This window comes from Protopterus annectens, chromosome 3.part1, assembly GCF_019279795.1.
Source record: "Protopterus annectens isolate FY-2018-M chromosome 3.part1, PAN1.0, whole genome shotgun sequence".
In the NCBI taxonomy this organism is placed as follows: Eukaryota; Metazoa; Chordata; order Ceratodontiformes; family Protopteridae; genus Protopterus; species Protopterus annectens.
This window is the reverse complement of record NC_056732.1, coordinates 1,279,230,917-1,279,375,095: the sequence shown is the minus strand read 5'-3', so window position 1 is coordinate 1,279,375,095 and position 144,179 is coordinate 1,279,230,917.

Here is a 144,179-nt window from a genome sequence, read left to right as displayed (position 1 = left end):
TTATACAAATGCAAAATGTTAGAAATGGATAACACTTATTTAAAGTATTGTTTAGAACAGAAAATTGTGCCCAAAGGGCTTAGGGTATGCAAATACCCTAACAAGGTTGTGGAAGGTACAGAGTTTTATTTTGAACTAATAGAGGCTTTTGATAATTGTGGTTTTGATATAATGAGGGCTATCATTAAAAACGATGAGGTAGAAATAAAGAAGTTGCAAGAAACTGTAGAATGTATAAACAAGGACATTACTCATGATTTACTATTTACAGTGGACGAAGAAAGAAGCAAATATCATAAACTATTAAATAATTTAGAAAGTAAATGTTTGGAGGTTAAAAACAGAAAATTAAACAAGATTGAGAGAGATTTAAATGAATACAAAACAAAGAAACAATACCAAGCCTAAGAATTGGGTGAGAAATGTTAGAAATTATGACATTAATCACTACAGAGAACCTAACAATGACATTTCTGACAATGAATTGCCTTTAGAGAATGATTATGATGCTGCATTTCCACCTTTAAGGCGGTCTGAGAGACTTATGCACAGGAACCTGTTACTTACAATTCAAAAACTACAAAACCAGAAACTGGGGAGCTCAGGAAAGGAGATCACCAGTCTGGGAATAATTACAAACTGTGGTTTTAAATACAGTTATAATGATTTTAATATTTTCAATTACACAGATGTAGCAATTAACAGTAGTCATTTTGAACTATTGACAAAAGGTTTTGGTTTTATACCTAGAGAGAAAACAAATATTTTTAAACTTTTAATTGATATTAAATTATTTATTAGGAAGAAAAACTTAGAATTATATTTTAAAGGAAATGGTGTCAACATGAACAATGTAGAATTAAGAGCACCTTTAATCCCCAACACACCCTCAGCTAAGAAACTTTGAATTGAGCTTGGAACATGAGCTTAGGAAAATTCTGAGTTGTCACAAAGTGCAGTCTAATTTAACAGACCCAGAGTTGAAAACTTTGAAATCATTAAGTGAGAACAAGAATATAAGAATTATGAAGCCCGATAAGCTTATGGATGCCATTAATTATGAGAGCAAAATGTTTGACATATTAAATGACAATACCAAATACACCAGAATATCCTTGAATGAAATTAATATTGCCTACGTTTAATTTATGTTATTTTAAATGACTTATTAATGGATGGAGTTATTGACATGAGTACTTTTAAATATTTGCATGTAGACAAACCGAGAATACCCTCCATATTTGGGATACCAAAGGTGCATAAAGATGAAAGTGACCCACCTTTGAGAGTGATAGTGTCAGCCGGTTCGGTCACTGCACCTTGGCCAAGTACATTGACCAGAAGATAAAAAGCTTGTTTGTGACAACAATGTTATTTTAAAAGATTCCTGGCATTTCTTAGGAAAACTAAATGAATCACTTGCAAATGAAACAAAAGGTTTTGGTACCTTGGATGTGATTGACTTATTTACAAGTATACCCCATGATGTAGGCCTTGAATGGTTCAAGAAATGCTACTTGAATCCAAACTACTAGGGCACAAATGAGTTCAGAACTGTTTTGTTATTAATGGAGATTGTCCTAAAGAATAATTTTATATTCTTTCAGGGCCAGTATTTTCGACAAACTAAAGGTGTGGCGATGGGGCACACTGTGCTCCCACTTATGCTAACACTATAATGTCCTTCTGGGAGAATAAGTTTGTACTGAATTCAGAATATAGTAGTTTATGGAAGTTGTATGGTAGATTTCTGGACGACTTGTGTTTTTATGGCAGGCACTCAAGATGAATTTGGTAGCTTTGTGGAATACCTAAATGGTACCACAGAATTTTTAAAATTCACTCACAAATTCACTACTGATGAATTGAAATACCTTGATGTTAACATATCTAAAACTGAGTATGGCTTTGAGTCTAGAATTTATAGAAAAGAGACCTTTTCTAATTCTTATCTACACTACTCAAGTTCGCACCCCCCACACCAGAAAAGGAGTGTTATAAAAGGGCAATTTGTGCGCTTGTGTAGAATGACTTCTGATGATGCATGTTATGGTAACGAATGTAAAAACCTGAGAAACATGTTCCTGAATAGAGGTTACCCGGAAGAGCTCATTGATAGAGTTTCCAAAGAAGTCAGTGATGGGAGGAAGGGAAGGTTTGCCCCTGTATTGGGTAAAATTGAAGATGGTGCAACTCAACAAGTCACAAACAAGAAAGTAGATGGGTTAAATAATGAATTCGTATCAGGTATCATTACCACATATGATGGACAAGCTGGTGTGATCAAAAGAATTTTTGACAAAGAGTGGATTAACTTTTCCAAAGTTTCTGACTTAAATCACATTTTCCAGGGTGAAATAAAACATATTTATAGGAAAGGGAACACCCTGAAGGATATTTTGAAAGAGGTAGTAAAGGGAATTCAAGGTTAGCAGGTACAAACAAAAAGCTGGTGTATTTAAATGTGGTGCTTGTAATTATTGTTCTTATTTGATTACTGGGGATACCATTACTTTATCTGCCAGAAATAACAAAATTTTAACTTTAAAGACTTTAATTGTAACACAAAAGGGATTATTTATGTTGGGTTATGTAAAAATGTAATGCTTTTACATTGGCAAGAGGAAAGAAAGGTTAAGCAGAGAATTTATGAGCACACCTATGATATTCGATAAAATGTGAAACAAATTCTCTGTACAAACACACAAAAACTTGTCCTGAAGCTGAATTTCAGTTTTTTATATTAGAGGTTGTGCCAAAGGACCCCAGGGCGTATGTGGGAGACTTTAGTTGAATACAGGGAATTATACTGGCAAGTGGTGTTGGAGGCCAGTAAATTCCTGGTTTAAATGACATGATCTCACTTGCCCCTGTATTAAAAATGAGATCAGCAAAATTGTGACACTAATGTGTAATAATCCTCCTTGTCAGTAGAGGGCAGTAACTCAATGCATTTCAATGTACAATGATTGTTTTTACTGGCTGTTTTTTAAAAGTTGGATGAGTATATAAAAGCAGTTAATTGAATGTATTAGTGTAATCTGATGAAGTTGTGGACGAAAACGTATGGTGATTTGATTCAGCGTTATTTTTTCGAGTGAACTGTTCGGCTTAATAAATTTGTGTGCCTACCTAGCAGTGGTTCAGGGTGCTTTGTTTCTATCAACCAGTAGTTCCCAGGACACAATCAGCTATCAACCAGTAGTTCCCACATTTGATGTGTTGAATACAGCTCTGTGCTCCCACCACAGTGCAAAATAACCCTTCCAATCTAAAACAAACCGGCTTTGACTCAAGTGCAGTAACAAATGCTTTAAAACAGAAATAAGAGTTTCTTCAATATCAGGAATCCCCCCATTAGGAAAACAACCATAAACAATTTCTCCAAAGCCAACTTCACGCTTCTTAAGACAGAAGTGGCAAACTTCACAACACTCATGCAGATGGACAATAGAGGTACGACTGCTGAATCCTACACAAATGCACTTTATAAGCACTTACATGAGTGCATGGATTGTGCTATCCCTAACAGAACCAAGATGCTATCCTCCAAAAAAGGAAGCCAATCTGGTGGTCTTCTGCCATAAACAAACTCTACAACAGAAGGAAGATAGAAACTGTTGCAAAAAAGAGTAAAATCCCATGATTGGAGGAACTCTCTGGTCAGTCTCAGTAAGAATCTGAGATCCCTCATAAAATCTTCCAAAGCTAGTTATGAAAACAAAATTGCCACTGATTCTAAAGACAACCACAAAGCATTCTATAGCTATGTCAAGAATCTCAATGGCAACACTCAGATCTGTTCTGAGTTACAGCACAATGACACTAAATATACAGAACAAACTGATATTGCCAACATCCTGGCAGATAGGTTCAGTGCTAAGTTTACCCCCCTCTCACCCCCTAAAGGGCCCATCTTTATACTGGAAGAATGCAAAGTTCCTGTAATCATGACTGCACAGGTAAACCTCACTCTCCAAATCCAAGAACACAGCATCCATGGGACCTGACAACATCCCAGGCTGCCTTCTACATGAACTACAGAATGAACTGGCACCCCACCTAAGTACCATGTTCACTCATAGGCTCATCTCAGACTTTGTGCCCATTGAATGGTGCACCACAATGGTTATCCCACTCCACAAAGGAGGGGGCCACAACAGACCCTGGGAACTACCGCCCATTAGCCTGACGAGCCTGGTCTGCAAGGCCATGGAACGTATTATCATGGAAATCATAAACAAAGACATCGGAGATCTCCAAACTCTGGACCTCACACAGTTCAGGTCTGTAAAAGGCAGATCATGTCTCCTAAACCTGATAGACTTCTTTGAAGCAGTCACCAAAGTCATAGATGAGGGTAAGGTGGTTCACACAGCCTATCTAGATCTCGCCAAGGTGTTCAACACCATCCCCCACTCTGGAATTATAGATAAACTCACTAAACTAGGTATAAATCCCTATGCCACAAGATGGGTTGCCAGCTGGCTTACTGACAGAACCCACACTGTGAAAGTAGCAGACTCCAAATTAGACTTTAGACCAGTGACAAGTGGTGTACCACAGGGTTCAGTCCTGGGTCCTCTCCTGTTTGGTATCTACTTCTCTGAAGTACAGGCTAACACAGAAGGTCTTTGGCTGACTAAATTTGCAGATGACTGCAAATTAGGAGCCATAATTGAAACTCCTAATGATGTGGGCATCCTACAAAAGGGCCTCACTGAGACAGATGCCTGGTGTCAAAGCCATGGTCTCAAGCTCAATGCCAAAAAGTGCATTGTCATCCCCTTTGGTAAAAACTCTGTACCCATGAACTACCACATAGGCGGTAGTCTACTTAACACCAAAAGTGTGATAAGAGACCTTGGGACACAGGCAGACAGTAGTCTCTCCTTTGATAATCACATCACCACAGTGGTCAGAAACTCCTTCTATGTGGCACACCTCATCACAAAAGGTTTTTCATCCAGAAAAAAAAGAGGACATTGTTCCCCTGTACTCATAACTCATTAGACCCATTATAGAGTACAATGCCCCTTTTGGTATGTACCTCACAAGACATCTACAACAACTGGAAAGGCCGCAGAAATACCTCACAAAGAGGATTACTGGCCTCAAACAGATGCCCTACGCAGACTGACTGAAAAAACTCCAGCTTTACTCCGTTGCATATCGCTTACTCAGAGGTGCTCTCTGCCTAACATACAAAGCTATGTCAAACCCAGAGCTGTCAGACATGCTCCACTTAAAGAAATCCCAATCCCTCCAAGCTACACGCTCTAGGGACCTAAACCTTGTCACCACAATAAACAGAACATGCTGGCGGGATAGATTCCTGTCCCAGAGACTTCCCATACTCTGGAACAGACTACCTATCTATGTCAAACAGAGCTCCTCATTAGCACTCTTCATGAAAAATCTTGATGATTGGATGGGTAATAGAAAATTCACCCCGGGGATCACTTCTATGGTTCTGCTTGACAGGGGCACAGGAAAATAAATTTCTTGCGTGGCGAAAGCCAGGGTACCTTTTTGGCTAGGTTTGTATAGGCCCTAGGGCCAATAGCCTAGTACCTACCTATGAACTTATAAGTTCACTAATCTTGAGAAATGTTCACAACCCCAACAAATGTTGCAAAACCTATACCTATTTTGGCAGACTCACTCAGAGCATGTTTTGCAGTATCAGAGGAGTTCAGAAATATCAGAATGTTGTTAAAACTACATAAGAGCCGTACATATTATTTAACAAGTGCAGGCAGGCAAACAGTAATAAATTCAACCAAATAATTAAATGCAGCACAGATGTGTTAAATGTCACTGAAATATTAATAACTATATATATTTTGTACTTGCTCTATCTGCTTTGTAGGCCAGATGATTTTAGAACAAATCCAAGTCTTGCATTCACAGATGTCTAACCAGGCACAAGGAAGAAGTGGGATTGTCAGAGAGATGAAGAAAGTAGACAAGAGTATATGGAGATGAGGTGCAGGGCAACAAGAGAGGTGATGAAGGCTAAGGATAAGGCATCTGAAGAGTTGTATAAAAGGTTGGACACTAATGAGGGAGAAAAGGACCTGGCTAGACAGAGAGACCAAGCTAGTAAAGATGTGCAGCAAGTAAGAGTGATAAAGGATAATGAGGGAAACATACTCACAAGAGAGGAGAGTGTATTGAGCAGATGGAAAGAGTACTTTGAGGGTCTGATGAATGAAGAGAATGAGAGGGAGAGAAAGTTGGATGATGTGCAGATAGTGAATCATGAAGTGCAGTGTATTAGCAAGGAGGAAGTAAGGATACCTATGAAGAGGATGAAGAATGGAAAGGCTGTTGGTCCAGATGACATACCTGTGGAAGCATGGCGGTGTTTAGGTGAAATGGCAGTAGAGTTTTTAACTAGATTGTTTAATGAAATCTTGGAAAGTGAGAGGATGCCTGAGGAATGGAGAAAAAGTGTTTTGGTAGCGATTTTTAAGAATAAGGGTGATGTGCAGAGCTGTAGTAACTACAGAGGGATTAAATTGATCAGTCACAGCATGAACTTATGGGAAAGAGTAGTGGAAGCTAGGTTAAGAAGGGAGGTGATGATTAGTGATCAGCAGTATGGTTTAATGCTGGGAAAGAGCACTACAGATGCAATGTTTGCTCTGCGAGTGTTGATGGAGAAGTACAGAGAAGGTCAGAAGGAGTTGCATTGTGTCTTTGTGCATTTAGAGAAAGCATATGACAGGGTGCCTAGAGAGGAGTTGTGGTATTGTATGAGGAAGTCAGGAGTGTCAGAGAAGTATGTAAGAGTGATACAGGATATGTACAAGGGTAGTGTGACAGCGGTGAGATCTGCAGTGGGAGTGACAGATGCGTTTAAGGTGGAGGTGGGATTACATCAAGGATCAGCTCTGAGCTCTTTGTTATTTACAATGGTAATGGACAGGTTAACAGACGAGATCAGATAGGAGTCCCTGTGGACTATGATGTTTGCAGATGACATTGTGATCTGTAGTGAGAGTAGGGAACAGGTGGAGGAGACCCTGGAGAGGTGGAGATATGCTCTAGAGAGAAGAGGAATGAAGGTCAGCAGGACTAAGACAGAATATATGTGCGTGAATGAGAGGGAGGATAGAGGAATGGTGAGGATGCAGGGAGTAGAGGTGGCAAAGGTGGATGTGTTTAAATACTTGGGATCAACAGTTCAGAGTAATGGTGAGTGTGGAAGAGAGGTGAAGGGAATACAGGCAGGATGGAGTGGGTGGAGAAGAGTGTCAGGAGTGATTTGTGACAGACGAGTACCAGTAAGAGTGAAAGGGAAGGTCTACAAGAGGGTAGTGAGACCAGCTATGTTATATGGGTTGGAGACAGTGGCATTGACAAAAAGGCAGGAGTCAGAGCTTGACATGGCAGAGTTGAAGATGTTAAGATTTGCAATGGGTGTGACGAGGATGGACAGGATTAGGAATAAGTATATTAGACGGTCAGCCCAGGTTGGAAGGTTTGGAGACAAAGCCAGAGAGGCAAGATTACGTTGGTTTGGACATGTGCTGAGGAGGGATGCAGAGTATATTGGGAAAAAGATACTAAGGATGAAGCTGCCAGGTAACAGGAAAAGAGGAAGGCCTAAGATAAGGTTTATGGATGTGGTGAGAGAGGACATGCAGGTGGTTGGTGTGACAGAGCAAGATGCAGAGGACAGGAAGAAATTATTATTATAGATAGATTCGTACTAAGCTAACTGTCCTTGTGAGCCATTTTAAGCCTAGCCAAATATCCCTTGTGAGACTCAAACCCTGCATCTTGTGCTTGCAAGGCAAATACCTTAACCATTAGGCCACCCTCCCAACCCTCTAAAACTGAAAGAGCAAGAGCTTCCACTGAAATGGAAACAGTTGATCTGCTGTGGCAACCCCTAATGGGAGCAGCCGAAAAAAGAAGAAGACTCTTACAAATATGTGCAGTAACAAATGCTTTACAACAGAAGTAAGTTTCTTCAATATCAGGAATCCATGGAAATAAGTTTACTAATCCTGAGAAATCCTCACAACACACTAAAACTTTGAAAAACTAAGAAATATTTTTGCAGACTCACTCACAATGGCTTTTGCGGTATCAGATGAGGTTGAGAAGTACAAGAATACTGTTAAAACAACATAAGAGCAGTACCATAACAAAAAGATGGAGTTTCTTTAACAAGTACAAGCTGAAAAAACATGATAAATTGAGAAAAATAACTAAATGCAGCACAGAAGTGTTAAATATCACTGAAACTGTTACAGCAAGTACAAAAAATATACTTATATCAGCTTTGTAGGCTAGATGATTTTAGAAGCAATCCAAGTCTTGTAACTACAGTGTCCAACAAAGGCACAAGGTAGCTCTGAATAAATGAGCACACTCTTATAAAAATGTAAGGCTTTTATATGAGCAGGACGAAAGGCTTATATAAAGTTAAACATTCAGACCAATCAGATAAAAGCACAATAAGCATAATGAGCTTCAACCAGTTGATCCCATCTTGAATGGGTTGAATGTTGCTCTTTGCTCCCACCAGAGTGCAGCCGAACCCTTCCAATGTAAAATACTGCCTTTGAGCTCAAACGCAGTAACACATGCTTTACAACAGAAGTAGGAATTTTTCAATATCAAGAACTATTGGAAATAAGCTCACTAACTCAAAGAAATGTTCACAACACATAAAAACTTTCCAAAACATACAAATATTTTGGCAGACTCACTCAAAACAGCTTTTGCAGTATCGGAGGAGGTTAGGAAATATCAGAATATTGTTAACACAATCTAACAACAGTACAGTAACAAACAGATGGAGTTTATTTAACAAGTGCAGGCAGAGAAACAGTGATACACTCAACAAAATAATTAAATGCAGCACAGAAGTGTTAGATATTACTGAAATAGTTGCAGGCATGTATTTTTGTACCTGTTCTCTCAGCTTTGTAGGAAGCTGTGAATAAATGAGCACTCTCTTACAAAAATGTAAGGCTTTATATGAGCAGGATGAAAGACATTTATAAAGTTAAACCTTCAGGCTAATCAGATAAAAACACAACAACCTTTCAACCAGCTCCCACCACAGTGCAAAAGAACCCTTCCAATATAAAACAAACTAGTTTTGATTCAAGAGCAGCAACAAATACTTCACAACAGAAGTACGAGCTCCTGCAATATCAGCAATCCTTAAAATAACTTCACTAACAATGAGAAATGTTCACAACACACAAAAACTTTGCAAAACTTAGAAATATTTTGTCAGACTCAATCAGAATGGCTTTAGCACTATTAGAGGAGGTTAGGAAATATCAGAATTTTGTTAAAATTATTTAAGAGCAGTACAGTAACAAACAGGTGGAGATTCCTGAACAGGTGCAGGCTGAAAAAAAGAGATAAATTCAGCCAAATGGATAAATGCAGCAGAAAACTGATAAATATCTCTTAAACAGAGGAAGTACAAAAAATTTATTTATATCAGCTTTGCAGATGATTTTAGAAGCAATCCAATTCTTGTAATCACAGGTGTCCAAGCGAGGCACAATGAAGTTCTGAATAAATGACCACACTTTTTCAAAAGTATAAGAATTTTATAAGAGCAGGATAAAAGACCATCAGGCCAATCAGATAAAAAGACAATATCCTTTCAACCAGTAGGTCCCACCTTGGATGGGTTGAATTTATCTTTCAACTCCCATCAGATTGCAACAGAACCCTTCCAATGTAAAACTACTAGCTTTGAGCTCATGTGTACCAACAAATGCTTTACAACACAAGTAAGAATTCCTGTAATATCAGGATTTCTTGGAAATAAGTCCACTAACCCTGAGAAATGTTTACAACACTCACAAACTTTCCAAAACTTAGACATTTCTGGCAGACTCACTCAGAACAGGTTTTGCAGTATCTGAGTAGGTTAGGAAATATCAGAATATGGTTAAAACAACCTAACAGCAGTACCGTAAGAAACAAATGGAGTTTCTTTAACAAGTGCAAGCTGAAAAGCAGTGATCAATTCAGAAAAATAACTGAATGCAGCACAGAAGTGTGAAATATCACTGAAACAGTTAACACAAGTACAAAAAATATATACTATCAGCCTTGCAGGTTAGATGATTTCAGAATCAATCCAAGTCTTGTAACCACAGGTGTCCAAGCCAGGCACAATGAAGCTATGAATTAAAGAGCACATTCTTACAAAAATGTAAGGTTTTTACACAAACAGGATGAAACAGTTTTATAAACTTAAACCCTCACGCCAATCAGATAAAAACAGAATAAGCTTTTGACCAGTACTTCCCACCTTGAATGGGATGAATTTAGCTCTCTGCTCCCACTAGAGTGCCAAAGAACCTTTCCAATGTAAAACTACTGGCTCTGAGCTCAGGTGTAGTAACAATGCTTTACAACAGAAGTAAATTCCTGCAACATCAGCAATCCTTGGAAATAAGTTCGCTATCCCAAAGAAATGCTCACAACATGGAAAAACTTTCCAAAACATATAAATATTTTGTCAGACTCACTCAGAACAGCTTTTGCAGTATCAGACGAGGTTAGGAAATATCAGAATCTTGTTAAAACATCCTAAGAGCAGTACAGTAACAAACAGATGAAGTTCCCTTATAGGTACATGCTCACAAACAGTGATAAATTCAGCTAAATAGATAAATGCAGCACAGAAGTGATAAATGTCACAGACACAGTTAGATCAAGTACCAAAAATTTACTCATATCTGCCTTGCAGACTAGATGATTTTAGAAACAATCCAAGTCTTGTAATCACAGGTGTCCAACCAAGGTACAATGAAGCTCTGTATAAATGAGTACACTCTTACAAAAATGTAAGGCTTTTATACGAGCAAGATGAAAGACTTTCATAAAGTTAACTCATTAATCCCAAGTACCAACCCATGGTGCCTCTGTGCTTAAATCCGAGCTTGCTATGAGACAACAGGAATTGTATCATGTTACCCCCGAGTGCCTTCCACAAGTGTGACTAAGTTTACAGCCCTAATTTAAAGCTGTTGTTGAAAAATAAGTTAAAAAAGTAACTGAATGTTGTCAGTTACCTTCTTAACTTAGGTTTCAACAAGGAGTAACGTGATGGTCATATTGGACTTTACTGAGAAAATCGGGTTCATTTTGTCACAGAATTAAACAGGACTATGTTGGTAGAAATTACAAATCATACAAAGCATAGAAGTCTAATATAAAATGCAAAAATATCTTAGAGTATTAGCTTATTAACAAAAAAAAAAAAACATTTAAAGTATACACTTTCATTCAGCTCACAAAATGAAACATTTCCTTTCAGACCATAACCATCTTTGTAATTTTTCAGAAGCCTTTTTTCCTATCCTATTCTTTGTTAAACAACACATTCACGTACACCACTCAATACAAATACCATATCAATTTTCACTTGCTCAGCATCATTCGCCCCCTCAAATTCCATTTGTAACATTTTGTTCTGAAAGCTTCTAAAATAGGAATGTCAAACCCTGAGATCTTCTTACATTTGGTAACCACAGTTTATCATATCTTACCCTACATTCTGAAAGCAAGCACATACTCCTTGTATTTCTTGTCTTGCACTGGTAACTTTCCATCCTCCGAGCACTATATAAAATCCCATAGTGGACTATCATTTCTTACCCACTTACACCAACTCAATAAACAGTTTACTAGCAATCTACTGCCGCAGTCATGGTCTAACAAGGAATGAGATGCAACAGAGTTTTTTTTTTTTTTAATACCGTGACTCACTTCAATAAAGAACCAGCTTACTATTTGTCTGTTGAGATCAAGAATAAGGTAAAACTGTCTGACAGAAACCTTGGACTGACAGTAGGGAACAGAGCAGGAGACTCGGGCTGAATGCACATGCTGTGAACCAGTTTGCATTCCGAAGGCTGACATGGGTGATAAGTCATAATTTGTACCTTCAGAAATGAGCATGCTTACACTGTAAACGGTAAAACTGTAAAGAAAGAAACTAATCTGCATATCAGATATGAAGTGTTTTTAATTTCAATAGACTGGCAAATTATGAAAGAGGAGGTGGGACTGTCAGATGACTGAAAGCGTACTGACAAATGAGGCGGGGTCAATAGGAGGTGGATACTCATACATAGAAGGAAAGTGGACTCTGCCTGCATTTTTTTTTTTTGGTAAACTGACTGTTGAAGTTGTGTGGAAACTTGGGATTTATGTTTTTTTGAGAGAAATATGTTTAAAAATGGAAGTCTTGTAAGAAGGAGATGAGTGGCAGCCTTAGTGGACAAGCTGAATAAACAGAAGGCAGCACTAATAGGGATCTGTTGATTATGCTTTATTGTAGTTGGATATGTATGGCTTACCACTGATAGATGAATATGGACAATTTATTTTTCCAGTGGAATGAATGGGTGGGTGGTTGCGTGCTTGTGATAGACAGCTAAAAATATGTCATGAGCAGTAAGGGTCCACAATTTAGATAGTTGAGTTTAAAGTAAGGATAATACAGTTTTATACAGTTAGTAGAAAGGTGAGTGAGACCTCCTACAATGGATTTAAAAAGCTGGTACAGTAGATATGCTAAACTGGCATTCTGGGAACAATTTAGAATTGGATGCTGTAAACATTTTAATGATTTTTTAACCAGTTGTAGTCCATTTCTAGTAGTGTCATGAGACCTAAGGCTATGTGTATGGTTTAGTCACACAACAAGCTGAATGCAACAAACTCTGTTACAAGTTGGATTAAATATTAGCTTATTGATGTACAAAATAATGTATTTGTACTATGCAGTCAAATATCTAAACACATTAATAAGCAGTCAGTCCCAATTAGCATTAATTGTATTGCAGTGGCTCAATATTAGCATCACCACTTGTTAGAATAACTCTGTAGATGTGTCACCCACAGTCGAATAACCACTGAATGATGAGATACATAAAGGATTGCACAAACATTACGGTTATCATGTTACAACAAAATGTTTGGTGACTCTGGTTCACTTCTGTTATATTGCATGAATATCTATGGACAGTCCTAATTACTGTGTTTAGTTCTTTTATCAAACTTCTACCTCTGCTCTCCTGTATTGCTAATGAGTGATGAAGAAACTCACTCTGAAATTCATGTCTTTACAATGAGCTTCTCTAACAGTGGTGACATCTTTTCTCTCTCTTTTGTATTTGCCTTTGAAATGTCTGCAGTTATGGGGGTCACTAAGTATGGGGAATACTGAGTAAACTTCAGCATACTAACGTCTGAGACATTTTAGCTTTCTCTGTCTGACTTTAGAGTTGGGCTTATTTGTGATACATTAACTTCATGTTGATGATGGAGAGTTATTTTCTAAGCAGACTTTGTAGTGCAGTCACAGAGATCAGTTGTTAACTTACTAATTGTGTTAGGCTGCTCAATCTGGGACAGTATAGCAATGGCCTTTCTGATGATGAGCCAGATGGGCTTTGCAAGTGGACATTTGTGCACTAATGTATTTTATTTTATTTTACTCTATTTTATTTTTATTTATTTATTTATTTGTTTTGGTGTCCTACAGAAACACTGGCAAACTGAGTAGATTTGATTTTGCTGCCTATATCTCCTTTCATCTGATAATAATGTTGTCCTTACATTCCACATTGAACTATATTTATCCTGAACTGCAGAACTGTAACATACTGTGCAGATAAATGGTCACTGAACCACAGGTCTTTTTAGGGTTAGTTTAGGGTATGATTTCAAGGTTTTGATGGCTAGTTATTTTTCCAGAAGGAATGTAATGAATTCCTACACATAACCTATTGAGTAGACATTATCACCTTTTCCTGAGCATGAGAACCTTGAAATAATGAAATGCAACTCATTATCATATAATTAATTTACAATACGTGTAGTTACAATTTAACACTGAGTATTTATCACTTGTCAGGTAAAACTCTTATCAGCTCCCACTCTTATTCACATAGGGAACATGTCAACAAAGTAATATCTCATTTTGAAGACAGTATTAGTACTTACAACATGGTAAAATAACTGTGTCTATATGCTGTACACATGTACAGATATCAGAATTTTTTAGGACTAAAGTTATGAAATTATGAATTTTTCTCATATTTTGGTAAATAACTTTGCAAGGGAGCATGTCCTTACAACATGGTAAAATAATTGCCCATGGGCTGTACACACAGATCACAGTTTGTTTAGGACTTAGGTTATGACAGTTATGACATTTTTTCATATTTTGGTAAATAACTTTGCTAGGGAAGCTGTCAATGTGGTAAGTAATACCTCCTTTTGAATACAGTTCCAGTATGTACAACATGGTAAAAGAACTGTGTCTGTATGCTGTACATATGTACAAATACCACCATTTGTTTAGGGCTTGGGTTATGAGAGTTATGCCATTTTTTCATATTTAGGTAAATACCTTTGCTAGGTAAATTGTCAACATGCTAAATAATGCCTCATTTTGAAGACAGTATCAGTACATAAAACATGATAAAATAACTGTCTGTAAGCTGTACACATACAAATATCACAGTTTTTTTAGAACTTAGGTTATGAAAATTATGATTTTTTTCATATTTTGGTAAATAACTTTGCTAGGGAGTATGTAAATGTGCCAAGTGATACCTCATTTTAAAGACAGTGTTGTTCCTTACAGCATGATAAAATAAATGTGTCCGTATGCTGTACACATGTACAGATATCAGAGTTTTTGTAGGACTAAGGTTATGAAAATTAGGATTTTTTTCATATTATGGTAAATAACTTTGCAAGAGAGCATGTTAATATGCTAAGTAATACCTCATTTTGAAGCCAGTGTTAATAGTTACAACACAGTAAAATAACTGTGTCTGTATGCTGTACACATGTACAGATATCAAAGTTTGTTTAGCACCTAGGTTATGGAAATTATGATATTTTTTTTCATATTTTGGTAAATAACTTTGCAAGGGAGAATGTCAATGTCCCAAGGATTATCTCATTTTGAAGACAGTATTACTCCTTACAAGATGGTAAAAGAACTGTGTCTGTATGCAGCACACATGTACATATATCACAGTTTGTTTATTCTTGTAGGATTATGAAAATTATACATTTCCAATATTTCTTATTTTTATGCCATTATCTTTGCAAGGGAGCATGGTGATGACACAAATGATGTATTATTTTGAAGCTGACACTGAGCTACACAACTTGTAGACTGATAGGTAGTTTCTGTTACAGGTGAGATATGCTTTGCTTATTTATCAATTATGAGAAATATAATATTAATCATATTTCTGTGAATATCTCAGTAAAGGAGCATCACACAGTAATTGTTAAGGTATCATTTTGAAGCTGACATTCATACAAACAAATTAATTACAAATTTTATGGGTCTATATGGTACATTCACCAAGATATTGTGCTTTGTTTTACCAAAAAGGTAAAAAATATGCACAATATAAGCATTCCTTGGCAAGTATTTAGTAATGACTTAGATATGCACTATCAACATTTACACTGCTGGAAAGGTAAGTGTCTGCTGAACAACTTTTGCATTTACATTTTTAGTTTAGCTCTTATGGTAAAAATGTTATGAACATTTGTTTTCTGTATGGTATTACAAATGGATTATCTGAAAATGAGCTCAGGCTACACTGTTGTTCCTATGGTGGAAATAAGCAGGCAGCATTTTCTGAGCTGCTCTGGGGTGAATGAGTTAAACCCTCAGGCCACTCAGATAAAAACACAATAAGCTATCAACAAGTAGTCCCCACCCTTGATGGGTTGAATTTAGCTTTCTGCTCCCACAGGAGTGCAACAGAGCCCTTCCAAAGTAAAATAAACTGGCTTTGATTCAAGTGCAGTAAGAAATGCTTTACAAGAGAAGAAAGAATTTCTACAATATCAGGCATCCTTGGAAATAAGTTCCCTAACCTGAGAAATGTTCACAACACACAAACCCTTTGCAAAACTTAGCAATATTTTGGCAGACTCATTCAGAATGCATTTTGCAGTATCAGAGGAGGTTAGGAAATATCAGAATAGTAAGAAAACAACCTAAGAACACTATTGTAACAAACAGATGGAGTTTCTTTAACAAGTGCAGACAGAAAAACAGTGATAAATTCAACAAAATAATTAAACGCAGCACAGACTTGTTAAATATCACTAAAATAATTAAAGGAAGTACAAACATATATAGTGGCATCAGCTTTGTAGGCCAAATGATTTTAAAATCACTCCAAATCTTGTAATTGCAGGTGTCTGATTCAGGCAGAAGGAAGCCCTAAATAAATGAGCACATTCTTACAAAAATGTAAGGCTTGTATACGAGCAGGATGAAAGACTTTTATAAAATTAAACCTTCAGAAAATTGGATAAAAACACAACAAGCTTTCAACCAGTAGTCCCCACCTCAAATGGGTTCACTTTAGCCCTCTGCTCCCACCACAGTGCAAATCAGCCCTTCTAATGTAAAACAAACTGGCCAAGTGCAGTAACAAGATTTACAACAGCCGTAGGAATTACTGCAATATGAGGAATCATTGGAAATAAGTTCACTAAAATGTTCACAACATGTAAGAACTTTCCAAAATTTAGAAACATTTTGTCAGACTCATGGAGAACAGGTTTTGCAGTATCAGTGGAGGTTAGCAAATATCAGAATATCGTCAAAACAACCTGAGAGCAGTACTGTAGCAACAGATGGAATTTCTTTACCACATGCAGGCAGAAAAACAGGGATAAATTCAACCAAATAATTAATGCAGCATATAAGTGGTAATATTACCAGTGTGTATTTTTTGTACCTGCTCTCCCAGCTTTGTAGGCCAGTTGATTTTAGAATCAATCCAATCTTGTAATCACAAGTGTCTAACCAGGCACACATGTGCTCTGAATAAAGGCGTACTCTCTTACAAAAATATAAGGCACTTATATAAACATAATGAAAGACTTTTATAAAGTCAAACCCTTTGGCCAATCAGATAAAAACACAATAAGCTATCAACCAATAGTCTCCACCTTAGATAGGTAGAAGTTAGTTGTCTGTTCCCAGCAAAGTGCAAAAAAGCCCTTCCAGTGTAAAACAAACTAGCTTTCAATGACGTCCATTGACAAATGCTTTACAACAAAAGCAAGAATTCAGGCAATATCAGAAATCCTTGGAGGTATGTTTACTAACCCTTAGCAATGTTCACAATGCACAAAACCTTTGTAAAACTTAGAAACATTGTGTCAGACTCACTCAGAACATTTTGCAGTATCAGAGGATGTTAGGAAATATCAGAATATTGTTAAAACAAGCTAAATCCGGTACTGTAATCAAGAGATACACTTTTTTTAACAAGTGCAGGCAGAAAACAGTGACATATTCAACCAAATAAATAAATGCAGTGCAGAACTCTTAAATATCACTGAAAGAGATACGGCAAGTACAAAAATATACACTGATATCAGCTTTGTAGGCCAGATGACTTTAGAAGCAATCCAAGTCTTGTAATCACAGGTGTCCAACCAGCCACAAGGAAGCTCTGAGTAAAATAGCACACTCTTACAAAAATGTAAGGCTTTTACACAAGCAGGACCAGAACTCACTCAGAACAGTTTTACAGTATCAGAGAACGTTAGGCAATATCAGAATATTGTAAAAACAACCTAAAAGCAGTACTGTAACCAAGAGGTGTAGTTTCTTTAACAAGTGCAGACATATAACAGTGGATAAATTCAACCAAATAAATAAATTCAGCACAGAAGTTCTAAATATTAATGAAACAATGATACCTATGTAATCTTTTACCTGCTCTCTCAGCTTTGTAGGCCAGATGATTTTATAAGCAATCCAAGTCTTGTAACCACAGCTGTCCAAGCCAGGCACAAGGAAGCTGTGAATAAATGAGCACACTCTTACAAAAAATGTAAGCCTTTTATACGAGCAGGATGAAAGACTTTTATAAACTTAAACTCTCAGGCCAATCAGATAAAAAGACAATAACCTTTCAACTAATAGTTCCCACCTTGGATGGGTTGAATTTAGCTCTCTGCTCCCACCAGAGTGCAACACAACCCTTCTAATCTAAATAAAAACTGTATTTGATACAAGTGCGGTAAAAAATGCTTTGCAACAGAAGAAAGAATTGCTACAATATCAGGCATCCGTGGAAATAAATCCACTAACCTAAGAAATGTTTACAACACACAAAAACTTTAATGTATAAATATTTTGGCAGACTAATTCACAGCAGTTTTGCAGTACCAGAGGAGGTTAGAAAATATTAGCATACTGTGGAAACCTAAGCAGTACTGTAACAAACAGATGGAGTTTCTTTAACAAGTGTAAGCAGAAAACAGTGATAAATTCAACCAAATAATTAAATGCAGCACAGAAGTTTTAAATGCCACTAAAATGTATTCTTCTTTTGGATGCTCCCATTAGGAGTCACCACAGTGGATTATCTGTTTCCATTTCTTCCTGTCTTCTGCATCTTGCTCTGTCACATCAACCACCTGCATGTCCTCTCTCACCACATCCATAAACCTTATCTTAGTCCTTCCTCTTTTCCTGTTACCTGGCAGCTTCATCCTTAGCATCTTTTTCCCAATATACTCCCAATATACTCTGCATCCCTCCTCAGCACATGTCCAAACCAACGTAATGTTGCCTCTCTGGCTTTTTCTACAAACCTTCCAACCTGGGCTGACCGTCTTTAACTCTGCCATGTCCAGCTCTGACTCCTGCCTTTTTGTCAGTGCCACTGTCTCCAACCCATATAACTTAGCTGGTCTCACTACCCTCTTGTAGACCTTCTCTTTCATTCTTACTGGTACTCGTCTGTCACAAATCACTCATGACACTCTTCTCCACCCACTCCATCCTGCCTGTACTCTCTTCTTCACCTCTTTTTCACACTCACCATTACTCTGAACTGTTGATCCCAAGTATTTAAACTCATCCACCTTCGCCACCTCTACTTCCTGCATCCTCACCATTCCTCTATCCTTCCTCTCATTCACACACATATATTCTGTCTTAGTCCTGCTGACCTTCATTCCTCTTCTCTCTAGAGCATATCTCCACCTCTCCAGGGTCTCCTCCACCTGTTCCCTACTCTCACTACAGATCACAATATCATCTGCTAATATCATAGCCCACGGGGACTCCTGTCTGATCTCGTCTGTCAACCTGTCCATCACCATTGCAAATAAGAAAGGTCTGAGAGCTGATCCTTGATGTAATCCCACCTCCACCTTAAATGCATCTGTCACTCCCACCACAGACCTCACTGCTGTTACACTACCCTCATACATATCCTGTACCACTCTTACATACTTTTTTGACACTCCTGACTTCCTCATACAATACCACAACTCCGCTCTAGGCACCCTGTCAAATGCTTTCTCTAAGTCCACAAAGACACAGTCCAACTCCTTCTGACCTTCTCTGTACTTCTCCATCAACACTCTCAGAGCAAACATCACATCTGTAGTGCTCTTTCCTGGCATGAAACCATACTGCTGATCACTAATCATCACCTCCCTTCTTAACCTAACTTCCACTACTCTTTCCCATAACTTCATGCCACTAAAACAGTTATAACTATATATATTTTGTACTTGCTCTATCAGCTTTGTAGGCCAGATGATTTTAGAAGCAATCAAAGTCCTGCAATCAGAGGTGTCCAACCAGACACAAAGAAGCTCTGAATAAAAGATCACACTCTTACAAAAATGTAAGACTTTTATATGAGCAGGATGAAATAGTTTTATATGGTTAAACCTTCAGTCCAATCTGATAAGAACAAAATAAGCTATCAACAAGTAGTTCCCACCTTGGATGAGTTGAATTTAGCTCTCTGCTCCCACCAGAGTGCAACAGAATCCCTCCAATGTAAAACTACTGGCTCTAAGCTCAAATGCAATAACAAAAGCTTTACAACAGAAGTAAGAATTCTTGTAATATCATGATTTCTTGGAAATAAGTACAGTAACCTTGAGAAATGCTCACAACACACAAAAACTTACCAAAACTTAGAAATTTCTGGTAGACTCACTCAGAACGGGTTTTGCAGTATCAGAGGAGGTTAGGAAATATCAGAATATTGTGAAAACAACCTAAGAGCAGTACCGTAATAAACAGATGGAGTTTCTTTAACAAGTGCAGGCACAAAAACAGTGATAGGTTCATAGGTTCATAGGTTGGTACTAGGCTATTGGCCCTAGGGCCTATACAAGCCTATCCATAACAATTCCCTGGCTATTTCTTCCCACACTATTTACTTCCCTGGACCCCTGTCTAGCAGGGCGACTGACTTGATCCCCAGGGTGAATTTCCTTTCTCCCATTCAATCATCAAGGTTCCTTTTGAAGAGGGCCAAAGAGGTGCTCTGCTTGACATGTAAGGCCAGTCTATTACAGAGTCTGGGGAGTCCCTGAGTCAGGAACCTATCCCTCCAGCATGTTTTGTTTATTGTGATGACAAGGTTTAGATCCCTGGAGTGTGTGGCTCTGAGGGATTGGGACTTCTTTAAGTGTAGCATGTCCAACAGCTCTGGGTTTGACATGGCCTTGTATGTTAAGCAGAGATCACCTCTGAGTAGACGATATGCGATAGAGTATAGCTGGAGTTTTTTAAGGTGGTCAGCGTAGAGCATCTGCTTTAGGCCTGTGATTCTTTTAGTGAGGTATTTGTGCAGCCTTTCCAGTTGTTGCAGATGTCTTGAGAGGTACATACCAAACAGGGCATTGTATTCTATAATTGGTCTAATGAGGGATGAGTACAGTGGGACAATGACCTCCTTTTTTCTGGATGAAAAGCCCTTAGTGATGAGATGTGCCACATAGAAGGATTTCCTGACTGTTGTGGCAATGTGGTTATCGAAGGTGAGACCACTGTCCACCTGTGTCCCTAAGTCTCTTATCACACTTTCGGTGTTTAGTGTTCTGCCACCTATGTGGTAATTCACGGGTATATGTTTTTTCCACAAGGGGATAACTATACATTTCTTGGCACTGAGCTTGAGTCCATGGCTCTGGCACCAAGCATCTGTTTCTGTAAGGCCCTTTTGTAGAGTATCCACATCATTTGGGGATTCAATAATGGCTCCCAGTTTGCAGTCATCTGTGAACTTTGTTATCCAGAGTCCCTTAGTGTTGGCCTGTACTTCAGAGAAGTAGATGCCAAACAAAAGCGGTCCCAGGACTGAACCCTGAGGTACTCCACTTGTCACTTGTCTGGAGCTGGATTTGGAGTTGGCTACTTTTACAGTGTGGGTTCTGTCAGTAAGCCAGTTGGCAACCCATCGAGTGATGTAGGGATTAGTGTTTTCAATGCTGATTGAGTGTTTTTGGTGCTGATTGAGGGCTCAGTGTCTGTTATTCTAAAAGTGTATTAGTTCTGGTTTAAGCACTTGGGCTTCAGGCCAGTTATTTTACATTAAGAAGGTTCATGGTCTGCACTCTTGTGGGAGGAGAGGCTGGACTCTGCCCTTCTAAGCTGGGAATTTCTGGTTAAAGGCTTATAGTACCTGCATATTTGAACTGTTTCTTACTGAAATTGGTACACCTTGTTTGCTGTAGCATAGACTAGATCCAGGCCTGCTGAATCTAGCTTTGTTTGTATGCTTGTTGCTTGTTTGCTTGTTATTTCCCTGAAATGCTAATTCCACCTAAAACGCGGCTTTTCAGCGCTTCTGTGGATCCCTAGTGATATCTGCATTGCTTACTGTACTTATTTCCTTGTTTCACTTGAAAGAAAGTTACTGTTTGTCATTTTGCATTTAAGTTACCTGTAACACATTGCATTTAAGTTACCTGGCACTTGCTCACTAAAGCAATTATATAAGTCAGCACTAAAAAATTAAAAGCACTACACCCTCACAAACTCCCCCTGAGTACCTTGTTCCCCATTGGCCCGTCTTTCAATTATAAAGGAATTCCCAATACTATTCTAGCATATCCAAAGGTCAGTTGTCAATCTCCTCTGCGGTCCAGCTGGTGAATCTGGGAATCTTGAGGCAATGTTACAACTGCCTCATGTACACAGACAACCCTCTCCTCCTCCCAACAAATTCCAACACATGTGAGAGATGCAACCATATAGCCAAACTGGAGGCTAAGCTCTCTCAACTCAGTACTGGTGTAACCAGTCAGGAGGAGAAGGAAACCACACTCACTACAATTCCAGTCTCACATAGACCTACCATGACAGCAAACCAAACACATAAACACACAAAAACATACTCGAAGGCTCTAAATAAAAATCTGCCTAAGCAGCAGAGACCTCCAAAGCAGACACCCAAGCAACCGCTACCCCAAAACAAAACACGTGCAACACATTGCTCACAAAGCCAGTGTGCCAAACAGTCACAGCCCTTAAGGCTAAACAACACACCTGATACACTTGTAATAGGTGACTCTATCGTCAGGCACACTGACGTCTCACTCACCAGGCTGAACAAGGAGAAGGTCATGGTGAGCTGCCTGTCAGGTGCTAGGATCCACCACATAACACAAGCACTCAGGTCACTCCAAGGCAAGTACAAATATGACTCGGTCATTGTCCATGCTGGTGTGAATGACCTGAGATGTACCTCCCTGGACTACATGAAAAGAGACATAGAGGAGCTCTCTGAGCATGTAGCCCAGGCCGGTATGACCCTGATCCTGAGTAGCATCTTACCCCAACCAAGAATGATGCCACAATATGAAGACAAGATGATCAATTTCAACAATTGGCTTAAGTATTGGTGTCATTCAAAGGGGATCCAATGCCTGTCAGCCTGGAATGACATGCTCGACAAGCCACGATACTTCGCTAGAGACGGCTTGCACCTGCCACCCCTGGGCTTTAGGATATTGGCAAAGGCTCTTGCTTCCCCCATAGTGCCTTTTTTAGGCAAGGCTCAAAAGACAAACCCACCTCCATAGGTATCACAAGGGATAAGAAACTAAGAGTAATGCTACTCAACGCCAGAAGTCTAAACCTCAAGATGCACGCACTCAAAACTCTCCTTAGCATGGAGAACATCGATATCTGTGCAGTAACAGAAACCTGGTTCAAGGCTCCCGAGAGCACCCCAGCACTACCAGGTTATACCTCATACCATGCTTTTCGGCCCCAAAACTTGGACCGAACCACAAAAGGAGGGGGAGTATGAATATTCGTCAAAGATACCCACACCTCCAGGTTGGTGGCACAGCACGAAGCATCAGAGACTATCCATGTGCAACTAACAGTGGGTAAAACTGCCTTCCAGTTTATAGCCTGCTACAGACCACCCTCCCAAACCCAGGAACCCCACTTGGCCTTCCTGAGAACACTGGAAAATATGAAGGTCTCTTCAAACACCATTATATTGGGCGACTTCAACTACCCAAACATAGACTGGGAGCATTACTCTAGATCCAACACCCTAGCCCAAAGGTTCCTAGAATTTATAAACTCAAATGCTATGGAACAACTTGTTACCACTCCCACAAGAGGGGAAAACATACTGGACCTGATCATCACCAACATGGGGACTCTGTGCTCCAGACCGGAAGTGTATCCCTCACTGGTAAGATCAGACCATAAACTAATCTCACTGGATATTCACATCCCGACCCCACCCCCTGCCCAGAAAACCACAGTGAAAAACTTCTCTAAAGCAAATTTCACACTCCTCAAAACCGAGGTGGAATCCTTCAAAGCCCCCGAGCCTGTGGAAAATACGGCCCAGACCGCAGAATCCTTTATAAACGCATTCTATGAACACCTTCAGGAATGCATGGATCATGCAATCCCAAATAAAATCAAGACCCAATCCTCCAAAGGCAGATGTCCTGTCTGGTGGACCCCAGCCATAAACAAACTATACAACAGAAGGAGGAAGCTACTACATGATAGAGCAAAATCCCAAAAAGGGAAGGCATCTCTGATCAGTATTAGCAAAAAACTATGGGCACTCATAAAATTGTCTAAGGCCAGCTTCGAGAGAAAAATTGCACAGGACACTAAGGATAATCACAAGGCTTTCTTTAGTTATGTTAGGAACCTGGGTGGGAATTCCCAGATATGCTTAGAATGACTCTAAAATGACAAAAAATACATCGAACCCACAGACATTGCCAACATCTTAGCTGACAGGTTCAGCGCAAACTCCCCCCCCCACCAAAAGGGCAAATATCTATCCCAGCAGAGTGTTGCCCCCCCCTGACATCTCAGATGCTCAGGTAAGAGCTGCCCTCTCCAAAGCAAAAAACACAGCATCAATGGGACCAGACAGTGTCCCGTGCTGCGTCTTACATGAACTCCAAGAAGAGCTAAACCCAAACATAAAACTACTGTTCAATCTCAGCCTTACTACAGGATATGTACCCAAAGAGTGGCATACAGCAACAGTGGTCCCTCTCCACAAAGGTGGTGCCTCAACGGATCCTGGAAACTCTCGCCCCATAAGCCTGACTAGCTTGGTCTGCAAAGCTATGGAAAGGATCATCATGGACCTCATAAATAAAGATATTGGGGACCTACAGACACTGGATCCTACCCAGTTCGGCTTTGTTAAGGGCAGATCCTGCCTCTTAAACCTGGTCGATTTCTTTGAAACAGTCAACAAGGCCATTGACGAGGGGAAGGTGGTCCACACAGCCTACCTGGACTTTGCAAAAACCTTCGATACAATACCCCACTCAGGCATTATAGATAAGCTCACCAGCTTAAATATAAACCCCTATGTCACTAGATGGGTTGCAAGCTGGCTCAAGGACAGAATCCACATGGTTAGAATTGCTGGAGCCATGTCAGACTCCAAACCAGTTACAAGTGGCATCCCACAAGGCTCAGTCCTGGGACCTCTCTTGTTCGGTATATATTTCTTGGAGGTACAGGCCAACACGGAAGGACTGTGGCTGACCAAGTTCGCAGATGACTGCAAACTGGGCGCCATAATTGACTCTCCAGCCGACACAAGCATCCTCCAAAAGGGCCTCATAGAAACAGACAACTGGTGCCAGAGCCATGACCTCAAGCTAAATGCCAAAAGTGTATAGTCATCCCTTTGGCAAAAACAAAGTGCCCACAAATTACCACATAGGTGGTAATACATTAAGTACAGAAGAAGTAATTAGGGACCTGGGGACCCAATTTGATAGCAATCTCTCATTTGACAACCACGTGGCCAAAGTGGTTAGAAAAACATTTTATATAACCCACCTAATCATGAAGGGATTCACATCTAGATCAGGGGAGGTCATCGTGCCTCTTTACTCATCCCTCATCAGGCCCATAATTGAGTACAATGCCCCTTTTCGGATGTACTTTACCAGACACTTGCAGCAACTGGAAAGACCCCAAAAGTACCTCACCAAGAGGATCAAAGGGCTCAAACAGATGCCATATGCTGCCCGTTTAAAGAAACTCCAGCTCTACTCAGTGGCATACCGCCTGCTCAGAGGTGATCTGTGCCTGACGTATAAAGCCATGTCCAACCCGGAATTAATGGACATGCTGCACCTCAGAAAATCCAAATCCCATTGAGCTACACGCTCGAGAGACTTGAACCTCAGCACTGAAATAAATAGGACATGCTGGAGGGACAGATTCATAACCCAGAGGCTCCCTTCACTCTGGAATAAAATCCCAGTCCAGGTTAGGCAGAGTCCCTCATTGACTCTCTTCAAGAGGAATCTTGATGAGTGGATGGGAGATCATAGGTTTACCCCAGGAATCACTTCTGTGCCACTGTTAGACAGAGGCACAGTATACTAACCTCGAAAAAGGCCATAGCAGATTAATTTAAAATGGGTGGCGAAAGCCAAACACACTCTGGCTAGGCTTATAAATGCCCTAGGGCAGATAGCCTAGTATGAACCTATGAACCTATTAATGCCCAGATTAGTAAGTCTATCTAGGATTCCAGAGTGGGGGATGGTGTCAAAGGCCTTGGAGAGGTCCAGATAGGCTGTGTGGACTGCCTTACCCTCATCCACAGCTCTGGAGACTGATTCAAAGAAGTCAATCAGGTTCAGGAGACAAGATCGGCCCGTCACAAACCCAAACTGGGTGGGGTCCAGTGTTTGAAGGTTGCCAATGTCTTTGTTTATAAGTTCCATGATAATACGTTCCATGGCCTTGCAGATCAGGCTCGTCAGACTGATGGGGCAGTGGATCCCCCCTTGTGGAGTGGGATAACTGTAGCTGTGCGCCACTCAGTGGGCACGAAGCCTGATTTGAGGCTATGATTAAACATGACACTAAGGTGAGGTGCCAGTTCATTTTGTAGTTCATGTAATACACAGCCTGGGATGTCATCTGGTCCCATGGATGCTGTATTCTTAGCTTTGGAGAGTGCGTTTTTTACCTGTGTGGCCATTATTACTGGAATTTTGCAATCTTCCGGTATTGAGATGGGCGGTTTAGGGGTGAGAGGGGGGTGTAGTTGGCACTGAATTGATCTGCCAGGATATTGGCAATATCCTTGGGATCAGTATATTTAATGCCCTTCTGTTGTAGCTCAGAGCAGATCTCAGCATTGCCATTTAGATTCTTGACATAGTTATAGAATGCCTTGTGGTTGTCTTTGGAATCTTTGGTAATTTTATTTCATAACTAGCTTTGGAGGATTTTATGAGGGATCTCAGCTTCTTACTGAGGCTGGTAAGGGAGTTTTTTGCATCCTGGGATTTTCCTCTTTTCTGCAACAGTTTCTTCCTTTTGTTGTAAAGTTTGTTTATGGCAGGGGACCACTAGAGTGACTTCCTTTTTTTGGAGGAGAGCATCTTGGTTCTATTTGGGATTGCACGATTCATGCATGAGTGGATGTGCTTGTACAGTGTCTTAGTGTAGGATTCAGCAGTCAAACTGTGAGTTCCCATCTACATGGGTGTCATGAAGTTTGTCACTTCTGACTTGAGTAGCATGAAGTTGGCTTTGGAAGTTTTTATGGAGGTTTCCTTACTGGGGGTGGGGGTGGGATGTAGATGTTAAGGGTGATTAGCTTATGGTCAGACTTGACCAACAATGGGGTGACCATAGGTGTGGAGCATAGATTTCCCATGTTGGTAATGACCAGGTCTAGGATATTGGAGCTCCTGGTGGGACTATGGATTAGCTGATCCAGAGCATTGGAATTTATCAACCAAATAATTAAATGCAACACAGAAGTGTTAAATATTACTGAAACAGTTATAGCTATGTATTTTTGTAGCTGATCTCTCAGATTTGTAGGCCAGATGATTTTACAAGCAATCCAAGTCTTGTTATCACAGGTGTCCAAGCCAGGCACAAGGAAGCTCTGAATAAATGAGCACACTCTTGCAATAATGTAAGACTTTTATATGAGCAGGAGGAAATACTTTTATACAGTTAAACCCTCAAGCCAATCAGATTACAGCAAAATAAGCTATCGACAAGTAGTTCCCACCTTGGATGGTTTGAATTTAGCTCTCTGCTCCCACCAAAGTGCAACAGAATCCTTCCAATGGAAAACTACTGGCTCTGAGCTCAAGTTTAATAACAAATGCTTTACAACAGAAGTAAGAATTCCTGCAATATAAGCATTCCTTGGAAATAAGTCCACTAACCCTGAAAAATGTTCACAACACACAAAATTGTAAAATTGAGAAATATTTTGCCAGACTCACTCGGAACACCTTTTGCAGTATCAGAGGAGGTTAGGAAATATTGGAATATTGTCAAAAAACATGACAGCTGTCCATAACAAACAGAGTTTCTTTAACAAGTGTAGGCAGAAAAACAGTGATAAATTCAAGAAAATAATTAAATGCAGCACAGAAGTGTTAAATATTAATGAAACAGTTATAACTATATATTTTTGTACCTGCACTCTTAGCTTTCTAGGCCAGATGATTTTAGAACCAATTCAAGTCTTGTAATCAGTGGGGATCAAGCAGGCACAAGGAAGCTCTGTATAACTGAATACACTCTAACAAAAACATGTCTTTTGTATGAGCAGCATGAAAGAATTTTATGAAGTTAAACCTTCTGGCCAATCAGATAAAAATACAATAACCTTTCAACCAGTAGTTCCCTCTCATGAATGGGTTGAATTTAGTTCCATGCTCCCACTAGAGTGCAACAGAACCCTTCCAGTGTAAAACAAACTGGGTTTGAGCTCAGTTGCGGTAACAAATGCTTTACAACAGAAGTAAGAATTGCTGTATATCAGCAATCCTTGGAAAAAGTTCAATAACCCTGAGAAATGTTTACAACCCACACAAATGTTGCAAAACCTACACCTATTTTGGCAGACTCACTCAGAGCATGTTTTGCAGTATCAGAGAAGTTCAGAAATATCTAAATGTTGTTAAAACTACATAAGAGCAGTAAAGATTATTTAACAAGTGCAGGAAGGCAAACAGTAATAAATTCAGTCAAATAATTAAATGCAGTACAGATGTGTTAAATGTCATTGAAATATTAATAACTATATATCTTTTGTACTTGCTCTATCTGCTTTGTAGGCCAGATGATTTTAGAAGCAATCCAAGTCTTGTATTCACAGATGTCTAACCAGGCACAAGGAAGCCATGAATAAAAGAGAATACTCTTACAAATATGTAGGGCTTTTATACTACCAGGAGCAAAAACTTTTATAAAGTTAAACCCTCAAGCCAATCATATAACAACACAATGAGCTATCAATCAGTAGTTCCCACCTTGGATGGGTTGAATTTAGCTCTCTGCTCCCACCACAGTGCAAAAGAACCCTTACAAAGTAAAGCAAACTAGTTTTGATTCAAGAGTAGTAACAAATACTTCACAACAGAAGTAAGAGTTCCTGCAACATCAGCAATCCTTGGAAATAACTTCACTAACAATGAGAAATGTTCACAGCACACAAACACTTTGCAAAACTTAGAAATCTTTTGTCAAACTTAATCAGAACAGCTTTTGCACTATCAGAGGAGGTTAGGAAATATCAGACTTTCGTTAAAATGATCTAAGAGCAGTATAGTAACAAACAGGTGGAGTTTCCCTAACAGGTGTAGGCTGAAAAAAGAGATAAATTCAGCCAAATGGATAAATGCATCACAGAACTAATAAATATCTCTGAAACAGTTAGAGCAAGTACAAAACAATTACTTATATCAGCATTGTAGACCAGATGATTTTAGAAGCAATCCAAGTCCTGTAACCACAGGTGTCCAAGTGAGGCACAAGGAAGATCTGAATAAATGACAACACTCTTTCAGAAATGTAAGACTTTTATAATATTAAGCCTCTGGCCAATCAGATAAAAAGACAATATCCTTTCAACCAGTAGGTCCCACCTTGGATAGAGTGAATTTAACTCTCTGCTCCCATCAGATTGCAATAGATCCCCTTCCAATGGAAAACTGCTGGCTTTGAGCTCATGTGGAGTAAAACTGCTTCACAACAGAAGTAAGAATTCCTGCAATATCAGGAGTTCTTGGAATTAAGTTCACTAACCCTGAGAAATGTTTGCACCACACAAAAACTTTCCAAAATGAATACATTTCTGGCAGACTCACTCAGAACATGTTTTGCAGTATCTGAGAAGGTCAAGAAATATCAGAATATGGTTAAAGCAACTTAAAAAGAGTACCGTAACAAACTGGTGGAGTTTCTCTAACAAGTGCTGGTTGATAAACAATGATAAATTCAGCAAAATAACTAAATGCAGCACAGAAGTGTTAAATATCACTGAAACAGTTAGCACAAGTACAAAAAATATATGCTGATATCAGCTTTGTAGGTCAGATGATTTTACAGGAAATCAAAGTTTGTAATCACAGGTGTCCAAGCCAGGCACAAGGAAGCACTGAATAAAAGAGCACACTATTACAAAAATATAAGGCTTTTACATGAGCAGGATGAAAAATTTTATAAACTTAAACATTCAGGGTAATCAGATTAAAAAACATAATAAGCTTTTGACCAGTAGTTCCCACCTTGAATGGGATGAATTTAGCTCTCTGCTCCCACTAGAGTGCCAAAGAACCTATCCATTGTAAACAAACTGGCTTTGAGCTCAAGTGCAGTAACACTGCTTTACACCAGAAGTAAGAATCCCTGCAATATCAGCAGTCCTTGGAAATAAGTTTGCTATCCCAAATAAATGCTCAAAACATGGAAAAACTTTCCAAAACATAGAGATGTTTTGTCAGACTCACTCAGAACAGCTTTTGCAGTATCAGAGGAGGTAAGGAAATATCAGAATCTTGTTAAAACAACCTAAGAGAAGTACAGTAACAAACAGAGGAAGTTTCCCTTACAGGTACAGGCTCACAAACAATGATAAATTTAGCAAAATAGATAAATGCAGCAAAGAAGTGATAAATGTCACAGACACAGCTATATCAAGTACCAAAAATGTACTCGTATCAGCCTTGCAGACCAGATGATTTTAGAAGCAATCCAAGTCTTGTAATCACAGGTGTTCAACCAAGGCACAATGAAGCTCTGAATAAATGAGTACACTTTTACAAAAATGTAAGGCTTGTATACGACCAAGATGAAAAACTTTCATAAAGTTAAACCCTCAGGCTAATCAGATAAAAACACAATAAGCTATAAATAAATAGTCCTCACCTTGGATGAGCTGAATTTAGCTTTTTGCTCCCACAGGAGTCCAACAGAACTCTTCCAAAGTTAGATAAACTAGCTCTGATTCAAGTGCAGTAAGAAATGCTTTACAGTAGAAGAAAGAATTCCTACAATATCAGGCATCTTTGGAAATAAGTTCACTAATCTGAGAAATGTTCACAACACACAAAACCTTTGCAAAACTTAGAAGTATTTTGGCAGACTCATTCAGAATGCATTTTGCAGTATCAGAGGGGGTTAGGAAATATCAGAATATTAAGAAAACATCCTAAGAACAGTATTGTAAGAAACAGATGGAGTTTCTTTAACAAGTTCAAGCAGGAAAAATAGTGATACATTTCAACCAAATAATTAAATGCAACACAAAAGTGTTAAATATCACTGAAATAATTAGTGCAAGTATTAAAAATATATAGTGGATTAAGCTTTGTAGGCCAAAGGATTTTAGAAGCACTCCAATTCGTGTAATTGCAGGTTTTTGAGTCAGGCACAATGAAGCTCTGAATAAATGAACACACTCTTACAAAAATGTAAGGCTTTTATACGGCAGGATGAAAGCCTTTTATAAAGTTAAAACTTCAGGCCAATTAGATAAGCACACAGGAAGCTTTCAACCATTAGTTCCTACCTTGAACGGGTTGAATTTCACTCTATGCTTCCACCAGACTCCAAAAGAAAACTTCCAATGTAAAACAAAATGGCTTTGAGCTCAAGTGCAATAACAAATACTTTACAACAGAAGAATTCCTGCAATATCACCAGTCCATGGAAATACATTCACTAACCCTGAGAAATGTTCACAACACACGCAAACTTTGCAAAACTTAGAAATATTTTTTACAGTCTTACTCAGAACAGGTTTTATAGTATCAGAACAGGTTCAGAAATAACAGAATATTGTCAAAATAAAATAAGAGCAGTATAGTAACAAACAGATGAAGTTTCTCTAACAAGTGCAGGTTGAAAAACAAAGATAAATTCAGCAAAATAATTAAATGCAGCACAGAAGTGTTAAATATCACTGAAAGAGCACAAGTACAAAACATATATACTGATATCAGCTTAGTAGGTCAGATGATTTTACATGAAATCAAAGCGTTGTAATCACATGTGTCCAAGCCAGGTACAAGGAAGCCCTGAATAAAATAGCACTCTATTACAAAAATATAAGGCTTTTACATGAAGAGGATGAAACAATTGTATAAACTTAAACATTCAGGGCAATCAATAAAAACAGAATACGCTTTTGACCAGTAGTTCCCACCTTGAATGGGATGAATTCAGCTCTCTGCTCCCACTTGTAAAACAAACTGGCTTTGAGCTCAAGTGCAGTAACAATGCTTTACAACAGAAGTAAGAATTCCTGCAATATCAGCAGCCCTTGGAAATAAGTTTGTGATCCCAAATAAATGCTCACAACATGGAAAAACTTTCCAAAACATAGAAATATTTTGTCAGACTCACTCAGAACAGTTTTTGCAGTATCAGAGGAGGTTAGGAAATATCAGAATCTTGTTAAAACAACCTAAGAGAAGTACAGTAACAAACAGATGACGTTTCCCTTACAGGTACAGGCTCACAAACAGTGATAAATTCAGCTAAATAGATAAATGCAGCACAGAAGTGATAAATGTCACAGACACAGTTAGATCAAGTACCAAAAATGTACTTGTATCAGCCTTGCAGACCAGATGATTTTAGAAGCAATCCAAGTCTTGTGATCACAGATGTTCAACCAAGGCACAATGAAGATCTGAATAAATGAGTACACTTTTACAAAAATGTAAGGCTTTTATACGACCTAGATGAAAAACTTTCATAAAGTTAAACCCTCAGGCTAATCAGATAAAAACACAATAAGCTATAAATAAATAGTCCTCAACTTAGATGGGCTGAATTGAGCTTTTTGCTCCCACAGGAGTCCAACAGAACTCTTCCAAAGATAGATAAACTAGCTTTGATTCAAGTGCAGTAAGAAATGCTTTACAATAGAAGAAAGAATTCTTACAATATCAGGCACCTTTGGAAATAAGTTCCCTAACCTGAGAAATGTTCACAACACACAAAACCTTTGCAAAACTTAGAAGTACTTTGGCAGACTCATTCAGAATGCATTTTGCAATATCAGAGGGGGTTAGGAAATATCAGAATATTAAGAAAACAACCTAAAGATTTGCGTATTCATGCTCAGCACTTGTTCAGAACTTGTTGTAAGCACTAAATAAGTTACAAATTATTACAACACTCAACCTTTCTCATTACCCAGAGGAAAACAGTTTTTGTACTTACTTTCCTCACTTGCTTGGTGTAAAACAGCTCTTGTACTCACTTTCCTCACTTGTCTAGAGGAAAATATTTTTTTATTCAGGCATGTCCAAGGGTCAGCTCCCAGTGTTCTCTCCTGTCTATCTGATGAATCTGGGCATGTTGGGGCAATGTAGCAATTGCCTCATGTACACAGACAACCCTCTCCTCCTCCCACCCAACACTACAACTTGTGAGAGATGCACTTATCTAGCCAAACTGGAAATAAAGCTCTCTCCAACCAAGACTGAACTTGACAGTCAAGAGGAGAAGGTAAACATTTGCACCACACCACACTCATCACATAGTCCAACTAAACCTAAACCACCAAAATCCACACATCGAAACACAAATACATTTGTGGAAGGTCTCAATAATAATCTTCTCAAGCAACAGAGACCTCCAATGCAGAAACGCAAGCGACCTCCACCCCCCAACACAACACAAATGACACATAGTCCATAGATTCAGTGTGCCACTCAACCACAGTCCATAAGGCAAAACAACGTACCCAACACACTAGTCATAGGTGACTCTATAGTCAGGCACACTTATGTCCCACTCACCAGGCTAAACAAGGAGAAGGTTACTGTCATCTGCCTGTCGGGTGCCAGGCTCCACCACATAACCCACGCACTCAGGTCACTCCACAACAAGTACAAATATGACTCTGTCATTGTACATGTTGCTGTGAATGACCTGAAACATACCTCCCTGGACTACATGAAAAGAGAAATGGAAGAGTTCTCCGATCTTGTAGCCCAGGCAGGTATGACCCTAGCCCTGAGTAGCATCCTGCCTTCGCCAAGAATGATACAAAAGTACAAGGACAAAATGACTGACTTCAACAATTGGCAAAGCTTCTGGTGTCATTCTAAGGGGATCCAGTATCTGTCTGCCTGGGACAACATGGTCAACAGACCATGATGCTTTGCCAGAGATGGCCTGCACCTGTCACCCCTGGGAATCTGGATTCTGGCTAAGGCTCTTGCTGCCCTTATAGTGCCTTTTTTAGGCAAGGTTCAAATGACAAATTCACCACCATAACAGGAACAGGCAAGCAAAAACTGAGGGTAATGCTACTCAATGCTAGAAGTCTAAATCTCAAAATGCACTCCCCCAAGGCACTCCTTAAAATGGAGAACATTGATATCAGTGCAGTGACTGAGACCTGGTTCAAGGCTTCAGAGAGCACCCCTGCATTACCAGGCTATAACTCATACCACAATTTTTGGCTATCTATCCTGGACCGGAACACCAAAGGCAGAGGTGTGTCCATATTCATTAAGGATATCCACACCTCCAGGCTAGTTGCTCAGCATAATGCATCCAAGGTTATCCAAGTGTAACTAACTCTGAGCAAAACTGCAATCCAAATTGTAGCATGCTACAGATCCCCCACCATGCCCCAGGATTCCCACTCCTCTTTTCTTGATATACTGGAAAATATTAGGGTTCAACCAAACACCCTAATAATGGGCGATTTCAACTACCCCACCATTAACTGGGAAAACTACTCATGTACCTTCACTCAACACTTTCTGGAATTCATAAATTCCAATGCCCTGGATCAACTTATCCACACCCCCACCAGGGGCAACAATATCCTAGACCTAACCAAAAAGTCCAACAGTAACCAGGTATGTCTGTATAAAAAACAGAACCAATCTGATAAAAAAGATCAATAATGTGGTTGAACTGATGCCTGAAACTACAGAATATGACAGTGATATGGTAACTCTGATAAGGATACTACTAAGGTTGGTGTTAGAGAATAATGTGTTTGTATTCAGGGATAAATTTTTTGGCAATGCAACGGAGTAGCCATGGGAACATCATGTGCTAACAGTTATGCAAACGCTGTTATGTCAAAATGGGAACAAGATACATTGGTCAGGGGTGAATTTAAGGATGACATATTATTATTTCGAAGGTTCGTAGATGACGTCTTCCTTTTATGGAGGGGGTCACCGGAGCATTTGATAAATTTTGTGGACTACATCAATGCTTCCACACAATTCCTTAGGTTTACTGTGAATTGGTCCTATACTGAAATCAATTTCTTGGATGTTTTCATCATACAAGAATCCAATGGCACACTGAATACTAAAATGTTCAGGAAGGAATGCCATGTGAACAGCTTATTAAGGAAGGACAGCATGCATCAGTATACCTTTAGGAATGTTGCACACAACCAGGTTTATAGAACTTCCAGATTGAATGCTAAGGAAGATGATTTTAAAGAACAAATGGACTTGATAAGTACAGAATTAATAGAAAGAGGTTATGATCAACAACTTGTTAATAACAGTATAGAAACAGTAAAGAACCTTAGACACAGTAGAGCTAAGCCTTACTTCTCTGAGTCTGTATGAGACGTTATTCATAATGGGGATTATAAGAAACAAAACCAGCAGCCACTTAGAATGTGTTTCAGTTTTTCGAGGAACATAAGCCAGTATACCGACATTATAAGTAAGCACTGGAATATTTTAACATCTGATAAACAAGTGAGTAACCTTGTAGGAATACATCCACAGTTTATCTACAGGAATAAAAAATCATTAAAGAGACGATTATGTACACCCAAAGATCAAATTAGGACTATAGATACACCAGGGACCAGACCGTGTGGTAGGTGCCAAGTTTGTAATTTTATCACTCTGGACAAGGAATTTAAATATCCTGATACTGGTGTGATATATGGACTAAGAATTAGTGCTAGGTGCGATAGTTCGCATGTAGTGTATCTCGCTACTTGTCAAGTATGCAATAAATTTTACGTGGGCAAAACTGACAGATTGCTAAGAGATAGAATTAAGGAACACATTTATCACATTAAGGAGGGTAGTCCATTTAATGCCCTAGCAAAACATGTTAAAGAGACACATGACCAACATACTTTCAAATTTATGGTGTTAGGAAGATGTTATGAGAATTATAGGGGTGGTGATATTAGGACTCAGACTGAGAACTTAGAGGCCAACTGGATTGTTAGATTAAGAGCGAATGCAGGACATGGCCTCAGTGATCATGTACCGATGAGACCCATCCTGAAGAACAGAACCTTACGTAGATAGAATATGTTATGTGTTCGTGTGATCTATAAATTATATATTGCATTTGTGCATTCTTTTTATTTAGATAGGAAATACCATGTATTTTATTGTGGTTACATTTTTATTGTATCTATATACCTTTCAATGTTCTTAACCTTTTGATCACGTGATTTTTAAATGTTTGATATAAGTACAGGTGTGTGAGTGTCACTTGATATACACCTGAAGAAGCATTTGGTGAAAGCGCTTGTGTTTGTGTGAATAAATCAGCTGAAGAATCTGGAGCCTTGCCTCTGTTTACTCTTTTTTATCAAATATCCTAGACCTAGTCATTACCAACATGAGTGACCGGTGTTTCACACCTGAAGTCAGCTCCTCGTTGGTCAGATCCGACCATAAGCTAATCACCCTAGATATCCACATCCCACCCCCCATTAAGGAAACCATGGTAAAAAATTTCTCCAAAGCCAACTTCATGCTTCTTAAGACAGAAGTGGCAAACTTCATGACACCCATGCAGATGGACAATACAGTTACGACTGCTGAATCCTACACAAATGCACTTTATAAGCACTTACACAAGTGCATGGATCATGCTATCTCAAACAGAACCAAGACATTATCCTCCAAAAAAAGGAAGCCAATCTGGTGGTCCCCTGCCATAAACAAACTCTACAACAGAAGGAAGAAACTATTGCAAAAGAGAGTAAAATCCCATGAGTGGAGGAGCTCCCTGCTCAGCCTCAGTAAGAAGCTGAGATCCCTTATAAGATCCTCCAAAGCTAGCTATGAAAACAAAATCACCACTGATTCTAGAGTCAACCACAAAGCATTCTATAGCTATGTCAAGAATCTCAATGGTGACACCCAGTTCTGCTCTGAGTTAAAGCACAATGGCATGAAAATTACAGAACCAACTGATATTGCCAACATCCTGGCAGATAGGTTCACTGCTAACTTTAACCCCCTCTCACCCCCTAAAGGGCCCATATCTATACAGAAAGAATGCAGAGTCCTTGTAATCACAACTACCCAGGTAAAAGCTGCACTCTCTAAAGCCATCATGTCTCTAAAGCCAGAAACACAGCATCCATGTGACTGGACAACATCCCAGGCAGCGTTTTACATGAACTTCAGAACAAACTGGCTCCCCACCTAAGCACCATGTTCAATCATAGCCTCATGTCAGGCTTTGTACCCACTGAATGCCACACAGCAACAGTTATCCCACTCCACCAAGGGGGAGCCACTACTGATCCTGGGAACTATTGCGCTATTAGCCTGATGAGCCTGGTCTGTAAGGCCATGGAACATATCATCATGGAACTCATAAACAAGGACTTTGGTAACCTCACACTCTGGACCCCACCAGTTTGTGTTTGTGAAAGGCAGATCATGCCTCCTGAACCTGATCGACTTCTTTGAGGCAGTCACCAAAACCGTAGATGAGGGTAAGGTGGTTCACACAGCCTATCTTGACCTTGCCAAGGCTTTCAACACCAGCTAAACTCACTAAACAAGGTATAAAGCCCTACGTCACAAGATGGGTTGCCAACTGGCTCACTGACAGAACTCACACTGTCAAAGCTGCAGACTCCAAATCTGATTTCAAACCAGTGGCAAGTGGGGTACCACAGGGTTCAGTCATAGGACCTCTCCTGTCTGGTATCTACTTCTCTGAAGTATAGACTAACACAGAAGGCCATTGGCTAATGAAGTTTGCAGATGACTGCAAACTAGGAGCCATAGCTGAGTCCCCAAATGATGTGGACATCCTACAGAAGGGCCTCACTGAGACAGATGCCTGGTGACAGAACCATGGCCTCAAGCTCAATGCCAAAAAGTACATTGTCATCCCCTTTGGTAAAAACTCTGTAGCCATGAACTACCACATAGGCGGCAGTCTACTTAACACTGAATAATGTATAAGAGACCTTGGGACCCAGGTGGACACTAGTCTCTCATAGGTTCATAGGTTCATAGGTTCATACTAGGCTATCTGCCCGAGGGCATTTACAAGCCTAGCCCATAGTTGTGGCTTTACGCGCCCCCTTTTAGTATGGGGAACTATACCCATTATTTTGCTGTGCCTCTGTTGAGCAGTGACACTGAGTCTTTGGGTGATGAATCTATCCCTCCAGCGCGGATAATTTTGATCCTTTGATAATCACATCACCACAGTCATCAGGAAATCCTTCTACGTGGCACACCTCATCACAAAAGGGTTCTCATCCAGGAAAAAAAGATGTCATTGTTCCCCTCTACTCGAAACTCATTCGACCCATTATAGAGTACAAAGCCCCTTTCGGAATGTATCTCACAAGACATCTGCAGCAGTTGGAAAGGCCACAGAAGTACCTCACAAAGGGGATTAATGGCCTCAAACAGATGTCCTACACTGACCATCTTAAAACCTCCAGCTTTACTCCATAGCATATCGCCTACTCCGAGGTGATCTCTGCCTAACATATAAAGCTATGTCAAACCCAGATCTGTTGGACATGCCACACCTTAGGAAATCCCAATCCCTCTGAGCTACATACTCTAGGGACCTAAACCTTGTCACCACAATAAACAGGACATGCTGGAGGGATATATTCCTGTCCCAGCGACTTTCCATACTCTAGAACAAGCTACTCATCTATGTCAAGCAAAGTTCCTCATTAGCACTCTTCAAGGAAAATCTTGATGAGTGGATGGGAAATAGGAAATACACCTGGGGAGTCACTTCTGCGGCTCTTCTCGACAGGGGCACAGGAAAATAACTTTCTTGGGTGGCGTAAGCCAGGGAACCTTGTTGACTAGGCTTACTTAGGCCCTTGGGCCGATAGCCTAGTACCTACCTATGAACCTATGAACCTATAAGAACAGAACAGATGGAGTTTCTTTAATAAGTGCAGGCAGAAAAACAGTGATAAATTTCAACCAAATAATTAAATGCAACACAGAAGTGTTAAATATCACTGAAATAATTAGTGTAAGTATAAAAAATACATAGTGGTATCAGCTTTGTAAGCCAAATGATTTTAGAAGCACTCCAAGTCTTGTAATTGCAGGTTTCTGAGTCAGGCACAAGGAATCTCTGAATTAATGGACACACTCTTATAAAAATGTAAGGCTTTTATATGGCAGGATGAAAGCCCTTTATAAAGTTAAAACTTCAGGCCAATCAGATAAACACACAGTAAGCTTTCAACTATTAGTTCCTACCTTGAATGGGTTGAATTTCGCTCTATGCTTCCACCAGATTGCAAAAGAAAACGTCCAATGTAAAACAAACTGGCTTTGAGCTCAAATGCAATAACAAATACTTTAGTTCCAACCCTGGATGGTAGAATTTAGCTCTCTGCTCCCACCAGAGTGCAACAATACCCTGCCAAAGTAAAATAACCTAGCTTTGAGCTAAAGTGCAGTAACAAATGCTTTGCAACAGAAGTAAGAATTCCTGCAACATGAGGAATCCTTGGAAATAAGTTCACTAACCCTGAGAAATGTTCAAAACATGCAAAGACTTTCGAAAATTTTGAAATATTTTGTCAGATCCGTGCAGAACATATTTTGCAGTATCAGAGGAGGTTAGAAAATATCAAAATATTGTCAAAACAACCTAACAATAGCACAGTGACAAACAGATGTAGTTTCTTTAACAAGTGTAGGTGAAAAACAGTAAAAAACTCAGCAAAATAAATAAAAGCAGCTCAGAACTGTTATATATAATGAAACATTTAGAGCAAATGCAAAACTGTATACGTATATAAGCTTTGTAGGCTAGATGATTTTAGAAGCAATCCAAGTCTTGTAATCACAAGTGTCCAAGACAGACACAAGGAAACTGAATAAATATGCACACTCTCACAAAAATGTAAGGCTTTAATATGAGCATGATGAAAGACTTTTATAAAGTTAAACCCTCAAGCCAAACAGATAACAATACAATAAACTATCAAATAGTAGTTATCACATTGATTGGGTTCAATTCAGCTGTCTGCTCCCAAAAGAATGTAACAGCACCCTTCCAATGTAAAATGGCTTTGAACTTAATTGCAGTAACAAATGCTTTATAACAGAAGTAAGAATTCCTGCATTATCAACATTGCTCGGAAATAAGTTCACTAACCATGAGAACTGTTCACAACACATAAATACCTTCCAAAACATAGAAATACCACCCACTCACAACAGCTTTTTCAGTAGCAGAGGAGGGTAGAAAATATCAGAATAATGTTAAAACAATCTTATAGTAGTACAGTAACAAATAGAGTTTCTTTAACAAGTGCAGGTAGAAAAATGATGATAAATTCAACCAAATAATTAAATGCAGCACATAAGTTTTAAATATCACTGAAACAGCTATAACTATATTTTTTTGATTTCTTCTATCAACTTTGCAGGCCAGATGATTTCAGAAGCAATCCAAGTCTTGTAATCACAAGTGTCCAACCAGGCACAACAAAACTCTGAATAAAACAACACACTCTTACAAAAATGTAGTGCTTTGATATGTGCAGGATGAAAGACTTTTTAAAGTTAAACCCTCAGGCCAATCAAATAAAAACACAATAAGCTATTAACCATTATTTCCCACCTTGCATGGGCTAAATTTGGCTCTCCACTCCAACCAAAGTTCAAGAGAACCCTTCCAATGTAAAACTACTGACTTTGAGCTCAAGTGCAGTAACAAATGCTTTACAACAGATGTAAGAATTCCTGCAATATGAGGAATCATAGGAAATTAATTCACCAACCCTGAGAAATGTTCACAACATGCAAAAACTGCAAAATTTAGAAATATTTTATCAGACTCACAAAGAACAGGTTTTGCAGTATCAGAGGAGGTTAGGAAATGTCAGAATATTGTCAAAATTTCCTGAGAGCAGTACAGTGACAAACAAGTTTAAGCTAAAAACTAAAACACCCAGCCAAATAAGTAAATGTAGCACAGAAGTGTTATATTTCACTGAAACATTTAGAGCAAGTACAAAATGTATACTTATATAAGCTTTGTAGGCCAGATGATTTTACAAGCAATCCAAGTCTTGTAATCACAGGTGTCCATGCCAGGCACAAGGAAACTCTGAATAAATGAACACACTTTCACAAAAATGTAAGGCTTTAATATGAGCATGATGAGTTTTATAAAGTTAAACCCTCAGGCCAAAAGACAAAAATACAGTAAGCTATCAACCAGTACTTCCAACATTGAATGGGTTGAATTTAGCTCTCTGCTCTCAAAAGTGTGCACCAGAACCCTTCCATTGTAAAACAAACTGGCTTGGAACTTAATTGCAGTAACAAATGCTTTACAACAGAAGAAACAATTCCTGCAAGATCAACAATCATGGAAATAAGTTCACTAACCATGCAAAATGTTCACAACAAAGAAAAACTTTCCAAAACTTAGAAATAATTTGTCACACTCATGCACAACAGCTTTTTCAATGCCAGAAGAGTGCAGGCAGAAAAACAGTGATAAATTCAACCAAATAATTAAATGCAACAAAAAAGTGTTAAATATCACTGAAACAGCTATAACTATATACTTTTTGCAGTTGCTCTGTCATGCTCATATTAAAGCCAGAGACCAGATATCTGCCAGAGACAAGATAGCTTAATGGTTAAGGTCTTCGCCTCCCATGCACAAGGTACAAGGTTCGATCCTGGCCTCCAACCAATGCCTGTTTGGAGTTTGCATGTTCTCTCTGTGTCTCCATGGGGCTTCTCCCATGACCAAAAAACATGCTGAGTGTTTCCATCTCAAACTCACCAATGAATGAAGCTGTGGACAGCAGTGCAGACTCTACATGGTACCCTATATGGAGGAGAGTTGTATAGACTAACCTCTTTGGGGATCTACTGTGGTGCACAGCATCCTCAAGATAGGAGAACACAGATCACAGACTGCATGCCGTGGCAGGGCTAGCCACTTAACGGTGTAAAATATATGGCTGTAGGTGACTCAGTCATGCTGACTAATGTCGCCAAAAATGGGCATGGGCAGTTACTGGTGATAAGTGGGTTGAGCACCTGGCCTACTCTGACCCATACCTGGCCTACTCTGACCCATGCCAAGGACTTTGCTAATAGTGGGAGGGGTAAATGTGCCCCAATGTTTGCATTGAGACAGATACTTGAGAAGAAGCTAGAGATGAGGAAAGAGTCCAACTGGGCATTCCTAGACTTGGAGAAAGCATATGACAAGGTCCCAAGAAAGCTGATCTGGGCAGTACTGCAATGGTTTGAAGTCCCAGAAACATTGGTAGAATTAGTGAAGGCTATGTACAAGGACCCTGTGACTCAAGTACAAACAGTGTTCAGCCTCACAGAGGGGTTCCCAGTGTGTGGGGGTGTACATCAGGGTACAGCTCTGAGCCCACTGCTGTTCATACTGGTGATGGACTATATTAGCAAACAGGTTGGAGGAGACAGATCAACAAAGCTGCTGTATGCAGATGACGTGGCAGTACAGGCAGACTCTGAGATAGAACTTCAGCAAAGGATAGGAGAACGGAATGATACACTGAAGGCACATGGGATAAAACTAAGCACAGATAAGATGATGGTAATGGCCGCAAACATAGGAAATCAGAAGAAGGTGAGAATAGAGATAGAAGAGAAGATAGTGGAACAAGTAAACAGCTTCAAGTATCTGGGAGGGGTAGTTGAGAGAAGGGTAGTCTGAATGAAGATGTCAAAATTAGAATCAGAAGGGCTACAGCCAACTGGCATAGAGTATCAAGTGTAATCTATGACAGAAGAATGCCAAAGAAGCTGAAAAGTAAGGTGTATAAGACAGTGGTGTGACCAGTACTACTGTATGGTACATAAACCTGGGCAGTAAAGGCAGAACAGTTGAAAAAGCTAGAAGTGATGGAAATTAAGTGCCTGAGAAAGGTGGTAGGATGCGCACTGTGGGACAGATGAAGAAATGAGGACATAAGAGCAGAAGCCAAAGTAGCTCCAATTGCAGAAATGATCATAGAGAACAGGTTATGGTGGTTTGGGCACATGTGTAGAAAAGCAGAAGGCAATCTAGAGAGGAAGATTTGAGACAGACAGGAAGAAGGTAAGAGGAAGCAAGGATATCCAGCAAAATGGTGGCTGGATTGTGTGAAAGAAGATTTGCTACAGTTAGGCATGAGTGTTGAAGAAGACAGGAGTGTGGCACTGAATTGAGAGAGTTGGCGACAGTTAACATGATACCCTGACCTCATGTAGAAAAAATGGGGAAAAGAGGGCTGATTATGATGATGATGATGATGATCTGTCAGCTTTGTAGGCCAAAAATAGGAAATATCAGAATATTTCAAAATGACCTGAGGCCAGTACTTTGACAAACAGATGGAATTTCTTTAACAAGTTTAGGCTAAAAAACAGTAAAAAATCCAGTCAAGTAAGTAAATGCAGTACAGAAGTGCTATATATCACTGAAACATTTGGAGCAAGTACAAAAAATGTATACTTATATAAGCTTTGTAGGCCAGATGATTTTAGAAGCAATCCAAGTCTTGTAATCACAAGTGTCCAATTAGGCACAAGGAAGCTCTGAATAAAACAGTACACTCTTACAAAAATGTAGCACTTTTATACAAGCAGGATGAAAGACTTTTAAAAAGTTAAACCCTCAGGACAATTAAAGAAAAACATAATGAATTATCAACCAGTAGTTCCCACCCTGGATGTGTTGAATTTAGCTCTCTTCTTCCACCAGACTTCAACAGAACCCTTCCAATGTAAAACTACTGGCTTTCAGCTCAAGTGCAGTAACAAATGCTTTACAACAGAAGTAAGAAATCTTGCAATATCAGGAATCCTAAGAAATAAGTTCACTAACCCTGAGAAATGTTCACACCACACCACACAACAACTTTGCAAAACTTATATTTTGACAGTCTCACTCAGATTTTGCAGTATCAGAGGAGGTTAGGAAATATCAGTATATTGTTAAAACAACCTAAGGGCAGTATTGTAACAAACATACGGAGTTTCTTTAACAAGTGCAGGCAACAAAGCAGTGATACATTCAACAAAATAATCAAATGCACAGAAGTCTTAAATATTACTGAAACCGTTATAGCTATGTATTTTTGAACCTGCTCTCTCAGCTTTGTAGACCAGATGATTTTAGAAACAATCCAGGTCTTATAATCACAGGTGTTCAACCAGGCACAAAAAAGCTTTAAATAAAAGAGCACACTCTTACAAAATGTAAGGCTTTTATACGAGCAGGATGAAAGACTTTTCATAGGAAGTTATTAGGCTATAGGTCCATATGCTCATAGGTTAGAACTAGGCTAACTGCCCTTGTGAGCCATTTCAAGACTATCCAATTACTCCATGTGAGACTCAAACCCTGCACCTTGCATATATAAGGTAAACACCTTAACCATTATGCCGTCCTCCCACCCTTATGCCATCCTTCTACCCTAATAATCAGCCCTTGCAAGTCTCAAACCCAGGACCCTGTAGACCATAGCCACAGGGATTTACCACTAAGCCATATTGGCTCTGAGGCCCTTACAAGCCTAGCCAATAATTTAGCCCAATTTCTGACAAGTCAGCGTCCAATGCCCCTGTCCAGCATGGACACAGGAGGAATCCCAGGGATGTATTCTGTTCCTCATCCTGCTATCCGGGTTGCACTTAAAAAGGATTAATGAGGTACTCTGCTTGACATAGAGAGGGAGTCTATTCCAGAAAAGGAGGAGTCTCTGTGACACAAATCTATCCCGCCAACAAGTCCTGTTGATATCACAGACCAGGTTGAGGTCGCACATGCAGGTTACTTGAGTGGAGCTTGACTTGCAGATGTGCAGCAGTCCCATCAAGATCGGGTCTGAGATTGCTTTGTATGCCAGACAGAGGTGATCTCTGAGGAGTCTGTACGAGACTGAGTAGAGAAACAAGGCTTTTAGCCTCTCTGTGTAGGGTAGATGTTTGAGGCCCTGGTTTATCCTGGTGAGGAACCTCTGTGGTCTATCCAGCTGCTGCATGTGCTTTGTAAGGTACATGCTGAAAGGGGCATTGTACTCAATAATGAGTCTTATAAGGGAAAAATACAGAGATGTTATGACCTCCTTGTCCCTGGATGAGATACCCTTACTAATGAGTTGAGCCATGTAGAAAGCTTTTCCTACAACGGAGGCAATATGGTGGTCAAAATTCAGTTTGCTATCAACCTGGGTGCCCAAGTTCCTCACAACTGATTGCATGCTTAGGACCTTGTTATTAATGTGATAATTTGTAGGAGCATTACTCTCCCTAAAGAGCATGATGATGCATTTTTGGGCATTCAGTTTGAGTCCATGTTTCTGGCACCAGTGAGAGCCTTTGCCAGGAGCCTGAAGGCTAAGGAAGACAGATTCTGGCCATCTCTGGCAAAGCATCATGGGTTGTCAATCATGGCTTCTCAGGTTGTCAGGTACTGGATCTCCTTGCAATGACACCAGAAACTAAGCCAATTGTTAAATTCAATCATTTTCTGTTTGTATTGAGGCATCATTCTGGGTGACAACGGAATGCTGCTAAAGGCTAAGAACATACCTGCCTGGGACACATATTCAGTGAGCTTGATCATGTCTCTCTTCATATAGTCCAGGGAGGTGCATCTAGAGTCATTCATGTCAACATGGACTATGACAGAGTCACAACAGTACCTATTGTTGAGAGACTTGAGTACATGGATGCCATGGTGAATTCTGGCACCTGACAAACAACTAACCATGACTTTATCCTTATCCAGCCTGGTGAGGAACACATCTGTGTGTCTCACAATGGAGTCTCCTATAACTAATATGTTGGGTTTATGCTTAGGCCTTAGTGGCTGTGACACACAAGTGTGTGGACTACTTGTAGTGTGTGGTGTGGTGGACAGTGGAGTTTGCATGTGTTTTTGCCTCAGAAGTCTCTTTTGTTTGGCATGTTTTTGTTGGGGACCTCCGTATATGTGGGTTTGTGTTGTGTAGGTGTTGGTGATTTTTGAGGTGTGGTGTTTGCATTGCATGGTACAGTGGTGCAGTTGTAGCATTGTGACCTCACAGCAAGAGGTTCTCCGGTTCGATTCTCATTTGGAGTGCCTTCTGTGCAGAGTCTGCATGTCCTCCCTATGTTCATGTGTGTTTTCTCTGGGTACTCCGGTTTTCTCCCATGTTACAAAGACATGCATCTGGAGTGTTTCTCCCTGGGCCTTTGCTGAAAATTAGCTTTGTTCCATATCAGACTTTCCCGGTAAATAAATGTTAAATAAATAAAAATAAAAATAAATAAAATCTTCTCAGTGCCAGATATACTGGTTTGTGAGGGAGAAAGCATTGACTGTAGGTTCTTAATGTAATTGCATCTCTCACAAATTGTGTTTCTAAGTGGTAGTAGTTGCAGGTTGCCCTTGTACATTAGGCATTTGCTACACTGTCTCAGGATGCCCATATCAACCAGTCAACCAGACTGGCAAGAGAAAATGTAGAACATTGTCCATCCATATTTGTCAGAAACTGAGAGAGAGAGGCCAGAGAGTGCTTAGAGGATAAAAGGTGGAAGGTCTAAGAGTAGTACTACTAGGTAATCACACAAGTGCTACCAAGGGAAAATTATTAGCCAGAATACCTCACAAAGGGTTAATAGACAGTGCAGCTACAGCAGCAAACCTGTATTTAGACCATGCTACTCAATTTATGGGTTAAGAACACAGTAAAACTCACAAAAAAGCACAGATTAACCATTTACAGGCAAAAACAGAACTCACGGTATAAAAAAAATAGTTAAATAGTAATGAAATGCAGTAAATAGCAATGAAATACAGTTAAGCAGTAAGAAAATGCATTTAATCAGTAAATTGCTTTAAAACAGTACAGATGTGATAAATTAGCTCACAAACCACAACAGTAAAAAACAGCTCAAATAAAGCAGCGATTCAGGAGAATACTGTCATCAATTTAATAAGGCTACCAACAAGCAGTAACAAATGCAGCAAACTAAATGCAGTTGAACACCTAAGCACAAGAAGCAAAATGAAGTAGGAAGAGGCACAATATTTTTTTAAGTAGAAAGTGAGGAGACAGAAGAAACTTCATGGTTAAGAAGCTAAAGGGGTGGGCCTTCACAACTGATCTCACTGTACTCAGTAGAATGAGCTAATGTAATGGGACTGGGGGAGTGTCCAATATCAAATTTATAGTAGAAGCAGGCAACTCAAAAGCCATCAAGCTCTAATACCAGAACAACAGTTGGGTGGGTGGGATACAAGATCAGAACAAAGGTAAGGATTGAATTCACTAAGCCTAAAAACAGTTGCACAGTTTAAACAGATATGCAGAAAATATTGTTTTAGTTAATCAGAAGTGCATAAAACAGTTGAAAATAAGCACTTATCTTTTGTAGTCATACAGACATTTTTGTAAAACAGCAGAGCAAGGGAACAAGGCCTATCTCACTGCAGCTTTGAGCAAACAATTACAAACTGGTTTAAACACTGGCTATTTAAGGCAGAGAAACAGAAACCAGGCAAATTATCCAATCAAAAAACAGAGCCCTGTAGTAGTAACTCTAGCCAGATCAGACCAGACTGAATCCCCCTCCCATGAAGAAACAGCTAGGCCTCTCTAGACAAAAGATTGAACTACAAGTTCCAAAGGTCACAAACAGCAATTGGTATTCAGCTCTATGCTAGTGTTTTTCAAGTACAGCAACAAATAAAATGAACAGAACAAACACAGAAACAAAAAAAGGAGACAAAGATCAGAGCAGAGGTATGGATTGAATTCACTAAGCCTAAAAAACAGTTGCCTCTCTAGAGAAACAGTTCCCTGTCTAGACAAAATATTGTACTACAAGCTCCAAAGGTCACAAAAGGTAATATATATATATATATATATATTTTATAAAGTTAAACCCTCAGGCCAATGAGATAAAAACACAGCAAGCTATCAATCAGTAGTTTATACTTTGGATGAGTTGAACTTAGCTGTCTGCTCCCACCAGAGTGCAAAGGAACCCTTCCAATGTAAAAAATAAACTGGATTTAAGAGCAAGTGCAGTAACAAATGTGTTACAACACAAGTAAGAATTCCTGTCATATCAGCAATCCTGGAAGTAAGTTCATTAACCCTGTGAAATTCTCACAACACACAAAAACTTTCCAAAATTTTGAAATATTTTGTCAGACTCACTCACAACAGCATTTCCTGTATCAGAGCAGGTTAAGAAATATCAGAATATTGTTAAAGCAACCTAAGAGCAGTACAGTAACAAACATATTGAGTTTCCCTAACAAGTGCAGGCTGAAAAACAGTGCTAAATCCAGTAAAATAAATAAATGCAGCACAGGAGTATTAAATATCACCAAAACAGTTAGAGCAAGTACAAAAAATACTTATATCAACTTTGTAGACCAGATTATTTTAAAAACAATCCAAGTCTTGTAATCACAGGTATCCAAGCCAGGCACAAAAATGCTCCGAATAAATGAGCACCATCTTACAAAAATGTAAGGCTTGCATACAGCAGGATTAAGGGCAGACGCTGTGGTGCAGCAGTTAACATTGTCACCTCACAGCAAGAGGTTCTCCGGTTCGATTCTCGGTTGGGGTGCTTTCTGTGCGAAGTCTGCATGTCCTCCTTGTGGTCATATGGGTTTCCTTAGGGTGCTCCGGTTTCCTCCCACATCCCAAAGACATGCTGTAGGTGGATTGGACACTCTAAACTGGCCCTAGGTGTGAGTGTGTGCATGTGTGTGCCTTCTGTGGAAGGTTGGGTGCCGGGCTGGCAACTCAACACTGTAAAACTCCACTGCCGATCATGAGTGGACAGGTGATCCACTGTGGCAACCCCTAACCAGGAAAAGCCGAAAGAAGAAGAATATGAAGTTAAACCATTAGGCCAATCAGATAAAAATACAATAAGTTAAACAGTAGTTCCCATCTTGAATGGATTGAATTTCACTCTATGCTCCCACCAGAGTGCAAAATAACACTTCCAATGTACAACAAACTGGCTTTGAGCTCAAGTGCAGTAACAAATGCTTTACAAGAGAAGTATGAATTCCTGCATTGTCAGACATCCTTGGAAATAAGTTCACTAACATTGAAAAATGTTCACAACACACTAAAACTTTTGCAAAACTTAAAAATATTTTGGTACTCTCACTCAGAACAGGTTTTGCAGTATCCAAAGAGGTTAGGAAATATCAGAATATTGTCAAAACAACATAAGAGCAGTACAGTAACAAAAAGTGCAGGCAAACAGTGATAAATGTAACCAAATAATTACATGCAGCACAGAAGTGTTAAATATCACTGAAACAGTTATAACTATATATTTTTTGTAATTGCTCTATCAGATTTTTTGCCATATTATTTTAGAAGCAATCCAAATCTTATAATCACAGGTGTCCAACCAGGCACAAGAAAGCTCTGAATAAAAGAGCACACTCTTGCAAAAATGTAATGCTTTTTTTATACAAGCAGATAAAGGACTTTTATAAAGTTTAACCCTCAGGCCAATCAGATAAAAATAAATAAGCTATCAATCAGTAAGTCCCACTTGAATGGGCTGAACTGAGCTCTCTACTCCCACCAGAGGGGAACAGAACACTTCCAATGTAAAACTACTGGTGTTGCTTTACAACAGAATTAAGAATTCCTGCAATAACAGGAATCCTTGAAGTTCACTAACCCTGAGAAATGTTCACAGTGCACAAAAACTTCCAAAACCTACAAATATGTTGGCAGACTCACTCACAACTGCTTTTCCAATATCAGGAAGGTTTAAATCCTCAGAAAATAGTCCTAGAGTGCAGCCTGAATATATTAATCTGGAACCAAGTTAGGTGGTGCCAATGTGGCTGGCGACCTGTATGACCTGGTGGTGTCCTTTTGAGTCTGGGTGGCTGCTGGTGGTTGTCTGCATGGGTCTGGAGTCCTTTATTAGCTGGAAAGGTGGTGGTCTAGCAATCAGTGTCTGTTGTGCCCCTGAGGGTGGATGGTCTCCAATGGTGGGTTAAGCCTAGGCAATAAACCTCAGATAAGTCCTAAATCAGATACCAGGTTTGTATCCGCTGAATACAGACAAAATCTAGGATCCTGGACTCCCTAAAAACTAGCTGTGTAGAAGGGAGTTCGAGGATCAGAAAAAAACGTGCAAGCCTCAGTTAAAAAAGGGTTATTGTAAACAACACAGTGAACAAAATGACAGACTGAAAACACAGAAAATGAAAAAAATAAATAAAAAAGAAAACAGCAAAATCAGAAGACCAAAATAAACTGTGCAGAAACACGGAGACACCAGCACGTAAAAAACAGCAGTATTTATTGTTGCAAGCGCTTTCACACCCTTCGGTGCTTCATCAGACAATATTGTGAATAAAAAAGCTCATTAAATAGATCCATACAAATTTAAATGGACCAATGAAAATTCTCATATCCTTAAAACTTCATACAAATTTAAAGTGGTCCATTTAAATTTGTAATGAGCTTTTTTATTCACAATATTGTCTGATGAAGCACCGAGGGGTGTGAAAGCGCTTACAACAATAAATACTGCTGTTTTTTACGTGCTGGTGTCTCCGTGTTTCTGCACAGTTTATTTTGGTCTTCTGATTTTGCTGTTTTTATAACTGTCCAGTTTATCACTGAGTTCCTTCTTTTTGGATAAAAAAGAAAACAGACAAAATCTCTCTTCTATTCCATGGGGACATGTATTCTTGCCATTGAAGCACAGTTCTAAAGAATGAGACAGAACTATCAGAATCTCTCAAATTTATACAGAATGTGGGGGGGGGTGTCAGTGGGGCCCAATCCTGAGGGGAAGGATCCTTTACTGGGATTGGTGCAACCCTTCTGACATCACTTCCATAAAAAGCAAATGGTAATCGTCATCAAAAGCAAATCAAGAGCCCAACCAGAAAACGTCTCGTGTAGTCAAATTTACCATAAAAAACATGCACAGAACAGTGATACAAGTGAGTAACTTGATAAGTATTAATAAACGGTTGAAAGGTTAAAAGTTTATGTTTTTCTTTATTTGTCTTTTTAGAAACACTATTTCACTAGCCCCCCTTTTATCGTTAGATGCTCCATTTTAGCCTTGCTGCTTCTTCCCCTGGCCTGCCCCCACCCCCACACCCTCTGACCCATGCCACACCAACACTAGTGCCATGTCTGTTGCACTTCCCATTATTGTTGCTATATGCCTTATTTGGGTTTGGTGCGGGTTCTCCATTCAGCCCTTTGGTATTCATTTACATTCATGTTTTTACACATTTTTATACCTTTTTCCTTTTTATTTAATTGTTTTTTGATGTTCCATACTTCCTGGCATTCTTAGGTTCCTTTAGGCTTTTTCCCTACTATGCTCTCACCACCTCCTGTATGCTTGCTGGCTCTTGTACTCCTTTCCTCCCATCTACCTGATGCCTCAGTAGGACATTTTTTTTGGTCACCACTTCTTCTTTTGACTGGCTTATTGCCACCATTTATGTCCACAGTTACTATTGTTTAATCTATCCTCGACCCCCTCTAGCATACAGTCCTTTTTTCCCCTTAGTCCCTATATCCCTTTCCCGGGACTCCACATGTCGGAGTTTACACTTCTACAGTTAGCTCCCTGGCCCACTTAGCTAATCCCTCCATTGTGTTTTCACTAAGACCACATTGTTCTTCCTTCCTCAATTTGGGTTTAGGCTCTTTATTTCAATGCAGTGCTCACCACTTGCTCAGTAGGCAGCCACCACCCCGAGCCCTCCCTGGTCTATGGTTGGAATTTTTGTTGTCTTAAAACCCTGTGGCCCACTTCCATTTAGGTTTAGACCTTCAGTTCTTTTTTACCCTTGGTTAGTGTATTCCTTTGTTACATTTCACCTTGGTTGGGCAGGTTAGGTTGTCCCAGACTCCATCCACATCCCGCCCACTCTCTCTAGCCTTATTTATTGTTAGTCTCACCATCCTGAGAAAGATCACACCAAAAAGCATTGTCAATTTCCATTTTTTCTATCCCTCTATACTAAGCCCCAATGGTCAGACCACCACAGCCCGCCGAGAGCTCTCGACTTCCTCATGCAACTCACAGTACAATTTTTTATGGGCACTTCCCTTCTCCAGGCTAAGGAGGACAGTTAACAACATGATCTTGTGCAAGACACAGCCATGCCATACAGCACACAGTGCTTTTTACCTTTCAACCATTTATTAATACTTATCAAGTTATTCACTTGTATTGCTGTTCTGTGAATGTTTTTTATGTTAAGCCTGACTACACGAGGCTTTTTCTGGTTGGGCTCTTGATTCGCTTTTGATTATGATAACAACTTGCTTTGTATGGAGGTGATGCCAGCAGGGTTTCACCAATCCCAATAAAGGACCCTTCCCCCCTCAGGCTTGGGCCCCACTGAGACCCCCCCCCATTCTGTATAAATTTGAGAGCTTCTGCTAATTCTGTCTCATTCTTTGGAACTGCACTTCGATGGCAAGAATAAACTTCCCCCAGGACAAGAAGAGAGATTTTGTCTGCTGTGTTCTTTTTTATTATTTTTTTTTTTGTTTTCTGTGTTGTCCGCCTTTCATTTTGTTTGCTGTGTTGTTTACAATAACCCTTTTTTCAGTGAGGCTTGCACTTGAACTCCATTCTACACAGCTAGTTTTTAGGGAGTCCAGGATCCTAGATTTTGTCTGTATTCAGCGAACACAACTCAAGTATCCGATTTAGGACTGATCTGAGGGTTATTGCCTAGGCTTAACCCACTATCGAAGACCGCCAACCCTCAAGAGCACCACAGGTACTGATTGCTGGACCACCACCTTTCCAGCTTCTAAAGGACTCCAGACCCACACAGGCAACCACCAGGGCCAACTCAGATTCAAAAGAACACCACCAGGTTATACATGTTGCCGACCAATTTGGGAGCACCTAACTTGGTTACAGATTGATATACCCAGGCTGCACTTTAGGAGCATTTTCTGTGCATTTATACCCTCCTTTGTAAGAAGGCTATACTCCACCTGGTACAGACTACCTTTACCTCGCTTAGTATCAAGAAGGTTAGGAAATATCTGAATATTGTTAAAGCAGCCTAACAGCAGTGTAGTTACAAACAAATGGCGTTTCTGCAACATGTTTAGGTTAAAAAACAGTAAAAAATTCAGCCAAATAAATAAATGCAGCTCAGAAGTGTTATATATCACTGAAACATTTGGAGTAAGTACAAAATGTCTACTTATTATATAAGCTTTGTAGGCCAGATGATTTAACAAGCAATCCAAGTCTTGTAATCACAGGTATCTAAGCCAGTCCCAAAGAAGCTCTGAATAAATAAACACACTCTCATAAAAATATAAGGCTTTAATACGAGCGTGATGAAAGACTTTTATACAGTTAAATGCTCATTCCAATCAGATAAAAATACAATAAGCTATCAACCGGTACTTCCCACAATGAATGGGTTGAATTTAGCTCTATGCTCTCACCAGAGTGCAACAGAACCCTTCCAATGTAAAACAAATTAGCTTTAAGCTCAAGTGCAGTAAAAATGCTTTCCAACAAAAGTAAGAATTCCTGCAATATAAGCAATCCTTGGAAATAAGTTCACTAACCATGAGAAATGTTCACAACACACAAAAACTTTCCAAAACTTAGAAATATTGTGTCAGACTCACTCACAACAGCTTTTGCAGTATCAGATGAGGTTAGGAAATATCAGAATATTGTTAAAACAACATAACAGCAGTACAGTAACAGAGACACAGTTTCTTTAACAAGTGCAGGCAGAAAAACAGTGAAAAATTCAACAAAATTAAATACAGCACAGAAGTATTAGATATCACTGAAACAGTTTTAACTAGAAATTTCTTTTGTAATTTTCTCTCTCAGATTTGCAGGCCATATGATATTAGGATCACAAGTGCCCAACCAGGCACAAGAACGCTCTGAATAAAAGAACGCACTCTTACAAAAATGTAGCACTTTTATACGAGCAGGATAAAAGACATTTATAAAGTTAAATCAGATAAAAACACAATAAGTCAGATACGAGTAGTTTCCACCTTGGATGGGTTGAATTTAGCTCTTTGCTCCCACCAAAGTGGAACATAACCCTTCCAATGTAAAACTATAGGCTTTCAGTTCAAGTGCAGTAACAAATGCTTTACAACAAAATAACAATAAGTTCTCTAGCCCTGAGAAATGTACAGCCCACAGAAAAACTTTGCAAAACTTACAATTATGTTGTCAGACTTACTCAGAACAGGTTTTGCATTATCATATGAGATTAGAAAAATTCAGGATATTGTTAAAACAAACTAAAAGCAGTACAGTAACAAAGAGATTCAGTTTCCATACAAATGCAGTCTGAAAAACAGTGATAAATTTAGCAAACTAGGTAAATGCAGCACATAAGTGTTAAGCTTCACTGAAACAGTTGCAGAATGTACAAAAAAATATACCTGTATCAGCTTTGTAAACCAGATGATTTTAGAAGCAACTCAAGCCTTGTAATCACAGGTGTGCAGGCCAGACACAATGAAGTTCTAAATAAATGAGCACACTTACAAAAATGTAAGGCTTTTGGATGACAGGATGAAAGATTTTATAAAGTAAAACCCAAAACAAACTTTGCACATAAGGCAGGTGCACCGGGCCAGAAAAACACACATAAAGTCAAAAAATAGAGGCCAGCACCTTAAGACTGATAACTGGGTTTAATGCAAATAGTAAAAAATCAGACTGGTTTCGGCAGTCTTTGCCTTCATCAGTGATCATCATCCATCTCGGAAAATGTTCAATTTATACATCCAGCTTCATTGTCAATCAAGTATTTAAAGAAACAGTGATTAAATGACTGTATACATTCCTATAAAACCCAAAAGACGACATCAAAAAGATAACAAAAAATATATGCAGAAAATATATATAGCAAAAAATTACAAATGGTCATTAAGACCTGGGGAAAATAATGCCCCTAGCTTAACTATCCAGCTTTTCTCTTTGTCATTTAGTATACTGTGCCACCCTAATTTGTGTGATCTATCTCCCCGTATTTTGTCAATAATACAAAAGTGAAATGTTGCTGTTTTATGAACAGATACATGACTGTACAATGCATTAGTCATGCGTCTGTTCCTAATGTCACCTAAGTGCTCAGACATCCTTATTCTGAATGGCCTGAAGGTCTGCCCAACATAAAATGAGGAACAGGAGCAGGTGGCCAAATAGACCACCCAGTCTGTTCCACAATTATCAAAATGTTTTATACTATACACCAATTTGGTGTTCCTACTGGAAAACTCCTTAGATTTTGGCATATATTTACAAAAGGAGCAGTGTCCACAGGAGAATGATCCCACCAAATTATCTCTTGTGATAGTTAATTGTTCTCCCATGATTTGTCGTTCAGCCCTGGATTTGTAATGATTGAGATAAGATCCTAATGTCCTACCTCTACGGTATGAAAATTTACACTCATCTGTGAGGAAACTGGATAATTCCTGATTAGCCATAAGAATATTCCAATTCTTTTTAACTGCATTTCTGATGGTATGAATGTGTCTGCCATATGTAGTTACAAATTTAATAGTATTGTCTGTTGTTGGCATTTTCTTATGATATTTCAATAAATCTGGTCTATCCTGCCCAGTAGCCAAATTGCTAGCTGAAAGAATATGGGGAAATAGATCACACAAATTAGGGTGGCACAGTATACTAAATGACAAAGAGAAAAGCTGGATAGTTAAGCTAGGGGCATTATTTTCCCCAGGTCTTAATGACCATTTGTAATTTTTTGCTATATATTTTTCTGCATATATTTTTTGTTATCTTTTTGATGTACTCTTTTGGGTTTTATAGGAAAGTATACAGTCATTTAATCACTGTTTCTTTAAATATTTGGTTGACAATGAAGCTGGATGTATAAATTGAACATTTTCCGAGATGGGTGATAATCACTGATGAAGGCAAAGACTGCCGAAACTAATCTGATTTTTTACTATTCGCATTAAACCGAGTTATCACTCTTAAGGTGCTGGCCTCTATTTTTTGACTTCATAAAGTAAAACCATCAGGCCAATCAGATAAACATACAATAAGCTATGAACCAGTAGTTCCCACCTTGAATTGATTGAATTTCACTCTATGCTCCCACCAGAGTGCAAAATATCCCTTCCAATGTAAAACAAACTGGCTATGAGCTCAAGTACAGTAACAAATGCTTTACAACACAACTAAGAATTCCTGAATTGTCAGCAATCCTTAGAAATATGTTCACTAATCCTCAAAAATATTCACAACATACAATTTTGCAAAACATAAAAATATTTTGGCACTCTCACTCAGAACAACTTTTGCTGTATCAGAAGAGGTCAGGACATATCAGAATATTGTCAAAACAACATAAGAGCAGTACAGTAACAAATAAATTAAGTTTATTTAACAAGTGCATGCAGAAAAACAGTGATAAATTCAACACAAAATTAAATGCAGCACAGAAGTGTTAAATATCACTGAAACAGTTATAACTATATATCTTTTGTAATTGCTCTATCAGCTTTGTAGGCCACATGATTTTAGAAGCAATCCATGTCTTGTAATCACAGGTGTCCAACCAGGCACAAGAAAGCTCTGAATAAAACAGCACACTCTTACAAAAATGTAAGTTTTACAAAGTTAAACCCTCAGCCAATCAGATAAAAACACAATAAGCTATCAACCAGTAGTTCCCCTTGGATGGGTTGAATTTAGCTCTCAGTTCCCACCAGAGGGGAACTGAACCCTTCCAATGTAAAACTACTGGCTTTGAGCTCAAGTGTAGTAACAAATGTTTTACAACAGAATTAAGAATTCCTGCAATAACATGAATCCTTAGACGTAAGTTCACTAACCTTGAGAAATGTTCACAGCACACAAACACTTTGCAAAACTTACAAATATTTTAGCAGACTCACTCAGAACAGTTTTGCAGTATCAGAGAGGTTAGGAAATATCTGAATATTGTTAAAACAACTTAATAGCAGTACAGTAACAAATAGACTGACTTTTTGTAACAAGTTTAGGCTAAAAACAGTAAAACATTTTAGCCAAATAAATAAGTGTAGCACAGCAGTGTTATATATCACTGAAACATTTGGAACAAGTACAAAAAATATATACTTATATAAGCTTTGTAGGCCAGATGATTTAACACGCAATCCAAGTCTTGTAATCACAAGCCAGGCACAAGGAAGCTCTTAATAAATTAATACACTCTCACAAAAATATAAGGCTTTAAAACGAGCATGATGAAAGACTTTTATAAAGTTAAACCTCAGGCCAATCAGATAAAAATACAATAAGCCATCAACCAGTAGTTCCCACATTAAATGGGTGTAATTTAGCTCTATGCTTCCACCAGAGGGGAACAGAACCCTTCCAATGTAAAACAAACTGTCTTTGAGCTCAAGTGCAGTAAAAAAATGCTTTACAGTAAAAGTAAGAATTCCTGCAATATTAGCAATCATTAGAAATAAGTTTTCTAACCAAGTGAAATGTTCATAACATACAACAACTTTGCAAAACTTATAAATATTTTGCCAGAAAATATCAGAATACTGTTAAAAAACATAACAGCAGTACAGTAAGAAACATATGGAGTTTCTTTAACAAGTGCACCACACAAACAGTGATATATTCAACCAAATAATGAAATGCATCATAGAAGTATTAAATATCACTAGAACAGTTATGACTATATAGTTTTTGTAATTTGCTCTCTCTGCTTTGTTGGCCAGATGATTGTAGAAGCAACTGAAGTCTTGTAATCACAAATGTCCAACCAGGCACAAGGAAGCTCTGAATAAAACAACACACTCTTACAAACATGTAGCACTTTTATACAAGCAGGATGAAAGATGTTTATAAAGTTAAACCCTCAGGCCAATCAGATAAAAACACAGAAAGCTATTGAGTAGTTCCCACCATGTATGGGTTGAATTTAGCTCTCTGCTCCCACCAGAGTGCAACAGAAGTCTTCCAATGTAAAACTATTGGCTTTCAGCTCTAGTGCAGTAGCAAATGCTTTACAACAAAATAATAAGTTCACTAGCCCTAAAAAATATACAGGCCTAACAAAAACTTTGCAAAACTTACAAATATTTTGGCAGACTCACTCAGTACAGCTTTGCAGTATCAGAGAGGTTAGGACATATCTGAATATTGTTAAAACAACCTAACATCAATATAGTGACAACAGATAGAGTTTCTGTAACATGTTTAGGCTAAAAACAGTAAAAATTTCAGCCAAATAAATAACTACAGTACAGCAGTGTTATATATCACTGAATCATTTAAAGCAAGTCCAAAAAATTACTACTTATATAAGCTTTGTAGGCCAGATGATTTTATAAGCAACCCAAGTCTTGTAATCACAGGTGTCCAAGTTAGGCACAAAGAAGCTCTGAATAAATGAACACACTCTCACAAAAATACAAATGTTTTAATACGAGCATGATGAAAGACTTTTACAAAATTAAACCCTCAGGCCAATCAGATAAAAATACAATAATCTCTCAAGCACTAGTTCCCAAATCGAAAGGGTTGAATTTAGCTTTCTGCCCCCGACAGAGTGCAACAGAACCCTTTCCATATAAAACAAACTGGCTTTGAGCTCAAGTGCACTACAATGCTTTACAACAAAAGTAAGAATTCCTCCAATGTGAGAAATCCTTGGAAATAAGTTCACTAACCATGGGAAATGTTCACAACACACAAAAACTATCCAAAACATAAAATATTTTGTCAGACTTACTCACAACAGCTTTTGCAGTATCAGAGGAGGTTAGGAAATATCAGAATATTGTCAAAACAACATAAGAGCAGTACAGTAACAAATAGAATTTCTTTAACAAGTGCAGGCAGAAAAACAGTGATAAATTCAACAAAATAATTAAATGCAGCACGGATGTGTTAAAGATCACTGAAACAGTTATGACTCTATATCTTTTGTAATTGCTCTATCAGCTTTGTAGGCCATATGATTTTAGAAGCAATCCAAGTCTTGTAATCACAGGTGTCTAACCAGTCACAAGAAAGCTCTGAATAAAAGATCCCACTCTTACAAAAATGTAAGGTTTTTATACAAGCAGGATGAAAGACTTTTACAAAGTTAAACCCTCAGCCAGTCAGATAAAAAAACAATAAGCTATCAACCACTAGTTCCCCTTGGATGGGTTGAATTTAGCTCTCTGCTCCCACCAGAGGGGAACTGAACCCCTCCAATGTAAAACTACTGGCTTTGAGCTCAAGTGCAGTAACAAATGTTTTACAACAGAATTAAGAATTCCTGTAATAACAGGAATCCTTAGAAGTAAGTTCACTAACCTTGAGAAATGTTCCCAGCACACAAACACTTTGCAAAATTTACAATTTTAGCAGACTCACTCAGAACAGCTTTGCAGTATCAGAGAGGTTAGGGAATATCTGAATATTATTAACACAACCTAACAGCAGTATATTAACATATATGGAGTTTCTGTAACATGTTTAGGCTAAACAACAGTAAAAATTTCAGCCAAATAAATAAGTGCAGCACAGCAGTGTTATATATCATTGAAATATTTGGAACAAGTACAAAAAATATGCTTATATAAACTTTGTAGGCCAGATGATTTAACAAGCAATCCAAGTCTTGTAATCATATGTATCCAAGCCAGGCACAAGGAAGCTCTTAATAAATGAATACACTCTCACAAAAATATAAGGCTTTAATATGAGCATGATGAAAGACTTTTATAAAGTTAAACCCTCAGGCCAATCAGATAAGAATACAATAATCTATCAACCAGTAGTCCCCACAATAAATGGGTGTAATTTAGCTCTATGCCTCCACCAGAGGGGAAAAGAACCAATCCAATGTAAAACAAACTGGCTTTGAGCTCAAGTGCAGTAAAAAATGCTTTACAGCAAAAGCACGAATTCTGCAATATTAGCAATCCTTGGAAATAAGTTTACTAACCAAGTGAAATGTTCATAACATACAACTTAGCAAAACCTATAAATATTTTGTCAGGAAATATCAGAATATTGTTAAAACAACATAACAGCAGTACAGTAAGAAACATATGGAGTTTATTTAACAAATGCAGGCAGAAAAACAGTGAGAAATTCAACAAAATAATTAAATGCATCACAGAAGTGTTAAATATCACTGAAACAGTTATGACTATATAGCTTTTGTAATTTGCTCTCTCAGCTTTGTAGGCCAGATGATTTTAGAAGCATCTCAAGTCTTGTAATCACAAGTGCCCAACCAGGCACAAGGAAGCTCTGAATAAAACAACACACTCTTACAAATATGTAGCGCTTTTATACAAGCAGGATGAAAGACTTCCATAAAGTTAAACCCTAAGGCCAATCAGATAAAAGCACAGTAAGCTATAAATGAGCAGCCTCTTCATTGTATGGGAGGAATTTAACTTTCTGCTCATACCAGAGTGCAACAGAAGTATGCCAATGTAAAACTATTGGCTTTCAGCTCAAGTGCAGTAACAAATGCTTTTACAACAAAATAAGAATAAGTTTACTAACCCTGAGAAATGTGCAGACCACAAAAAATCTTTGAAAAACATTACAAATATGTTGGCAGATTCACTCAGAACAGATTTTGCAGTATCAGAGGAGGTTAGAAAATATCAAAATGTTGTTAAAGCAAAGTAAAAGCAGTGCAGTAACATAGATTCAGTTTTCCTAACAAATGTGGTCTGAGAAACAGGAATTATTTTTTCATCTAGATAAATGCAGTGCATAAGTGTTAAGCATCACTGAAGTAGTAACAGAACATACAAAAAATATACCTATATCAGCTCTGTAGACCAGATGATTATAGAAGCAATTCAAGTCTTGTAATCACAGATGTCCAAGCCAGGCACAAGAAAGCTCTGAATAAATAAGCACACTCTTACAAAGACGTAAGTCTTTTATACAGCAGGATGAAAGACTTTTACAAAGTAAAACCATCAGGCCAATCAGATAAAAACAGAATAAACTATCAACCAGTAGTTCCCACCATGAATGGGTTAAATTTCACTCTATGCTCTCACCAGCGTGCAATGTAAAACAAACTGAGTTTGAGCTCAAGTGCAGTAACAAATGCTTTACAACAGAAGTACGAATTCCTGCATTGGCAGCAATCCTTAGAAATAAGTTCACTAACCCTGAGAAATGTTCACAACACACAACAAAATTTTGCAAACCTTAAAACTATTTTGGCACTCTCACTCTGAACAGATTTTGTAGTATCAGAAGAGGTTAGGAAATATCAGAATTTTGTCAAAACAACATAAGAGCAGTACAGTAAGAAATAGATGGAGTTTCTTTAACAAGTGCAGGCAGGCAAACAGTGATAAATTCAACAAAATAATTAAATGCACCACAGAAGTGTTAAGTATGACTGAAACAGTTAAAACTATATTTTTTGTAACTGCTCTATCAGCTTTGTAGGCCATATGATTTTTGAAGCAATCCAAGTCTTGTAATCACAGGAGTCCAACCAGGCACAAGAAAGCTCTGAATAAAAGAGTGCACTCTTACCAAAATGTAAGGCTTTTATACAAGCAGGATGAAAGACTTTTATAAAGTTAAACCCTCAGGCCAAACAGATAAAAACACAATAAGCTATTGATCAGTAGTTTCCACTTTGGTTGGATTGAATGTTGCTCTCTGCTCCCACCAGAGTACAAAAGAACACTTCCAATGTTAAACAAAAATTGGCTTTGAGCTGAAATGAAGTAATAAATGCTTTACAACAGAATTAGGAATTCTTGCAATAACAGGAATCCATAGAAATAAGTTCATGTACCTTGAAAAATGTTCACAGCATACAAAAACTTTGCAAAACTTACAAATATTTTAGCAGACTCAGTCAGAACATCTTTGCAGTATCAGAGAGGTTAGGAAATATCTGAATATTGTTAAAGCAACCTAACAGCAGTATAGTAATAAACAGTTGGAGTTTCTGTAACACGTTTTGGCTAAAAAACAGTAACAAAATTCAGCAAAATAAATAACTGCAGCACAAGCTGTGTTATATATCACTGAAACATTTGGAGCAAGTGCAAAAACATATATACTTATATAAGCTTTGTAAGCCAGATGATTTAATAAGCAATCCAAGTCTTGTAACCACAGGTGTCCAAGCCAAGTGCAAGGAAGCTCTTAATAAATGAGGAAGTAAATAGTGTGGGAAGAAATAGCCATGGAATGGACAATTGGATGGGAGAAAGGAAATTCACCCTGGGGATCACGTCAGTCACCCTGCTAGACAGGGGTCCAGGGAAGTAAATAGTGTGGGAAGAAATAGCCAGGGAAATGTTATGGTTAGGCTTGTACAGGCCCTATGGCCGATAGCCTAGGACCAACCTATGAACCTATGAACATTCTCACAAAAATATAAGGCTTTAATAGGAGCATGAAAAAAATGTTTATAAAGTTAAACCCTCAGGCTAATCAGATAAAAATACAATAAGCTATCAACCAGTAGTCTCACATTAAATGCTTGGAGTTTACTTTTATGCTTCCACCAGAGGGGAACAGATTCCTTCCAATGTAAAACAAACTGTCTTTGAGATGAAGTGCAATAAAAATGCTTTAAAGCAAAAGTAAGAATTCCCGCAATATCAGCATTCCTTGGAAATAAAGTTTACTAACCAAGTAAAATGTTCATAACATACAACAACTTTGCAAAACTTATAAATATTTTGTCAGGAAATATCAGAATATTGTTAAAACAACATAGCAGTACAGTAAGAAACCGACTGAGTTGCTTTAACAAATGCAGGCAGAACAAAATAGAGAAATTCAACAAAATAATTAAATGCAGCACAGAAGTGTTAAATATTACTGAAACAGTTATAACTATATATTTTTTGTAATTTTCTCTCACAACTTTGTAGGCCAGATAATTTTAGGAGCAACTCAAGTCTTGTAATCACATGTCCAACCAGACAAAAGAAATCTCTGAATAAAACAGTACACTCTTACAAAAATGTAGCACTTTTATATGAGCATGATGAAAGACTTTCATAAAGTTAAACCCTCAGGCCAATCAGATAAAAACACAGTAAGCTATAAACGAGTAGCATCCACCTTGGATGGGTTGACTTTAACTCTCTGCTCCTACCAGTGTGCAACAGAAGTCTTCCAATGTAAAACTATTGGCTTTCAGCTCAAGTGCAGTGACAAATGCTTTACAACAAAATAAGAATAAGTTCACTAACCCTGAGAAATGTACAGACCACAAAAAAACTTTGCAAAACATTACAAATATGCTGACAGACTCACTCAGAACAGGTTCTGAAGTATCAGAAGAGGTTAGAAAACATCAGAATATTGTTAAAACAAACTAAAAGCAGTACAGTAACAAACATATTCAGTTTCTCTAACAAATGTGGTCTGAAAAACAGGGATTAATTTTGCCAACTAGATAAATGCAGCACATAAGTGATAAGCATCACTGAAACAGTTACAGAATGTATAAAAATATACCTGTATCATCTTTGTAGACCAGATGATTATAGAAGCAAATCAAGTCTTGTAATCACAGGTGTCCACGCCAGGCACAAGGAAGCTCTGAATTAATGAGAATACTCTTACAAAAATGTAAGACTTTTATACAGCAGGATGAAAGACTTTTACAAAGTTAAACCATCAGACCAATCAGATAAAAAACACAATAAGCTATCAAACAGTAGCTCCCACCCACATTGAATGTATTGAATTTCACCCTATGCTCCCAATAGCATACAAAATAACACTTCCAATGTAAAACAAACTGGCTTTGAGCTCAAGTGCAGTACCAAATGTTTTACAACAGAAGTAAGAATCCATGTATTGTCAGCAATCCTTAGAAATAAGTTCACCAGCCCTGAGAAATGTTCACAACACACAGTTTTGCAAAACTTAAAAATATTTTGGCACTCTCACTCTGAACAGTTTTTGCAGTATCAGAAGAGGTTAGAAAGTATCAGAATATTGTCAAAACAACATAAAAGCAGTACAGTAAGACATACATGGAGTTTCTTTAACAAGTGCAGGCAGGCAAACAGTGATAAATTCAACCAAATAATTAAATGTAGCACAGAAGTGTTAAGTATCACTGAAAGAGTTATAACTATATATTTTTTGTAATTGCTCTATCAGCTTCATAGGCCATATGATTTTTGAAGCAATCCAAGTCTTGTAATCACAGGTGTCCAACCAAGCACAAGAAAGCTCTGAATAAAAGAGTGCAATCTTATAAAAATATAAGGCATTTATACAAGCAGGATGAAAGACTTTTATAAAGTTAAACCCTCAGTCCAAACAGATAAAAAGACAATAAGCTATTGACCAGTAGTTTCCACTTTGGATGGATTGAATGTTGCTCTCTGCTCCCATGAGAGTACAAAAGAACCCTTCCAATTAAAAAAAAAAACTGGCTTTGAGCTCAAATGCAGTAACAAATGCTTTACAACAGAAGTGAGAATTCCTGCAATATCAGCAGTCCTTGGAAATATGTTCACTAACCCCAAGAAATGTTCACCACATGCAAAAAAAAATTTGCAAAACTTATAAATATTTTGGCATGCAGACTCAGAACAATTTTTGCAGTAGCAGAGGAGGTTAAGAAATATAAGAATGTTGCTAAAACAACCTATGAACAGTACAGTAACAAACAGATGGAGTTTCTTTAACATGTGCGGGGAAAACAGTAACAATTTCAACCAATTTCTAGACGTTAAATCACTGTACACATGCATTAACCAAGATGCTGGTATAGAATATCTGAGAGATTACCTTAATGGGTACACTGACTTTACACACAGTAAAATAAAGACAGTTTGCAGGCTTATGGGTATAGCTCTTAACAATAATTTTTTTGAATTCAACCAAAGATATTATAAGCAGACCTCAGGGGTGGCTATGGGGGCAAGGGTGGCCCCATCCTTTGCCAACCTTGCAATGGCCATGTGGGAGGAGAAATATTTGTATGTACATCCACAAAGGTCCCACATTATTTTATATCAAAGATTTACTGATGATTTGATATTCCTGTGGACTGATGATGAGAGTGAATCTGAGTCCTTTGTCAGGGACTTAAATCACACCACAGATTTTTGGGAATTTTCTGTGGGAAGTTTTGGTAGAACCATTAATTTTTTGGATATACATTTGGCTTTTGATACGTTCAGTAACACTTTTGTAAGATTTATAGGAAAGATGTTTTTATCAACCAATATTTGCACAGATATAGCATACACCCTAGGCATATGAAGAAAGGGGTGATTAAGGGGCAATTCATTCACCTCAGTAGACTCACATCTGATGATGACACTTTTTTTCAAGAGGTCATCAAGTTGAAACATTTTTTGAACAAAGAGGGTATGATCAGGCTTGGTTAACCAATATACATAAGGAAGTGTTTATTCTGAGACAAAATGCTGCCAAACCCATCATCAGGGGGGTTGGTGATGTAAGTAACAACAGGAAAAAGAAGGACAACACAGTGTTTACCATGTCTTTCCCCATCTCCATTGTCAATGAGATGGGTGTCATCAAACACATTATTAAGGACAATTGGAAGGTTTTGATTGGGAATAGGGAACTCATACAGGTAGTAGGTGTTGAACCCAAGTTCACCTATAAGAAAATTAAGAACATCAAAAACATTTTGAAAAATGGTTGGGGGGCACACTTTAGCATTGTCTGATGTGAATAGTGTTTGTGGTACTTTCTCCTGTAGGAAGTGTAAACAATGTAGGTATATAAGCAATACATCTAGTAAATGTGTTACACATCTTAAAAAGACTATTTGGGTCCACAGATGGTTTACCTGTGAGAGTACAAACATAGTTTATGTGGCAGTATGTGACTCTTGTCCTAGTTACTACACAGGAAAACATTAGATGTTTAAAGCATAGAATATATGAGCACACACTTGCTATTAAGAAAATAACTTTACCAATGCTTTAGCTAGGCATGCTATTCACTGTGTGAATTTCAAAAAGTTTACCTTTACAGACATAGATTATGTTCCACAAGTGGATTATATAGGGAACACCAATTTGATTTTAGAATGCAGATCAGTTTGGTAGCAGACAGAGCCCCTGGTCTGAATGAATGTATTAATATTAAGTGTTTTTAGCACTAAAATAACATTCAAAATCACAATAATATGATGATGTTTTTATATTAAAACATTTTTTATGAAGCTTTGACATTCTTAGCTGTTTGGAAAAGAAGACAGTTTTTTTATTTTTATGGTATGATTTTATACCTTTAATTTAAAGTATCATGAAAGTCATATGATGTGTGATGTAACTTTTAAGAGGTGTGTTTTGAGAGGTTAACTTTTTTCTGAAGAAGTTCATGAAGAATAAATTTGAATGAAGGTAGTAAAAGAATTGTGTTCGCTCTTTCATTCCATCTACAGCTTTTGGTTTGAGTTTCATTTTCCAGTTTGTTGTGTGCTTATGTTTTTTGTGCTTTAACCCTTCCAATGTAAAACAAACTGGCTATGAGCTCAATTCACTAATAAATCCTTTACAACAGAGGTGAAAATTCCTGCAATATCAGCAATCCCTGGAAATAATTTCACTAACCCTGAGAAATGTTCACACCACAAAATAACTTTGCAAAACTTAGAAATATTTTGGCAGTCTCAGAACAGGTTTTGCAGTATCAGAAGAGGTTAGGAAATATCAGAATATTGTCAAAACAACATAAGAGCAGTATAGTAACAGACAGAGTTTATTTAAGAAGTGCAAGCAGACAAACAGTGATAAACTCAACCAAATAATTAAATGCAACGCAGAAGTGTTAAATACCACTGAAACAGTCATTAACTATATATTTTTTGTAATTGCACTATCAACTATGTAGGCCAGATGATTTTACAAGCAATCCAAGTCTTGTTATCACAGGTGTCCAAGCAGGCACATGGAAGCTCTGAATAAATGAGCACACACTCACAAAAATGCAAGGCTTTTATAAGAGCAGGATGAAAGACTTTTATAACTTTAAACATTCAGCCAGTCAGATAAAAAGACAATAACCTTTCAACCAGTAGCTCCCACCTTGGATGGGTTGAATTTAGCTCTCTGTGCTCTACAGAGTGCAACAGAGCCCTTCCAATGTAAAACTACTGGCTTTGACCTCAAGTGCGGTAACAATGCTTTACAATAGAAGTAAGAATTTGTGCAATACCAGCAAACCTTAGAAAAAGTTCACTAACCCTGAGAAATGTTCACACCACACATAAAAAACTTTGTAAAGCATAGAATTATTTTGGCAGACTTACTCAGAACAGGTTTTGCAGTATCAGAGGAGGCTAGGAAATATCATAATATTGTTAAACCAACCTAACACCAGCACCATAACAAAACAGAATTTCCTTAACAAGTGCAGGCTAATAAACAGTGATAAATTCAGCAAAATAATCAAATGCAGCACAGAACTGTTAAATATTACTGAAACAGTTACTATATATTTTTGTACCTGCTCTTACAGCTTTCTAGACCAGATGAGTTTAGAGGCAATCCAAGTCTTGTAATCACTGGTAACTAACCAGACATAATGAAGGTCTGAATAAAATAGTACACTCTTACAAAAATGTAAGGTTTTTATATGAGCAGGACTTTTATAAAGTTAAACCCACAGGCCAATTAGATAAAATAGAATAAGCTATCAACCAGTAGTTCCCACCTTGGATGGGTTGAATTTGCTCTATGCTCCCACCAGAGTGCAAAAGAATCCTTTCATATCACTGAAACTTTCAGAGTAAGTACAGAAAATTTACTTACATCAGCTTTGTAGGCCAGATGATTTTAGAAGCAATCCAAGTCTTGTAGTCACAGGTATCCAACCAGGCACAAGGAGCTCTGAGTAAAACAGCACACTCTTACAAAAATGTAAGGTTTTTATATGAGCAGGATAAAAGACTTTTATAAAGCTAAACCCTCAGGTCAATCAGATGAAAATACAGGAAGCTATCAACCAGTAGTTCCCACCTTGGATGGGTTGAATTTAGCTCTATGTGCCCACCAGAGAGCAACAGAACTGTTCCAATGTAAAACAAACTGGCATTGAAATCAAGTGCAGTAACAAATGCTTTACAACAGAAGTAAGAATTCCTGCAATATCAGCAATCCTTGGAAATAGGTTCACGAACCCTGAGAAATGTTCACAACAAGCAAAAAACATTGAAAACTAGAAATATTTTGGCAGACTCACTCAGAACAGTTTTTGCAGTATCAAAGGAGGTTGGGAAATATCAGAATACTGTTGAAACAACCTAAGGGCAGTACAGTAATAAACAGATGGAGCTTCCTAAAAAGTGTAGGCTAAAAAACAGTACAAATGTCAGTCAAATAAATAAATGCAGCACAAAAGTGTTAAATATCACTGAAACTGTTGTAAACTACATATTTTTTGTACTTGCTCTATCAGTTTTGTAGGACAGATGATTTTAGAAACAATCCAAGTCTTGTAATCACAGGTGTCCAACCAGACACAAGGAAGCTCTGAATAAAAGAGCACACACTTACAAAAATGTACGGCTTTTATACGAGCAGTATGACTTTTATAAAGTTAAACCCTCAGTTCAACCAGGTCAATCAGATCAAAGTAGGGTAAGCTATCAACCAGTAGTTCCCACCATGGATGGGTTGCATTTAGCTCTATGCCCCCAGCAGACAGAAACAGAACTGGTCCAATGTAATACAAGCTGGCGTTGTACTCAAGTGCAGTAGCACATGCTTTACAACAAAATTAAGAATTCCTGCAATCTCAGCAATCCTTCCAAATAAGTTCATTAACCACGACAAATGTTCACAACACACAAAAACATTCCAAAACTTATTTTGTCAGACTTACAACAGCTTTTGCACTATCAGAGGAGGTTAGAAAATACAAGAATATTGCTAAAACAGCATAAGAGCAGTACAGAAACACAGAGACTGAATTCTTCCCTTAGCAAGTGCAGGCTGAAAGTGATAAATTCAGCAAAATAGATAAATGCTGCACACATTTGTTAAATATCATGGAAACAGTTAGAGGAAGTACAACAAATATACTTATATCAGCTTTGTAGACCGAACAATTTTAGAAGCAATGCACGTCTTGTAATCACAGGTGTCCAACCAAGGCACAAGGAAGCTCTGAATAAATTATGACACTCTTACAAAAATGTACAGCTTATATAATGAGCAGGATGAAAGACTTTTATAAGTTAAACCTTCAGGCCAATCAGATAAAACACAATAAGCTTTTAACCAGTAGTTCCCACCTTGAATGAGTTGATTTAGTTCTCTGCTCCCACCACAGTGAAAATAACCCTTCTAATGGAAAACAAAGGGGCTTTGAGCTCAAGTGCAGTACAAATGCTTTACAACAGAAGTAAGAATTCTTACCATATCAACAATTCTTGGAAATAAGTTCCTAACTCCAAGAAATATTTACAACACAAAATTGCAAAACTTAGAAATATTTCATCAAACTCACTCAGAACAGGTTTTTTCACTATCAGAGGTGGTTAGGAAGTTTGAAAAGGTTTTTTATTAAGCCAGGTGGTAAAATTTCAAGTTACTAGTTTGAGGTTTTAACCAGGTTTCTGTTACTGCTACAATGTCAGGTTCATTTATATTTAGCCAGGCATGAAAGTTTGTTATTTTGTTATTAATACTCTGGGTATTAATGGTAATAAATGTAAGGTATTTATTATTGTGCCTATTTGTGGGGGTAGTGGGAGAGAGAATGTTAGTTGATGTTGGCCCAGGGTTAGGATGGACATCTCCTGAGAGCAAGACAAGAGGAGGAGTAGAGGAGTTGTAACCTACAAATGCGGAGTGAAGTAAATGGGAGATGTAATTTACATTTGAAAGTGGGAGATTTTTGTAGAGTGTATGGCGTTCTAGTTTAAACTAATGAAATGGATTTGGATGAAGGAGGGAGGGGGATATCAAAAAAAATGGAGGGATGAAGGATGTGGAAGGGAGATAGTGGAGGATGAGTGGGGTGAAAAAGAGGCGGGTAGTGTGGTATTAGAATAAGAAGATGCATTATACAGAATGGTAAGAATGAAAAGACATGTAAATGGGGTGAGATAGTGTGAAAGAGTCATGGAGGAGTAGTGTAGGATAGATATTGGAAGATAGGGTAGTGGTAGGCTATGGAGTATAGAGATATAAGGAGGGGATATATGAGAAGGAGCAGTTGGGAAAGGGGGTGAGAGGGGAGGCGGATTAAAGAGAAATCTGTAGGAGGGGGAGGAGCAGAGTGATGGGATAGGCAGAGTGGTATAGGGGAGGGGCTAGGAGGGGACTATAAATGTAGATGCACTGGGGGTGGGTGGGATTTGGGGGTAGGGTAGGGGAGCGGAGTGAGCCCGCAGGAGAGCCGAGGAGCAGAAGAGCCTAGAAGGGAGAGAGGCCAGGAAAAAAAAAAAAAACTATCAGTGGAGAGCTTGGATATAGGAGGAATGATCAGGCTTGGTTAACCAATATACATAAGGAAGTGTTTATTCTGAGACAAAATGCTGCCAAACCCATCATCAGGGGGGTTGGTGATGTAAGTAACAACAGGAAAAAGAAGGACAACACAGTGTTTACCATGTCTTTCCCCATCTCCATTGTCAATGAGATGGGTGTCATCAAACACATTATTAAGGACAATTGGAAGGTTTTGATTGGGAATAGGGAACTCATACAGGTAGTAGGTGTTGAACCCAAGTTCACCTATAAGAAAATTAAGAACATCAAAAACATTTTGAAAAATGGTTGGGGGGCACACTTTAGCATTGTCTGATGTGAATAGTGTTTGTGGTACTTTCTCCTGTAGGAAGTGTAAACAATGTAGGTATATAAGCAATACATCTAGTAAATGTGTTACACATCTTAAAAAGACTATTTGGGTCCACAGATGGTTTACCTGTGAGAGTACAAACATAGTTTATGTGGCAGTATGTGACTCTTGTCCTAGTTACTACACAGGAAAAAACATTAGATGTTTAAAGCATAGAATATATGAGCACACACTTGCTATTAAGAAAAATAACTTTACCAATGCTTTAGCTAGGCATGCTATTCACTGTGTGAACTTCAAAAAGTTTACCTTTACAGACATAGATTATGTTCCACAAGTGGATTATATAGGGAACACCAATTTGATTTTAGAATGCAGATCAGTTTGGTAGCAGACAGAGCCCCTGGTCTGAATGAATGTATTAATATTAAGTGTTTTTAGCACTAAAATAACATTCAAAATCACAATAATATGATGATGTTTTTATATTAAAACATTTTTTATGAAGCTTTGACATTCTTAGCTGTTTGGAAAAGAAGACAATTTTTTTATTTTTATGGTATGATTTTATACCTTTAATTTAAAGTATCATGAAAGTCATATGATGTGTGATGTAACTTATAAGAGGTGTGTTTTGAGAGGTTAACTTTTTTCTGAAGAAGTTCATGAAGAATAAATTTGAATGAAGGTAGTAAAAGAATTGTGTTCGCTCTTTTATTCCATCTACAGCTTTTGGTTTGAGTTTCATTTTCCAGTTTGTTGTGTGCTTATGTTTTTTGTGCTTTAACCCTTCCAATGTAAAACAAACTGGCTATGAGCTCAATTCACTAACAAATCCTTTACAACAGAGGTGAAAATTCCTGCAATATCAGCAATCCCTGGAAATAATTTCACTAACCCTGAGAAATGTTCACACCACAAAATAACTTTGCAAAACTTAGAAATATTTTGGCAGTCTCAGAACAGGTTTTGCAGTATCAGAAGAGGTTAGGAAATATCAGAATATTGTCAAAACAACATAAGAGCAGTATAGTAACAGACAGAGTTTCTTTAAGAAGTGCAAGCAGACAAACAGTGATAAACTCAACCAAATAATTAAATGCAACGCATAAGTGTTAAATACCACTGAAACAGTCATTAACTATATATTTTTTGTAATTGCACTATCAACTATGTAGGCCAGATGATTTTACAAGCAATCCAAGTCTTGTTATCACAGGTGTCCAAGCAGGCACATGGAAGCTCTGAATAAATGAGCACACACTCACAAAAATGCAAGGCTTTTATAAGAGCAGGATGAAAGACTTTTATAATTTTAAACATTCAGCCAGTCAGATAAAAAGACAATAACCTTTCAACCAGTAGCTCCCACCTTGGATGGGTTGAATTTAGCTCTCTGTGCTCTACAGAGTGCAACAGAGCCCTTCCAATGTAAAACTACTGGCTTTGACCTCAAGTGCGGTAACAATGCTTTACAATAGAAGTAAGAATTTGTGCAATACCAGCAAACCTTAGAAAAAAGTTCACTAACCCTGAGAAATGTTCACACCACACATAAAAAAAACTTTGTAAAGCATAGAATTATTTTGGCAGACTTACTCAGAACAGGTTTTGCAGTATCAGAGGAGGCTAGGAAATATCATAATATTGTTAAACCAACCTAACACCAGCACCATAACAAAACAGAATTTCCTTAACAAGTGCAGGCTAATAAACAGTGATAAATTCAGCAAAATAATCAAATGCAGCACAGAACTGTTAAATATTACTGAAACAGTTACTATATCTTTTTGTACCTGCTCTTACAGCTTTCTAGACCAGATGAGTTTAGAGGCAATCCAAGTCTTGTAATCACTGGTATCTAACCAGACATAATGAAGGTCTGAATAAAATAGTACACTCTTACAAAAATGTAAGGTTTTTATATGAGCAGGACTTTTATAAAGTTAAACCCACAGGCCAATTAGATAAAATAGAATAAGCTATCAACCAGTAGTTCCCACCTTGGATGGGTCGAATTTGCTCTATGCTCCCACCAGAGTGCAAAAGAATCCTTTCATATCACTGAAACTTTCAGAGTAAGTACAGAAAATATACTTACATCAGCTTTGTAGGCCAGATGATTTTAGAAACAATCCAAGTCTTGTAGTCACAGGTGTCCAACCAGGCACAAGGAGCTCTGAGTAAAACAGCACACTCTTACAAAAATGTAAGGTTTTTATATGAGCAGGATAAAAGACTTTTATAAAGCTAAACCCTCAGGTCAATCAGATGAAAATACAGGAAGCTATCAACCAGTAGTTCCCACCTTGGATGGGTTGAATTTAGCTCTATGTGCCCACCAGAGAGCAACAGAACTGTTCCAATGTAAAACAAACTGGCATTGAAATCAAGTGCAGTAACAAATGCTTTACAACAGAAGTAAGAATTCCTGCAATATCAGCAATCCTTGGAAATAGGTTCACGAACCCTGAGAAATGTTCACAACAAGCAAAAACATTGAAAACTAGAAATATTTTGGCAGACTCACTCAGAACAGTTTTTGCAGTATCAAAGGAGGTTGGGAAATATCAGAATACTGTTGAAACAACCTAAGGGCAGTACAGTAATAAACAGATGGAGCTTCCTAAAATGTGTAGGCTAAAAAACAGTACAAATGTCAGTCAAATAAATAAATGCAGCACAAAAGTGTTAAATATCACTGAAACTGTTGTAAACTACATATTTTTTGTACTTGCTCTATCAGTTTTGTAGGACAGATGATTTTAGAAACAATCCAAGTCTTGTAATCACAGGTGTCCAACCAGACACAAGGAAGCTCTGAATAAAAGAGCACACACTTACAAAAATGTAAGGCTTTTATACGAGCAGTATGACTTTTATAAAGTTAAACCCTCAGTTCAACCAGGTCAATCAGATGAAAGTAGGGTAAGCTATCAACCAGTAGTTCCCACCATGGATGGGTTGCATTTAGCTCTATGCCCCCAGCAGACAGAAACAGAACTGGTCCAATGTAATACAAGCTGGTGTTGTACTCAAGTGCAGTAGCACATGCTTTACAACAAAATTAAGAATTCCTGCAATCTCAGCAATCCTTCCAAATAAGTTCATTAACCACGACAAATGTTCACAACACACAAAAACATTCCAAAACTTATTTTGTCAGACTTACAACAGCTTTTGCACTATCAGAGGAGGTTAGAAAATACAAGAATATTGTTAAAACAGCATAAGAGCAGTACAGAAACACAGAGACTGAATTCTTCCCTTAGCAAGTGCAGGCTGAAAGTGATAAATTCAGCAAAATAGATAAATGCTGCACACATTTGTTAAATATCATGGAAACAGTTAGAGGAAGTACAACAAATATGCTTATATCAGCTTTGTAGACCGAACAATTTTAGAAGCAATGCACGTCTTGTAATCACAGGTGTCCAACCAAGGCACAAGGAAGCTCTGAATAAATTATGACACTCTTACAAAAATGTACAGCTTATATACGAGCAGGATGAAAGACTTTTATAAAGTTAAACCTTCAGGCCAATCAGATAAAAACACAATAAGCTTTTAACCAGTAGTTCCCACCTTGAATGAGTTGATTTAGTTCTCTGCTCCCACCACAGTGAAAAATAACCCTTCTAATGTAAAACAAACTGGCTTTGAGCTCAAGTGCAGTAACAAATGCTTTACAACAGAAGTAAGAATTCTTACCATATCAACAATTCTTGGAAATAAGTTCCTAACTCCAAGAAATATTTACAACACAAAATTGCAAAACTTAGAAATATTTCATCAAACTCACTCAGAACAGGTTTTTCACTATCAGAGGTGGTTAGGAAGTATCAGAATATTGTAAAAACAAACTGACAGCAGTACCATAACAAACACATTGATGTTCCCTAAAATGTGCTGAAAACAAAGTGATAGATTCAGCCAAATAGATAAAAGTAACAAAGAAGAGTTAAATAGTAGTAAAACCGTTAAAGTGAGTGCAAAACATATACTTTATATCAACTTGTAGACCAGATGATTTTAAAAGCAATCCAGGTCTTGTAATCACAGGTGTCTAAACCAAGCACAAGGAAGCTCTGAATAAATGAGCATAGTCTTACAAAAATGTCAGGGTATTATGCAAGCAGGATTCAAGACTTTCATAAAGTTAAACCTTCAGGCAACTCAGATAAACACAAAAACAGCTTTCAACCAGTAGTTTCCACTTAGATGGGTTGAATTTAGCTACCTGCTGCAACCACACTGCAAAAGAACCCTACCAATGTAAAACAAACTGGCTTTATGGTCAAGTGCAGTAACAAATGCTTTACATCACAGATGAGAAATCCTGCAGTATCAGCAATCCCTGGAAATAAGTTTGCTAACCCTTAAAAGTGTTCACACCACACAAAAACTTTGCAAAACATAGAAATATCTTGGCAGTCTCACTCAGAACAGGTTTTGCAGTATCAGAAGAGGTTAGGAAATATCAGAATATTATCAAAACAACATAAGAACAGTACAGTAACAAAAATATGGAGTTTCTTTAACAAGTTCAGGCAGACAAATAGTGATAAATTCAACAAAATAGTTAAATGCAGCACAGAAGTGGTAAATACCACTATAACAGATATGACTATATATTTTTTGTAATTGTTCTATCATCTTTGTAGGCCCAATGATTTTACAAGCCATTCAAGTCCTGTAATCATAGGTGTCCAAGCCAAGCACAAGTAAGCTCTACAAAAATGAGCACGCTCTTACAAAAATATAAGGCTTTTTATATGACCAGGTCGAAAGACCTTTATAATATTAAACCTCAAGGCCAATCAGATAAAAACACAATAAGCTTTTGACCAGTAGTTCCAACCCTGGATTGTTTGATTTAGCTTTCTGCTCCCACCAACATGCAAAAGAACCCTTCCAATGTAAAATATCAGAGGAGGTTAGGAAATATCAAATATGGTTAAAACAACTTTAGAGCAGTGCAGCAACAAACAGATGGTGTTTCTTTAACAAGTGCACGCTGAAAAACTGTGATAAATTCAGCCAAATAAATAAATGCAACACAAAGCATGCTAAATATAACTGAAATAGAGCAACTATAAAAACAATATCTTTTCATCACCTTTGTAGGTCAGATGATTTTTAGAAGCAATGCAAGCCTTGTAATCACAGGTATACAAGCCAGGCACAAAGAAGGTCTGAATAAAATATAAGGCTTTTTATACGAGCAAACTGAAAGACTTTTATAAAGTTAAACTCTAAGGCCAATCAGATAAAAACACAATAAGCTATTGATTGAGTCTATATTGCATTATTGACAGCTTAGGTTGTCAAATGCTTAAACATCGACACCAAAGCATCAAAAGTTTACAATAGTGAACAGCCACATAATCGAATTCTTTCCTTGGGAAAGAATTCACATGGCCATTATCAGGGATCTGCCCTTTCACCAATCTAGAGTGATCTTTGAGTTGGTATATTTAGTTAGGGGGGTGTGAGGGGTGAAGCCCCCCACTATGTTGAGATGTGTTTGTTTATTTTGTTTACAGATGGCCACGTGAAGTCTTGCCTGAGGATTATGTGGCCATTCACTATTGTAAGATTTCGACGCCTAGGTGTCGATGTTTTAGGATTCGACAACCTAAGCTGTTGATAATATGATATAGATGCTATTGATCAGTAGTTCCCACCTTGGATATGTTGAATTTAGCTCTCTCCTCCCACCAGAGTGCAAAAGAACCCTTTCAATGTAAAACAGACTGGCTTTGAGAGTAAGTGCACTAACAAATGCTTAACAACACAAGTAAAAATTTCTGCAATATCAGGAATCCTTGGAAATAAGTTTGCTAACCCAGAGAAATGTTCACAAGATATAAAAACTTTGCAAAACTCACAAATACTTTGGCAGACTCACTGAGAACAGCTTTTGCAGTCTCACAAGAGGTAAGGAAATATCAGAATATTGTTAAAACAACCTAAGAGCAGTACATAACAAACAGATGGAGTAGCTTTAACAAGTGAAGACTGAAAAGCAGTGATAAATTCAGCCAGATAAATAAATAAATGTAGCATGAAATGTTAAACATAATGGAAACAGAGCAATTACAAAAATTATACTTATATCAGCTTTGTAGGCCAGATTATTTTAGAAGCAATCCAAGTCTTGCACTCACAGGTATCCAAACCAAGCAAAAGGAAGCTCTAAGTAAATGAGCACAGTCTTACAAAAATATATTGCTTTTATATGAGCAAACTGAAAGACGTTTATAAAGTTAAACCCTCAGGCCAATCACATAAAAACACATTAAACATCATTGGATGGCGGACTTTAGCTTTCTGCTCCCACCAGAGTGCAAATGAACCCTTCCAATGTAAAACAAACTGGCTTTGAGTTCAAGTGCAGTAACAAATGCTTAACAGCACAAGTAAGAACTTGTATAATATCAGGAATCCTTGGAAATAAGTTTACAAACCTAGAGAAATGCTCACAAGATACAAAAACTTCACAAAACTCAGAAATATTTTGGCAGATTCACTCAGAACAGCTTTTGCAGTATCACAGGAGGTTAAGAAATAAGCCTTTATACGAGAAAAATTAAAGACTTCTATAAAGTTAAACCCTCAGGTCAATCAGATAAAAACAGAATAAGCTTCTGACCAGTAGTTCCCACCTTGGATGGGTTTAATTTAGCTCTCTGCTGCCACCAGAGTGCAAAGCAACCCTTCCAATGTAAGACAAACTGGCTTTGAGCTCAAGTGCAGTAACAAATGCTTAACAACAGAAGTAAGAATTCCTGCAATATCAGAAATCTTTGGAAATAAGTTCACTATCCCTGAGAAATGTTTACAATACACAAAAGTTTGCAAAACTTAGACATATTTTGGCAGACTCACTCAGACCAGATTTTGCAGTATCAGAGGAGGTTAGAAAATATCAGAATATTGTTAAAACAACCTAAGAGCAGTACAGTATAAGACAGATGGAGTTTCTTTAACAAGTGCAGGCTGACAGAGATAAATTCAGCCAAATAAATATATGCAGCACAGAAGGGTTAAATATCACTGGAACAGAGCAAGTACAAAAAATATATACTTATATAATCATTGTAGGCCAGATGAGTTTTAGAAGCAATCCAAGTCTTGTAATCATAGGTGTCCAAACCAGGGACAAGGAAGCTCTGAATAAACGAGGACAGTCTTACAAAAATGTAAGGCTTTCATACGAGCAAACCTAGACTTTTATAAAGTTAAACCCTCAGGTCAACCACATAAAAACACAATAAGCTTTTGACCAGTAGTTCACACCTTGAATGTGTTGAATTTAGCTCTCTGCTCCCACCGGAATGCAAATGAACCCTTCCAATGTAAAACAAACTAGATTTGAGCTCAAGTGCAATATCAAATGCTTAACAACAGAAGTAAGAATTCCTGCAATATCAGGAATCCTTGGAAATTAGTTTTCTAACCCAGAGACATGTTCACAAATACAATTATGCAAAACTTAGAAATAGGTTCATAGGTTCATAGGTTGGTACTAGGCTATCAGCCCTAGGGCCTATACAAGCCTATCCATAACAATTCCCTGGCTATTTCTTCCCACACTATTTACTTCCCTGGCCCCCTGTCTAGCAGTGCAACTGACGTGATCCCTGGGGTGAATTTCCTTTCTCCCATCCAATTGTCAAGGTTCCTTTTGAAGAGGGCCAAAGAGACACTCTGCTTGACATGTATGGGCAATCTATTCCAGGGTCTGGGGAGTCTCTGGGTCAGGAACCTATCCCTCCAGCATGTTTTGTTTATTGTGATGACAAGGTTTAGATCCCTGGAGTGTGTGGCTCTGAGGGATTGGGATTTCTTTAAGTGTAGCATGTCCAACAGCTCTGGGTTTGACATGGCCTTGTGTGTTAAGCAGAGGTCGCCTCTGAGTAGATGATATGTGACAGAGTATAGCTGGAGTTTTTTTAAGGTGGTCAGCGTAGGGCATCTGCTTTAGGCCTGTGATTCTTTTAGTGAGGTATTTCTGTGGCCTTTCCAGTTGTTGCAGATGTCTTGAGAGGTACATACCAAACGGGGTGTTGTATTCTATAATGGGTCTAATGAGGGATGAGTACAGTGGGACAATGACCTCCTTTTTTCTGGATGAAAAGCCCTTAGTGATGAGGTGTGCCACATAGAAGGATTTCCTGACTGTTGTGGCAATGTGGTTATTGAAGGTGAGACCACTGTCCACCTGTGTCCCTAAGTCTCTTATTACACTTTCAGTGTTTAGTGTACTGCCACCTATATGGTAATTCACAGGTACATGTTTTTTTCTTGGCATTGAGCTTGAGCCCATGGCTCTGGCACCAAGCATCTGTTTCTGTAAGGCCCTTTTGTAGAGTATCCACATCATTTGGTGATTCAATAATGGCTCCCAGTTTGCAGTCATCTGCAAACTTTGTTAGCCAGAGTCCCTTAGTGTTGGCTTGTACTTCAGAGAAGTAGATGCCAAACAAGAGCTGTCCCAGGACTGAACCCTGAGGTACTCCACTTGTCACTTGTCTGGAGCTGGATTTGGAGTCAGCCACTTTTACAGTGTGGGTTCTTTCAGTAAGCCAGTTAGCAACCCATTGGGTGACGTAGGGATTAATGCCCAGCTTAGTAAGTTTATCTCTGATTCCAGAGTGGGGGATGGTGTCAAAGGCCTTGGCAAGGTCTAGATAGGCTGTGTGGACCATCTTACCCTTGTCCATGGCTCTGGAGACTGATTTGAAGAAGTCAATCAGGTTCAGGAGACAAGATCGGCCCTTCACGAATATTTTGCAATACTCACTCAGAACATCTTTTTCAGTATCAGAGGAGGTTAGAAATATCAAAATATGGTTAAAACAATTTTAGAGCAGTACAGTAACAAACAGATGGAGTTTCTTTAACAACTGCACACTGAAACACTGTGATAAATTCAGCCAAATATATAAATGCAACACAGAAGTGCTAAATATAACTGAAATAGAGCAACTATAAAAACAATATCCTTTCATCACCTTTGTAGGTCAGATGATTTTTAGAAGCAATCAAAGCCTTGTAATCACAGGTGTCCAAGCCAGGCACAAAGAAGGTCTGAATAAAATGTAAGGCGTTTTATACAAACAAACTGATAGACTTTTATAAAGTTAAACACTAAGGCCAATCAGGTAAAAACAAAATAAGCTATTAATTAGTAGTTGCCACCTTGGATAAGCTCAATTTAGATCTCTGCTCACACCAGAGTGCAAAAGAACCCTTCCAATATAAAACAAACTGGCATTGAGCTCAAGTGCATTCACAAATGCTTAACAACAGAACTAAGAATTCCTGGAATATTATGAATCCTTGGAAATAAGTTCACTAACCCTGAGAATGTTCACAACACACAAAACTTTGCAAAACATATGTTCCACCACAGTGCAACAAACCCATCCAATATTAAATAAACTGGATTTCAGCTCAAGTGTAGTAACAAATGTTTGTTTACAACAGAAGAAAGAATTCCAGTAATATCAGAAATCCTTGGAAATAATTTCACTAACCCTGAAAAATGTTCGCAACACACACAAACTTTTCAAAAATAGAAATATTTTGGCAGACCTATGCAAAACAGCTTTTGCAGTATCAGAGGAGGTTAGGAAATATCAGAATATTGTTAAAACAACCTAAGATCACTACAGTAACAAACATATGCCTAAATTTGCATACATCTCTCTGACACACAAAAATTGGATTATGTATTAATATTATATCTTAATACTTGTATCTTATTGTATCACTGTAAATATATGTGATCTATCTTTAACTTGGTTCAAAATGTGCTGGACAAAATGTTTATCATTATCCTAATGTATATTGTGATGTCTACTAAATGTGGAGTTTTTCAACCCAGTACTCCACTGAAAATGGATTTGTGTCCAGTCGGACTTTCCTAGCAATCAAATGTAAAATAAATAAAAAAATAAATACTAAAATATGGAGTTTTTTAACATGTGCAGGGTGGCAAACAGTGATAAAGTCATCCAAGTAGATCAATGCAGCACAGAAGTGTTAAATATCACTGAAACACTTAGAGCAACTACAAAAAATGTACTTATATAATCATTGTATGCCAGGTGATTTAAGAAGCAATCCAAGTCTTGTAATCACAGGTGTCCAAGTCAGGCAGAAGGAAGCTCTGAATAAATGAGCACACTCTTACAAAAATATAAGGCTTTTTATATGACTAGGATGAAAGACTTTTATAATATTAAACCCCAAGGCCAATCAGATAAAAACACAATAAGTTTTTGACCAGCAGTTCCAATCTTGGATGGTTGAATTTAGCTTTCTGCTCCCACCAGAGTGCAAAAGAACCCTTCCAATGTAAAACAAACTGGTTTTGAGCTCAAGTGCAGTAACAAATGCTTTATAAAAGAAGTAAGAATTTCTGCAATATGAGAAATCCTTGGAAATATGTTCACTAGCCAAGAGAAATGTAAAACACAAAAGCTATATAAAACTTAGCAATATCTTGGTAGGCTCACTCAGAACAGTTTTTGCAGTATCAGAGGAGGTTGGGAAATATCAGAATATGGTTAAGACAACCTTAGAGCAGTACAGTAACAAACAGATGGACTTTCTTTAACAAGTGTAAGCTAGAAAAGCAGTTATAAATTCAGCCAAATAGATAACTGCAGCACAGAAATGTTAAATATCAGTGAAACAGTTAGACAAAATACAAAAATATACTTATATCAGCTTTGTAGACCTGCTGATTTTAGAAGCAATCCAAGTATTGTTATCACAGGTGTCCAAGCTATGCACATGGAAGCTCTGAATAAATGAGCACACTCTTACAAACGTGGAATACCTTTACAATATAAGACCAACATGAAAGACTTTTATAAAGTTAAACCCTAAGGCCAATCAGATAAAAACACAATAAACTATCAACCAGTACTTCCCACCTTGGTTAGGTTGAATTTAGCTCTTTCCTCCCACCAGAGTAAAAGAACCCATCCAATGTAAAACAAACAGGCTTTGAGTTTAAGTGCACTAACAAATGCTTAACAAGTAAAAATTCCTGAAATATCAGGAATCCTTGGAAATAAGTTTGTTAACCCAGAGAAATGTTCACAAGCTACAAAAACTTTGCAAAACTCAGAAATATTTTGGCAGACTCACTCAGAACAGCTTTTGCAGTCTCACAAGAGGTTAGAAAATATCAGAATATTGTTAAAACAACCTAAGAGCAGTACACTAACAAACAGATGGAGTATCTTTAACAAGTGCAGACTGAAAAACAGTGATAAATTCAGTAAAATAAATAAATAAATGTAGCATGAAATGTTAAACATAATGGAAACAGAGCAATTACAAAATTTATACTTATATTGGCTTTGTAGGCCAGATGATTTTTAGAAGCAATCCAAGTCTTGTACTCACAGGTGTCCAAACCAAGCAAAAGGAAGCTCTAAGTTAATGAGCACAGTCTTACAAAAATATATTGCTTTTATATGAGCAAACTGAAAGAATTTTATAAAGTTAAACCCTCAGGCCAATCACATAAAAACACATTAAGCTTTTGACCAGTAGTTCCAACCTTGGATTGATGAATTTAGCTTTCTGCTCCCAACAGTGTGCAAATGAACCCTTCCAATGTAAAACAAAATGGCTCTGAGTTCAAGTGCAGTAGCATGCTTAACAGCACAAGTAAGAACTCCTGCAATATCAGGAATCCTTGGAAATAAATTTACTAACCCAGAGAAATGCTCACAAGATAAAAAAGCTTTTCAAAACTCAGAAATATTTTGGCAGACTCACTCAGAACAGCGTTTGCAGTATCACAGGAGGTTAAAAATAGGCTTTTATATTAGAAAAATTAAAGACTTCTATAAAGTTAAACCCTCAGGTCAATCAGATAAAAGCATAATAAGCTTCTGACCAGTATTTCCCACCATGTATGGGTTGAATTTAGCTCTCTGCTCCCACCAGAGTGCAAATGAATCCTTCCAATGTAAGACAAACTGGCATTGAGCTCAAGTGCAGTAACAAATGCTTAACAACAGAAGTAAGAATTCCTGCAATATCAGGAATCCTTGGAAATAAGTTTACTATCCCTGAGAAATGTTTACAACACACAAAGGTTTGCAAAACTTAGAAATATTTGGCAGAGTCACTCAGACCAGATTTTCCAGTATCAGAGGAGATTAGAAAATATCAGAATATTGCTAAAACAACCTACGAGCAGTACAGTATCAGACAGATGGAGTTTTCTTAACAAGTGTTGGCTGACAAACAGAGACAAATTCAGCCAAATAAATATATGCAGCACAGAAGGGTTAAATATCAGTGAAATACTAAGTGCAAGTACAAAAACAATATACTTATATCACCTTTCTAGGCCAGGTGAGTTTTAGAAGCAATCCAAGTCTTGTCATCACAGGTGTCCAAGCCAAGCACAAGGAAGCTCTGAATAAATCAGCATACTATTACAAAAATGTAAGGCTTTTTATACGAGTAGGATGAAACACTTTTATAAAGTTATACCCTAAGGCCAATCAGATAAAAACAAAATAAGCTCTCTTCCAGTAGTTCCCACCTGAGCCATATTTAGCTCTCTGCTCCCAAAAGAACCCTTCCAAAATAAAACAAACCAGATTTGAGCTCAAGTGTATTCACAAGTGCTTAATAACAAAATAAAGAATTCCTGCAATAACAGAAATCCTTGGAAATATTTCAATTACCCTGAGAAATATTCCCAACACACAAAAACTTTTCAAAAATAGAAATGTTTTGGCAAATTCACTCAAAACAGCTTTTGCAGTATCAGAGGACGTTAGGAAATATCAGGATATTGTTAAAAACAACCTAAGAGCAGTACAGTAACAAACATATCCTTGAAATTGTTGTACATCTCTCTGACACAAACAAATTGGAATATGTACTAATATCATCTCTTAACACCTGTATCACATACCATCACTCTAAATATAATCATTATACAGTCTGTGTGATCTATCTTTAACTTGGTAAAAATGTGCATTAAACAAAATGTTTATTATTATCCTAATGTATACTGTGATGTCTGCTAAATATGGAGCTTTTCTCCATGGGACTCCACCACAAAAGGACTTGAGCCCATTTGGAATTCTCCGGTAATCAAATGTAAAACAAAATAAATAAATAATAAAATGTGCAGTTTCTTTAAATGTGCAGGCTTAAAAACTGTGATAAATTTTGCCAAACAGATAAATGCAGCACAGAAGTATTAAATATCACTGAAACAGAGCAAGTACAAAAAATATATAATCTTTGTAGGCCAGATGATTTTAGAAGCAATCCAAGTCTTGTAATCACAGGTGTCCAAACCAGGCACAAGGAAGCTCTGGATAAATGAGTACACTCTTACAAAAAATCTAAGGCTTTTATCTGAGCAAAACTGGACTTTTATAAAGTTAAACCCTCAGGTCAATCACATAAAAACACAATAAGCTTTTGACCAGTAGCTTCCCACTTTGGATGGGTTGAATTTAGCTCTCTGCTCCCACCAGAGTGCAAACGAACCCTTACAATGTGAAACAAACTGGCTTTGAGCTCAAGTGCAATATCAACTGCTTAACAACAGAAGAATTCCTTCAGCATTAGGAATCCCCTGAAATTACTTTACTAACCCAGAGAAATGTTCACATATACAACTTTGCAAAACTTAGAAATATTTTGGTATACTCACTCAGAACAGGTTTTGCAGTATCAGAGGACATTAGAAAATATCATACTATGGTTAAAAAAACTTTAGAGCAGTACAGTAAAATGCAGATGACATTTTTTTAATAAGTACACACTGAAAAACTGTCGTAAATTCAGCCAAATAAATAAATGCAACGCAGAAGTGCTAAACGTAACTGAAAGAGAACAAGTACAAAAACAATATACTTATATCACTTTTGAAGTCCAGACGATTTTTAGAAGCAGCCCAAGTCTTATTATCACAGGTGTTCAAGCCAGGCAAAAAGAAGGTTTGAATAAAATGCAAGGCTTTTTATACAGGATGAAAGACTTTTATAAAGTTAACCCCTAAGGCGAATCAGATAAAAACACAATAAGCTATCAATCAGTAGTTCCCACATTGGATGAGCTGAATTTAGCTCTCTGGTCCCACCAGAGTGCAAAATAACCCTTCCAATATAAAACAAACTGACTTTGAGGTCAATTGCATTCACAAATGCTTAACAATAGAAGAACAAATTCCTGGAATATCAGTAATCCTTGAAAATAAGTTCACTAACCCTGAAAATTTTTCACAACACACAAAAACTTTACAAAATGTAGAAATATGTTCCACCAGAGTGCAGCAAACCCATCCAATATTAAATAAACTGGCATTGAGCTCAAGTGTAGTAACAAATGTTTGTTTACAACAGGAGAAAGAATTCCTGCAATATCAGAAATCCTTGGAAATAGTTTCACTAACCCTGAGAAATGTTCACAACACACACAAACTTTTCAAAAATAGAAATATTTTTGTAGACTCACTCAAAACAGCTTTTGTAGTATCAGACAAGGTTAGGAAATATCAGGCTATTGTTAAAACAACCTAAAAGCACTATAGTAACAACCATATGCTTGAATTTGCTGTACATCTGTCTGACACACAAAAAACTGGATTATTTGCTAATTCAGCTCTTAATACCTGTATCTTATTGCATCACTGTAAATGTAATTGTTGTATTTGTGACCTATCTTTAACTTGGTTCAAAATGTGTGTTGAACAAAATGTTTATCATTATCCTAATGCATATTGTAATGTCTACTAAATGTGGAGCTTTTCAAACCAGTCCTCCACTGAAAAAGGACTTGTGTCCAGTTGGACTTTCCCAGCAATCAAATGTAAAAAGAAAAAAATAAATAATAAAATATGGACTTTCTTTAACATGTACAGGGTGACAAACAGTGATATTCAGCCAAACACATAAATACAGCACAGAAGAGGTAAATATCATTGAAACAGCACAAGTACAAAAATGTATTTGTATAATAATTGCAGCAAGATGATTTTAGAAACAATCCAAGTCTTGTAATCACAGGTGTCCAGGACAGGTACAAGGAAGCTCTGAATAAATGAGCGCACTCTTACAAAAATGTAAGGCTTTTTATACAAGCAGGATGAAAGATGTTTATGAAGTTAAACCCCAAGACCAGTCAGATAAAAACACAATCATCTATTGACCAGTAGTTCCAACCTTGATTGGGTTGATTTTAGCTCTCTGCTCCCACCAGAGTGCAAAAGAACTCTTCCAATGTGAAACAAACTGGCTTTGACCTAAAGTGCAGTAACAAATGCTTCACAAGATAAGAAAGAATTCCTGCAATATCAGAAATTGTTGGCAATAAGTTCAGTAACCCAGAGAAATACTCACAACACACAAAAACTTTGCAAAACTTAGAAATATTTTGGCAAACTCACTTAGAACAGCTTTTGCAGTATCAGAGGAGGTTAAGAAATGTCAGAATATTCTTCAAACAACCAAAGTCCAGTACAGTAACAAACATATGGTGATTCTATAACAAGTGCAGGCTGAAAAGCAATGATAAATTCAGCCAAATAAATAAATGTAGCACAGAAATGTTAAATACAACTGAAACAGACCAACTACACAAAAACATACTTGTATCAGCTTTGTAGGCCAGATGATTTTTGAAGCAATCCAAGTCTTGTAGTAATCATAGGTATCCCAGCCAAGCACAAGGAAGCTCTAAATAAATGAGCAGACTCTTATAAACATGTAAAGCTTTTATACAAGCATAATGAAAGACTTTTATAAAGTTAAATGCTCAGGCCAATCAGATAAAAACATAATAAGCTATCTACCAGTAGTTCCCACCTGGAATGGGTTGAATTTAACTTTCTGCTCCCACCAGAGTGCAAAAGAACTCTCCCAATATAAAACAAACTGGCTTTGATCTCAATTGCAGTAACAGATGCTTTACAACAGTAGGAAGAGTTTTTGTAATATCAGAAATCCTTGGAAATGAATTTGCTAACCATGAGAAATGTTCACAACACACAAACTTTGCAAAACTTAGAAATATTTTGGCAGACTCACTCTGAACAGCTTTTGCAGTATCAGAAGAGGTTAGAAATATCAGAAAAAGGTTAAAATAACCTTAGAACAGTACAGCAACAGACAGATGAATTTTCTTTAAAAGGTCTAAGCTAAAAACAGTTATAAATTCAGCCAAATAGATAAATGCAGTAGAGAAGTGTTAAATATCACTGAAACAGATCGAGCAAGTACAAAAACTATACTTGTATCAGCTATGCAGGCCTGATGATTTTAGAAGCAATCCAAGTCTTCTTATCATAGGTGTCCAAGCTACCAACAGGGAGCTCTGAATAAATAAGCACAGTCCTACAATTATGTAAGGCTTTTATACGAGCAGCATGAAAAATTTTCTAATGTTAAATCCTAAGATCAATCAGATAAAAACACAATAAACTATCGACCAGTAGTTCCCACCTTGGATAGGTTGAATTTAGCTCTCTGCTCCCATCAGAGTGCAAAAGAACCCTTCCAATGTAAAACAAACTGGCTTTGAGTTCAAGTGCAGTAACAAATGCTTAGCAACACAGTTAAGAATTCCTGCAATATTGGGAATCCTTAGAAATAAGTTTTCTAACCCAGAGACATTCACAAAATACAAAAACTTTGCAAAACTTTGCAGACTTACTCAGAACAGCTTCTTCAGTATCACAGGAGGTTAGGAAATATCAGAATACTGTTAAAATAACCTAAGAACAATGATCAGCAGTATGGTTTCATGCCAGGAAAAGAGCACTAAAGATGCGATGTTTGCTTTGAGAGTGTTGATGGAGAAGTACAGAGAAGGTCAGAAGGAGTTGCATTGTGTCTTTGTGGAGTTAGAGAAAGCATATGACAGGGTGCCTAGAGAGGAGTTGTGGTATTGTATGAGGAAGTCAGGAGTGTCAGAGAAGTATGTAAGAGTGGTACAGGATATGTACGAGGGTAGCGTGACAGCGGTGAGGTCTGTGATTGGAGTGATGGATGCATTTAAGGTGGAGGTGGGATTACATCAAGGATCAGCTCTGAGACCTTTCTTATTTGCAATGGTAATGGACAGGTTGACAGACGAGATCAGACAGGTGTCCCCGTGGACTATGATGTTTGCAGATGACATTGTGATCTGTAGTGAGAGTAGGGAACAGGTGGAGGAGACCCTGGAGAGGTGGAGATATGCTCTAGAGAGAAGAGGAATGAAGGTCAGCAGGACTAAGACAGAATATATGTGTGTGAATGAGAGGGAGGATAGAGGAATTGTGAGGATGCAGGGAGCAGAGGTGGCGAAGGTGGATGAGTTTAAATACTTGGGATCAATAGTTCAGAGTAACGGTGAGTGTGGAAGAGAGGTGAAGAAGAGAGTACAGGCAGGATGGAGTGTAAATCGACTTATACTAATGGAAAAAGGTCCGGTCGCCCGGACTTTTTCCATTACTATAAGTCTCTTTTAAAACACTGACTCGCTATGTTAAAAGAGTTTAACATAGCGACACAGGTTAAAAGCAACGGAGATCTCCGTTGCTTTTTAAACTGTCTCGCATTAAACTCCTTTAACATAGCGACACAGTAAAAAGCAACAGAGATCTTGCTTTCTCCGTTGCCTTTTTTTAAACCTGTCTCGCTATGTTAAATGGGTTTAACATGGCGAGACAGTTTAAATAAGCAACGGAGATCTCGTTATTTAAAGCTGTCTCGCTATGTTAAACCCATTTAACATAGCGAAACAGTAAAAAGCAATGGAGATCTTGCTTTCTCCGTTGCTTTGGCCACAGCTCTGATGTACTGCGAGGCATGCGCAGTACATCAGAACTGCCGGATACCAGACAGCTGCGGAAGGGCAGCAAAGAGGCATTATACAATGCCATTATTTAAGAAAAGTAATTATTTATTTTCTCTTAAATAATGTCATAGTATAATAGCAATAACCATGCCTGGGTGTATTGGGATTTACCCACAGTTGTCTTTGTTTGGTCCCTCGGCTCGTCCTCGGACCAAATGCCAACCGTGGGTAATCCGCGATTACCCACACCCAGGCATGGGTTATTGCTATAGTACTGGAAGATCGGAATCAGGGGTAATTAAAATAGGATACAGAAAGGAAGAGGTACCTGAGATTAGGTAGCAGAGCACTGTGAGAGGGGGTGTGCTAATAGAGAAAATATAAGAGATTAATCAGGGTTGTCACAGTTACAGAGCCAAGATTGCTGTAGGTGGGATTTTAAGGCCTTTTTGAAGGAGGCAGGGGAAGTTGTGGCTGAGATGTTAGGGGGAAGGTTGTTCTACTACTTGGTAACAGTGTTGCTGTAGAGGGAAATACCTGTGGAATTAGTGGCTTTGGTCACAACTAATAGGAGTCTTTAATTAGATACTTTTAGATTTTAGATTTTTAGATTTTAGATTTAGATTTTAGATTAGATTTGATTAGAAACTCTAGTTTTGGTGCTTGGGTGAAGTAGGTTTTGTAGACCAGGGTTTTTTTCAGGGTAGTCAAGTAGTTTGTGGGTTAGTGTAAGTTGATTATAAAGAATAAGGTTGGGTAGTTGCCAATCAAGTGTTTTAAGGGGAGTGCATTGGTACATTCTGTTAGCTGTATTGGTTGCAAATTTGGCAATTTTATTATAACATGTTTGCAGCTTGAAAAGGTCAGATTTTTTGAGATTGGTGAATATAGGTGAGGCGTACAAAAATGGAGATGAGATGGGTACGTGCAATAGTGGCTCTGGTGGAGTCTGTTAGAAACTGTTTATTCCTGTATAGCATGGCAAGTTTCTTATGTACTTTCTTTATGGTATTGGATATATTAAGTCAAATTTCATGTTGTTGTCAATAGTAACCCCTAGTAGTTTGGTGTGACTTACAGGAGATATGACTGTGTTATTACTGGAGGCAATGTTGAATGTAATGTTATGAGAAGTGTGTTGTGTGGGTGAAAAGGTAATAAGCTATGTCTTATTGGGATTTAATATTAATTGTGATTCAGAGAGCCATCTTTCAATAGCAAGAAAAGAGGATTATGTCTTGTTGTAGGAGAGCCTGGATGGAAGGGAAGGCACAAATGAATGTGGAATCATCTGCATATTGGATGATGGAAGTGTGGCAGTATGTAGGTTGTTAGTGAAAATAGAAAACAGCATTTGTCCAAGAATGGAACCCTGTGGGACTCCTAGTGAGACTGGCAGTAGTGGAGAGAGATCTTGGTGCCATCTGACTGCCTGCTGTCTGCCTGTTAGGTAATTTCTAAATCAGGAAATGTTAGATGGACTTAGGTTTAACTCTGTGAGGGTGTTGATGAGTTTAACATGATTAACCATGTCAAAGGCCTTGGAAAGGTCTAGGAATATGGCTGAGACATAATGTCCATTGTTTCTGTGTTTGTTGCCCGTCTGTGTGAAAGATATGAGTGCTGTAGTAGTGCTATGTGATGGTCTAAACCCATGTTATGTATTTGTCAGTAGATTATGAGAATTTAGGAATTACATGATTTGTCTGTACACACCTTTCAAGGATTTTGGTGGGGGGGGGGTACGACAATAGGTCGATATTTGGTTAGTTCTTTGGAGGTGCCTCCTTTGTGTAGTGGAGTGATATAGGAAATTTTCCAAAGGTGGGGTACTATATTTTCGGCTATGGATCAGTTAATGAGCATTGTTACAGGATATGCAATAGCATTAGCAGCAATCTTTAAGAATTCTGCTGGTAGATTGCCTGCAGAGAGAGCTGTAAGTCTTAGCTTATTAAGCATCTTTTTAACAGTGGAGATGGGGACAGGTTGCAGTGAGAAGCTCAGACCAGTAGTATTGATTCTGGGTGACTTGATAGTAGTATAGGGTTTTTGAGAGTTGGCTAGAGTTAGGATGGAATCTGTAAAGAACTTGTTGAACTGGGTGGTTATGTTTGTTTAGTGGTCAGTAGTTGTAGGAGCAGGGGTGCCAATCTCACCTGGGTAGAGCAGTTTGTTGATGTTTGCCCTGAATGTTTTAGGATTGGTACAATATCTGTTCTAAGTGTTGTGGTAGCAGCTTGTTTTGTCTCCCTTAATCATCTTCTTTACCTTATTTCTAAGTTCAAGATGTTATTGTCTGTCAGTAGGGCTACCTGTTTTCTTCCAGTTTCTCCAGGCTTTGTTCCTGTTATGTAGGAGGGATCTAGTCTCTTTGGATAACCAAGGGGCATAGTTAGATTTGATTTGTATGGTTCTAGGGGATACATGGTGGTCTAGTATTGTGAGGAATGTTGACAAAGAAGGATACATCATCATCTAGATTAAGCGTTATTATCCAAGCCAGGCACAAGGAAGCTCTGAATAAATCAGCACACTCGTACAAAAATGTAAGGCTTTTATACAATCAACATTAAAGACTTTTATAAAGTTAAACCGTCAGGTCAATCAGATAAAAACACAATAAGCTTTTAACCAGTAATTCCCACTTTGGATGTGTAATCAATCAATGTAAAACAAACTGACTTTGAGCTCATGTGCAGTAAAAATGCTTAACAACAGAAGTAAGAATTCCTGCATTATCAGGAATCTTTGGAAATAAGTTTACTAACCCAGAGAAATGTTCACAACATTCAACAATTTTGCAAAACTTAGAAATATTTTGGAAGACTCATTCAGAACAGCTTTTTCAGTATCAGAGGAGGTTAAGAAATGTCAGAATATGGTTAAAACGGTTTACTATCAAAATTTCGAACCATACTCCATCGACTGTACTATCGTTGAACACGGAAGTTCGAAAACGGTAATATCGATGTCAAAAAAACAATCTAGGGACAGGTTTTAACATGGGTCAAGGTAGATGTTCAGTATTATTCCGAACTACAAACATTTCCCCTACCTCGACCCATGTTCCTAGATTGTTTTTTGACATTGATATTACCGTTTTCGAACTTCCGTGTTCAACAATAGTACAGTCGACAGAGTACGGTTCGAAATTTGATAGTAAACCATTAAAACAACTTCAAAGCAGTACAGTAATAAACAAATGGAGTTTCTTTAATAAGTGCATACTTAAAAACTGTGACAAAGTCAGCCAAATACATAAATGCAGCACAGAAGTGTTAAATATCACTGAAACCCTTTGAGCAAAAACAAAAAAATACTTAAATAATCATCGTATGCCAGATGATTTTGGAAGCAATCCAGGTCTTGTAATCACAGGTGTCCAAGCTAGGCACAAAGAAGCTCTGAACAAATGAGCATACTCTTGCAAAAATATAAGTCTTTTTATATGAGCAGGATGTAAGATTGTATAACATTTAACCCCAAGGCCAATCAGATAAAAACAAAATAACCTATCAATCAGTAGTTCCCACCTTCAATTAGTTGAATTTATCTTTCTGCTCCCAGCAGACTGCAAAAGAACCCTTCCACTATAAAACAAACTGGTTTTGAGCTCAAGTGCAGTAACAAATGCTTTACAAAAGAAGTAATAATTCCTGCAATTTCAGAAATCCTTGGAAACAAGTTCCCACACCATAAGAAATATTCACAACATGCAAATGCTATGCAAACCTTAGAAATATTTTGGCAGACTCACTCAGAACAGCTTTTGCAGTATCAGAGGACTTTGGGAAATATCAGAATATGGTTAAAACAACCTTAGAGCAGTACAGTAACAAACAAATGGACTTTCTTTAACAAGTGCATACTGGAAAACAGTGATAAAGTCAGCCAGAAAATGAATGCAGCACAGACATTTTAAATATCACTGAAACAGTTAGAGCAAGTAGGAAAAATTAATATTTATACCAGCATTGTAGGCCAGATGAATTTAGAAGCAATCCAAGTCTTGTAATCACAAGTGTCTAAGCCAAGCAAAATGAATCTCTGCATAAATGACCACATTCTTACAAAAATGTATTGCTTTTATACAAGCAAACGGAAAGACTTTTATAAAATTAAACCCTCAGGCCAATCAGATAAAAATACAATAAGCTTTTGACAAGTAGTTCCAAACTTGGATGGGTGAATTTATCTTTCTTCTCCCACCAGAGTGCAAAAAAAACCCTTCCAATGTAAAACAAACTTGCTTTGAGCTCAAGTGCATTAATAAATGCTTTACAACAAAAGTATAAATTCCTGCAATATGAGGAATCCTTGGAAATAATTTCACTAGCCCTGAGAAATGTTTACAACACAGAAAACTTTGCAAAACTTAGAAATATTTTGGCAGACTCACTCAGACCAGATTCTGCAGCATCAGAGAAGATTAGCAAATATCAGAATATTGTTAAAACAACCTAAGAGCCGTAAAGTAACAGACAGAGTTTCTTTAATAAGTGCAGGCTGACAAAAAAAGATAAATTCAGCCAAATAAATACATGCACCACAGAAGTGTTAAATATCACTGAAATAGTTAGAGCAATATACCTGTATCAGCTTTGCAGGCATGATGATTTTAGAAGCAATCCAAGTCTTCTTATCATAGGTGTTCAAGCTACCAACAGGGAGCTCTGAATAAATGAGCACACTCCTACAAAAATGTAAGTCTTTTTATAAGAGCAGGATGAAATACTTTTATAAAGTTAAACCCTAAGGCCAATCAGATAAAAACACAATAAGCTATCAACCAGTAGTTCCCACCTTGTTTGAGCTGAATTTAGCGCTCTACTCCCATCAAAGTGCAAAATAACCCTTCCAATATAAAACAAACTGGCTTTGAGCTCAAATGCATTCACAAATACTTAACAGAAGAAAGAATTCTTGCAGTATCAGAAATCCTTAAAAATAGTTTCACTAACCCTGAGAAATATTCACAACACACAAAAACTTTTCAAAAATAGAAATATTTTGGCAGACTCACTTAAAACACATTTCCCAGTATCAGAGGAGGTTAGGAAATATCAGGATATTGTTAAAACAACCTAAGGGCAGGACGATAACAAACATATGCTTGAATTTGCTGTACATCTCTCTGACACACAAAAATTGGATTGTATACTACTATCATCTCTTAATGTCTGTATTATATTGCATTAATGTAAATATAATTGTTATATATGTGATGTATCTTCAACTTCATTCGTTGAACAAAATGTTTATCATTATCTTAATGTATATTGTGAGCTCTACTAAATGTGGAGATTTTTTCCCCAAGCCTCTACTGAAAAAGGTCTTGTGTCCAGTCGGACTTTTCCAGTAATCAAATGTCAAATAAAAAAATAAATAATAAAATATGGAGGTTCTTAACATGTGCAGGCTGAAAAACAGTGATAACTTCAGCCAAATAGATACATGCAGCACAGACGTGTTAAATATCATTGAAGCAGAGCAATTACAAAAAATATATATACTTATATAATCATTGTAGGCCAGATGATTTTAGAAGCAATTCAAGTCTTGTAATCACATTTGTCCAGGCCAGGCACAAGGAAGCTTTGAATAAATGAGCACACCCTTACAAAAATATAAGGCTTTTTATACGAGCAGGATGTAAAACTTTTATAACATTAAACCCCCCAAGGCCAATCAGATAAAAACATAATAAGCTATCGACCAGTAGTTCTCATGTTGGATGGGTTGAATTTAGATTTGTACTCCCACCAAAGTGCCATATAAAACAAACTGGTTTTAAGCTCAGCTACAGCAAGAAATGCATAGCAACACAATTAAGAATTCCTGCAATATCAGGAACACTTAGAAATAAGTTTACTAACCCAGAGAAATGTTGAGAAGATACAAAAACTTTGCAAAACTCAGAAATATTTTGATAAACTCACTCAGAACAGCTTTCGCAGTATCGCAGGAGGTTAGGAAATATCAGAATATTGTTAAAACAACCTAAGAACAGTAGAGTAACAAACAGATGGAGTATCTTTAACAGGTGCACAATGAACAACAGTGATAAATTCGGCCAAATAAATAAATAATGTAGCATAGAAATGTTAATAAACACAACAGAAGCAGAGCAATTGCAAAAAATATACTTATATCAGCTTTGTAGGTATGATGATTTTAGAAGCAATCCAAGTCTTGTAATCACAGGTATCCAAACCAGGCACAAGGAAGCTCTGAATTAATCAGTGCACTCTTATAAAACTGTAAGTCTTTTATTCAACCAAAATTAAAGACTTTTATAAAGTTAGACCCTCAGGTCAATCAGATAAAACCACAATAAGCTTTTGATCAGTAGTGTCCACCTTTGATGCACTCAGTTTAGCTCTCTGCTCCCACCAGAGTGCAAATGAACCCCTTCAAATGTAAAACAAACTGGCTTTGAGCTCAAGTGCAGTAAAAATGCTTAACAACAGAAGTAAGAATTCCTACTATATCAGGAATCCTTGGAAATAAGTTTACTAACCCAGAGGAATGTCCACAACTTTCAACAACTTTGCAAAACTTAGAAATATTTTGGAAGACCACTCAGAACAGCTTTTACAGTATCAGAAAATGTTAGGAAATATCAGAATATGATTCATACAACTTTAGAGCAGTACAGTAACAAACAGATGGAGTTTCTTTAACAAGTGCACACTGAAAAACTGTGATAAATTCAGCCAAATAGATAAATGCAGCACAAAAGTGTTGAATATCATTGAAACAGTTAAAGCAAGTACAAAAACAATATAGTTATATCAGCTTTGTAGTCCAGATGATTTTAGAAGCAATCCAAGTCATGTAATCACAGGTGTCCATGCCAGGCACAAGGAGGCTCTGAATAAATAAGCACACTCTTACAAAAATGTAAGGCTTTTTATACAAGCAGGATGAAATTTATAAACTTAAACCCTAAGACCAATCAGATAAAAACACAATAGGTTATCAACCAGTAGTTCCCACCTTGGATGAGCTGAATTTAGCTTTCTGCACTCTGTTTCACAACACACAATAACTTTGAAATATTTTGGCAAACTCACTCAGAACTGCTTTTGTAGTATCAGAGGAGGATAGGAAATATCAAAATAATGTTAAAACAACCTAAGAGCAGAACAGTAACAAACAGATGGAGTTTCTTTAACAAGTGCATGCTGAAAAACAGAAATGTATGTCTGCACTGAACTGCAGTGCCTTCCATCATGATCCCAAAGTAGAACTGGGACAGTGAAGAAAAGACACCTATAAACATTGTATGCCATCTAATGATATTAGCAATGTTGCTGTTCGACAAAATTCTCACTCATTCTAACAGTTTGTTGACAGACCTAGATAGCTGTGTATCAAAAAGCAAAGCAAATGAGGCTGAATTTCATTCTAAGAAAGAGATTCATAGCAATCATGGTTCTATCTCCAACCTTGAAAGCATTTGTAGGTATAAACTTTCATTCTGAGAGCAGCATGAGCACTATATTAACTTGATACCAAAGCAGTTTTGCCAGTGAAGTGAGTTTTGTAAAATCTCGCCAACTGGTTCACTGCTTTACAACCACTCTGCTTATCAGTGGAAGGATAATGGTTCTACTGGGGACTGAGCTCAGGACCTTCTGCATGTAAAACAAATGTAATAGCCACTATAACACAGAACCTTCAGAGCTTGCTTGAATTTAATGATGTTGTGGATCTTCTACAAACTGGATAGTTTTTCCATATATCAAAGAAAAATATCAGAGAAAGTAGAAGTAGGGTGCCTTTAGAGTAAATGTTCTTCTATTATAATCTAATCTCCACTCCATTGTGGCTTAAATCTACTGTTGTACTTTGTTGCAAAAGGATTACCTCTGTGGAATAATGTGTAACTGCTGAGAATGGCTCAGAGAAATGACTTGATGGACATTATAAGGTATAGATTGGAAAATATAGGCATTATCTACTTCATTATTTGTGATACTGTAATTAACCAATATCTTACTGCTTTTCATAAGCACATTCCATCATGAGAGTCAGTTACATGTCTGACTGGGAATGAACTGACACTGCTTTTTTTCTGCTTTACAAATTAATAATATCACAGTACATGCAATCCAAACCTAAAATGGCAGTTTTGTGCTTACTGGAAAAAATCAGATGAAGGTACTTTAAGACAGGAATTTATTTATTTATCATTTTATTTATTTATTTTACATTTGTTTACCAGGAAAGTCCAACTGGACACAGGTCCTTTTTCAGCGGAGGCCCGGGAAGAAAAGCTCCAACTACAGTGAGTAAGTATTCTATCAGTCAGTTATGTTTACATAATTCACTTTGGAATACATAGTAATATACATACATACATACATACATAGTTTGTAACAGTAAAAACTAGCTACATGTACATACATTATTTTGTTTTTGACTTAGGAAAGCTTGTATATGTCTTAAAACTATGAATATTTACATATTTAGTGTGCTATGCTGATTCACAGGATTAAAATCTGAGGAGGAAGTACAAATAAATATAGCAGGTTCGATGAGGGTAAAATGAAAGAAGATGGGAGAAGGAATAAGTCTATTAGTGGGGAACTAATGAGCTGAGAGAGAGGGAGTCGGTAGTGAGGAGTAGATAGTATAATGATTAATCAGGATTTTCAGAATAACACAGCCAGGTTGCTGAAGGTGGATTTTAGGCTGTGGATGTTAAAAATTTTATTATACCATGACCCCCCATTAATATTCCAAAACGTGCACGCTGTTTGGCCAGCGTGCACGTTGTAAATCGACTTATACTAATGGAAAAAGGTCCGGTCGCCCGGACTTTTTCCATTACTATAAGTCTCTTTTAAAACACTGTCTCGCTATGTTAAAAGAGTTTAACATAGCGACACAGGTTTAAAAAAAGCAACGGAGATCTCCGTTGCTTTTTTTAAAGCTGTCTTGCTATGTTAAACTCCTTTAACATAGCGACACAGTGTGTACAAAGCAACAGAGATCTTGCTTTATCCGTTGCCTTTTTTTTTAAACCTGTCTCGCTATGTTAAATGGGTTTAACATAGCGAGACAGCTTTAAAATAAACGGAGATCTCCGTTGCTTATTTTAAAGCTGCCTCGCTATGTTAAACCCATTTAACATAGCGAAACAGTAAAAAGCAATGGAGATCTTGCTTTCTCCGTTGCTTTTGGCCACAGCTCTGATGTACTGAGTAGGCATGCGCAGTACATCAGAACTGCCGCGGATACCAGACAGCTGTGGAAGGGCAGCAAAGAGGCATTATACAATGCCATTATTTAAGAAAAGTAATTATTTATTTTCTTAAATAATGTCATAGTATAATAGCAATAACCCATGCCTGGGTGTGGGTAATGCAGGATTTACCCACGGTTGTCTTTGTTTGGTCCCTCGGGCTTCGTCCTCGGGACCAAACCACGCCAACCGTGGGTAAATCCCGCATTACCCACACCCAGGCATGGGTTATTGCTATAGTACTGGAAGATGGGAATCAGGGGTAATTAAAATAGGATACAGAAAGGAAGAGGTACCTGAGATTAAGTAGCAGAGCACTGTGAGAGGGGGTGTGCTAATAGAGAAAATATAAGAGATTAATCAGGGTTGTCACAGTTACAGAGCCAAGATTGCTGTAGGTGGGATTTTAAGGCCTTTTTGAAGGAGGCAGGGGAAGTTGTGGCTGAGATGTTAGGGGGAAGGTTGTTCTACTACTTGGTAACAGTGTTGCTGTAGAGGGAAATACCTGTGGAACTAGTGGCTTTGGTCACAACTAATAGGAGTCTTTGATTAGATACTTTTAGATTTTAGATTTTTAGATTTTAGATTTAGATTTTAGATTAGATTTGATTAGAAACTCTAGTTTTGGTGCTTGGGTGAAGTAGGTTTTGTAGACCAGGGTTTTTTTCAGGGTAGTCAAGTAGTTTGTGGGTTAGTGTAAGTTGATTATAAAGACTAAGGTTGGGTAGTTGCCAATCAAGTGTTTTAAGGGAGTGCATTGGTACATTCTGTAAGCTGTATTGGTTGCAAATTTGGCAATTTTATTATAACATGTTTGCAGCTTGAAAAGGTCAGATTTTTTGAGATTGGTGAATATAGGTGAGGCGTACAAAAATGGAGATGAGATGGGTACGTGCAATAATGGCTCTGGTGGAGTCTGTTAGAAACTGTTTATTCCTGTATAGCATGGCAAGTTTCTTATGTACTTTCTTTATGGTATTGGATATATTAAGTCAAATTTCATGTTGTTGTCAATAGTAACCCCTAGTAGTTTGGTGTGACTTACAGGAGATATGACTGTGTTATTACTGGAGGCAATGTTGAATGTAATGTTATGAGAAGTGTGTTGTGTGGGTGAAAAGGTAATAAGCTATGTCTTATTGGGATTTAATATTAATTGTGATTCAGAGAGCCATCTTTCAATAACAAGAAAAGAGGATTATGTCTTGTTGTAGGAGAGCCTGGAGGGAAGGGAAGGCACAAATGAATGTGGAATCATCTGCATATTGGATGATGGAAGTGTGAAGTGTGGCAGTATGTAGGTTGTTAGTGAAAATAGAAAACAGCATTTGTCCAAGAATGGAACCCTGTGGGACTCCTAGTGAGACTGGTAGTAGTGGAGAGAGATCTTGGTGCTATCTGACTGCCTGCTGTCTGCCTGTTAGGTAATTTCTAAATCAGGAAATGTTAGATGGACTTAGGTTTAACTCTGTGAGGGTGTTGATGAGTTTAACATGATTAACCATGTCAAAGGCCTTGGAAAGGTCTAGGAATATGGCTGAGACATAATGTCCATTGTTTCTGTGTTTGTTGCCTGTCTGTGTGAAAGATATGAGTGCTGTAGTAGTGCTATGTGATGGTCTAAACCCATGTTATGTATTTGTCAGTAGATTATGAGAATTTAGGAATTACATGATTTGTCTGTACACACCTTTCAAGGATTTTGGTGGGGGGGGGTACAACAATAGGTCGATATTTGGTTAGTTCTTTGGAGGTGCCTCCTTTGTGTAGTGGAGTGATATAGGAAATTTTCCAAAGGTGGGGTACTATATTTTCAGCTATGGATCAGTTAATGAGCATTGTTACAGGATATGCAATAGCATTAGCAGCAATCTTTAAGAATTCTGCTGGTAGATTGCCTGCAGAGAGAGCTGTAAGTCTTAGCTTATTAAGCATCTTTTTAACAGTGGAGATGGGGACAGGTTGCAGTGAGAAGTTCAGACCAGTAGTACTGATTCTGGGTGACTTGATAGTAGTATAGGGTTTTTGAGAGTTGGCTAGAGTTAGGATGGAATCTGTAAAGAACTTGTTGAACTGGGTGGTTATGTTTGTTGAGTGGTCAGTGGTTGTAGGAGCAGGGGTGCCAATCTCACCTGGGTTTGTTGATGTTTGCCCTGAATTTTTTAGGATTGGTACAATATCTGTTCTAAGTGTTATGGTAGCAGCTTGTTTTGTCTCCCTTAATCATCTTCTTTACCTTATTTCTAAGTTCAAGATGTTTTTGTCTGTCAGTAGGGCTACCTGTTTTCTTCCAGTTTCTCCAGGCTTTGTTCCTGTTATGTAGGAGGGATCTAGTCTCTTTGGATAACCAAGGGGCATAGTTAGATTTGATTTGTATGGCTCTAGGGGATACATGGTGGTCTAGTATTGTGAGGAATGTTGACAAAGAAGGATACAGCATCATCTAGATTAAGCGTTCTCAAGAGGTGCCAATTATAACTTGCTAGAGTGGCAGTAAAGTTGTTGGGGTTAAATGATTTTTTATTTTTATTATTTATTTTATTTAACATTTATTTACTGGGAAAGTTTGACATGGAACAAAGCCAATTTTCAGCGGAGGCCTGGGGATAAATGCTCCAGCCGCATGTCTTTGAAACGTGGAAGGAAACTGGAGCACCCAGAGGAAACCCACACGAATGCAGGGAGGACATGCAGACTCTGCACAGAAGGCACTCCAGCCAAGAATCAAACTGGAGAACTTCTTGTTTTGAGGTGACAATGTGACAATGTTACCCACTGCACCACTGCATCATCCATGTTTTATTATCTATGTGCTGGTAGGTGGTGGGTTTTACTAGATAGGTTTGATATCTGATTAGATAGGTTGGTAGGTGGTCACTCAGGCTGTCTGAGTGACAGCCTGAATTACTGATTTTATCCAGTGTGTTTGACAATATCCAGTCGAGTATTGATTCCCTCTTTGTATTTTTATCTACTCTGGTTGGGTCTTGAATAAGTTGAGCAAACCTGTGAAGGTTTATGAAGTTTTAGGTGTTGTCAGAAAAAAAGAGGATCCCAGAGACTTAGATGTTGTAGCACGATGGGAAATTGATTTGGCAGAAACAGGGGCATTTACCTTCTTAGAATGCAGTATTTCAATGCAGTAACATAGCTTGATACTGAAAGCATCTTCAGGATTCTTTTGCTGTAGTTTAACTGTCGCTCTTAGAGTAGAGTCTCCAAAGATGCCAAGGCACACCACCATGGAATGCTATGGGGTCATAGGGGCTGGACAGAAGAAATTCTTTTTCTATCAAAAGTCCTTGCAATGCCAACTTAACAGCTCTGCCCATTGCATTCTAATCACAAGAACAATTAGCACCCAATTTTGCAAGTTTAAGGAATGTTTCTGCCTTAGACAATGGTATTTAGCAAAGTTTCATATAAAAACAGTTGGTGGTGCCTGATGGACAGGAAAGCCATGAAACGTCTAAGAAGGTAATGTTATAAACTTGAACTTTTTCTTTTATCAATGTTTACCTCTTTTACCTTGTTTATTAGTGTGATCTGTTTTGAGTCAGAGTCCTTGCATGCTTGTAGATTTAATACCCTTGCTGTAAATCTTTATGAGATTAGGCAAATACCTCCCTTTCATGTTGTTTATCTGATTTCAATATATGAAGCTGGTAGGGCCTAAAGGGATCAGTCTGACCTGCACACTTAACCTGTTTTTACTAAATGAAAAATAAATGCATAAAATAAGTACCTATCAATCTGATGAGAAGATTTGAGTTGTGCTTTCAGTTGGAGTTAGATTTCTGGCCTGATGGCCTCAAATCAACTGTCTTTAGAACTTCTAAAGCACAGTGCTGCATAGCTTGGAAGATGTGAAGCAGTGCATATTCTTCAAGTTTGGAATGAGGGCAACAGATAGCCGACTGAGAGATCATTAAAGTCCTCCACAATTTGCAATGTGTATTACAGATACCAGGAAATGTAGCTGAGTTGCCGAATCTACATACTCCAGTCACATTTTTGTTAATTGCTGAGTTGCTGAAAATGATTTGCATCCAATATCTTGAGTGGTGTGTTCAAAACTAAATATGTTTTGGCCAGTCCTTAGTATCTATTGCTCAAATCCCTCACTAAAACAGTTGAATCTACCATATATAACCATTGTCCATCCGCATCATGATGGCTATAACCACACTGGTGAGCCAGAATTAGAACTTAGACAAGGTAAGATGTCCAACTAGCTTTTCTGTCTGCTATAGAGTACGTTATAACAAGATTTGTCCATCTAGTCAATCATGAATATTTATTAACAGGAACTGTTGCTTAAGATAGTCTAATGCTATGGCTTGACCCATTTTCAAAAAATAAAGATATAGCTATAGGGCTTCTTTTTTTAGCTGCAGGAAGCATAAGAAGCATACAAATTCTTAATCTTGTAGACTGCAGAATGATGAAATGTACATCTCCAGATCTGAATGGCTTTAAAATACTTTTTTGCCTGCATGATAAACTTTCTGCTTTCTGCTTGCTTTAGAATGTTACGTAGTGATTTTTTTCTTAAACACCATACTCTGATAGGGCTTCCTGCACGGCTGTTCTCCAGGTGAAACAAACATTGCAGGCACTTTGGACAAGTGACTTCTGTGATCATTCCTGAATCATATACACAAGCTAGCATGCGCAGATCAGCATGGTTTGTTTTAGAGGCAGTATTCAAATAGAATTTTTCATCTCCATGTGCTTTTCACTGGGTGCTCTTGTATAAAACCAGAATAATTCACCTGAGGGAGCTTAATCGTTACAACAAGGGTTTCAAAAATGCTGAGTAATATACTGATGTGACTCAAGGATAGCGTAAACTCCATTTGAAAAAGTACACCCATCCTCATACAACTTTTATCAGATATTTAGCTCTCTTGCAAAGAGACTGTTAAAAAACTCTTTTGTCTGTAATATCTACCAGCATTTTAGCAAGTACAACTTGACTTCTGAGACTGAATGGGAAGTTAGTAAGGAAGGAAAGCAACCTGGCAACTCTGTCTCCTGTTTAATACCAGTTTCACCAGTGCTCATGGGCAAAAAGTCATTCTTTCCAACATGATCTGTTGACAGAGTTTGATCGTAATATGTCAGTTTAAAATTCACTGGGCTGACCTTTGTTCTAAAGCAAAAACTCGCATCAGTTATGCTTCAGTTGTCAACAAATGTTTTCATATGCTTCTTATTACAAGAACATCTCTTTAGATAATCTTTTCATGAGTTTCACTCCTAAAGTCAAATATGATATTCCCTTTCACACTGAAGGAAGAACTTGCTACCCCTGCTTACCCTTCTGTAACATAATGATTCCACTAGGGACTGAACCCAGGATCTTCTGTGTGTTAAACAGACTTGATTACCACTACACTACAGAACTTTCATGTAGTTGCTGTTTTCATTTCCTCCTAACCCAATTAAAGTGTAACCTGGACAATTGGATGGGGGACAGTGAGTTCATCCCTGATTTGGCACCTGTATCTCTAATGGACATAGACAGACTGTAAATAGTTCATCTCCTAGGCCCCTGCTTGTAAAAGTTTCACATTTCAAGCCCCTGCCTATGCTTACCAAGGGTACCAGAACATGTCAGAGATTTAGGTTACCATGGCCAGGCTTAAAAAGGCCTTTGTGGTTGTTAGCCTAATACATACCTATGAACCTATTACCTAATAATTCTGTTAAGTGCTTACAGTACATGGAGACAGCTAGACCACCATTCATAAGGTTTTAAATCTCAATATTTACATATAGTTGAAAATAATGGATTATGACAGTCTGCTATGAAAATGGGAATCAGTATTGGAGTGTAGGCTAAAAGATTACAGAAATCTGGGTTTGAATATCTGATTTAGTATTGCTCTTACTTGTGTTTAAAATATTTGCAATTAAGGAGTTAACAACTCTTCATCTCATCACATCACTGAATACTAAATGGATCTGTATTTTCACAGGAAGAGAAGCAGCAGAAATATCACCTTTGATTTTCCTGAAAAGAGGCCATTAGGCTGGTAGGACTATCCCAGTTAACAACAGGATAGATAGATGATAGATAGATAGATAGATAGATAGATAGATAGATAGATAGATAGATAGATAGATAGATAGATAGAGTGGATATAAAAAGTGTATACACCCCTGCTAAAATGCCAGGTTTTTGTGATATAAAAAAAATGAGACCACAATAAATCATTTCAAAATTTTTCCCACCTTTAATGTGACCTATAACATGTACAATTCAATTGAAAAACAAACAAATCTGTTAGGGCTAAAAATATAAAAAAATAAAAAAACGTACAATAAACTTGGTTGCATAACTGTGCAAACCCTTAAACTAATACTTTGTTGAAGCACTGCATTTTTTTGTATTGGAATCTTTGAATGTAACATTTGACCAACATTTTGTATGGGAAATTCTTTTATAACTTTTTTAAATCTGCAAAGAGGTATTAGTTCTATGCTATTTGGGGTATTAACCTAGGCAATGGAGTGTTTTTCTGTTGATTTATTAATATTTATTGGGGCACATTTGCATGTTTTATTGTTTTATTATTTTATTGCATTGTTAGTATTTAAGAGAGGGTTGGGTGATTTGTTGTACATCTGATGACGAAAACACGGTGATTAGTTAAGCGTTTATGGTCATTACTTTTTATTTTGTTGTGAATAAAGCTGAGTGAATGTTACTCCATGGAGCTGAAGTGTATTTTCCTTCCAAGTGCCGCACTTTATAAGTTTTTACTGTTTTGCTTCAATAGATGCACTGTTTCTTCCATGTTTCATACTTTTTAGAACGCATCCTGGGATATTGGCTAGGCCCACTGATGTGTTCTTGGCCTTAAAGAGAGCATCAAGGACCTGTTCCCTAATGATAGCAGGGGGAGTTATATTTGATGGTATTTCCTGAGGGAAGGTTGAGAGGGCGAGAGGGATAAAGTTGGAGCTGAATTTATTGGCCAGAAAGTTTATTTCTTCTGGCTCAGTATAGGTGGCTCCATTTACAATGAGCTATGTACACAATTGTGTGTTGCCTTTGAGGTTGCAGACATAGCTAAAGAATGCCTTGTGGTTGTCCTTGGCCTGGGAGGCCAAATTTACCTCAAATGAGTCTTTGGTAGATTTTATTTGTCCTCTGAGTTGTTTGTTTAGTTTGATGAGAGTGCGTTTATCCTGCTGGGTGCTGCATCTCCTAATTTTTGCCATGATTTTCTTCCTTCTGTTATACAGCCTATTGATTTTGAGATTCCACCAAGCTGGCTTGTTTTTTGAATTAGTTCTGTACTTCTTCCTAGTGGGTACATCTTCCTCTTTGCAGCTATTAACATGCTTATATAGGGTTTGTGTATACAGTTCTGCATAGGTAACAGTGTTCTCAGGGTTTATGGGGGCTTGACATTTTGCCAGGTTATCACTTAATAGCAGGAAGTTAGCCTTAGAGTCATCATTACCATCATCATCATCATCAGCCCCCTTTTTCCCATTTTTTCTACATGGGGTCGGGGTATCGTGTTAACTGTCACCAGCTCTCTCGATTCAGTGCCACACTCCTGTCTTCTTCAACACTCATGCTTGACTGTCAGAGATTTTCTTTCTCACAATCCATCCAGCTCTTTGATAGACATCTTCACTTCCTCTTACCTTCTTCCTGTCTGTGCCAAATCTTCCTCACCAGATTGTCTTCTTCTTTTCTGCACATGTCCAAACCACCGTTATCTGTTCTCTTTGATGTTTTCTGCAATTGGAGCTACTTTGGCTTCTGCTCTTAGATCCTCATTTCTTCGTCTGTCCCCCAGTGTGCATCCTACTATCCTTCTCAGGAACTTCATTTCCATCACCTCTAGCTTCTTCAACTATTCTGCCTTTACTGCCCAGGTTTCTGTACCATACAGTAGTACTGGTAGCACCACTGTCTTGTACGCCTTACTTTTCAGCTTCTTTGGCATTCTTCTGTCATAGACTACAAATGACACTGTATGTCAGTTGGCTGCAGCCCCTCTGATTCTAGCTTTGACCTCTTCCTTCAGACTTCCCTTCTCCTCAACCACCCCGTCCAGATACTTGAAGTTGTTTACCTGTTATACTATCTTCCCTTATATCTCTGTTCTCAGCTTCTTCTTATTTCCCCAGTTTGCTGCCATTACCACCATCTTATCTGTGCTTAGTTTTATCCCAGTTAGCCTTAGAGTAGTCCTGAATATTCCAGGTTTAGCTGGGGGTCCAGGTTTTATTTTTACTTCAAAAGAGACCATTTTCGGGTCTGACCTTACACTAGGGGATGTAGAGTACTCTCCTATATTAGTGAGGACCAGATCCAGTATGGTTGCACCCCTGATTGGTGTATTGACAATCTGGTCCAGGGAGTTTGTTTACAAATTCCAGGAATCTCTGTGCCTGTACATTTGGTATCATATAGGATTCCCAGTTAATAGTGGAATAATTAAAGAAACCTATAATATAGTAGTAGGTTGGATGGTTAGTGGTTCTAATAAGTTTAAATACATGGTATGGGTTTCCTGGGTTATAGAGGGGGAGCTATAGCTTGCAAGGAAGTGGTATTGGATTTTGCCTATGATGATTTGAACATGGAGCAGCTAAAGTGCATTGTCCTGTTTGACTAGCCTTGAGGTATATTAACTTTTGATGTAAATTTTGACACCTCCACCTTTAGTCCCTGTCTGTATAGTATCTGGTCTAAATGTGTGGAAGGTGTTGTAGCCTTGCGTTGTCTGCGTGCTCTTCACTGCTTTAAACCATGTCTCAGTGACCACAGAAACGTCAGCATTCTCTAGGGTGATGAAAGCTTCTAGAGAGTGGATTGTTTTGTTTAAACTCCTAGCATTGAGCAGTAATACCTTTAATTTGTCTTGGTTTTGATTTGCTATGTCAGAAGTACTTTCAGTTTGGCATTGCCTAAAAAAGGCAGTATGGGGGACGACAATGTTTTAGCTAAGATTTGAAAGCCTAGAGGGGAGAGGTACAGACCATCCATGGAAAACCAATGTGGTCTGTTGACCATCTCCTTCCATGCTGACAAATATTGCACCCCTTTAGAATGGCACAAGAAACTAAGCCAATTATTAAAGTCAGTCATCTTTTTTTCATATTGTGGAATCATCCTTGGAGAAAGTAGAATGCTGTTCAATGCTAGGCTCGTACCAGCCTGTGACACATATCTCAAGAGCTCCATGATGTCTCTCTTCATATAGTCTAGGAAGGTATATCTCTGGTCATTTCCACCCAAATGGACTATGAGTTATACTGGTACTTGTGGTCTAATGACCAGAGTGCATGTGTAATGTGGTGGATCCTAGCCCCGATAAGCAACTGATCATGACTTTCTCCTACTCAGCCTGGTGAGAGGGACATCAGTGTGTCTCAGGATGGAGTCACCAATGACAAGAATGTTGGATTGTGTGGTGGCTTGCCTTATGGGCTTGGAAGTAGAGACTCCATGAGATGTGGCTGTATGTGTTGTTGTGGGTGTTGTTTTGAAATAATGCATTTGGGGCAGCAGAGCTTGTTTGTTATGTGTACTTCATCAAGAAGGTCTTTGGCATTTAGGAACGTTACATTTAAGTGTCTCAGCAAATGTGGTCTATATGACTGCATTGAATTGTGTGTGATGGGTGCAGCATGTGTACTACTGACAATCTTATTGACATTAGGAGTACTTTTATGTGAGAACTTTGCCTCCAGTGGCATTGTGTAAATACATCTCTAACATACCATATCTGTTTGTTTGAGAATTAACTGGTTGTCAGTAAACAAGAGGCAATTTCTACATTGCCTCAGGATGCTCATATCCACCAAGCTGATAACGGAGATAGTGGGAAAGTTCATATCGTATCCACGGCAACAGACTCTTTTTTTATTGATTAGTTAGAGTGAGAATATAAAGCAATGTCAGGAGTATCCACTTTGCAACTCTGACAGTTCTTGTCACTGCAAACTAGCTGTCCTGTGTTCAACTAGGTTTGTTTGTGTCTTTCGGCTTTTCCCGGTTAGGGGTCGCCACAGCGGAAGTCCAGTCCGCTAATGATTGGCAATAGATTTTTACGTACTGGCTTGCCGGGCCTAACGCACAACCTTCAACAAAGGAACGCCCATTCACGCATGTCGCTACACAGAAGACACTCGAACTGAGAACTGAACGGGCAACGTCTAACTGTGAGGCAACAATGCTACCGCAGCACCACCACCGCAGGCCTGTGTTCAACTAGGTACTGGTAAAATTTCAATTGTGCTTTTACAGGAAAAATGTTACTCAAGGTGCCTGTGTCTATACAGGGCACTGCCAAATGCCTGAAGGTTAACTAATAAGTAAACCCTGAAAATTTAAGGGTGAAGTATTTAGACAGATATTCTGAAGAAAGAAACAAATCAAGCAGTACTTAATGATAACAAAGAATTAGCTTGTCAAGAATGATGAAAAGAGGAGAGTCATGTTAATGGCTACTGCTGTAATGCACCAGACCCATTACAAACACTATCATTGTATCCAGGAATGTACTTCCTACGTCCAAGAGATTTCATATACCTTTCATTTGCTCTCCTCAGTCATGCATGTTCAGCTGCAGTATCTAAAGGCTTCCATTAAAGTTTGCTATGCTGTTTCCATTTTAGCCAAAACATGACAATATACTTACTTTCAGCTGTAATGGAATAGTACTAGCATGGGCACTTTTCACATGACTATTGAATGTTCTGTCTTAATTAAAAGTAATGGATAGACACATAGTCGCATATTATTTATGCATGTATATATTTATTTGTGCATGCATGTAAGTACAGCACTGATCCAGTGGACCAATTTCTGACTCAGCCAGAAAATCAGTCACTGAAAATAAAGGATCCATGCTAACTTTGTAATAAACACTCTGAGTTTGCAGAGCAGACTTTGATGAAGTCCAAGTGCATAATATCTACTTGTTTTGCAATGGTAGTCTGTTAGTTGATTACATAATTAAGAAAACTTACTATGCACAGCATCGGGTTTCATCACGTCTGATCTTGTGAATTGGCATCTCTAGTTGAGACGAGAATAGTCAAGGCCATCATTTTCCACTTCCTTGGCTTCTTACAGTTAGCTGGCCAAAAGGGCCCAAAAAAATAAATGGCCAGAGGAAGCAACTATAAATACACTACTGCCTCAGTACATTGTCATCTTCTAAAATTTTCACTATCATATGCATGTATATATTTATTTGTGCATGCATGTAAGTACAGCACTGATCCAGTGGACCAATTTCTGACTCAGCCAGAAAATCAGTCACTGAAAATAAAGGATCCATGCTAACTTTGTAATAAACACTCTGAGTTTGCAGAGCAGACTTTGATGAAGTCCAAGTGCATAATATCTACTTGCTTTGCAATGGTAGTCTGTTAGTTGATTACATAATTAAGAAAACTTACTATGCACAGCATCGGGTTTCATCACGTCTGATCTTGTGAATTGGCATCTCTAGTTGAGACGAGAATAGTCAAGGCCATCATTTTCCACTTCCTTGGCTTCTTACAGTTAGCTGGCCAAAAGGGCCCAAAAAATAAATGGCCAGAGGAAGCAGCTATAAATACACTACTGCCTCAGTACATTGTCTTCTTCTAAAATTTTCACTATCATCTTCTATCATTCTGTGTCCTTCAAATTGTAGTACATATTTTCAGCATTTAAAGTGATAAGGAGTTAATTTTAAAAGAGGAGACCATAGAATTAGTTTGTTTATCATTAACCATTGCAGACAATAATACATGCCACATCCATTACAAATTATCACTTCTTTTTATGAGAGCTATAATAAATGTCATGACTCTTAATAAGCAAAAATATTCTTAATTCTTTTATTAAATATTTACAACCTCAGATATAATTAGATTCAGGCTTTCAGGTTTCCTGTAGTTTTTTTTTTTTTTTTTGTGTCATCCATAATTTGTGTACAGAAAAAAACAGTAAAGTAATAGTGCACATGAGAGTGAAGTCATTATTCCAAACTGGTAATAGTGCACATGAGAGTGAAGCCATTATTACAGACTGGTAACAGTGTACATGAGAGTGAAGACATTATTGCAGACTGGTAATATTGCACATGAGAGTGAAGCCGTTATTGCAGACTGGTAATAGGGTTCATGAAAGTAAAGCCATTATTACAGACTGGTAATAGTGCACATGAGAGTGAAGCCATTATAGCAGACTGGTAATAGGATGCATGAAATAGAAGCCATTACAGTAAACTTTCAGTTAACCAGAACCCATGAGGATTGGTAGATGCTGGATAACTGTAGTTTCTGGTTGCTTGAGTTACTATTAAAAACGGGCCTGACTAATACTGTACCCTATACTATTTGTTTGGTTTGACTTGTTCTCAGGTCGGGAAGAGAAGCAATTTATTACTATCTTCCTTTATAAAACTCTAAAAACATAAGGTATGTTTCTCCGGGGGAGGGGGGGACAGAAAGTGCAATACATGAAAATTGTACTGTATTTCTTTGATATATTTTGCCAGTTGCTTGAGTTCCAGTTAACCGAGAGTTTACTGTATTACAGACTGGTAATAGTGCCAATCTGGTGGTCCCCTGCTATTAATAAACTCTACAACAGAAGGAAGAAACTGTTGCAGAAAAATGTGAAGTCCCAAGACTGGAAAAACTCCCTTATTAGCCTCAACAAAAAGTTGAGATCCCGCATCAAAACCTCTAAAGCCAGCTATGAAGGCAGAATTGTGACAGACACTAAAAACAACCACAAAGCCCTCTATAGTTATATCAAGAATCTCCACGGCAATACCCAGGTTTGCTCTGAGTTACCACACAATGGTACCTCCTATACTGAGCCAACAGATATTGCCAACATACTGGCCGACAGATTCAGTGCCAACTTTACCCTTCTCTCCCCCCCCAAAGGACCAATCATAATACCAGAGGAATGCCAGGCACAAAGCATTACTGCAGCACAGGTTAAAGCTGCATTGTCCAAGGCCAAGAATATAGCTTCCATGGGACCCGACAATATCCCTGGATGTGTTCTACATGAACTACAAAGTGAATTGGGACCACATCTCTGTGCCCTGCTCAATCACAGATTCACCTCAGGCTTTGTCCCTACCAAATGGTGCACTGCTACAGTCATCTCTTTCCATAAAGGGGGAGAAACTACTGACCCTGAAAATTATCACCCCATTAGCCTGATGAGTCTAATATGTAAGGCTATGGAACTCATCATCATGGACCTAATTAACAAGGATATAGGAAATCTCCAAATTCTAGATCCCATGCAATTTGGTTTTGTGAAAGGTAGATCATGCCTGCTCAATGTGGTTGACTTCTTTGAGTCAGTCACCAGAGCTGTGTATGAGGGCAAGGCAGTTCATACAGCCTACCTAGATCTGGCCAAGGCCTTTAATACCATTCCCCACTCAGGAATTATTGATAAACTCACCAAACTAGGCATCAATTCCTATATCACTAGGTGGGTTGCAAAATGGCTCACAGATAGAACCCACAGTGTGAAAGTAGTGGGCTCCAAGTCAGACTGCTGACCAGTCACGAGTGATCCATAGGGATCGGTCCTGGGTCCTATCCTATTTGTCATCTACTTCTCAGAAGTTGAGGCCAACACGGAGGGACTCTGGCTGACCAAGTTCGTGGATGACTGCAAGCTAGGAGCCATTATTAACTCCCCAAGTGATGTAGACATCCTACAGAAAGGCCCCACTGAAACAAATGACTGGTATTGAAACCATGGCCTTAAGCTTAATGCCAAAAAATGCATCGTCATCCCCTTTGGGAAAAACTCAGTTCCCACTAATTACCACATCGATGGAATCCCACTGAACATTGAAGGTGTTATAAGAGATCTGGGGACACAGGTTGACAGCAACCTCTCCTTCGACCACCACATTGCCGCTGTGGTCAGAAAGTCCTTCTATGTGGCACATCTCATTACCAAAAGTTTTGCATCCAGGAAGAAAGAGGTCATCATCTCTCTCTACTCTTCCCTCATTAGGCCAATCATCGAGTATAATGCGCCATTTGGCATGTACCTCACTAGACACATACAACAGCTTGAAAGGCCACAAAAGTACCTCACGAAGATGATCCTAGGCCTCAAACACATGTCCTACATGGACAGACTCAAAAATCTCCAGCTATTCTCTGTCTCATATCATCTACTAAGAGGTGATCTCTGCTTGACTTACAAGCCATGTCTGACCAGGCTCTGTTAGAAATGCTACATCTAAAGAAATCCAAATCCTTCCACACCACATACTCCAGAGACCTCAACCTCATTACCACAATCAACAGAACATACTAGAGGGACAGGTTCATAACCCAGAGACTGCCCATGCTCTGGAATAGACTTCCCATACATGTCAAGCAGATCACCTCACTGGCCCTCTTCAAGAGAAATCTTGATGATTGGATGGGAAATAGAAAGTTCACCCCAGGGATCACTCCAGTGGCTCTACTTGACAGAGGCACTGGGAACTAACATCGGGTGGCATGATGCCAGGGCACTTCTATGGGCTAGCCTTGTAAAGGCACAAGGGCCATTAGCCTAGTACACACATAGGAACCTATGAGAGTGAAGCCATTATTACAGACTGGTAATAGTGTGCATGAGAGTAAAGTCATTATTACAGACTGTATCTTCTACAAGTTTTTAAATGCATTTCTAAGCAGAAATGAGTCATTGGCCATCCAGTATATAAGCAGCTTCTTCAAGATATGAAGATTTTTTTTGTCCATATTAGTAGATCCTTCAATACTTTAATATATAACATCTATATAACTTATAAAATAATTGAGATTTGCATACCTTCATTAATTCCTGTTTTGTGATGAAGTCATTTAAGTTCTCTCCCAAATTATTTCAAATATAAAGATATATAAAAATGGAGGATAAACTATCAGAAAGTATTTTAGACCCAAACTATATAAGAAAAAGAAAAAATGGACTTAACAGCAAACCAAGCAGTTCTCACTCAAGACCAAGAATCCGCCTCTGTACCCAATAGGAGGCAAATGAGATCTGAGATAGCTATACAAAGTATGGAGCATTGGAGTAGAGGGAAGAGCTCAAGACTGGCATCCAAGTCTGAAAAAGGCATCCAAGTCAGATCTGAGGGTTGGATCTGTAACCCAATAGTGAGGAAAATTAAAAAGGACAAAATCAGATCTTAATATCTCAGAACAATTTATTATGGAAAGTCTGAATCTTAAAATGGAAGATTTTTCAAATGTTTATTCAGATACTATTAGACATAACATTTAAGGAAAATAGGATTAATTCTAACAATAGAACTCAATTAAAGAGTATCAAATACATAAGGATAAATAAAAATGTTCTATTATATGACACTCTACACTAGGATTATAGCTAAAATATAAAACTTAGGAATATAGTAATAGTACAGGTCATAGTATGCAAACAGAAATAGAAAGAGCTCAGAATAAGTACATATGTATATAGTTAAAGAATATAAATATGTCTACAAGGTGGAGTTTGGCATAGTGATTAAGGCTTTCACCTTATAGGCACAAGGTGTAGGGTTTGATTCCCACATTGGGTAATTGGCTGGTCTTGGAATGGCCCACAAGGACAGTTAGTCTGGTACTAATTTATGAACTTATGTTCCTATGAACAACTTTACACATAGTAAATAAAATAGAAAAAATATAAAATCATCTGAACTATAAATTAATATGAAAATAACTGGCTTCCTCCCTATAGTAGACCAGGGAGTTAATGTGATCTACAGGAAAAGATAATTGTATTGATATTCAGTTTAGTCAACTCATAATAAAGAGTCTGAACACCTGTTTTACTTTTCTTATTCATAATAGTTCGTTGACTTTTTTTTAAGATGATACATACTAAAATTATGAGAGACATTAATATGAATTTAAAGCATGAGCTAAGCTTTGTTATTCTGATGGAGAGTTTGAGTGGTAGTTTGTTCATCTTTCTCAACAAACTATTAATACATTATTCCATGATAGAATGTTTTAGGGTTATATCATTAGGTAATTATTTGTTTCAAAAGTTTTGTCCCTAGCTGAAGATTTCATATTGTTGTATATAAAGTATATAATAAGTTCTGTACATAATGCAATATCATTATACTTGTGTTTTTTTTCTGTCTAATATAAATGTCTGATTTTAAATCACATCTATTAATATTAACGGACTGAATAATTCAGTAAAGAGGGGGAGTCTGGTCAAATACTTGCAACAGTATTTCTGCAGGATGCAGATTTACTTAATAAAGATGTAAATAACTTTCATTAAAGAATTATTTGGTTTAGCAGGTCCTGGCTTTCAAACTAAAAAAAGAGACAACCTCATTTTATGCAACAACTCACAAATAATGCCTAAAGTAAAAGATACCTCTGTTGATAAAAATGGTATGTTAATCACTGTTATAACTGAGTGGAACAGAAAGCTATATACATAGGTGAACTCTTATTGGATTCCAGGGGTTGGAGCTAAAGATGAAAAATTGATTTACACACTGTAGCCTATTACATGAAAGGTGAAGTCATAATGGCTAGTGATTTTAATTGTATTTTATCAGACAAAGATTCCACTGCAGATAGAAAGCTGAGAATCACATCTTTAGCCAAACACTAATCACATTTTGTAAATCTAATGAATTTAAAGGATATATATGAGCTAAGTAACAAAACCTCACTTCAATTTACCTGTTATTCATATAGATATGGAACATAAATACTGATAACATTTTTCTCTCAAAAATCTGTTATCACATATCAGAAAACTTTCAATAGCTTCATGTCCATTATCAGACCATAATGCTATAATCTTTAATATTATTTTAAAAACTGACAAGCTAATACATCACAGGAGATTACCAGAGTACATTATTAAAACAAAATGATTCAAGGTTTAGTATGTTAAAGAGATCAAAAGTTTCCTAGAAATAAACATGAATGGTAAAGTAATTGACATTGTCCTGTGGGATTCACTAAAGGCTTACTTAAATGGAAGAGTTACAAGCTGGTATAGTAGTAAAACAAGAGAATGAGACAAAGAAATGAATACACTACAGGCCAAAATAAACATACTAAAGTTAACTCGTAGACCAAATGACATATTCAGTCATTCTGAACTTAAAAATGTAAAAACAAGATATGCTGAAATTCTAAATCATAAAGTTTCAATAAACCTGGAAAAACTTAAACTTCAGGTATATCCAGTAAACCCTTTAAACGTGCATTAACTTGCTCTTAGTTCAAACAAAATGAATAAACTAAATCATATAAAAATAATAACACATATAGATAATAAAAAAAAGTAGAACAGATATTTTGAGGGCTTTAAAATATTTTATGAAAATATAAATAATAATACAAATAACCTAAATAATGATGATATAATTGAAACTTTTCTAAGGGAAAATATAAATAATAAATTGGCAAGTGAACTAATAAAAAAATTGCTAGTCCATTCAATTTAATAAAAATAAAAGATCAAATAAAAACATTTAAAAAATAATAAGGCATTGGGCTTAGATGGTTGTATACCAGAACTATATAAAATGCTACCAGATGATACAGTTAAAATATTAGATAAGGTCTATAGAGAAATAAAAACAACAGCTGAAGTCCTCCCATCATGGAAATATTCCCTTATATCACCTATTTTAAAACAAAATAGGGATTCTGCAAAGTATTCATCATACAGACCCATTTTACTTTTAAATATGGATTATAAGATGTTCATGTCTATTTTAGCTAACAGAAATAATCAACTTGTATCTAAACTAATTGACAGTGAACAAACTTGGTTTATTTTAAATAGATAAATAAAGGATAATATAATAAGAATATATACATTAATAGACTATGCAAGTAAAAACAAAAAATAACTTCCTATCATTAGTCTTGATTTATTTAAGGCTTTTCACTCATTTAATTGGTTATACCTGTTTAAAACACTTAAAGTGTATAATTTTACACCTGAGCTAATTGCATTAATTTCAAAGTTATACAATAACTGTTGGGCTTAGGTTAAAATAGTTCTTTTCTGTCTAATTCCTTTAAATTATAAAAAGGCACAAAACAAGGCTGTCCATTATCACCTTTGCTTTTTGCATTATCTATACAACTTAGATCCAATAAGAACATCAACGGTATCAGAATAAAAGCAGATTTCTAAGTAAAGATTCATCTCTTTGCTGATGATATTTTACTAACAATAGGAAATGTAGAAAATTCTTTAGAATGTAAAATTAGTTCTGTGAGTCAGTTTGAAGAAATCTGAAACTTAAGATTTAATCATAATAAAGCAAGTACATTATTAATTAATAAAAAATTTAAAAAATTCATGCAAAAATATTCTATCTTGAACTGGAATAAAATGAAATATCTTGGTATAACCATTATGTCTATTAGTAAAGAAATGATACTAACATACTTTCAACAAATTTTAAGTTTAGTCACGTATTGGAATTAATTCTTCTTTACGGTGAACATGATTAGTGCTTATTAAGATGGTAATTCTCCCTAAAGTACTGTTTGTCTTACAATATTTAATACTATCTCCACCAAAAAAATTATGAAAAAGATAAATAATATTCCACTTCATTTTTTTGGCATCCTAATAAACCAAGAGTTTCCTTTGATTGGCACAGCAAAGGTTGGGATAGTGGTAGAATAGGATAATGGTGGAATAAGATTCCCTGATATTCAATTGTATGCTACTTCAACAATCGTGAAAGTTATAGTGTTGTGGATAAATTCTTCTTATAGTTCAAAATGGAAACAAATACATCAAGAAATATTATTAAATAATAAATATATCACAACCAGTTATAAACAAATAGTACCCAATAGTTTTATCTGGTTATTAAAAGATTTTTCATAAATAGTATTACACCCACTTCTCAAATTCCCTATTTAAATAACATAATTTCCTCTTTCCAAAAGTTCATATATTCTAACCATTGTGTTAAAGACTTAATATTTTCTGTTTCCAATTGAATATATAAATGAAGGCTTAGAAACTCATAACTTCAACAAAATGCTAGTACTGAAACAGCGTAATTTAATTTATTGGTATCAATTCTTAAATAATAATGATATATATACTGGTGAAACTTTAAGGTCCAAATACAATCAAGATTCTGAGAATTAGTTAATCTTACAAATATTTAGAGACTTTGTGAACACTGAGCTAAATAAGATATATAACCTAGATAGGAACTTGTTCCCCAAATTATTGGAATTCTTAATAAATATCAATAATAATGCAATGAAAAATAAATCATATTTGTTAGAAATGTATAAAATTCTTAAGTTAGATTTTGCATATTTAGACAATTCCTATTGGAACTACTCCTCAAAAATTAGTAATGAAGACTTCTCTGAAGAATACAAGATATTAATATTAAAATCTACAAATAAAACTACATCTTCATTAAACTTAAAAAAATTTCACTTGGAAATATTTACACAGAGCTTTTGCCAGTCCTAACAAAATTATAATTATGTATAAATCAAATAGAATTAAATTAAATGCTGGAGATGTGATTCTGATCTGATTGCTGATCGGATGCATTTGGTATATGTATAGGAAGTCATCTCCCATTTTTGGAAATAAATTAATACATTTATTCAAGCTCTATAGTCAGTACAGTCCTACAGTAGATGAAATATTTCTAAATCTTTAGTTTTATTTAATGCTCTAATTCTTCAGTGAATTCCAAAAACAGCAAGTGCCTCTTCTTTGGTCTATTCTTGCTATAGCCAAAAAAGTAATTATTAAAAACTGGAAAGTAAATTTACCGCTGCTAATGTTGACTTTATTAATATAGAAAAATAGTTTGCAGTAGTGAACTTCACACTATAAAGATGATGACTTCTAATATTACACATTCATATAAATATTGGCTTAAAGACTTGCTTGAAAAATATTAGCTGTTGATGTACAACTTTGATATATTGATCAGCTGTGGACCTATGTAAATAGTTATTTGTTTGTTTTATAATTGATTGTCTATATATTGTTTTAAAACTAAATAAAAAAAGAACAAGACATTTATAACATATTTTATCAAAAGCACAATTCACTGAAAAATATTTCATAGAAAACTATAGATGTCAATAGATAATACAGTTGGTACATTTTAAGATCTTAAGATAGGAGACAATACAAGGTGATTTAATTATTTCTACCTTAACAATGCCAACCTTCAAGTTGTTTCCATACCTATAGGAGATTGTGCACCAGTAGTGATTTACTGTGTGTGGAATTTTCTCTTTTCTCTACAGTTATGTGACCATGGAGTAAGTCTGTTTAAACAAGGAGTGTGGGAGTGACCTCACCACATATGGGTGCCTGGGGCTTGCCAACCTGCAAAAAACATGTTTTTGAAGGAGTATTTCTTATATTTTTCTTGGCTTTTTTTCTGTGTATAGGTTCATAGGTTCATAGGTTCATACTAGGCTATCTGCCCTAGGGCATTTATAAGCCTAGCCAGAGTGTGTTTGGCTTTCGCCACCCATTTTAAATTAATTTTGCTATGCCTTTTTTTGAGGTTAGTATACTGTGCCTCTGTCTAACAGTGACACAGAAGTGATAGCCAGGGTAAACCTACGATCTCCCATCCACTCATCAAGATTCCTCTTGAAGAGAGTCAATGTGGGACTCTGCCTAACCTAGACTGGGATTTTATTCCAGAGTGAAGGGAGCCTCTGGGTTATGAATCTGTCCCTCCAGCATGTCCTATTTATTTCAGTGTTGAGGTTCAAGTCTCTCGAGTGCGTAGCTCGATGGGATTTGGATTTTCTGAGGTGCAGCATGTCCATTAATTCTGGGTTGGACATGGCTTTATACGTCAGGCACAGATCGCCTCTGAGCAGGTGGTATGCCACTGAGTAGAGCTGGAGTTTCTTTAACCGGGCAGCATATGACATCTGTTTGAGCCCTTTGATCCTCTTGGTGAGGTACTTTTGGGGTCTTTCCAGTTGCTGCAGGTGTCTGGTAAGGTACATCCCAAAAGGGGCATTGTACTCAATTATGGGCCTGATGAGGGATGAGTAAAGAGGCACGATGACCTCCCCTGATCTAGATGTGAATCCCTTCATGATTAGGTGGGCTATATAAAATGTTTTTCTAACCACTTTGGCCACGTGGTTGTCAAATGAGAGATTGCTATCAACTTGGGTCCCCAGGTCCCTAATTACTTCTTCTGTGCTTAATGGATTACCACCTATGTGGTAATTTGTGGGCACTGTTTTGCCAAAGGGGATGACTATACACATTTTGGAGTTTAGCTTGAGGCCATGGCTCTGGCACCAGTTGTCTGTTTCTATGAGGCCGTTTTGGAGGATGCTTGTGTTGGCTGGAGAGTTGATTATGGTGCCCAGTTTGCAGTCATCTGCGAACTTGGTTAGCCACAGTCCTTCCGTGTTGGCCTGTACCGCTGAGAAATATATACTGAACAAGAGAGGTCCCAGGACTGAGCCTTGTGGGATGCCACTTGTAACTGGTTTGGAGTCTGACATGGCTCCAGCAGTTCTAACCATGTGAGTTCTGTCCTTGAGCCAGTTTGCAACCCATCTAGTGACATAGGGGTTTATATTTAAGCTGGTGAGCTTATCTATAATGCCTGAGTGGGGTATTGTATCGAAGGCTTTTGCGAGGTCCAGGTAGGCTGTGTGGACCACCTTCCCCTCGTCAATGGCCTTGGTGACTGTTTCAAAGAAATCGACCAGGTTTAAGAGGCAGGATCTGCCCTTAACAAAGCCAAACTGGGTAGGATCCAGTGTCTGTAGGTCCCCAATATCTTTATTTATGAGGTCCATGATGATCCTTTCCATAGCTTTGCAGACCAAGCTAGTCAGGCTTATGGGGTGATAGTTTCCAGGATCCGTTGAGGCACCACCTTTGTGGAGAAGGACCACTGTTGCTGTATGCCACTCTTTGGGTACATATCCTGTAGTAAGGCTAAGATTGAACAGTAGTTTTATGTTTGGGTTTAGCTCTTCTTGGAGTTCATGTAGGGCAGCCGGGACACCATCTGGTCCCATTGATGCTGTGTTTTTTGCTTTGGAGAGGGCGGCTCTTACCTGAGCATCTGAGATGTCAGGAGGGCAGCACTCTGTTGGGATAGATATTTGCCTTTTTGGTGGGGAGGGGGGGAGAATTTTGCACTGAACCTGTCAGCTAGGATGTTGGCAATGTCTGTGGGCTCGGTGTATTTTTTGTCATTTTGGACTAATTCTGAGCATATCTGGGAATTCTCACCCAGGTTCCTAACATATCTAAAGAAAGCCTTGTGATTATCCTTAGTGTCCTGTGCAATTTTTCTCTTGAAGCTGGCCTTAGACGATTTTATGAGTGCCCGTAGTTTTTTGCTAATACTGATCAGAGATGCCTTCCCTTTTTGGGATTTTGCTCTATCATGTAGTAGCTTCATCCTTCTATTGTATAGTTTGTTTATGGCTGGGGTCCACCAGACAGGACGTCTGCCTTTGGAGGATTGGGTCTTGGTTTTATTTGGGATTGCATGATCCATGCATTCCTGAAGGTGTTCATAGAATGCGTTTATAAAGGATTCTGCGGTCTGGGCCGTATTTTCCACAGGCCCGGGGGCTTTGAAGGATTCCGCCTCAGTTTTGAGGCGTGTGAAATTTGCTTTAGAGAAGTTTTTCACTGTGGTTTTCTGGGCAGGGGGTGGGGTCGGGATGTGACTATCCAGTGAGATTAGTTTATAGTCTGATCTTACCAGTGAGGGATACACTTCTGGTCTGGAGCACAGTGTCCCCATGTTGGTGATGATCAGGTCCAGTATGTTTTCCCCTCTTGTGGGAGTGGTAACAAGTTGTTCCATAGCATTTGAGTTTATAAATTCTAGGAACCTTTGGGCTAGGGTGTTGGAGCTAGAGTAATGCTCTCAGTCCATGTTTGGGTAGTTGAAGTCGCCCAATATAATGGTGTTTGGAGAGACCTTCATATTTTCCAGTGTTCTCAGGAAGGCCGAGTGGGGTTCCTGTGTTTGGGAGGGTGGTCTGTAGCAGGCTATAAATTGGAAGGCAGTTTTACCCACTGTTAGTTGCACATGGATAGTCTCTGATGCTTCGTGCTGTGCCACCAACCTGGAGGTGTGGGTATCTGTGACGAATATTGATACTCCCCCTTCTTTTGTGGTTCGGTCCAAGTTTTGGGGCCAAAATGCATGGTATGAGGTATAACCTGGTAGTGCTGGGGTGCTCTCGGGAGCCTTGAGTGTATGAGAGTTTGCGTTTGTGTGTGTGTGTGTGTGTGTGTGTGTGTGTGTGTATGTGTGTGTGTGTATGTGTGTGTGTGTGTGTGTGTGTGTGTGTGTGTCTTACAGTCTTCTTCATTTATTTTCCCTTTTCAAGTAATGATATAAGATTGTTTGATTTTTAACTGTTTCCTTTTTCGTTTATTTTCATTTCATTTCTTCAGTTCCTTCCTTTTCCCCTAACTTAATATTTTTCCTTGTTTGGTGTGATTTGTTTCATCCATATTTACATTTTTCTCATTTTTTACTTAATTTATTATTATTTTACTTTTTTTCCTCAGGCTATCATAAGTTCAATATTAATAACTGCAAGAATGGTTGATTACACAAAACATGTAATGAATGCCATAATTCGACAAATTTTAATACACACTATAAAAGCATTGTTCTACAATGGAAAAACACTTGAGACACTCACCCATAGTGAGCATTTTCATCAAACATATTTGACTTCATCAGACTCTGATAAAGTAAATAAAAGCATGACTTTATACTAAAAAATGACATCACATATGAACAAACATTAAAACATTAAAATTCTGTTTACTAGTTATACAAATTTATTAACAATATAATTTATTTCAAATAAAAATTCACATAAGTCATAAAACAACATTATTTATACATTATCCATAAACTCTGTTTCTTTAAACTACATTTAAAATGAATATGTTCATTTATCCTCAACGAATTCATAGCATTTAATTCTGTTTGCCATACATTCTCTTTGAGATTCTCAGCATCACCCCCCGATATAAGGTTCTACTGCATCAAATACATTAAATTTAATAGTATGTTTATATGAAGCATTTCTGTTATTCTTCTTTCTTATTCTGCATTTGTATTCATAGAGTCTATCAGTTTCCTTGTAGTTCTCCCAATATGAATTGCCTGACAAGAAACATTCTGCTGCATAAACATTTGTTGTTGTGTAATGATAATATGTATTTATTTAATGTTTGTTTACCAGAATAGTCTGGCTGGGTTTTTAACCCTTTTTCAGCTGGGGCCCAGAGGGAAAGACCCACATTACAACTATATTATATAATCAACAATATTATATAAAATATTAAATATTAAATAAAATAAAATATAAAATATACAGATAATTGAAATAAAATAAGAAAAATATACAAACAGGGCAAATTGCAATAACAGATAAATTCACATATGAGTTATATATACAAAAAAAATCACTTTTAGTACAATCTAATAGAACAGTACGATAATAAGAGGAAATAACTACATTAAATAGGTACTTAATATATTAACTATTAAGTAAAACCACACAGCAACTCAGCAAACACAAGAGAAGTGAAAAAACAAGACAGTCATACCAGGTACTTAGCATATTTGCAGTTTAATCCAAACGCTTTCATCTTACTAGTTTCAGACTTCTTCAGAATAAAAAATAAACTGCACAAACACGCACAATATAAAGCCATTTCTCCACCCCTTTCTTAATTAGTTCAATTCAGACCCACCCAGTTGTTAAAACACAGCACAACTTAAAAGGCATATTACATTCATTTGATACTCTGTTGCAGATTCACAAAACATACTAAATATTACAAATGATGTCATAAAATTCCTAAAAAGTATGCTGCTTTTAATTTAATTTCAAAAAATATTTTTGTTCTTCCAAAGGAGTTGTATATGTTGTAGTATGTCAAGCATGTGGCAGTCATTATGTGGGGAAAACCAAGAGAGCATTCAGGACTAGGATTTACAAGCATATTTATGAAATTAAACATCATAATGAAAAGAATGCCCTATACAGACATATTAGGGAGAACCCAACACATGCCTTTAAATTTTGTGTCATAGATCACATTGACTTAGGACCTAGGGGTGGGCCAAGTGACAAAATTTTAGAATTTAAAGAGCTAAAATAGCAAACCAAACTTAACTCTGATGAAAAGCCTGGACTTAATGACGGGTTGTCATTAAGTTCTTATTTGAAATTGAAAGCAGCATACTTTTTATGAATTTTATGACATAATTTGTAATATTTAGTATGTTTTGTGAATCTGCAACAGAGTATCAAATGAATGTAATATGCCTTTTAAGTTGTGCTGTGTTTTAACAACTGGGTGGGTCTGAATTGAACTAATTAAGAAAGGGGTGGAGAAATGGCTTTATATTGTGTGTGTTTGTGCACTTTATTTTTTATTTTGAAGAAGTCTGAAACTAGTGAGATGAAAGTGTTTGGATTAAACTGCAAATACGCTAAGTACTTGGTGTGACCAGCTTGTTTTTTCACTTCTCTTGTGTTTACTTAATATATTAACTATATTAATAGGTAGTTAATAGGTGTTTAATAACTTATTTCAGTATTAGTGAAATAAAAGGAGAGGCAGTTTACTAGAAATATACATTCATTACATCTAGTGCAGACACAGGTACCCCCAACCTCACACTGCAGGAACTAGATCTGTCTTTTTCAGATTCAATACTATCCTTAAGATACTTAATTCTCTCATTAATAAATACTAGGTCTTAACCCACTACATGTTCCATTACAGGATCCTCTGACAAAATATGACAATTGTTAGTAATAATGTTTTTCTTTTTTATTTCTGCTGTATTTAAGGTATAACTTAAGACCATTAAGACATCTACCTTCTCTAACTTCATCATTGTCAGTTACAGTTACATATTACATTATCGAAGTTTTAGTACTTCGAATACCATATGGTCGACACCATATGATCGAAGTGCTAAAACTTTGAAAATGTAATAAAAAAAATAAACAAACAAAAATAACTGCTGTGAGCAGGGGGCAAGCCCGCTGCACCCCCCACATCCTCCTACTTAAATATACCAACTCCGAGATCGCACTTTAATGGAGTTAAACACAGGAAAAGGAAGGTTTCCCTTTCCTACGCTATAGTGCGATCTTGGAGTTTTTATATTTAAGTAGCAAGGGGTGGGGTGTGCAGCCCCCCCACATGAGGTGGAGGGAGGCTTGCCCCCCTGCCTACACCCTTTACTTTTCCTTTTTTTTTTATCTTTTTTTATGAACTTTCAAATATATAATCATTCGATCATTAAAGGTCGACCTTTAGTGAGTCGAACGATTGAATATTCGATGTTCCAATAGCAACCTGTCAGTTACCCCACTATCTGTTATGACTCATAACAGAGGGTGGGGTGAGTCTAAAAATGCTTTGCCTTCTCTCACAAACTTCATTACCCAGTCTATTTACTATATGTGTAGGATACCTTCTCTCCAAAAAACTTTTGTCTCATGATAATAATTCATTCTCAAAATCTGCTTGTGTGGTACACAACCTATTCTCCCTTATCATCTCTCCTTCTTGTGTGTTATTTTTTTCTAGTAGAAGGAGTGCATGTTGTTATACTTTAACTAGGTATTACTATTTACTCCCATCATCAGTGTGGAGGCAAACATCTTTTCATTATTTAAAGATTTCTGCAATTCAATATCTGAAAAGAAATCTCTTCATCTACTAGATCTAAAAGGAAACTTCAAAAAAATGATGTAGACATATTAAGATATTTTGAAAATCTTGTAACACATTATCCCAACCTGTCCCCAAAGCGGACATTATCAATAAATAGTAAATATTTTTTTTGCAAAATATGTAATAAATGCTATCCTAGAAATATAGTTCTTTCCACTGACTCAATACAATGTTGGCTTAACTATAACCATCACAGCTCCCACTGACATACATTGAATTTGTTGATAGTCATTCTTTTTGAAAACAAAATAATTATGTTTCAGCACTAACTCTAAATATGAGCAAATGAAATCTACTTCTTTTATACAATACCCAACTTTATTCACTCACATACTCTTTAAACTACAACATCCATAATTCAGTGGAAATAGTTTATAAACTGGGTAACATCTGCTACAAATTCCATATCTTTGAGTTTCTGTATATAGTCCATAGAATCTAATACAAAGGACTTGATTGATCTGGGTAGAGAAGGTTTATGTTCAATGTACATTCCCATAGGCTTGGTCTTCAAACCTGCTATTATAGGACATAAAGGAGAGTCAATAGTGTATTTATGTTTTTTTTTTTTTTGGAATGCCAAAAATCACTTTGATCCTAAGAAAAGGAACAGTTAAAAATAGTTCACTTGTTTGTCAATGAATTATTTTTCTTAAGATCATGAAAGAAAAGTATAAACATAACCACAGACAAAATTAATGGTGTCTAAATGTATGTGCTTGTAAAACTTTTCACCATTTCACACTTTTTTCCATCTTTTCCTCATACACAGCGCTATCCATAACAACCACTGCTCCCCCTTTTTCAGCTTTCATTACTCAGATGGTATTATTCTTTAATAAACTACCCTGTGTGATTCTGTCATTTTTTGACATATTAAATAAATCTTCTTTTACAAGGTTTAAGTAGGGCAAACCTAATTTCACTTACACATATTTTTCAAAAGAATCACTTATATTACACACAGGAGGAATGAACATAATGGTTTTTGACAAAGCATTATTATTCATAACATTCAGATTAATATTTTGTGTTTTGAAACATGCTGCTAGATTCAGCTTCCTAGTATATAGCCTAACTACTGTCAAAGGGCTCTATATTATTTCATCGAAACTCCAGTTCCACAAATACCTATTCATCGACCACTATTCAGTGAACTACCCTTTTATAGGATCATAGAAAGTTAACTAGGCTATTTGCCCTGAGGCCCTTACAAGCCTAGCCAAGAATTTAGCCCATGTTCCAACAAGTCAGCACCCTATGCCACTGTCCAGTAGGGACACAGGCAGAATCCCAGGGGTGTATTTTCTGTTCCCCATCCAGTTATCCAGGTTGCGTTTAAAAAGGGTTAATGAGGTACTCTGTTTTACGTGAAGAGGGAGTCTGTTCCACAAATGGAGGAGTCTCTGGGACACAAATCTATCCTGCCAACAAGTCCTGTTGATGTCACAGACCAGGTTGAGGTCGCACATGCGGGTTACTCGAGTGGAGCTTGACTTGCAGATATGCGGCAGTCCCATGAGGGTGGGGTCTGAAATTTCTTTGTATGTCAGACAGAGGTCACCTCTGAGGAGTCTGCAGGAGACTGACCAGAGGGCCAGGACTTTTAGCCTATCTGTGTAGGATAAATGTTTGAGGCCCTGGATTCTCCGGGTGAGGAACTTCTGTGGTCTCTCCAGCTGCTGCATGTGCTTTGTGACGTACATGCCAAAAGGGGCACTGTACTCAATAATAGGTTTTATAAGGGAAGAATACAGGGATGTTATGACCATCTTGTCCCTGGATGAGATACCCTTACTAATGAGGTGGGCCATGTAGAAAGCTTTCCGTACAATCGAGGCAATATGGTGGTCAAAAGTCAGTTTGCTATCAACTGGGGTGCCCAAGTCCCTCAAGACTGATTGTGTGCTTACAACCTTATTATCAATGCGATAATTTCTGGGGATGTCATTCCTCAAAAGGGATTATGATTTTTTTTTTGGCATTTAATTTGAGGTCATGTTTCTGACACCAGTCATTTGTTTGGGTGAGATGCTCTTGGAGGATGTCCACATCACTAGGGGAATTGATGACAGCACCCAGCTTGCAGTCATCTGCAAACATCGTCAGCCATAGCCCACTAGCTTTGTCCTGCACTTCTGAGAAGTAAATTCCAAACAGCAGAGGCCCCAAGACCGATCCCTGGGGTACACCGCTTGTTACAGGTCTACTACTTGAGGTGGCTTCCCCTATTTTGACTAGGTGGATTCTATCAGTGAGCCAGTTTGCTATCCATCTGGTAACATATGGATTGATGCCTAGTTGAGAGAGTTTATCTATTATACCTGAGTGGGGAATAGTATTGAAAGCTTTGGCCAAGTCGAGTTAGGTGGTATGCACTGTCTTCCCCTCATCTATGGCCTTGGTTACTGTCTCAACGAAATGGACCAAATTTAACAGGCATGACCTCCCCTTGACAAAAGCAAACTGTGTGGGATCAAGTGTCTGGAGGTTGCCAATGTCCTTGTTAATGAGGTTCATGATAATCTGCTCCATGGCCTTGCAGATCAGGCTAGTTAGGCTGATGGGTCTATAATTTACCTGGATCTGGATCTGGTGGATGCTCCACCTTTGTGCAAGGGGATGACAGTAGCTGTCCTCCACTCATCTAGAATGAAACCAGTACTTAGGCTTTGGTTGAATAGGGTGCCTAATGGTGCTGCAAGTTCCTGCCTGAGTTCATGCGGTATGCAGCTTGGGATGAAATTGGGTCCCATGGAAGCTGTATTTTTTGCCTTTGAGAGGGCAGTGATGACTTGCTCCCTAGAGGTAAGGGGAGCGGGGCAGGTACTGTGGATGTCCTGTTTTACTGATGGGGGAACAGAGGAGTGAAGTTTTCACTGAACCTGTCTGTCAGCAGGTTGGTTATATCTACAGAATTTGTGTATGTGGTGTCCTTGCCCACCAGTTCTGAGCAGATCTGGGTGCTTCCCTTGAGATTGCAGACATATGTGAAGAAGGCTTTATGATTGTCTTTAGTTCATGTGGCCAGTTTGGACTCAAAGTTTTCTTTGGAGTATTTCACTAGTGCTCATATTTGCTTGTTCAGGCTAAGGAGAGATTGCTTCCAATTAGGCACCTGCTCTTTCTTGGTCTTGGACAGCAATTTTTGTCCTTTTATTATAGAGTTTATTTATTGTAGATGTCCACCAGACAGGTTTACTCTTCCTTGAGGAGGAGGATTTCATCCTGTGTGGTATTCCTGATTACATGTGCTATATAAATGCTCATATAGGACTTTGGTGCAGGTTTGGACATATGTGCCAGTTCCTATGGACGGAGAGGGGGCTGTGTTATCAAACACACAAATCAGCAAATGTTTTCACAGGTAACTAATTTAGTAGGCCAACATAATGAGCAATGCACACCGCAGTATAACAAACCCACCAAAGTGGGGGGCTACTCCACCCACACACCCTCTACTTTTATATATATATATATATATATATATATATATATATATATATATATATATATATATATATATATATACCAGCTCCAGGATCGCACTACAGTGGGAAAAAGGGCAAATTTCCACATGTTGACCAACTAACTAACTTCCCTGGGGAAAAAAGTTTGCTGATCTGGACATTCCATAAAATGATATTCCCTGAATAGAGGTCGATGAATAGGTATTCACAGAATTGCAGTTCTGATGAACTAATATAGACCCCTGTCAAAGTATCAGTAACAGCAGGTTTTCTAAAAGGAACAAAACCTTAGGCTTATGACTTGCCCAGAGTACACAGTGGACAAGTGGAGACTGAAGGAATTAGAACTAGGACTACAACATAAAACTCATTAGTAGCTCATAGCCTTAATCTCCGATACTAAACAGCCAGACAATATTGGACAACTTACCAGTGTCCCTAAAACAGTTACTATGTTAGCTGCCAATGCAATGTTGTTAGCATCTTACAAATACTAAAGAAGAAGATGCGTTACAGATATCAATGGTAGGTTGCAGGAGTATTTTTTAAGAGTCCTTTCTGAAATTGCTAAGATAAACAGGACCTTGCAAATGAAATAAAATAAGGTCTATCAAAATTACCAGAAGTCAATTACGACAATTATGTTTCTATAAAAAAAATCAGCTACAAAGTAAAATAAATATGTTATTACTATTGTTTGAGCCCACAGGAAGGACAAATACCAGATGACAGAAGAAGAAATATTTTTCACAGAATTTTTTTCCGCAGGACCTACAAAATAACTTTATCCAACAAATACCAAAATTTGTAGCATTCTATAAAAAATTCTGATGGATGATAACTGCATTGTATAAAACAATTTAATCATACAGGATTTAACTTTCTCCTTCTACAGGTCAGACAGAATGCTATTGAAAATATTGTATCTTCTCCTTGATAAGAATTCCCCTAGCACTTATAATCTCCATGCCAAATGTTATAAAAAGGTATGCTCAATTACTCCCTTCACATCTAGTTACACTGATTAATATTTTCACATCCAGTCCCACAAGCACTAACTCTTTCCCACATTCTAACTAAAGTTATCTTGAGCCTGGAAGCCGGAAAAGACCTAAAGAATATGAAAACTTGTCATCCAAAGACATTATTGAACATGAGCTATAAAATCTGAACTAAATATGTTAACAATTACTTGTTACCTGTCCTTCTGTTAGTAATACATCCTACTCTATTTTGCTTTATCCCTGTAGAAAAATGGCCACAGCTAATCATATCCTTCAGGTATCATTTCTTGCCATTTAGAATAATTTAAGAAGATGGGAAAAGCACTGTATTCCATTCTGTGGATGCATATAAAGATTCTGACACTGTGAATAGGCAGTATCTTTTTCAGCTGATAGTGTGAAAGGCAGATCACAAAATATATGAATGCACTCTGTTCAACAGTGTAAATAATGCTGATTCTCATATTAATGCAGAATTACAGGCAGTTCATAAATGCTTTCCCCTTTCTCCCTCCCATGTTTTACTAGCTTTAAATTCAACCTTGGTCAGAATCCAAACTTCTCAGGACATAGTTCCAATTACTGTTAAGGACTTCTTGATTAAATTGTTGGTTTATATAGATGATTTGATGTTTATAATCTCCTCAGCTTTGTCTTCACTGAAGCATTTTAAATGTCTTACAGTACATAAGAAATTACTGGCAATCACACTAACACCAAGAAATCTAAAATGTGTTTTTCTCCTGAAGTGTAAAATCAACCTCAAGTTCCTTCAGCAGATACATTAAATAGTTAGAATTGCATTGTTCCGCTAACGTACAATACTTTTTCAGACCCCAGTGATTGAGGTGCTTGATAAAGTGCATGGCGAAACTAACAAAAGAATGATGTGCCCTGAAATTTTCATTTAGAGGGAGGAAGCAGTTTTTTTTAAATTAAATCAAACCAACCAAATATTGGGTATTTTGTAAACCTCATCTCCCCCTATATATAGCTGTCGTTCAAAAATAAAGACAGACTGATATATGTTTGCTTATTTTCCCCAACTACCTGCAAATCAGTTGTTAAGAATATTCTCTTTCCTAAGCTAGAGTGTGCGTGACTACTACTCAGCATGCACTCTTCCTGTAACTGCCAAAAGAATAGAGACAGCAGAGTTAAAGATATGACCATTTGCTCTTCTAGCTGACCAAAGAAAAGATCAGTGTGATGTCCTTCAAGAGATGCACCAGCTCCCTATACCAGATACAGACACTGTCTTTCTGGGACCATTAATCTACAAAATTCTAAAAACAGGATACTGCCCTTCTGTCTAAAGGAAAATTACTACCAAGAGACCAAAACCACACTCTTAGAAACAGCCAAGAAAATGTTCTTACCCTTTCAAGACCTAAATTTAAACTAGTCATAGGTGAGAAAGCATTCTCAAGAGCAAACCTGCATTGTGGAACCATTTATCAAATTATATTAAGTGCATTCATACAGCAGAAGCATTTTAAAAAGCATTAAAATCCTACCTATTTGAGGAACCCAAATGCTCATGCTTTTATGACATTGGTTAAGGAACAGAATCTCACTAAAATCCCATGTAGTTTAATAGGTTTGTATATAACTAAACTCATTCTTTACAATGTATAAACTTTCCTAAGCAATGTATACATTTCCTTTCTTGATTGAAGTGCTTTGTAGAATGATAATGTTTCTCTTTTTCTCTTAAAATTATATGTAATTTACTTTTGTTGTATTATCATATCTGCTGTAAATCTTGTAACATTCTACCCAGGTTGTGGCTGAAAAGGGTCAAATAACCAGCCTACCTATACTGTTAGCAAACTGAAATAAATAAATAAGCTTGTAATGTAAACAACAGCATAGTATCACTTCTGAACTCCATAACATTAATTGGACTTTCTGTAAGTATTCACCAAGCCTCACCCTGGTGCTAAATATATTCAATAATATCCTACTGAAGACATTTAAACTGCACTAACCAGCCTAACCATTCTGCTATGGATAAGTAACTCAGTTGTAGAAGGGGGGATGCCATATGAAAATAGTGAGGAAAGGATGGGTTATGCTAATATGCAAGAGAGCAGAACATTGCACTAGATAAAAATACAAACATTAACTCAGCTTTCCAAAAACAACTACTATTCTAACTTACCTGAAAAACTATGGGTAATGACTTTGAAGACACTATCAGTAATATCCTTGGTAAAGTAAATTCTAACACTAAGGGACTCTGGCCAACAAAGTTCGCAGATGACTGCAAGCTGGGAGCCATTATTGAATCCCCAAATGATGTGGATATTCTACAAAAGGGCCTTACAGAAACAGATGCTTGGTGCCAGAGCCATGGGCTCAAGCTCAATGCCAAGAAATGTATAGTAATCCCTTTAGGAAAAAACATGTACCCATCAATTACCACATAGGTGGCAGTACACTAAACACCAAAAGTGTGATAAGAGACTTAGGGACACAGGTGGACAGTGGTCTCACCTTCGATAACCACATAGCCGTAACAGTCAGGAAATCCTTCTGTGTGGCACACCTCATCACTAAGGGCTTTTCATCCAGAAAAAATGAGGTCATTGTCCCACTGTACTCATCCCTCATTAGACCTATTATAGAATAGAATGCCCCATTTGGTATGTACCTCTCAAGACATCTGCAACAACTGGAAAGGCTGCAGAAATACCTCACTAAAAGAATCACAGGCCTAAAGCAGATGCCCTATGCTGACCGCCTAAAAAAACTCCACCTATAATCTGTTGCATATCGTCTACTCAGAGGCGATCTCTGCTTAACATACAAGGCCATGTTAAACCCAGAGCTGTTGGACATGCTACACTTAAAGAAATCCCAATCCCTCAGAGACACATGCTCCGGGGATCTAAACCTTGTCATCACAATGAACAAAACATGCTGGGGGGATAGGTTCCTGACCCAGAGACACCCTAGTGTCTGGAGTAGACTGCCTATACATGTCAAGCAGAGTGCCTCTTTGGCCCTCTTCAAAAGGAACCTTGATGACTGGATGGGAGATAGGAAATTCACCCCGGGGATCACGTCAGTCGCTCTGCTAGACAGGGGTCGAGGGAAGTAAATACTGTGGGAAGAAATAGCTAGGGAATTGTTATGGTTAGGCTTGTATAGGCCCTAGGGCCGATAGCCTAGCACCAACCTATGAACCTATGAACCTGTAATTAAACTTCTCAGACTCAATTTAACACAGGATACATTGAATACATTTGCTAAAGACTTCTCATCAATAACTGAACAATTCAACAAAAACCCATGAGACTCAAACCTGCCTAACAGAATCTGCAATAAAAGCCATCAAAGCCAGTTTTATTTCTCATCCTGTTCAATCCCAATAATCAGTTATGTACTGGATATTATAAAAAATACTTTCCACCATCTAGTAAACATCCTTCACCACTTCTAACGCTGTTTGCAAAATCAACAATTAGCATGTATTTCAGTAAAAGCCTTACAGACTCCAGCTGTCTCAAACAAGAAGTAAAGATTATCCTAATTTTTAAAGGTGAAGAACAACACAGATTTGCAAACAATGGAACTATAACACCTGTATCTCTGCTGAATCCTTTAATGAAGGTTATGAAAAGGAACATCTGCAAACAGCTTCAGAGTTGGCTCATGGTCAATAGGGCCCTAGACAGGGTAATGGATCACAGCACTCACCCACATTATCTCCCTAAGTAGCAACACTCCCAGCCATTCCAGTGTCCCATTACTTGGCTATTTCTCCCCACTTACCATAAACACTGTTCAAACTTATCAGTGTGCATATTATTTTATTCTTTACTTCATCCATAATTGGAGATATTTAAAATGTTTATTTTAAATTTTATAGCACAAACACTGATAGCCATTTGCTGAAAAAAATACATAGTTTCACAATGAAAACAGACTTAGCATGAACAGCAACTTTCTCTGCTCTTGAAACTCACATTCCTTGAAACAGCATTGAAACCCACAAAGAAAATGTATCTGGCCAGTGGCAGATTAGTTTACCTTTGGGCTATTTTCAAACCATAGGCCCCTTGCACACATTTTTATGACCATGCATACATGCGTGTGTTTTTCAATGCACCATCATGATTAGATTATATTCCTTGTATATTACAGCACCACTTGTTAGAGTGTCTTTTAAATTTGTAGGTTTGAACATTTTTCCATTAAGCAATGGAACAAAATGTATGAATCAATAATGACAAAACTACACATTACAGAACATTTCAACCACAAAAAGCCACTCAAACATCTGTCATTTCAAGCCACTGATATCAGTCAATATAAACAATCTCTGTAGAAGTAAAAGTTGTCTGAATCTATAAATAATGAAGAGGTTGTGGCTGGCAAACAACTTGACATTTTGGTGTTTCTTGTACAAATTCAGTGCCTGCTGCCCTTAAAGAATAAATGGTAATCTGATAATATTACAATATGGAATGGTTGTGAAAAGGGCAACAGTTTCATAGTTACTAGTCATCTTATATAAAGGAGGACACAATCAGGAGTGAAGCACTCACATCGTATAGGGCACTGCAATAACAAATCCATCTACAAAAGGCAAATATGCTGCCTGTTGTGCTACAAACCCTACTTTATAGCACAAATACTGATGACGAGCATTTGCTAAATGGAACAGTTACACATTGAAAACAGACTTTGTATGAGCAACAGTAAACTCTCTTCCCTCAAAACTCAGCATTCCTTGACAATGCACAGAAACTCAACACTCTTTAAAAAATCCACAGAACTTCAACAGTCCTTGAAATGCACTGGAACTCAACAATCCTGTAAAATGCACTGGAACACAACATTCTTTGATAATGCACAGAAACTCAACAGTCCTTCAAAATGTGCCTGCTGATGACAGTTTGGTAGTTGGTGTACAGGATTCAGGTTCTGCTCTTCTGTAATCAAGGTACAGAGTTTGAGCCTGAATATGTTAACCAACCTGCCCTTCCTAACTAGGGTATCGCTAGGATACAGTACCCAAACTACATTGACTAAACCTACTTACTGCATCGTAAATTCCAGTAATAAAAGTCTTCAGGCAGCAACTAGTTTCCTTGATTTTTGTAGGCCTTTGAAATTTTAACAGATCTACGATGCGACCAGTACGTCACAGCTTGGTTGAGGTGCTATATGTCTGATGGAACTCAGGCTATTACTTAGCAAAATAAATCACCCTCAAGTTTTGAATTAAATCTGCGAGTCCCTATTGCTCATTCTTGGTACCACTTCCACTGTTTTTACAAAACATGTGTAGAAACATACCAAACTGTGCAACTTATATAACATGCAGTCAATTTAACAGTACTATTACATCATTATTTTAATTTAAACATATGCTACATACATTTCATGCTGGGTTTAACAATCTTAGGAATGAATTAGAACAGAACATGCTTGAAGTCAAAGAGGAAAGGAAACATGATTATCTTTTGCACCCAGTCCAATGAAAACCTAAATATATTCTCAAGTACACCAAATGATTACTGGCAACTCTGATCCAGCTGAGCTTGTTCACAGCTGGAAATTCACTGCCATATTTGCAGATGCCAGCTTAAACTTTAAAGATCATACTGACACAATAAGCAAAGAGGCTGACAGAAAACTAGGAGTTCTGTTTACAGTCAGATCATATTTCTACCTCAGCTGGGTAAACTGTAGCATAGTCTCTGTTACTGCCTATTTTTTATGGATCATTTACAGTGGTAAGCTCAGTTCTCATAAAACTTAATGAACTCAATATCATATACAATGCAACTGTCAGATTTGAAGCAGGCCTTCTAGCTTTGACACACCATTGTTTAAGCCTTAAGTAAATTAAGACGATGGCCAACTGTTTATGACAAAACTCTAACATATTCAAGTTGTCTTTATCAATAAACAGCATTTCCTAGACTTGAACATTCTGATTTTTTGGTACTTACCTAACAGAGACCTTTGATCCACTTACCAGTTTCTGATAAATAAATGCCTAAATTTGGGAATAAAACAGGACATTTGAATGCTGGAATATTGATGGGGAGGAGGTGGATTTTGCAGGATAAACTTGTGTTGCAAAGTGTTACCTCAGTCCTGACCTGCATGTGTCTTCACACACCCACTGTCATCTGTGCACACAAATATCAGTGATTTGGATAAACTTGTGTTGTAGGATGTCTATTGAATCTTGATCCATATGCATCATCAGTCCTCAGCCCCATGTGTGTATAATCATCAGTGAATTGGGTAAACTTGTATGGCAGGATGTTCCCTGAATGCTGACCTGAGCATGTCATCAGACCCTCTCCCCATCTCTGCACAACCATCAGTGAATAGCTAAACTTATGCTGCAGGGTTTTACCTCATTCCTGACCCATGCATGTCATCAAACCTGCATTTGAATCTGTGCACAGCCATCAGTGAACTGGTTAGTTGTAAGAATTTATTATCTGGTTGATAAGGGACATGGGACCACAGTTAAGGCACACTCGTGGTGAAGGTTAAGCTTCATGAAAGTGACAAGCAGCATATCCTACAGCACGTTTTACATGAAATAGGTAGTTGCACTTCTTTTCTTACACTGGGGTCCTTGATGGGTGTTCCTCTCTTTCATCCATAAGGAGCAGGGGTGGTGGTGGTCAGTGCTTTGCACTTTGTGAAGGACTGCCTGTTTGTGTGTGGGAGGAGTGCATCCTTTTCAAGCAGTCCACCCTCTGTACAGCAGTTTCTGTACTAGCTGCATTTTATGACTACATGCAGGCTCTTTTAATGTTGTAGCCCCTGCCTTGTGAACAAGCCAGCTCAAGTAAACAACTGAGTTTTCCTTTAGGTACTGCATCTGTCATTTAAGATTGAAGACACAAGTTGTCATCATTGCTTAACAAATATTTTTCTTGATTTACCTGCATGTGAGTGATGTGAGTGCTTGAGTCTTTCAGCACATGCAGACACTGATTGAGTCATGCTTGCTTCTCACTGACTAGCCTCCTTCACTTCCCACCATCCCAATTCCACAGCCTCTTCAACCTTGTGCTTTTTTACAACCACCCACCCCCCTCACATTTGCTAAATGACTTTAACCCATTCCTATCCAATAGCTAGCTGAAGGAAAGTGAGGTGCCTTCCCCCTAGGCAAAAGGGCTCCATGGCACCCCCACCACACCACCTGCTGTCCCTATCCTGGTCTACCTACACCAAATAAATACTGGAAAAGCACCCCTAGCAAATGGGTACCCAATGCGTCCGCCTAGTTGGCCTATGCCTAAAGCCAGCTATGGGTGTCTTGGGTAAGTCCTAGATACTTTTGTTCCAAGACTAGTGAGAAGAACACTGTTATTTAGGTCAGCTATGCACAAGTGGGGATTTTTTTGAATCTTTTTTAATTATCCAAAGATGAGAGCACTGTATAACAGAGCGATAAGGAGTAGCCTATTTTCATGGGTCCAAATTTTGTGAAAGTGGTTTAAAGTCTATGCTTGAGGTTATATAGGTTATGATTGAATTCTAGGGTGAGGATGTCATCAGCGTTCATGATAAAGTTAAAGTATTTAAGGCATGTGGTGATGTCATTAATAAAGAAAGAGAAGTAGACCAAGAATGAAACTTTGGGGAGCCCATGTATTAAGGATACCTTGAGTAGAAAATATGGCTTTAGAATATAGTTATAATGATCTACCCTGTAAGTAGAATTTTAGTCATCCTTTTTTTAAGTTCCAAAAATTTAATTTACTAATTCTGAAGAGTAGGAGGGTGTGGTTCACAGTTTCAAATACCCTAACCATGTCTATGAAGAGCCCACCTATTAGTTTAAATTCATTCATGTTATTGTAGATTAGTCTCTGCGGAACTGTATAGGGCAGTGGTGGTTAAGGGTTTTCTGAAGCTGTGTTGGGCATCACACAGTAGACCTGTTTTTCAAGTACTTTTGCTAGTGGGTAGAGATCTGCAATTGGTCTGAAGTCTTTGTTTTCTCTGAGGTGTGTATTTTTAGGGAATTATCTCTTTCCCCTTTTTGCTCTCCTTACACTTCTATACTCCAGTGTTCTATGTCACATACCTGTAAAAAAAAAAAAAAAAAAATTTATATGACATTTTTACAACTCAATATTTTTGTTTCTTTTTTTGATTGCTCTCTCTCAAATTATTGCTCTCAGTATTTGATCTTAGTTTTAACCTATATAACTTATGTTAACCTCAATATAACAATGTCCTGTAATTTATTTTGACTATTACTGTATATTGTAATCTTTGTCACTACTTATGCTTGGAGCTTTTCTCCCCAGGCCTCTACTGAAAATGGACATATATCCAGTTAGACTAGCCCGGTCAACAAATGTAAAATAAATAAATAAATAATAAATAAATAAATACTATTGTGATGGGATATTTATGGGCTTTGGGAAAAATGTTTCAGGTAAGTTAAAGGATGTAAATGTGTGTAAGAAGACTCCCTTTGTATGCAGCAGCCATTTTTCGGAATGTAAGGTGCACTGCACAGAATGCAGTGCCTTTATTATCTATGATCTAATTTCAGTAGAGCTTTTTAATAACTTATTTTAGAAATCTGCCTAAAGTATAGAGTGGGAGAATAGGCAGCAAGTGTTCGGAGCCAATGAGAGAGCTTGAGAGGATTTGTAAGGAGCTAATGGAATGTGTGAGAGAGTGGGAGGGAAAAACTGTCTAGTTATTTAATGTATTGCATCTATTAGGACGTTTCTGTACTCATCTGCAAAGTTGTAGCATTGCCTGTTTGCTGAGTGGAGATAGGCTGGGTGGAGTCTGCAATTGCTATTTGAGGCTTTTTGCAATATATTTTTTCACTGCCTGACAAATGCTGCTTTGGCCAAATTAGTTGCTGCTCTGGCCTTTTAACTTAGACTGAGACACGTGTTATGCAGTATTTTGTTGGAATCATGTTGATTCCATTCTTTCCAAGTTTTATCTCTTGGCTGGAGGAGTCTGCAATGAGTTGGGTAAGCCAGGGGGGTGTTTGTTCTCTTACTCTCCTTTTTATCAGCAGAAAACTGCATCCTGCACAACTGCAATTTTGTCAAGGAAGTAATTATATGCAGAGTTGCAGCCTGTTTTTACATACATTTTCTACATGGCCCACCTCATAAATAAGGGTATTTCATCCAGGAACAAGGAGGTCATAACATCCCTGTACTCTTCCCTTATCAGGCCTATTATCGAGTACAATGCCCCTCTCAGCATGTACCTTGCAAGCATATTCAGCAGCTACAGAGACCACAGAGGTTCCTGACCAGGAAAATCCAGGGTCTCAAACATCTATCCTATACAGATAGGCTAAAAGCCCTGTCTATCTGCTCAGTCTCATATAGACTGCTCACAGGTGACCTGTGTCTGGCATACAAGGGCATCTCAGACCCAGCCTTGATGGAGTTGCTGTTTATCCATAAGTCAAACTCCACTCACGCAACCCACAAGCAAGGTCTCAACCTGGTCTGTGACATTAATAGAACTTGTTGGTGGGATAGATTTGTGTCCCAAAGATGCCCCCATCTGTGGAATAGACTCCCTCTCCATGTCAAGCAGACTACCTCACTAGCCCTCTTTAAGAGGAACCTGGACGACTGGATGGGAAACAGAAAATATTCCCCTGGGATCTTACCTGTGTCCCTGCTGGAAGGAGAAACAGGTGCTGACTTTGTGGGAATATGGGCAACATTTTTTGCTAGGCTTATAAGGGCCTCCGGGCCAGTAGTCTAGTATCGTCCTATGAACCTATGAACCTACAATGGAGGCCAGTCTGTGTTTTGAAGGTGAGTAATAAAGTACCTCTGTTTTCAAGGATAGGCCAGTAGGAGATGATATGGGGTGTTCTTTTATTTGCTTTGAAGGAGCAGAATGACATTGTAGGATAATGATCACTTAGGATGTCTTGTAGAATTGTGATATTTAGGCATCTATGCTTTACATCACTGTGATAGAATTGTTGCCTGTTAACAGGATCACTTACTCTAGGTTATGGTGAATTAGCATTTTGTTTAATGTTTAGTTAGTGGGACTGGCAGCATTTATGTTGAAATCTGTCAGAATAATTGTGTTATAGGGAGTGGAAAGATATTTTGAAGCAGATTCACTGTCCCCAACCATTAGATGTTTTTTAATACACAAAAACATGGAACTCTATAATATATATATATTTTTTTCTATTCACTGAGTTAGTCCCACAAGGCTAGCAGTCTCTTTTCAGGTTAGACCTGAGATGGTATTTATAGTGCTAGGAGAAATTGGTCAGGGCATCATGGAATTACCCCTACTCTTTACTAAAGGTGTCATAGGATCTTTTATGTCCACCTGAGCTACCCCCAACTCAGGAAGATGGGACCTCAGTTTCACATCTCATCTGAAGGACAACACACTCAGGAGTGTAGCACTCCCCTTATTTTACACACACCACTGTCAATAATTGATCTTCCTGGTGTGGGGATAGAGCCACAGACTTCTACAATAAAGGCTGCACTAGCTGTTGTGCCACTGACACTGCCTATTATTAAGAGAACAGCTGTGTGGCTTATTAAGCAGCAAATGACCGCAATCAATTATGACTTTCTACTTGTGTATTCATTATTTTACTCTTTCGGGATATATATTCAAATCCCAGATCTGTTCTCAATAACACCATTATTGATTCCCCAGAAAAAAATTTAGACATTTGCAAAAGACCTGAAACTTGTACATATTACTTCAAGGAGAATTAAAAATAAAGCTTTGTGTTACAAAGCTGTACATACTATAGCAGTTTTTTATGCTGTATCAGAGACATGGCTTAGACATATACTTCTCAACTCTTAAGATTTCACGATGGAGTTATTGCACACTAAGGTCTGACAGCAGGTATAAAGGTGAAAGTTAGTGTTGCAGCACTGTATTGTAGAACAAATTCAGTTTCTGTCTGACAAGCAAATCGCATATTGTCAGCAAAAAAATCCTACTAAAAGTGAGTCTGTGAAGGTATTATGAAGAGTCATGTCTTGTTTCTGTCCTAAGACTGCGAGAAAAGTTGCTCATTGGTTGGCATCTAATAAAAATGAAATAATTAATCCAGATTAAGCCTAAATACTCACTAGAAGTATGCATTAGATAACTACAGCCATTCCTTCTTGGAGCTTTATGTTTTCTTTCAGCTGGCTTACCCATTGCAAAAAGAAAATCATAAAGAAAAACATAAGCGTATGTTTGCCTGGATCCAGACAACTGTATCTAGTAGCATGTCTCCAATAACTGTAACAGCAGAAGCTGTTTACTGTCCATCTGCCCATATTCACTGTGTAAATTTCAGTAAAATCCAAGAGAGTAAATGCTGCAATATGTGCAAGTTTGAAGCCAATGTTTTTTTTTTGTTTTTTTTTTTTGTTGTTTTTTTTTACCCAGAATCAGCTGTCTGGGTAAATGACGAAAGCCTGTTTTTTTTTTTTCTTAATAAAATTATCAGAAAAGTTTAGGCTAAACAAACTCAAAAGTAAAATGATTAATTGGATATATTTTTAAAGCAGTGTCCTCTGGCTCTGTACATGTAACAGTAGACTTACTCATGGAGTATCCTTTCTGTGGCTACTTACTACTACCACTGTCCATCAGCAAAGAGATTTTGAAATAGTTTTTTATCAATATATGTATTGCTTTCCTTTCAAAGATTTCTTCTAAATATTAACTTTCCAGTGTTCAATTTATGTTTCTTTACCTTTCCACTCAGTGCATCTGAAAAAAAAAGTGCACAGATAGTTAAATAGTTGACACTGTTGGTTTTGAAGGAACTGAAAAAAAATGCAGCTTCAAGGAAGTAAGTGAGAAAGACAGATTCATGCTGGGGCCCCTAAATTTTCAGAAATAGATCAACTCTTGCAAAAATATTTAAAAGCACCTAAAGACATACAATGAAGACAATACAAAAAGAAGTTAATCTATACAAAGTGACAGTTTTAGTAATCTCATTAAATGACTGAATCACAGAGACTAAAAGCTATCACAAACTTCAGTATCTAGCTTTTAAACTACAACATCACTATATATGTATGTATATATATATATATATATATATATATATATATATATATATATGTGTGTGTGTGTGTGTGTGTGTGTGTAGATATATACATATATATATGTGTGTGTGTGTGTGTGTGTGTGTGTGTGTGTGTGTGTGTGTGTATATATATATATATATATATATATATATATAAAATAAAGTGATACACATTCTCAAGCTACTCTCTCTCTCTCTCTATCTCTTTCTCTCTCTCTCACTATATATATATATATATATATATATATATATATATATATATATATATATATATATCTAAGGTGCAAAACAGGCCTCAAAAGTCAGATATGACTACCCTATAAGGAAATAAATGAAGACTCCATTCTCCCTATCTCCCCCGGCAAACAAAAGTGCACACATGAATAAAGAAGAAAATGTACTCAGACATTAGATGACCAAGCAACAAATAAATTCCAGATTCAGGGAGATGAAAATAGAACTGCTCATACAAGTTGTTAATGGGCAAGCCTATTGGCAGACATGGTGTGCAGTCCCATAAAAGGACGGTGAGCCATGTGGCTACTCTAAATCACAACATTTGCACAATTTTAATAAACCTGAAGAGTGCTACTGTCATACAGCACAAAAGGTTCCTATACTAGAGTATCGCAGACATGGTATGCACACATAAGCACTGTCTGTACCTCATCACTTTCCAACATGTAGTGCTGTTAGGCCTCCATGGCTCTTACTCTGTTAATATAATAGCTGGCAGGGCATTCCCAAGTGTTGGACAGGGACGAGTACAGACAGTCTGTAACTGGCTGTGGTTATAGAAGTAGCTGTACCTGGCTTGCTTAAGACTAACATCTCTAATGATCTTGTAAAGCTTTCAACAACTAAGATAAAAACCTGCTTCTCTGTAACATTAACAAAACTCATGCTTTAAATAGAAATTTGTTAAACTTTTGGTTAGAAAATATAGAGAAGATACAGTCCCTGGGATTCATGAAGCTCGGCGTAAGGCCGGCGTTAGGCTTGCGCCGACCGTGCGGCATGTAGATGGTGCAATAGCGCCATATGCATATTAATGAAGGAGCTCTGACACCACAGCCACGTGCATAGGAAACGAGCGCGAGTGCATGGGCCGTGTCGAAGTGCCGCACGGAGGCATGGAAATGTCAGCTGTTGACGTGCAACCTAAATGCTGAATATTACAATCTGCCTGCAATAGTAATCACACCTGTCAGTGTCCATGGATACTGAAATGTATGCAAAGCATGCAAGACAGTTCTTGCGAACACAAAATTAAGAAGCAAACACAAATGCACGTTAGCGAATATCGAGTCTCCATCTTTCGAACAAATGACATTTAAAACCGTGTGCCCGTATTCTAATGCAGTGTAGATAGTTATACCAAGTGGAAGTGAAAAGCATCATGTTAGCGTGCCACCAATAGCTACGTCTAGCCCAATGGTCAGGGTTACCACCTGTCCCACATTGTGAGGGATAATACAGAGCTGGGCAGTTGTGTCCATACCAAAACCATTATAAATGTAAAATATCCTGCGACCGTATGACATAATTATGTCCCACATCGCATGTAATAGTCACATACAATAGTTATTTCCGTATGTAACATACCACATGTTACAAGAAATAGAATAAGCAAGTAAACGAAACAGATGAAGCATATAAACTGCTACAACAATAAGAAAATATGTAGGCATAAAACAAAAGTATTATCCATAGTACTGACCATGGGTATGTGTTGTCCTGTAGAATCTGATTTGTGTCTGGAATATATCCCATCCTGGCCATATGAAAAGGTGGCAACCCTACCAATGGTCAGAGCATTCGGCCAAAATCCGCCCATATGTGGTCCAAGCAGTTCTTGTCAGGATGTGTCAAAGTTGAACGGGTATTACCCGGGTGTACCTACCATGTCATGAAAGATAAGTATTTGCATGTACCTATGTGCGTGATGTACAGCATGTGGAAGGTGAAAAATGCCAGGGTAGTCCTCACAACCATACAGGTACCTGACATATGTAGTGTATGCAATGTGTTCCCTTGACCATGCCATGGGCCATCAACCAAAGAAGGGATGGATGGAGTGTCTGGAATATGTGTGTGGGGGGGATGGGTAATGTTATAATCCACAAAGGCGAGACTGTGTTGGATGCACAATAGGTGAACTGGAGGTGTATGAGGGAGCAGCGGGTGAATCAGAATGAAACACAAAGAACAAGCATACACATCTGCAATACAACCTGACAGGCCATACTGTAGAACACAATCACACAAACATATGAATATTAAAATGTGCGATACACATGTACAGAAACGTCACCGGCACATACCCACAGAATGGTCTGGACGGAACTGGGCCATTCAAATGCAACACACCTGGATGCATAATTGAATACCCATCATCCCCTCTACAGCACACAACCCACCCCCATTCTTGAACGTCCACCATATCCAGCCATACTCGGGCTACTAGCTTGGCGCCGCCATATCTACACATAGTGACCACTACTCATATGTAGTAGGCAGTGTCACCCTAGGCAGTGTCAGGATTGCAAACTATGTATCCCTTGCATGTAAAACCCTAACACATTTTCGTAAATCCAAAAGAATGGACGGTTATTGGCTTGTTCAATTTTTGGATATCCCTCATGGGATAAGTATCCTGTGTAAACATCAGACTTGGTATCACAACACGATGTCCAGTCCTGTAGACATCTGGACACAAGTTGTATGTGTAGTAGTGGTTCACGAGACTGTTCAGCCTCTAGACGGTCATGCAGAACCTACTACCCAGGATCAAACACCTGCCCGTTATGCACGTCTCCCCACATGAATTATCGAGAGAATATATTGTACACAGTCGCATAGTGGCACTTGGAAATAGGGTGATTAAGGCACTGACATAAGCAGGGTACCTCCTGACCTACTTTGTGAGGGACAGTCACTGTTTGGGTACGTGTGTCCTGACCAAGAATGATACAATGGCAAATGTCCTGTGATTGTAGAAAATAACTATGTACCATATTTCATGTAACAG